Source organism: Emydura macquarii, unplaced genomic scaffold, assembly GCF_026122565.2.
Source record: "Emydura macquarii macquarii isolate MOO-44397 ecotype Brisbane River unplaced genomic scaffold, CSIRO-AGI_Emac_v2 contig_2699, whole genome shotgun sequence".
NCBI classification, from domain to species: Eukaryota; Metazoa; Chordata; order Testudines; family Chelidae; genus Emydura; species Emydura macquarii.
The window spans coordinates 3,372,558-3,492,272 of NW_027132836.1; the positions used below are offsets into that span (position 1 = coordinate 3,372,558).

General features: G+C 51.3%; 4 protein-coding genes and 1 long non-coding RNA gene across 12 annotated transcripts in view; all 5 read left to right on the forward strand.

Annotated features, from left to right (window-relative positions):
- SEZ6 (seizure related 6 homolog) overlaps nucleotides 1-12,717 on the forward strand; it is a 20,766-nt gene extending 8,049 nt beyond the window's left edge. Inside the window, exons 3-16 of the mRNA XM_067565910.1 lie at nucleotides 2,371-2,563; nucleotides 5,728-5,913; nucleotides 6,284-6,452; nucleotides 6,945-7,111; nucleotides 7,274-7,468; nucleotides 7,776-7,914; nucleotides 8,383-8,579; nucleotides 9,012-9,206; nucleotides 9,705-9,896; nucleotides 10,278-10,475; nucleotides 11,093-11,131; nucleotides 11,752-11,872; nucleotides 11,968-12,076; nucleotides 12,499-12,717. Coding sequence (XP_067422011.1) covers nucleotides 2,371-2,563; nucleotides 5,728-5,913; nucleotides 6,284-6,452; nucleotides 6,945-7,111; nucleotides 7,274-7,468; nucleotides 7,776-7,914; nucleotides 8,383-8,579; nucleotides 9,012-9,206; nucleotides 9,705-9,896; nucleotides 10,278-10,475; nucleotides 11,093-11,131; nucleotides 11,752-11,872; nucleotides 11,968-12,076; nucleotides 12,499-12,528 — 2,130 coding nt within the window. The 3' untranslated portion in view covers nucleotides 12,529-12,717. The remainder of the gene's footprint in view (nucleotides 1-2,370; nucleotides 2,564-5,727; nucleotides 5,914-6,283; nucleotides 6,453-6,944; nucleotides 7,112-7,273; nucleotides 7,469-7,775; nucleotides 7,915-8,382; nucleotides 8,580-9,011; nucleotides 9,207-9,704; nucleotides 9,897-10,277; nucleotides 10,476-11,092; nucleotides 11,132-11,751; nucleotides 11,873-11,967; nucleotides 12,077-12,498) is intronic.
- Nucleotides 12,718-20,175: 7,458 nt separating this feature from the next.
- PHF12 (PHD finger protein 12) lies at nucleotides 20,176-67,311 on the forward strand. 2 transcript variants are annotated; one of them, XM_067565911.1, is made up of 15 exons: nucleotides 20,176-22,966; nucleotides 23,264-23,445; nucleotides 46,088-46,160; nucleotides 48,430-48,817; nucleotides 49,619-49,739; nucleotides 51,285-51,417; nucleotides 52,162-52,326; nucleotides 53,730-53,891; nucleotides 55,546-56,359; nucleotides 59,326-59,454; nucleotides 60,874-61,017; nucleotides 63,423-63,521; nucleotides 64,253-64,335; nucleotides 64,703-64,841; nucleotides 65,543-67,311. In XM_067565911.1, exons 1-15 carry the CDS (start codon nucleotides 22,901-22,903, stop codon nucleotides 65,875-65,877), a joined length of 3,033 nt encoding a protein of 1,010 aa, XP_067422012.1. In that variant the 5' UTR covers nucleotides 20,176-22,900; the 3' UTR covers nucleotides 65,878-67,311. The 2 variants fall into 2 exon arrangements, with proteins under 2 accessions (XP_067422012.1, XP_067422013.1); XM_067565912.1 differs by lacking the exon at nucleotides 60,874-61,017.
- A 2,329-nt stretch (nucleotides 67,312-69,640) lies between these two features.
- Nucleotides 69,641-75,471, forward strand: DHRS13 (dehydrogenase/reductase 13). The gene is made up of 5 exons (XM_067565913.1): nucleotides 69,641-69,936; nucleotides 70,649-70,767; nucleotides 71,577-71,700; nucleotides 73,143-73,454; nucleotides 74,263-75,471. The coding sequence occupies exons 1-5, from the start codon at nucleotides 69,810-69,812 to the stop codon at nucleotides 74,523-74,525; spliced, it is 945 nt and encodes a 314-aa protein (XP_067422014.1). The 5' UTR covers nucleotides 69,641-69,809; the 3' UTR covers nucleotides 74,526-75,471.
- Nucleotides 75,472-75,623: 152 nt separating this feature from the next.
- Nucleotides 75,624-108,764, forward strand: FLOT2 (flotillin 2). 7 transcript variants are annotated; one of them, XM_067565918.1, is made up of 12 exons: nucleotides 75,636-75,712; nucleotides 87,811-87,892; nucleotides 91,150-91,240; nucleotides 93,375-93,465; nucleotides 101,102-101,225; nucleotides 101,657-101,775; nucleotides 102,300-102,413; nucleotides 102,524-102,643; nucleotides 104,142-104,356; nucleotides 104,591-104,774; nucleotides 105,186-105,335; nucleotides 105,828-108,764. In XM_067565918.1, the coding sequence occupies exons 4-12, from the start codon at nucleotides 93,391-93,393 to the stop codon at nucleotides 105,864-105,866; spliced, it is 1,140 nt and encodes a 379-aa protein (XP_067422019.1). In that variant the 5' UTR covers nucleotides 75,636-75,712; nucleotides 87,811-87,892; nucleotides 91,150-91,240; nucleotides 93,375-93,390; the 3' UTR covers nucleotides 105,867-108,764. The 7 variants fall into 7 exon arrangements, with proteins under 7 accessions (XP_067422017.1, XP_067422015.1, XP_067422021.1 ...); XM_067565916.1 differs by lacking the exon at nucleotides 93,375-93,465 and having other exon boundaries at nucleotides 75,624-75,743; XM_067565914.1 differs by lacking the exon at nucleotides 91,150-91,240 and having other exon boundaries at nucleotides 75,624-75,743.
- Nucleotides 108,765-117,090: 8,326 nt separating this feature from the next.
- On the forward strand, nucleotides 117,091-118,878 carry LOC137164968 (uncharacterized). The gene is made up of 2 exons (XR_010923250.1): nucleotides 117,091-117,123; nucleotides 118,182-118,878. It is a non-coding gene; the product is annotated as an uncharacterized lncRNA (long non-coding RNA).
- The last annotated feature ends 837 nt before the right edge of the window (nucleotides 118,879-119,715 follow it).

Sequence of the window (119,715 nt, forward strand, 5' to 3'; positions counted from 1 at the left end):
AGCTGAGCAGAGGGAGGTTTGCGCCTGGGAAGGCGCACTAGGGCGCAGCTAATCGAATTGCCCAGCGGGAGGAGAGCGACCCAGCAGAGCCTCGCCCAGACGGGGCAGTCTGAGAACGGCTGGCGTCCCCAAGGCTTGCAGCCCTAACCAGGAGGGGGTCCCCCAGAACACTCGCCTGGGCACAGGTTGTGGAATGACTGTGTCTCTTTGAGACAGGATCCGTGTTCCTGCAACAGCCAAGGATTTGGATTTGAATCCAGGAAGCCAATCGGCTGAGGCTAAAGTGGTCAGTGAAAATAGGAATGACCCGGCTGGCAGGGGGTGGAGCTGCTCGGCTCGGGATGCCTGCCTGCCTGTACCCAGACCCCGGGAGCTGAGCGGGACCGAGGGATGGGCTCTGATGCTGTGACTGATGCCGAGGGCTCACAGCCGCCGAGTGTGACGTGTCAGTATGATGGAGCCATCCCCAAGGATCCAGCCCGAGTGGACTGGCAGAGAGGAGGCATGGGAGAGAGGCAGGGGTGCTGAGGGCTCAGAGGTGTGGTACTGGGAGGCGGAGGAGCCTTCGACTGAACCCCCAGCCAGAGAGTGTGGCCTTACGTCGGGTCAACACTCTAGAGGAGGGTTCCTCCCAGGGACCGTACTGAGCAGAGAGAGCATCGCCCCTGTGAATCCGCGTCAGCTCAGGCGTGCTGGGAAAAGGGAGGCGGCATGAACTGGAGTTGGCCGAGCGTTGAACTGATGGGTCTGCGTCCCCCGGACCTGAAGCTGTGGCTGATGGAGAAGAAGTCGAAGGGTCTGCGGAGTGCAGGCAAGCTGGCTGGCGAGTTTATGGACAGCCGGTTGGGACACGGACTGGGGATGGCTCAGGGGGTGGCTGGGGGAAAGAAGCCAGTCCCCTGTGAGGGGCCAGCGAGGAGGGAGCCCCAGGAATGGGGCTCTCCAGGTGGTTGCTGCTGTAACTCCTCATTAAGCTGCTAGCAAAGTCCTGAGAACGAATAAACCCTCCTGACTTCCCCGCTGGCTGTGAATCGCTGCCGATGCCTGGGGCCAGCCCCAAAGAGCTTCCTGGAGGGGAGGAGGCAATGTGCGGGGCCCACAGTGCTGCCCCCTCCCATGGCCCAGCTCGGCGGGGCTGGGGGGGGGGCGGAGGGTGCCCTCGGCGGCAGGGCTGGCGCCATGCCCCGTGGGCTGGCAGCCATCACAGCAGTGAATGGCGCGCCAAATGCGCTGGGCTGGGACGGTTACCGTGGCGACGGAGCGATGGTGTGAATGCCACTAAAAGGCTGCCTGGGGGAACTGGCGCCTGTGCCCCTGGGGGAGCTAAGCACGGCTCGGGCAGCACCAGCCTGGGAGGAGACGCTGCCGGGTCCAGGCCGGGTCCAGGCCTGCTTGCTCGGGGTGGTGTAAACAGCCTGTAGGGAGCATGGCTCTGCGTGCAGCGGGATCCGGGGGGCTGGGAGCCAGGACTCCTGGGTTCTCTGCCCAGCTCTGCCACCGCCTGGCGCTGTGTGACTGTGGTGAGCGCTCCTGTATACTGGGACGGTGGTGCTGACCCACTGGCCGGGCAGGGGCGCCCAGAGGTCTCCAGCGCCCTGCGAGCCTGGAATGAAAGACGGCTCCGTCCCCCCAGCCCCGCGCCATCCTGGCCTGGCTCTCTAACAGGCGTCTCGCTGGCCCGTTAGCCCTGGGCCTCGCTAGCCGCTGCCCGCACAGGGGATGGCACCATGCGGCCACCTGTCTCCGCCCCAGCGCTGCCACGCCTGATGACTCTGCTCCTCCGGGGCAGCTGACAGCAATGTCGGGGTCTCTCCCTGCTGCCCTTGGGCTCGGGTCTGGCCCGGCGGCGCTGGCGCCTGGCCCGGCGCGGGAGCGGCAATCCGAGGGCCGAGATTTATGGGGCTGCTAAGCATGTTTGAAAGCTGCGGCTGCCGTGGCCGGGCCGGTGCAGACAGGCTTCACCACTCGCTTATTGGCAGCGGGAAGAGGCTTTGGCGGAGCGGAGAGAGACATCCCAGCCTGGCGCAGCCCCAGCAGGGAGGGCTCGGGGGGGGCGCAGCAGAGGCGGGTGGGGTGGGCACTTCACCTTCTAGAAGAGGAAGCAGGCGCCTGGATGTGAGCCTCATCCCCCATCGGGGGCAGCTGGGGTGACTCTGCCCCCCGTGGAGCTGGCAGGCCTGGTGCAGGAGAGGGCTGGGGAGGGGGGTGGCGTCGGCGGGTATGGAGTGGGGGGCAGGCTCTCCTGAGGCCAAGGTGGGCCCAGGGGCAAGGCCCAGGAGGGGGAGGGGCCCCCGTTCTGCCCTTGGGCCAGGCGCAAGGGCTGGCGCTAACCTGGGGCCCCCCCGCTGACGACGCCCTTTCTTCCCGCAGGTGGAGAACATCAGCCTGCTGGAAGGGGAGACGGTCGCCGTGGAGACCTTCGGGGGCCCGGAGCCTCTGGTCCTGGCCAACGAGTCCTTCCTCATGAGGGGCCAGGTGATCCGTAGCCCCATCAACCGGGTCAGCGTGCGGTTCCAGAGCCCCCGGCCCGCCAGCCCCGGCACCTTCCACTTCCGCTTCCAAGGTACGGCCGCGGCCTGCTTGCAGGGCCCTTTGCCCCCCGCGCCGGCCAGCCCAGGCCCAGGGCCGCGAGAAGGCCCCCCCTTGAGGTCTCTCCTGCAGCCAGAGGGCCCGTTCCTCATGGCACCCCCCTTCCACCCTGCGTGGGTGTGCGTCTGCACAAAGCACAGCCGGGCATCCAGCCTGGGTCTTCGGCGCGTCACCTCGGCTGGGAGCTGCCAGGCAAGCTCTGGCTGAGTGTGGGTCATATACACCCCCTGCTCCTCCCCCCACAGTCTGGGCATCCAGCAGCGTCTCCCTCCCAGGATTCAGGTGTTTAGGTCTGGTGGAGTCGCTGTGGGAACCGGAGCAGAGCCGGCCGTGCTGGGGGCAGCGGGCAGCTCGCACAGCACCGGGTCAGACCACGCAGCCATCTCCCCACTGCGCTCCTGGCTAGAGTCTCATTGCCCGGGGTGCCCCCAGGGGGGGCCCCCCGCCGCTCTCCATGGCAGGTGAACCGGTGCTTCCCTGACACAGCTGCAGCCAGTCGGGGGCCGTGAGCCTGCTATAGCTCGGTAACTCCCACCGGAGTGGCCAGGTTAAACGGGCACCGAGCAGAGAGACGCGCTAATGGAGAGAGAATTGGCGTGAGCGATTACGGGATCATTTCACATAATTACTGGCAAAGGTAGGCACCGTGTCACTGATACCAGGGAGGAGCTGCTCCCCCGCACAGCACCCGTGTGCCACGGGGCCAGCCAAGGGTCGAGCCTCCCACGGGCTTGGAAAAGACTCTGGCAGACCAGTGGGGCTCATCAGAAGCACTTCCTGGCAGGAGGAAGCCAGCCACACTTCCGTGGTCCTGCCTGGGGCTCAGGGACTTTCTTCCCCTCCCGGGCTTGGAGCCCAGCAGTGCTTTGGGGCAGGCCACTAGCCTGCCTGGTGTGCCTGTCTCCTCCCTCGCCCTGGGAGGTGGGGGAGGGCAGAGGTGGCAGAGTCTCTGCTGTTTGAGCAGTAGGTTCGTGGGGTTGTAGCTAAGAGTGTTGAGAGACGTTCATGGAGGCGTCACGCAGCGGCTCTTTCTCTGGGTTCAAGGAGCACGATGGGGGCAGGTGATGCAGGGTCCATCTCCAGGGGTCCCGGAGCCTTTGGGTGGGGTGGCTGGTTCTTTGCTGAGTCGGTCACGCCTCTAGGGGCCATTTCCAGCTTTTCCCCACAGCCGGGAAGGCTGGAAACCTCCCTGTAGACAAGCGCTGAGCTTCCCGGAGCCCAGCCCACCAGCTGGGGTGCAAGTCCCAGGGCAGCACCAGGCTGGCATCCGATCTGGAAAGGCCCTGGTGAGCACGCAACCTGCATAGCCTGAGGGGCTTGGAGGGCGATGGGTGACTGGCACGTGTGCCCCCTGCCCACCCTGGGACGCTAGCATCATCTGTCTGCTCAGATTGCTCCAGCCGGACGTGTCCCGTCACAGAACGGAGTCGCCCACGGGTCAGCGGCTTTTAGCGCTGGGCCCAGCAGAAAGCAGGGTCGGGATTGCGGGTCGGGATCGAGGGGTTTCGGTGGGGGGGTGGCAGGCTTCTCTACCATTTCCCACGGCCCTTTCTCTCCTTCACCTGCACAAGGTTCCTCGGCAAAGCAAGACCCCCCCCACCCATGGGTGCCCAGCACTGGGGTGGGGGGGTCGCTGCCTTGGCATCACCTGGATGCCTTCCCCTCCCCCCAGAGGGCTGGGGCGCCCCCGACCTGCCCTCGCACACACGCATGCGTGCCCAGTGCCGCCCCGATGCGATTGATGGGAAAATAACGCCAGATTGTACCGAGCGAGCGCGTCCCTCGGCCAGGGTCGCCATGGCAACGCACAGCGAATGAATGGGAAACGCCACCCTTCACGTGCCTTTATTTTCTTGTCTCGTCTCGCCCCCACCCCACCCCCGGCACGAGGGGGATTCTGGGTACTGGGTACATGCGTGGGCTGGGCATGATTCAGACACCCCCACCAGCCGTGCCATGGTACGACCCCCAGGACCCTCTGCCCCCCAGCCCAGACGCCCGGGTACCTCAGGCCCCTTCCTGCAAGTGCCTACAGCCACGATGGGCCCCTGGCATGTCCCAGCCAGGTCCGTGGCTCTGTGGACGGAGGTGCAGCATCAGCGAAGGGGCTGAAACGGCTCCAGCACCCCATGGGGGGCAGGAGGAATTGCCTCTCGCTTGGGGGCAGCGTCCTGCTGGGATTTGGCCCTGCCCGGCAGGCTGGAGCCGCAGCACCAGGCCCCCGCCGCGTTCCAGGGTCCTTCAGCTGCAATCCCCTCCCCGGGGCTGTACGGACGGGCTCTGCGTGGCACTGCTGAGTCGCTCCATGGGCTGCGCGGCACCTTCGACCCCCTGGCAGCAGGATCAAGCCCTGTCCCTGCTCCCCTCCCCTGCTCGTTCCCACCTGGGGAGCTCCTAGGGCAGGTGCTGGGTGGCTAGTGACCCCCAGCAGAACGGTCTCACCCCCCATCACCCATGGACACTGCTCAGCCAGCTGCAGCCCTGAGTGCGGGAGCCTGGGCCCGGCTGGCCTCGGTCCTCCCTACTGCCAGCTGCTAGGCTGTGCAAAGGGGCGCGGGGCCCTGGCACGGCGTCACACCCGCGTGCAGAGGGCACAGCGAGGGGGCCAGCTTCCCGCCTGCAGCCTGGCCCAGCCGTGTCCCTGGGCCGGCAGGGCCTGGCCATAGGGAAGGATTTGCTGCCACCTGCCGGCTGAGACCGGGGACGACACCCCTGTCCCGCTGAGGTCTCTGTCGCGGGCACTGCCCAGGGAGACCGGGGCAGGCTGTGTCCAGAGTCTCTGGGCCAGCGTGTAATGCGGGGGGGAGAAAAGAAAACAGCCCAGCAGTTCCCACTCCCAGTTCCTGCCCTGTGCCCCTCGGAGGGAGGGCATGACACCCTTCCCCAGCCTGGGGTGGCCATGCCGCGGATGCTGCAAAACCCCCAGAAGCTGGGGTGGCTCCCCCCCTGCGCTGGGTCAGGGCTGCGCGGGGCAGCGAGGGGGTGACTAGCCTGGTGCCCTGACAGCTGGAACGTGGCTGAGTCCATCCATCCCCCCCGGCACCAGGGCTTGCCAAGCCAGCGAGCAGGTTGCTCCAGCTGTTCAGCCTGCCAGGCCCTGCCATTAAATGCCCCTCTCTTTCCCTCCCTCCCGCCCAGCCTATCTGCTCAGCTGCAGCTTCCCCTCCCGGCCGGCCTACGGCGACGTCTCCGTCACCAGCCTGCATCCAGGGGGCAGGGCCCACTTCCGCTGCGCCACGGGCTACCAGCTTCAGGGCCCGCCTGCGCTCACCTGCCTCAACGCCACCCGGCCCTTCTGGAGCAGCCGAGAGCCTGTCTGCGTGGGTGAGTGGGGAGGGGATGGGCTGCCCAGCGCTCCCGGACCCCCCCGCCAGCCGGACGTGGGCCTCGCCGAGGCAGGTCTGGGCTGCTCACAAGGGACACGAGTTTTGCCTTCTCAGCCTGAGCCCAGCCCCTGATCGGCTTTCTCCTCCTGAGAGAGGGCCCGGCAGCCCAGCACCTTCCCACAGGCTGTGGGGCACCCCCTAAGCACTGGGAATCGTCCCGTTACTGCCTGCAGCTGCAGCCTGGCTCCCGGCTCTGCCCACTACTGCAAGGCCGGGCGGTGTCGCTCAAGGGCACCCTGCTCCATCTCCAGCGCCCTGACCTGGCAGCCATCTCCCCACTGCTCCTAACCCTTGGCCTCCCTTTGCAGCGGCCTGTGGCGGGGTGATCAGAAACGCCACCCTCGGACGCATCATCTCGCCGGGCTTCCCGGGCAACTACAGCAACAACCTGACTTGCCACTGGCTGCTGGAGGCCCCCGAGGGCCAGCGCCTGCACCTGCACTTCGAGAAGGTCTCGCTGGCCGAGGACGATGACAGGTACGGGGCCTGCACGAGGAGAGGGCCTCTGAGGGTGCAGCCTCAGGGGAGCAGGGCAGACGTGTCTGTGAGGCCTGGGGCTAGTGCTCCCCTGCCACTGCGTGTAGGACTTCCAATATGCATTTGCAAACGGATGTTGATCCTGAAACCTACTGATGGCACATGCCAGAGTAGCTGTTCCATTGCAGCTGCCCTGCTGGACAGTGACAGCTACTGGGGCTCCCATCCCGCTTCAGGGGCTGCCCTTTGACACTCCAGGCCTGGGCCTGACCTCCCACTGAGCCCCCTCCAGCAGAGGGGACAGAGTAGATAACTCAGGGCACCACAGCTCCCCTGCCCCTGTGGGTTTTGCCTGCCTGCCTCCAGGCATCAGCAGCAGTCCTCTCTCCCCACACCCCCTGATGCACACAGGGGCCAAACCCCCGTAGCAGCCAGCGGGGAGCTTCCAAGGCCTGTGCTCCCCTGGCTTGGATCGCGACTGTTCCTCTGCAGGCTCATCATCCGGGATGGGAACAACATCGAGGCGACGCCGGTCTACGACTCGTACGAGGTGGAGTACCTGCCCATCGAGGGGCTGCTCAGCACCGCCCGCCACTTCTTTCTGCACCTCACCACCGACAGCAGCGGCGCCTCCACCGGCGTGGCGCTCCGCTACGAAGGTGAGGGCCTGAGACCCCCGGGGGGACGGAGAGACGCCTGGCCCCCGTGCCCCAGAGAACGAGCCCCTGCGCTGCATCAGGGGCTGCCGGGAGGGCCAGGAGACCCCAGGATCCCAGCCCCCTTGGGGTGGCAGCATTAACCCCCTCCCCCTCTGCCCGCAGCCTTCGAGCTGGGACACTGCTACGAGCCCTTCGTCAAGTACGGGAACTTCACCACCAGCGACGCCACCTACGCCGTGGGCACCACCGTGGAGTTCAGCTGCGACCCCGGCTACACCCTGGAGCAGGGCTCCGTCCTCATCGAGTGCGTGGACCCCAGCGACCCCCAGTGGAACGAGACGGAGCCGGCGTGCCGAGGTCTGTCGGCTGAGGCCGTGGCTCTGCACCAAGCTGGGCTGCAGGGGCGGGGTCAGCTGGGGCTTGGGGGTGGGGAGTTCAGAGCAGCTGAGCCAGGGCAGGGGCTTGATCCCCAGGGCCAGGGGCCCACCCAGCCGGAGCAGGCAGGGCGCCATTCCCTGGCCCCCGTGCTGCTAACGAGCAGGCGTCTGCACCCCACGCTGCTTGCTGAGACGGGAAGGGGGTTGCTGGGAGTCAGAGCCATGCCCCCGCCCCACGGCTCAGGGCTGGGAGTGGGGCAGAGGCTCAGCGTCCTGTGTCCCTGCAGCCGTGTGCAGCGGCGAGATCACAGACTCGGCGGGCGTCGTGCTGTCCCCCAACTGGCCGGAGGCCTACGGCAAGGGCCAGGACTGCATCTGGGGCCTGCACGTGGAGGAGGACAAGCGCATCATGCTGGACGTCCACGTGTGAGTGAGCCGAGGCTGCCCGGGCAGGGCCGCTGGGGAGGCCCCCAGCCAGACACACGTGGGGGGTGGGGTGGGAGCCAGCCGTCTCCTTGCCCCGAGTGCTGGCTAAGGCGGGCCATCACTGGGTGCCCAGGGTGTGCCAGGAGTGCAAGCCCCGCGGGGAACCCTCGCCCCCTGCACCAGAAGCTGGTTCTTCTGCCCCCCTCAGGCAGCGGCCAGTTCTCTGCTGCTCCCCGTGGGTCTGTGGCCACACAGGGTCCAAGGCCGGGGACAGGCTCCCTTTGCCCCAGGACGGTCCTGGCTGAAACACCCCTAAGTGAAGTCCACCCACGTCCACAGCCCCCCACTCATCCCCAGGGGAAGAGCCCTCCTCTGGGGCTGGGACCAGGACCAGCTGAGCTGGGCTCGACAGGGTCCCTCTACAGGGCCTCTGCCCCAGGCCCATCTCTGCCCCCCGCCCCCTCTCAGGCTGCGCATCGGGAAGGACGACACCCTCACCTTCTACGACGGGGATGACCTGACCGCCCGGATCCTGGGCCAGTACTCGGGCCCCCACCGCCGCTTCAAGCTGTACACGGCCATGGCCGACGTCACCATTCAGTTCCAGTCGGACCCCGGCAGCGCTGTCTTTGGCTACCAGCAGGGCTTCGTCATCCACTTCTTTGGTGAGAGACCCCCCACCCCCACACTCCTGGCCCCACGCGCACTCTCCTGGCCCTCCCAGCCTGCACCCTCCAAGCGCTGCCTCCTCCGGGGTCCAGGTCAGCACCTAGGCAACTGACGCAGCATCATGCCCAGTGCCCAAAGTGTAAACTGGCAGGGCGCAGGGAGTCTGCCCGGGTCACACAGCCAGCCAGTGGCAGACAGAACCCAGGAGTCCTGCCTCCCGGCCTCCCTACTCTAACCCCCAGATCCCCCCCCCGGGCTCAGGAAAGAACCCTGGTCCACTAGACGGAGACCTACCCCCAGGCAGGAGGCGAAATGCAGCTGCCAATGTTTGCTCTGGCCACGGCCAGCTGTGCCCCCCCGCACCCCGCAGCCAGCCTGTGCGGCCAGGCCCCCGTGCTGGCGGCCGGCTCACTCGGCTCTCCCCGCAGAGGTCCCACGCAACGACACATGCCCCGAGCTGCCCGAGATCCCCAACGGCTGGAAGAGCACGTCCCATCCCGAGCTGATCCACGGCACCGTGGTGAACTACCACTGCTACCCCGGCTATGAGATCGTGGGCACGGACCTGCTCATGTGCCACTGGGACCTGACCTGGAGCGGGGACCTGCCCTCCTGCGAGAGAGGTGAGCGCAGGGCCTGGGCCACTGCTGGGCCACGCTGCCCGCCCGCCACGCCCACGAGCCCCGGAGACTCTGCACTGGAGGCTCTTCACCCCTGCCCGGTCGGGAGGGTGAGCGGCAGCGGGCACTCGGTGGGTGGGACAGGGCATGGCGGGGGGGTGGCCCTGGGAAGAAACTCTAGGCAGCTGTGGATCCCTGGGCTGCGACCACTAGCCACGCTGCCTGCCCCGGCATGGCTCTGTGGGCTGCCAGGGGCTGCAGGCCCCCCATGCAGCAGGACCAGTGATCAGTTCTGGGCTGTAGCCCGGCCCCCCGGCCCAGAGCGATGTTGCTTCCCCTCCCCCACACCCTGCAGGCTTACGGCCACCACTGGCCCCTTCTCTGTCCCAGCTGGCTCCAGTGAAGGGGGGAGCTCAGCTCTCAGGCTCTGAGCCGTGCGGGGAGGTGTCTCCCCCTTGCAGCCGGGTGCGTGAGTCTCACTGCCCTCCCTCCCTGGCACAGTGACCTCCTGCAAGGACCCCGGGGACGTGGACCACAGCCGCAGGGTCGTCTCCAGCGCCAAGTTCCCCGTGGGCTCCACCGTGCAGTTCGTCTGTGACAAGGGCTACATCCTGACGGGGGGCGGCCTCCTGACGTGCCACGACCGCCAGGCGGGGGGCCCCAAGTGGAGCGACCGCCTCCCCAAGTGCACCCGTAAGTGCGAGACCGCCCAGCTCCTTCCGCGGGTCCTGCTTCTCCATCCGGCCCCCCACAGCAGCACTGGCCAGGACCTCCCAGGCAGGGAACCCCATGGTGCCCACGGCAGAGGAGAACCCTTCCTGCTCCTGCAGCCTGAAGCAGGGGGTGTCCCGGAGGGGGTGGCATCGTGCTGGGCAGCGCGTCCATTGGGCTGTCCCCAGGGACCTGGGCAGCAGCCTGGCATGGAGCTGCCTGCCTCCCAGCCCCAGCAGCCTGGCTCCGGGGAGCAGCGAGGAGCCGGGGCTGAGCACAGTGAGGAAGGCTCCCCACGGCCCCACCCTGACCCCCCTCTGCCCGCGGCATGCGTCTCACCCCAGCTCCGTTCCACGCTTGCAGCCGAAGTGTACGAGCCATGCCACAACCCGGGTGCCCCAGAGAACGGCGTCCAGAGCCCAGAGAAGAGGCTGTACCAGGCAGGGGCCACCCTGCGGTTCTCCTGTGCCACGGGCTACGTGCTGCTGGGCGAAGTGAGCCTCCGGTGTGTGCCCGGGTACCCCTCGCAGTGGAACAGCTCTCCTCCTGTCTGCAAGGCTGGTGAGTCTGCCCGGGACAGGCACACCCTGTGTGGGGCCTGACGGGAGCGCCGCCCAGCCAGGCCCCGAACCCCCGTCCCACGGCAGGTGGGGGTCTCCCCTGCAGAGCCCTCTGCCGCGGGGCACAGAACTGCCATGGCTGCAGCTGGGCCACGCCGCCCTCTCCGGCAGGGAACGCCCCGTGGTCCCTGCGCTCCAAGCAGCGTCCTGGGCATGCCCGCCCCCTTCCACGACTGAATGGGGAGTGTGGGAGGGACACAGCCCCCCGCGCCACTGCCAGCTTGTCGCTCCAATGCAGAGGAGGCCCACAGGCCTGGCGTTGCAAAGCCGACTGTCCCTTTCTCCAGCCTGAGTCTGATGCCCCCACTCCACAGTGCTGGGAGCGTGTGCCTGTGTCAGCCCCGGGGCCGGGGGCACACTGGGCCCAGCCCGTTAGCGAAGCCCCGGCCACAGGGCTCGCACCTCAGAACCGCTCTGTGCTTCCGCTCCCAGCTGGGGCCGGTGGGACCCTTCGCTCTGCCCTGGTCCCCAGCAGCCCTGTGTGCTGGACTGCTGAACCCCTCCCTCCGCCCAGCTGCTGCCCCCTGCCCCCTCTCATTCTGCCCTCTCGTCTTCCAGCCGCTTACGACGAATTCTACAGCAACCGCAACCTGGACGGTAAGAGCCCAGCGTGCATCCAGGCTCCCTGTGCCCCAGCCTGCTCGCAGGCTGCCATGCAGGAGGGCCGGGGGTGGCCCCCGGGCAGATGTGGGGCAGGGGGCTTGGCCTGCAGTGGGCTGGGGGAGTGACCTGGGAGCCATGGGGGCCGGAGACTGGTGGTAGGGGCCGATGACCTGAACACGGTCCTCTCAGGAGAGGGTGGAAAGGTAGAGCCCCAGGGAGTGACGCACTGGCTGTGGGGGGCAGGGGAGCTGCTGGTACAGCTCTGCCCGCCCGGCGTGGGCCAGCCCAGGGACCCAAGAGGGCTGGGGGTGGGGGCTCTATCTGGGGAGCTAGGCTGGGCTTGGCAGCGAGCGCACAGCCAGCGGGAGGCGCCATTTCCCCCATGAACTGGCAGCAGGCCGGGTGCCATGTCCGTACCTGGCACCATCACTGGGTGCAGGGGGGCGCCGGGGAGGGACCCCCCCCGTGCCCAGAGAAGGGGGGCGCAGGATCTCCCTGTAGCCATAGCCTCTGCCTGGTTTCACCCTTCTCGTGCTACTTGCCCTGGTAAATGCTCTTCTTCCTCTTCCCGCGGGCCCCGGGCCCCTGCCCACCTCCGTCCTCCCGCTGCCCAGCCGCCGCAAAGGTCTCGCCCTCGGGGAACCCGCTGGAGGGCACCAGCGGCGCCGTGGCCATCTTCCTGCCCGTCGTCGCCGTGGCGCTGCTCGTGGGAGGCATTTACCTCTACTTCGCTAAGTGAGTGTCTGTGACGGGGGGAGGCGTCTGCCCCTGCCCCGGCCCCATCTCTCAGCCAGCCCATCTCACCCTCTGCTCCTCTCTGCCCCCTGAAGGCTCCAGGGCAAGCCGTCTTTGCAGCTGCCCCTGTCTGGTCCGGGTTCTCACCCCTACGACCACATCACCGTGGAATCGGCCTTCGACAACGCCGCCTACGAGACAGGAGTGAGTACCGCGCCCCACTCAGGGGGCCGCAGGGGGCTGGGGCTGGGGCTGGCCCTAGAGGCGTGGGGCACTCCTGCGGGCTGGCTGGAGGGCTGCAGGGCAGCTGTGCAAACAGGCAGCCCCATGCACCTCCACTTGGGGGGGGGCGCCCTGGGCCCTTGTTGGATTTGCCCCCCGCCCCTCCGTTGTGCACGTGGGGCGGGACGGGGGGCTGTCAGTCCCAGAAGGGGCTGGTCAAGGGAGCCGCCAGGCGTGGGGCAGAAAGGCAGCTGGTGGAGGGAGAAGAGGGACGCTGCCCCCCGTAAAGGGGGAGTGATGGGGGGGAGCGGGTGTGGGGACGCTGCCCCCCAGTGGGGCTGGGTGGAGAATGCCCCGGCAGGGCTGGCACGCGTCCAACCCCCTGCAGTCTGTTTCCTTTCCAGGACACACGGGAATATGAGGTTTCCATCTAAGCCGCGGCGGCGCAGGAGCCGGGAGGAGGGGGCGTCCCCCAGTGGGCTTTGCAGAGACCCCAGCACCGTCCTCAGCCCCCCCGCCCCCGGCCGACTGGTCCCTCCGGCCACCCCGCCATCGTCCTGCAAGATGGGACTGTAAATACTGTCCCCCAAGAGACATCAGCCGGCGGCACAGCTCCCCCCCCCCCCCCCCCCCCCGGCCTCGGCCCCTTCCAGCCGTCAGTCACGGACCGCCCAGCCCCCGACGCCGGCCTCCTCCCCCGCAGGGTCTGTGCAGAGAAACTGAGGCTCTGGGTTCCATGTGGGGGATGGGCCGTAGGCTCTGTCACGCAGCATGGAGCCGTGCACAGGACCTGCCAACCCACGCCAGAGCCAGCCCCGGGCTCCTGCTCAACTCTGCTGCTGCCCACCGTGGCCGGGGGGGCTAATGGCCTCGGCCAGCCGGGGTGCTGCTCTCTGCAGCTCCCCCCCCACCGCCAGCCTGGCCCGCACCGTGGCAGGGAGCAAAAGAGACGCTTTATTCCCATGAGCCTGTTCAGCCCCTCGTGTCCCAGCGCTGAGCTGCCACTTGTGGGGTCTGCCCTGTCTCCAATCCCCCCGCTGCAGGGCGGGCTCCAGACCCGCGGCTTGACTCTCAGCCAGGAGGGTTCTCGCCCTCGTGCTTGTGGAGAGAACTGGAAACAGGACCCGAGCGTCCCTGCGCCAGCAGCGCTGCCTGAGTCTGCAGACAGCCCACGCCAGCCGCTTGCAGAGGTGTGCTCTGCCCGGGAGCACACAGACTCTGCGCTTCTGCAGCCGCGGATGTCCCAGCGGTCGCTCTTCGTGCTGTGGGATTGGACGTTTTGCAGTCGCTGCCTCCTGCTCCCCAGCTTTCCCAGGCGAGGGGTGACTGAATTCCAGCACGTGCTCCCCCGTACCGCGCCCTGGAGCCAGGCAGCCATGTCCGCGAGGCAGACCTGGATCCAGCCTGCAGCCAGGGAGCGGGGGCAGCAGCTGGGGGCTGGGGAGCTGTGGAGATGAGCTGCTGAAGCAAACACAAGTTTGCCCTCCTCTGGCACATGCTGGATGGTGCAGGTGAAAGAGGGGCTGAGCCTGGCCCCTGGGAGCAAAGCACCCAGCCCTGGAACTGCTCAGTGACACATTGTACGTCAATGAGTATTTGCAATTCCCCACCCTCCCTCTGTGTGTGTGTAGTGGGCGTAGGAGAATGCAGGTATTTCCTTATCTCCTGCTAGTAGACTAGAGAACGCTGGCCTGGCACCTGTGGCCCTGGGCACACGGCGCCCTGAATACAAAGCACTGTTTCTCACTGGGTGGTATCACACTGAGATTCAGAGTCATCCACCGGCAGCAGCCCTGCTGCGCTGCCAGCCTCAGGGGCCAGTGTAAAAACAACATTCGAATGATGTAAAACCCACACAGCCCACATTCCATGGATGAAAAGCAGGCTCAGTGACAGGGCTCAAAATGTAAGCGTAGCTGGGGAACCGGCACCCGACAGGTGTGTTTCCAGAGGGGCCTGCAAGGATCGGTTCTTGGCCCTAGATTATTTAATGTTTTCGTCACTAGAAAACATAAACACCACAGCTAAAATAGGCAGATGACACAAAACTGGGGGAGTGGGAATAATGAAGAGGACAGATCGCTGCTTCAGAGCAAGCTGGATCGCTTGGTAAACTGGGTGCAAGCAAACACCGTGTGTTTTGAGGTGGCTAAATGTAAATGTACAGGTCTAGGAACAAAGACCAGGCCATGCTTACAGGACGGGGCTTTGTCATGCCACGCAGGGACTCTGAAAAAAGCTTTGGGGGCTGATGGATAATCAGCTGATCATGAGTGCCCCATGCAGTGCTGTGGCCAAAGGGTCTAATGTGCTCCTCGGAAACATAAACCGGGGAATCTGGAGTGAGAGCAGAGAGATTATTTTACCTGTTTGTGGCACGGGTGCAGCCGCTGCTGGAACCCTGTGTCCAGGCCTGGCGTCCGCAGTTCCAGAAGGATGTGGATAAATGACGAAGGGTCAGAGGAGAGCTAGAAAACCTGCCCTATAGCGACGGACTCCAGGAGCTCACAGAGAGACGGCTGAGGGGCTGCTTGATGCCAGGCTGTAAGTATCCACACGAAGAACAGCCAGTGGACAGGGGCTCTTCAAACCAGGACTGGAGCTTTTTCTACGGGGTCTGCCCTGGAACTGCTGGGGCAGTTAGTTCCCGGGCCTGTGCTAGGCAGGGGCCCGGGCTGGATGATCACCAGGGGCCCTTGTGGCCTTGCAATCTAGGAGCGAGTTCATTCAGCAGGGCCCAGATCCCCCCGCACCACTGCCTGTGTGACCACCGACAGGCCTGCCTCTTCACCACCGGCTGCAATGTGCTGCCGGTGCAGCAGGGCCCGGGGGCATCCCAGCCCCAGGGAGCCAGCCCTCCCGCGCCCCTGGGGGCCAGTTTAAAGGGCAGAGCCTGAGCCAAACAGCCAGTGGCCCTGGCTAGGGCCCATCCTGGACAGAGATGGCGCCCGGCACAGAGCAGCATGGCCAGATTCCGGCCTGGGCTCAGCCCCAGCAGGCCACGAGAAGGTGCCGGCCACCCCCTGGGCACGCAGGGCAGAGCTGAAGCGGCGGTAACGTGGGCTCAGGCCCAGGAACCAGCACCTTGGCTGTGCAGGAGCAGGGACAGGGCTAACGTGCTCTGGGCTAGATGCCCCGTGCTCGGCCCGTGTCTGCTCTCCCGTTGTCCTGGGGAGGCGCAAAGCAGCAGCTTTGCCTGATGCTGACCAGCATGGGAATGGTCCGGGCGATCTCGAGCGGGCGAGCACAGGCCACAGCCTTGGGGCCTGGCACGGAGAGAGACGGGTCTAGCGCTCCTGGGAGCCCCTGGAGCAAGCGGGAGTGCAGAGCAGCACCAACCTCACATCGGCGAGACCAGGCCCCGGCACAGCACTGCGGCCGGTCTCTCGTGGCGGAGCCCCTTGGCTGCCCACTAGGTGTGGGGCACTGGGGCACCTGGTGGAGGATGGGCCCAGGCAGCTGAGCAACATCCAAGCATCCCCCCAGTGTGTCAGTGGGGAGCAGCGTGTAAACCCCCCTGCTCAGCGCCCGACAGGGCGTGTGATTCCATGGGCGCAGGAATGGACGTGCTGCCCATGGCCGAGAGCCCACGGCATGCCCCACCCTGATGAGGGGCACTGCTGTGCAGCTCTGCTTCCCCCATGGTGCTGGGCTACCAGCCCCCACCAGGCTCACACTCCTTCACCTGCTCACGCCAGCGCTGGGCCCTGCCAGGGTGCTTCCGCCACCCTAGAGAGGCTGGTGATGGTCACACCACCTCCTGCGACCGGGCAGGTCACTCGCCATGCGCATGGCTCCCGCGAGCATGCTGCATTGGCTAGTCCCGTGGCCCTGCTGGGGCGGGCAAGGTGCACTGTCCAGCTTTGTGGGCACCTTGGATAGCCCACGGGAGGCAGCCCTAGGGACCCCAGCTCCCCCTCCATCACCCAACCTGCCCCTAAACAGCTACCAGAGCTGGGCCCCCGGGGCGGGGAACTCCAGACCCCTGCATTGTCATCTAGTCACTCTCTCCCCTGCCTGGCTGTGGGTGGGGCTGTCTGAGGCATGGGGGCAGTGCTGAGTATTAGGAGCCAGCTCATGTCGCGCCCTGGCTGGTTAGCCACGCTCTGGCCGGGTGCACGACCCTCCATGGGCTCCACCAGCCACGGCCAGCATTTTCCCATCCAGATGGACCGGGCAGAGGCGGGTGGGGGTGTTTGAGTGCGTGCGGACACGGGCCAGTCACATCCCGTCCCAGGACACCCCTGGTGAGTTCTGGGCGTGGGCTGGTGCCGTCGGGCAGCCTGTGCTCGCTGGCCGGCCCGGCAGCAGGCTACGGCAGAGAGACATTTGCTCCTGTTACTGCCAGGCCCCTGGGCTCAAGGTGCCATTCTCGCTGAGGTGGTGGCCATGCACCATCAGTTGGCTTCAGCATTCAGCTGGAATCCTCCTACTCCCCCCCACCCCCGCCAGTGTCTAGGCCAGACCCCCACCCTCTGAAGCGCAGGCCCTGCTGCTGGATAGATCCTCACGGGGCTGGGCTGAGCCCGCCGACAGGCGCCAGGTGGCCGGCCAGGAGCAAGTATTTGACTACAACGGCTGCTTGGAGGCTGAGAGAGAAGCTAGCCCCAAGTGGCTCCCATCCCCCATTTGCCAGGGCTCCTTCCCCGTGGGCCCAGCCAGGGTTCGTGCCCTTCTGTTCTCTGTGAGAAGCGGCAGGCTGGGGTGTGTCCCCCTGGCAAGGGGCTTTCCTCCTGCTTCCTTCCAAGCCCCTGTTGGAGGTGAGGGAGAGGCTAGTGGCTGGGCAGCCCTGCACGGTCTTCACGAGGGGTAAGAGTGCTTGTGCAGGGCAGAAAGGGGAGTTAGTGCTGCAGCCCCTGGCCCGGCCGGAGCCCCTGGGTCATGGCCACCCCCAGCCTGGGCAGGAAGGGTTTTACATGTAAAGCGTAATGTACAGTCCCAGGTTCAGCCTCCCTGTGCGGTTTGGAGAGACAAGCTAGTCTTTTCTTTCAGTTGTTTCCTTAATAAACTGGTGTTTTAGAAGAACCTGCCCTGCATGGTGGTGGCGTGTGTTCCTGGCGTCGGCAAACCCTGCGCCCAGGGAGCCTCCTCGCCCCTTCCTCCCGCAGCAGGGTGACGTGTAAGGAGAGCGCCACGTGGCCCCAATGCTCGGCCTGAGCCCGTGTCTCAGTGTGCGCCCCCTTCTCTCCGCAAGCCAGCAGAACCACCTTTGGGTGTTGATGGCAACCCCTGGGAAACCTGCTGGGCCCCCTGTGCCGGCAGGTCTGAAGCCCAGGCTCCCACTCCCCCCCCAGTACAAACTTCACGTCCTGCTACAGACGTACCCCAGGATCCCAAGGTACCAGCTGCCCCCGATGGGGAAATTGGGCTCTGTCCTGCATGGAGCATGATAGCACAGACACGAGCTTTTTAGGGGGGGGGAGGAGGGGGGATAAGGGAGTGCGAGGACAGAGGAGAATGGCAGGCCCGTGGTACCTTCCCGGACACCCTCGTGTCCCAGTAGAACATGCACTGGATTCAGCCGGGAGCCTGGCGCAGGGTTGCCATGAGTGTGTCAGGCCCACGCTCAGCCCTACAGTGGCGCCCAGTCAGCTTCCAGTGCCAGGGGCAGGCCTGGGTCCTCATTTTCCAAAAAAAAACAAAAACCGGCTCACGCCCCAGCTACTTGCAGAACCGGATTTAGGCTCTGAAGACCATGACAGCAGCGCTCCTCCTGGCATGCAGATTGCCAAGCCCGGGAGAAGCAGGTGAGAGCTGGGGACCTGGCTACGGGACAATCTGCCAGCGAGGAAGCCTGTCTGCAGGAAACGCTGCAGAGCAGTCCCCTCCAAAAAGACCATTTCGCCAATGCAAGAAGGCTCCATGCAGCAGTCCACCCCCCCCCCCCAACACCCCCTCCAAATTGTAGCTCTGGACAGGTGCCTGAATCGGAAAGGGCCTGCTCAGCACCTGGATGAGCCCAGCCGGGTTGGCCGGAGGGCTGGGCGCTGCACCACACCACAGCCCAAGGCAGTGGGAAGCTGAGCAGAAACTACCAGGAGAATCCAAGCTGACGTGTGGGATGGGACAGTGCTGTTTGATCCGACACCCAGCTGCCAGGCAGGTAACACTGCTGCCCCCCCACCTCATGCCAGCCTGGGACGTGCCCCCCCCCTTTGTTTTATGCCCTTGGCACAGAGCTGCCCAGGGGACTGGCCCAAGATTTCCCAGGTTCCACCTGGCACCCAAGCAGTCTCGCCATTCACGCCACCTCACTGCTCACAGCACCCCCCCGCCTGGCCTTGGCCAGGGTGCCCCGCCCGCCGATGCTTGTCAGCGTCAAAGAGCGCTGAGTGCCCAGGGGCATCCGCCCCTTTAGCAAACACGCTGGCCTCTTGGCTGCCCATGCACAGATCACTGCATTGCCTCTCGCTGCTGCCTGCCAGCGAGGCAGTGGGGAACAGTGAAAGCCCAGGCCCTCGGGTTGCCTTCTCGGTCCCTAGAGCTTTGCCTGAGGCCAAGGTGGGGTGGGGCGGCTGCTTTGTCTGATTTCTCATGCCTGGAGACATCGCACCTGCTCTGCTTCCTGAGTGCCTGGTTTTAACATCCCTTGAGCCATCACAGCTGATTTCAAACAATAACCTGGGAAGGGGTGGAGCCTTCTTGCCAATTCATCCCTTCCAGGGAGATATTGACTGGCTGGCTCGGAGCCTAACCACAGAGGCTTCCCTGCTAACTACAGGGAAGGGCAGCCCTTCCCACACCCCCACTTCTCCCAGCCTAGCAACAAGGCGCTCAGCGTGGAGCGCCTTCTGTAAGCTGCAGCCCAGCTCTGCCCTGCAGCGTGCAGCACACCGGGAGATAGGCAAATCACGCCCAGAGCAATCATGGACCATGAAATCTGCTGCACCAAGCAGCATGCGCAATACAGAGGGTCCCTGGGCCACCACAGCAACGCTGCCTGCTCAGGCCTGCCCCACAGGTTGCATTCTTCCCCCGGCGTGGGGGGCAGCAGACAGGCGATGAATCCATCACAGGGGACATCTCTGCAGCAGCAGCAGGAAGGAGGCATCCTGTGGAAAGGAGAGAGATTCGGCGATGCCGAAGGGGCCTGGTGAGTGGCCGTGCATCGTGACAAAGTGTTGCACATTGTCTAGTCTGCGGGAATGTGACCGTGCTGGGTAAAGCCGACCCCACGCACTCAATGTAAGTGGCAGCAGGAGGGAATGCTGAGGCCATGAAGCACAACATGCAAAGAGCATTTTAGGCTGGGGAACCCTCCACGCAGTGACACTCAGCACAGAAATCACAAGCATGTTGCACAAACGCTGCTAGCTGCACGGGCCCCATAAAGGCAACAAGGCCCAAACGCCGTGTGGGGAGCAACTGGAACTGCACGTCCCTTAACTCCGGTGGAGGATGCAAGCACCACAGACGCAAGCTCCTGCAGTGCCTGCCTAAGCCACTTCCTCCTGCGGGCTAGGCAGAAGCTTTCCGCATGCCAGGCCAGGGAGCAGCAGGGCCCGTCGCTGTCCCAGGAAGGCCCCATAAAGTAATCCAAGATGACAGTGAAATAATGGCCAGGGCAGGGGACATTTCCCCAGCGCCTCCCCTGGAGGTGAAACGCCATGCAAGGCGCACTGACCAGACTGCGTGTTTTGTGGCTGCATCTAGGCGCTCAATCGAACAAGAACAAAGCCAGCGGCAAGGGATTGCACACGCACGCCAGCAGCAGCTCAGGCCTGCTTGCCGGGAGCTGTGTGTTGGTGGGCTGGAAGACGGCTGACCCCACATTAAAAAAGAAGAAAGCAAATGGCCAGCCTGTTGCCCAGCTGGACCAACCCAGGGGCACTTATTGGTGCCGCAGCTGATGTCACTGCCAGACTGGGACCCTGCCAGATATTGCATTTTTCTCCAGCACAAGCATCATGGTGTGATTCCCTCCTCCAGAAAAACCTCCGTCCCCGCTCACCCTTCTGGGACTGGCCGCTGCTGCCGTGGCCTGTGACCGAGGACCATGAGCAGACAGCCTCCTGCGGAGGGACCAAATGGGGTCAGAAGAAAGAGCCTTTGAGAGCCAGTTCAGCCACCCAAATCCCATCCCGGGAGAGAGCGACTCCAAGTCGTTGTCAGTCTGGGAGGGGGGGGCTCAGTCCTGCTCCCGGAAGACAAGTCCCCCCATTTCACACCCACAGTCCACACTCCGGCTGGCAGGCTTGGAAAGGCCAGGGGTCGATGGGCAACAGGACAAGCCTCCCCTCTGCAGCGGGGCTCTGAAGCACAGGCAGAGTGAGCTCCTCCAGCATGCTTGCTGCCCATGCTGGAGTGGTTCGGAGACAAACCCAGAGGGTTTCAGACCCTCTCCCCCTCCCTGGCATGTTTCTATCCCACCTGGAACCCCACACACCTGCTCTCCTGTCTCCTTAGGGCACCGCTGATTCTTTAGGGCCAGCCCCTCTCCTGAGAGGAGACCATGATTATGGACCCTTAACAGGGTCACCCCCTGCTTCTGCAGAGGTCAACCAGCCCAGGAGCTTGCACTTGCGCTGACGGCTCACCTGCTTTCCAGTAACATGCTCTGAAAGCCTCCCACGCCAGGACACATCTCCTACTTCTACCCAGCCTGATCATCGTGCCTGCCCCAACCCTCCCGCCGAGAGACACAGGACAGACTGGCTCTTTCTAAAAGCCAGCCATCAACAGCTGTTCTGCTCTAAAGCCCCTCCCACACACGCAGATTACAAATATTGTCGCCATCCTCCGGATCCCCCCGTTTACGGCATTCAAATATTGCCAGGCCGGGGGCCCAAGGCCCAGACCCACTGCATCTGCTCCTGCTCCCCAGTGGCGATTTAGGAACCTTACATGGCTGCCCTCAGCGCCTTACCGGGGCCAGCCGCCAGCCCTGCTCCCGGCACTGACGGACCCAACTACATTGGACTCCTATTAGGGAAAGCAGCCACCTTGAATCTTGGCACGAAAGCGCGGCCCCCCACTCTTACTGCAGAAGGTGGCCATGTGTATGCCCCAAAATATTACCATTTGTATGTATGAAAAGTACTAAATTGTTTAAATGTAAGAAAAAAAGTGTGGGGAGGCCACCTGTCTACCTAATGTCTTCCTCTAGGGGCTCACTTCCCCCAACTGACCTGATCCTCCCCCAGCTAACAGGGACAAAAAATCCCACCATGCAACATGCCACCTTACACTGAGTGGCCCTTTGGCCCCTCTGCTCACGGTGGCACATTGTATGGTGGGTCTTGCGGGCCTCAGCGCTGCTGCCTCCTGCCCGGAGGGCCATTTGGCTCAGCACTACTAATGTTAAGTGAAACTTCCTGAGTTTTTTTGGGTTCTTATCCAGCCTCCCTCTACGGGGTTTGTAGGAAGCAAGAGACTGAAGACAGGGGTGTGGGGCAAGAGAACTACCCCCAATCTACCCTAGTGGCAGCAGACACTGTCCCCTGGAAGCAGGCCATAGAAACTAGGGGAGATAGGTGGATGCTCTCTGCCAAAGCAGCGGGCCAGTGAGCCAGCTTTCCAGTGCCGGGCTGGACCCAGTCACGAGGTCAGTGACACGTCCTCTCTTGTGTCCGGTGCCATGCGCAGGGTCCAGCACCGCTGCGCCTTCCCTCCCCTGCGACACTAGCAGTCCAGAGCCCGTCTACACTAGTCACCATCCGGTTACACCAGGCCAGCGCCCGGCAGGATCAAGGGGCAGCGAACACAGACAGCACCGGCGCAGACAGGGCGGCTTGGCACCAGGGCACAGATGCCCCTAGGCTTGGCAGGGCCGGTCGGCTGGCAGTCCCTGGACCCGAGGGTGAAGGAGGGGACTGGGATCAGGTCTCTGGGCTTCGCACACCATATGTACAGCGCCTAGCACAGCGCACAGCGCCCCGCCCCCAGCCCAGCCTCGCGCACGGGGTTACCCCGCCCGCCCCCGCAGCGAGCCCCCTGCCGGCACGGGACGGCAGCACAGGCAGCAACACCGACCCGACCCACTGCAGCTGCGCCGAGCCGGCCCTCAAACGGAGGGTTTACGCATGCGCGTGGAACGCAGCGGCCGTCTGACCTGCGCTTGCGCAGGGTTAGAGCCGCAGGCGGGGGGAGGGGGTTGTCCCGGCCGGGCCGGCCAGGTTGAGTCTGCGCGGGGACTGGAGTAAGGGGAGTCCGATCTGCGCCTGCGCGGGAATGGCGCCTCACTGCATCGCGCCTGTGCGGGTCAGGGTGCCGATGCCACCTGGGACGCGCCTGCGCGGTGGTGTGCGAGCCAGGCTCGGCTGCGCCTGCGCGTGGGGGTGGCGCGAGGTTCCGGAGCTCGACCCGGCCGGGCTGCGCCTGCGCGCCGGTGTCCTGGCCCGGCCGGGCTGCGCCTGCGCGGGGTGCGCGGTGGCGGGGCCCTACGCGGCGGCGCCTCCTGTGTGTGTGTGAGGTGGAGGGAGCGGAGCCCAGCCGAGCCCGGAGCCCCTGCGCAGGCCCGGCCCGACCCCCGCCCGTCCCTTCCGCGGCATGGCAGTGGGCGCGGGGCCCCCCGCAGCCTCCCCCGGGCCCGGCAGGAGGAGGACGGGGAAGCAGCAGCGGCCCGTGGGATAGGCCGAGCGCCGCCGCTGCCTCTCCCGGGGCGAGGGGCCCGCGCCGAGCCGAGCCGAGCCGGGACTGGCCTGAGGCCCCGCTCGCCCGCCCGCCCGGCCGGGGCAGCTGCCTTGGGCCCGTCCCCGGAGCGGAGCGGAGCGCGCGAGGACTCGGACTCGGAGCCGCCGCCGCTGCCCCTGCGCAGGGAGCGGGGGCACTTGGGGCCGGGCCCCCCGCCGCGCCCGGGCTGGATGAATGTGGGGGAAGATGGAGACCAAGACGATCGTGTACGACCTGGACACCTCCGGGGGGCTGATGGAGGTGAGCAGCCGGCCGGGCTGGCGCTGGAGGGGCCGGGAAAATGGCGTGAGCCGCCGGGCCGGGCCGGGCCGCCCCCCCTCCACCTCCCCCTCCCCGGGGCCGGGCTGACGGGAGTCCCCGCTGCCCATACAAGGAAGCGCGGAGGGACGGAGCCGGCCCGCCAGGCCCCGGGCAGAGACCCGCTGGGGCTCGGGCGGGGTGGGGGGGCCCCAGCGGCCATCTCCCCGGGCTGGAGCGGAGGCGGGCCGGCGGGGTCCGGCGCTGCCCCTCAAAGCCCCTCTCTGTTTGTGTGCCCAGCAAATCCAAGCCCTGCTGGCTCCCCCGAAGAGCGAGGACGGGGAGAAGAAGAGCCGCAGGCCGGAGAAGGAGGCTCGGCGGAGCGGCCGGGCCACGAACCACGATAGCTGCGATAGCTGCAAGGAAGGCGGCGATCTGCTCTGCTGCGATCACTGCCCGGCGGCTTTCCACCTCCAGTGCTGGTAAGGCCCGCAGTCCGCTGCGCCAGGCGGCCCGGCCGCCCTGCCCTGCCCTGCCCGCCGGCCGCTTGCAGCGCTGGCGCTCCCGTCGGTCCTCCCCGTTAGATCGGGGCATTGTGTGAAAGAACAAAACCCGTCCGGCTGGGGCTGGCCCCGCCAGCACCACCTAATCCGGGGCAGCCGAGGTGAAAAGTCCCTGCGCCCCTCTCCGGGGGGAGGAGGGGGCAGCTCCGCCGCTCGCTCCGTGGCTTAGGGGATGGGTGGGAGGCTCCTCTTCTTTTTGTGTGGAGCGTTGTGGAGCTGCAGAGCCGGGAAAGCCTAGAGGAGAAGCTGTGCTGCTGCTGGCCTGCGATTTGCATTGCCTTTATTGCACGCACCCGGGGGTTCAGCCTTGAAGTTTCTTTTCTTCTCTTCTCTTCTCGCTCCCTCTTTTAGGGCTGCGTTGCTTGGGGATCCCTTTGGGCTCGTGGCGGGTGGGAAGTCGGGTTTGCTTCTCTTGGACTGGCCTGACATTGCTGCTGCAGCTGCTGGGAATAATGGAGGTTGCTGTCTCAGTGTCTCTCCCTGCCTCACTGTTTACAATATGGCGACCTTCCTTTAAATTATATTTTTATTCTCAGCGCCATTTTGGTTGCATGTAGGATTTCCAGACCCTTGCACCCTTACTGTAGTATTTTGAATATCTTCCAGCATTGAGCCAGCACTCGGGACTTGAAAATTGACCCTTTTTATTCCCTTTTCCCTCCTCCTGCCCTTTAGACCTGCCTGTTCCATCTGCAGGAGTGACCAATACGCATTCAGAGAGAGCTTGCCTGTAGTTTTGTGCTCTTGTTGCTATTCCTCGGTGGTTGTTTGGAAATGTGTGCTTCAGAGCATAGTGTTGCAAAGCTGTCTCTTGGGAGGCTGCTGTGGGTGCACCTTCTGTGCATTACCAGGAAGCCTGGCAAGCTAATAACAAAAAGCAAACCAGCAAAGTCTTGCCATACATCTGAACTTCAGTTTCAGTCCTGAGATGTTATTTCTTGCTTCTGTGTAAGGAACCCAGGTGCATCGAAGGCGAATTTGCTCATATCTGTTCAGCAGTTGACTCAGGCTGGCTGTTCGGGTGAAATTCATACAGCCAAAGTGGATAACGGGGTGGGGGAGGGAGCAGGGCAAGTCAGAGCACTGGAGTTCTGGGGAATGGGTATGCCTTTGATCTTTGTTATCCGACTACAGTTGTCTTCTTGTGACTTTAGCTGAATGGTTTCACTTTTTTATATGCTAATTGCAGGTCTTTGGGCGCTTATTACACTGGGAAAATTAACTCTGTGGTCAGAATTCTGTAGAGAGTGCCCTGTTACCATTCTATAGATCCATCTACCCAAGACAGGAAGCTCCATTTTTTATAATCCATGGTACCATCATTTCTACTTGGAGGAAGTTCCCCTGGTAGTTTTATGATATAGAGCACTTAAAACCTGCTGGAGAAATTGACTTCTTTTTTGTGGTTCAATCTGTTTTGTAGGTAGACAAGGAGGGTGAGGTAATCTTTTATTGGACCAACTTCTGTTGGTGAAAGAGACGTACTTTAGAACTTACAGAGAGCTCTCCTTCAGATAGCTGTCATTTTAGGACAGGATTGTTTTATAATGTAGGGCTCAGTAGTTCAACACAAACAAGTTAATGTTTTACATTAGGATGCTGCTGTTCTAAACTGAACCTGTCAAATGAAGTGCCTATAAATGTTAGGCCTCCATATAGTTTTGAATCTCATTTGTTTATTGTAGCAGGATAGTTGCTAGAAACCTTGAGAATTTATTCAGGGGGAAATGGTCCGAGCACAGTTTGAGACTTAGCGATGCACATACTTCATGATTTAATTTGGCAAAAGTTTGCTTTTTAATCTGGATGGGGAAATGGGTAAATTTATTCAATTTAGAGACTTTTGTGAAGTGATTTTTTTTTCTTACAATTAACAGTACTAAATTACAACCAACTGATTAGTTACTATTTTCATGATATGAATGCAGGGCCCTATCCTGCGAACCCTTTCTCATTTTAGTCCTATTGACTTCAGTAGGACTGCTCTCCAGGGTAAGAGTTTGTAAGGTCAGCCCCACAGTTTATGCAGCCACAGTATTCAAATCCTTTTAGGCTTAAATTTGCTTCAACGGGCTTTTTCTTCAGCAGAAGTAAAAGATGGGCTGCTTTCTGCTTTGCTGTTCTCATTTCCAAAGGCTTGCATACCACTTTGCAAACACATGCAAATGAGACAAGTTGCCTCAAAAGGACACTTGGGTTTTGTCTTTACCTCCGACATCTTGGTTAAAGTAAACTTCCATTCCATTGGGCATGAATGCAGTACATGCATTTCCCTGCTAATCTGCAATGTTTTTGTAATGCTTGCTTTAGGTAAATTTTAAACAGTGAACATAACCTTGTGAATTCTGCTATTTGAGGCATCTTCCGGGCATTTCCCTCAATACTGTTTTCACTGTTCTAAAACTTTATTTTGTAAGAGTGAGGAAAATAATTATTAGTTTTTATTTAGAGCTCTTCAACAGTACATCCTGAAGCACTTTACAAAGGAGGTCATTATCATCTTTAAAGCGAGGATACGGAGGGGGGGAAGTGACTTGCCCACTGGGGAAGTGGCAGAATGGAGAATAGAACCTGTCTACCTAGTCCCATTCCAGTGCCCTATCCACTAGGTCACACTGCCTCCCGCATATACGGTACTTGTAACTTGCTTGCAACATAATTGTGCCTTGGTTACATAAATAAATAAGTGTATAGCTCCAAAGCAATAGTTTTAACTTAAAGGAAACAAACAAAAGTTATGTAATGTGGTTCTGCTTCCATAGTCCATTTTAGTCTGGTGGGTGAGCTCTTCCCCATGTTTATTGAAATTCATTTCATAATCTGTGGTATGCACTTTGAATATATGTTCCAGTAAGTAAGTCTTGAAACATAATCCAGGCAGGTATTGTGGTTCCATTTTTGTTTTGGTTCCATGCAGTTCGCAACCTGTTTACCATTGTGGGCCACATTCAATACTATTTCTATGGCCCTGAAGATTTCCCATGGGCCACAGCTGATTGGACTGCGGGTTGAGAACTACTGGTTTAGGGTGTCAGGGTGTTCATGAGAGTGCTGCAGGAGAGAAGACCAGATCTTCTTAAAGTCCTTTGTTTTGTTCTTAAATATATCTTGACTTCTATAGTATTTCCACACATTTGGAAGACAGCTGAAAAAAAGATGTTAGCTTTGACTATTTCCATGTCTAACTGCAATATATTTACCTGCCAAAAAGAGCAGTTTTACTAAGTTCTTTGTAGTTACGAGTGGGTTGTCAGTCCCAGAGTGACTTCATGTGGATGGAACAGATTTCTGATTCATCTATTATGAATTTGACTGCTCTTGTAATTTTGTACAAGAAAGATTATAGTTTGGGGAAAAACCAAAGAAAATCTGTATTTTCTTTGCTTAGACTCCTTTCAGCATTGGTTGGATTTCATCAGCTTTGTTGCAAATTATTTGGATGGGGTATTATTTATAGAAAATTCTGTAGTGCCCTTCCACTAGATTAGCTGTGACATTGTGTATAGTATATTCAAATATGTTGACTGTTCTTCAGGTTTTTTAAATTTTGCATGAAATGCTTTTTCCACTTACCAGCTTTTTCCAAGGAAGCTTTATTGGTTTTTAGCTTTTAAAACTGGCTTTCATTATGTAGTTTGCATACTAATTTGTCACTTGCTAATAATATGATTACTGTGAATGCAAGTTATTGAACAGTTCTAGAAATAATTCAGTAGAGTCTTTAATTTTATCACACAACTCTATTTCAAGGGGGCTTCTGAGCTGGGATAGACTTTTAAAAATTAATCTAAAAGCAGTTTTTTTGTCTAGTAACTTTCTGTATTTTTCTCTTGATTTAGATGTGTAACTATTCTAGCTTGCTCTCTCACAATCTCCTCTCTCCTGCCTGGTCCTGCAATAAACTCATGATCCTGTGCTTGAGATCGGTCCACAGAAATGATTGTGATGTCAAAAATTCAATATGGCTTTTCTGAAGGATTAAGCAGAAAGTGGATGTGAGAGGAAAAGCACAGGTTTAAAACAGATAATTAGTAAATGTGGCAATAGAAGTTACAATACTAAGCAGGTGAACTGACTTTTTAAAGTAGTGATGTTTATTTTACCTAGTGTGAAGGGCGCTCTCAAATTACAGAACCATAGCATTCAGTTAAAGTCCCATTTATAATTGCCTGTTTGTCTGGCTCCTGAGACCTTGTTATAAGTATACTGAAGCAACTTAAGTTGTCTGAAAGTAATCAGTTTCCTTTCGAAGTGAATATGGCTCTTTACATGACAGAATTGACATACCAAAATTGTGAATCTAGTGTGCTCCTTAGATTTCCCTTAATAGTTGATTATCTTGTTCTGAACCAGATGAATTTTGTGGCTGTCAGAGGGTAAGAGCACTGCATCGAGCACTGAGGTCTGCTACTTCCATCAAACATTTTTGCAACACTTGCCTCCCCATGTTTATATTTGGAGTGTTTGGCTCTGTTTCCCTTTTCTGATTTGGCAGTCCTCTGACATGCTGTTGTTGAAGAATTGGAGTAACAGAGCTTGCTAAGAGAGGCAGATGAAACTAAACTAGCCTCACTTTTGCATATTTTATTTTCTGAGTCACATCAGTTAAAGGTTTCACACGTAGAATGGAAAATTGTCATGTTTAACTGCTAGGACATGAATAATTTTCTGTATCTTATTCAGATTTAGAATTCTCTTGGCCTATCCCAAGCTGGCATTCAATTTAGTTATTCATTTAGGAGTTAATTTTGATTTTTCACTTTTGCATCTACTTGATTCCTCCCCTTCTCTTGTTTTTTGACAGAAAAAAATGTTTGAGGCATCCAAATTCTGAGCCATGGCCTTAATTTCAGTGATTCGGTGTTTTAATGGCCATAAAATTAGATGCTCTGAGCATCCTGCCTTAAGAAAATTAGTTACTTTCAACTAGGCAAGAGTGAATTGGACAGAGTTTAAATCCATTGAGTTACATGTGATGTTGAAGTGTGACTTCATACTGAAATTATTAATAACTTTAAAAAGGCTTGTACATTGGCTCTTTGTAGGTTTAAATTAACTTAAAATTTAAGTTTGAATGTTTACTGTCAAAACTAGATTCTCCTTTTATGTGAACAGTTTACTGGCATCCTTTAAAAGGCCCTTGAGTAAGCTTGGAATATAGAGACTTGGACATAATTTAAGCTTTTTTTTGAGCTCATAACTGTTAGATCATAATATTTTAAAGTTATGTAAGAAAACAACTTGTGCTGTTAAAACCTGTTTATCTTTAAGTTAATAAATATTTTAAATGAATTTGCTACTTGCCAAATTCTTATGCTTTAATTTTGTTTGGTATTTAGGTGTTGTAGGAAGCAATGTGGAATCTGAGATATTAAAGTTAATGAAAGAAGCAACTGCACTGGTCTAGTTACTTAATTAAAAAAAAGTCATTCTTTATGTGCCTTTAGACACAGTAACATGATCAGCCATAGCTGCTCTGTTAAGCTTTCTCTTGTACAACTTTGGAGGTTTTTTTTAGTTTACACATTAAGGGTTTGAAATGCAAAGCCAGAAAAGTTCAGCTGTAGGGATAATGCTGTGCACAGAATTTAGAATTTTCTGGAGTTTGGTTTGTCACAACTTAATACACTGAATTTTTTTAAAATGTGTAATTCAGGATCTTTAAGGTATCATTGTCTTCAGTATGTGGGTGCATGCTCTTGTAAAATCTGCTCATGGTTGATTTAACAATATACATAATGAAGTGTGCTTGCTGATCAAACCATTGATTGCTGCTACTCTGAGAATTTGACCACAGTAATCAGGTTACCAGTCTTCAGTGGGACTCTATCAAAATCAACAAGATGTGCTATAATAGTTGAACTTAAATATGTTTCCTTCACCCACCTCTGTATCAAATGGACTAAACTTATTAGAAAAGGTAATGAAATATGTAAAGTTGTTTAAAAGGTACAGGATAAGATCACTGATAAAAACTAAAAAGTCCTGTTACTTTGCCTATGGAAAAATATGCTTTTACGTTGCATCTTGCTGAACTGTTCTGTTTTGTGAAGTGTTTTTAAAGTACTCAGTGACTTAGTTTGTGTTGAATCCATTGTTCTATTCAGTGGTCGCCCATTATAGTTTAACTTTACTAGACACTTTCTAGCTGCTGTCTTCCGGCATGTTATCAGATCTGTAGGTGTGGCTCATGGGAGCATTTCAGAATGTGTAAAGGTCCTCCTCCCAAAGGATTTCTAATACCTAGAGGCACTTGCTTTAGCAAGAATATTTTAATTGGATTTGATTTCTGATGCATAATGTACATTGGTTAACGACTACGGTGCAGATCGTAAATCAGTGGTCCCCAAACTTTTTACCCCATGCCCCCCCTTACCATGCTTTCTTTAGAGTTGGATACTAAATCAGAAATTTTAATTCTAGGCACTTTAAATAAAATATTCATGGTGCTGTCACTCTTATAGTCTGTACAGAGGAGCGTCTCAGTTTGGGGAACCTGACAGGGATGGGACTAAGCCTGTTACACCAGTGCGTGTCTCAGGCCTCAACTGTGGTTGTGGTGACTAGAGCAGAACCCCTTATGAACTATGCCCTCTCTGAAATCCTTGTCTGTTGTGTCACTCTGTCTGATACAAGACTGACGTAATATAACTTAAAACTCCATTGAAACTTTTGATGTACTCTTCTGCAAGAACATATATCTGGATTCAAAAAAGAATTTGATAAGTTCATGGAGGATAGAGTCATCAATGGCTATGGGTCAAGATGATCAAGGATGCCACTTCATGCTGTCGGCATCCATAAGCCTCTGCCTGCCTGATGCTGGGACTGGACGATGGGATGTATCTCTTGATGATTGCCCTGTTCTGTTCATTCCCTTGAAGCATCTGGCATTGGCCACTGGTAGAAGACAGGATACTGGGCTAGATGGATCATTGGCCATATTGGGTGAGACCATTCTTATGTTCTTATCTGTATGTAATACCCCACACCTCATTTGTGGGATGCCAAGCGTGTGTATAAATTATAAGAAAAGCATATTGCTGGCCGTCAGTTGTAAATCACATTCAGCATAGGCATTGATGTAATAAAAGCAGCAGTATTGCTATCCCTGCCTGTCAAGACACATAGTAAGCACACAGCTCAACTGCCAGCCAGCTTGCCTGTCTTCTAGACACCCTTTATGGTCATTTATGCCACCCCAGGACATGACGGTGGAATCTGCTTGGTGCAACAAGTGGTCAATGACAACAGTCATTCATCAGTCTCTCGTCAGTCTCCCAACCGTCTGTCCACCAGGTTTTGATCTGCCAAGTCGCCTGTGATCATCTCTGAACCGGTTTCAAACAAGACGGGGTGACTGTGCAGCCAGTCTCTTTAAATGGGTTTTTTTTTTAATGACCCACAATGCAGCTGTGGTCAACTTCAGACTAGTTGCATATCTTTGACGACTGACCACTAACTTATTTCGATGGCAGGGTACCAGATGTCCACCTGGCTGATGATGACGCTATCAAATAGCAGGGTACATTGTGCATACACTGCTGATAATAAGCGCACACACATCCTAGTTTCTTTGTTTCTAGATTGAGTCAGCATGTGTTGGATGCTTTCTTGACTTTCCCTGTGTTCTAGGAATCTTGATCCTTAACCCTAAAGTCAATAATGACTAGCAGAAGCCTACTATGAAAAAAGTAGACAGTAATTTCCAGAGTAAGAAAGGAGATGTACCTTTGGAAACAGAGTCCACAGTGCATTAAATGTGAGAGGAATGTTATGGTAACGGAATCATAAAAGAAGTCATATTGGGTCAGAACAATGGTCCATCTAGCCCAGTATCCTGTCTCCAACAGTGGCCAATGCCAGATGCTTCAAAGGAAATGAACAGAACAGGGCAATTATCAAGTGATCCATCCCCTGTTGCCCCGTCCCAGCATCTGGCAGTCAGAGGCTTTATACAATAATACAATAGAACTCCGTGCAAGAACTAGCAGTTTAAAAGACCAATCCAGGAAGCAAGCTTAGGCATGTGAAAACATTAAAGTAATTCAGACTATAATGTGGCTTTGTTCTGGGGATGTGAAATACTTGATCCGGCCTATGTTTACACTTACAAGCGCTCTAGCGGCACAGCTGCACTACACCACTGTAGTGTAGACACTGCAGCTACAGAAGAGGTTTTCCATTGCAGTAGTAAATTCACCCCCTCAAGAGGCAGTAACTAGTTTGACAGAAGAATTCTTCCATCAACATAGTGGTGTCAACACCAGGGCTTAGGCTGGCTTAACTGCGTCTCTTGGGAATGTGAAGTTTATACAGCCCTGAGCCAGATATCTAGGTCGACTTAAGTTTTATGTGTCGATCAGGGCCAAGAATAAGAAAATGTAAACAAGCATCTTGCTGCATTGAGTTATTGGCTAAACTGTATGTGACTGAGCTATGATTTTGGAGTGCTTGGTGCAGTCAGCCTATCAAAGAACTGCTTCTTTTCTTCCCCAACCAGTAGTTCACACCATGGCTTTTGCCCAACTTCCCTTGTAGACTGCTGTGTGATGCCAAGGGCCTGCAGAAATAAACACCAGTTAGAGAGAAAAATAGCTTGTGTGTCACCATGGATCATAATCTTGTCAGCACACTTAGTCAGTTGTTGCCATGCAGGTTTGTGTCTTTTCTGTGTATGAATAGTTATGGTGGTTTTTTCCCATCTTTAGCATACTTTTTACAAATTGCATTTCCTGGGAGGTGTTCAGTGTATCGGATCTCAAGAGTACAAAAGACAAATATTGTAAAAGCAGGCTGGGAGGAAATCTTGAGCCTTTTCCACTGATGTCTGCTGTGCATGAGTCACTTTTTGAAATAACCTAGAATGAGCTGGAGATTGCTCTCTGCGGGGTTTGAATTTAGCAGTGGCCTGAGGACATAACTTAACAGACCAAAAAAACCTTCCCTGAATATCTAACAAGTAGCCCTAATAATTACAAAATATGTGCCTATGCAGGCCCTGACTTTCTGCTGTGATTTTTGGGATAGATATTGTGTTAACTACCCTTAGGCTCTCCTTCCACCAGAAATAGTAACAGGAGCAGGATATGAAGAAAGGGGGGAAGAGAGGGGAGGAGGAAAGGGGTTATGCTCATATTTGTATATATTCTAGGTCTTAAAAAAATAAACTTAAAACTGCTGGGTGGCTTTTCAGTTTTGCTTTTTTAAATCTGTTTGGGGGTTTTTAAACTAGTATTTCTAACTTGAAAAATTCTGTCCCCAGCTGAAAGTCTGAAAAGATTGTGATGTGGTGTTGTGATGCCTGAGAAGATATTACTTTTATTCAGACTATTAAACAAAATAAAACTAAAACTTTTAACACTGACTTTGTTAAAATAATTTGGAGAAAAGCTCTCTATTAAAAATTCAACGCGTTCTCTCCTTTGTAAGGGCTCAGAACACTCAGTACGCACTTCTGTCTCGTTAGTGAAACATCTAGCAAAACAGACGTCCAGACTTGACATTCCTGTATTTCTAAGGCTAGAAAACCCCAAGCAGATTAAAATGTCCTCGCCTTGAAGATGTATTCACTTGGGCATTCCATCTGAGAAACACTGAGCGGAAATAGAGGCCCAGAGATGAGAAACAAAATATTTGAGAGATGAAAAGGCTTCAGTGCGCGGAGAGATTGAAACGGTTAAACTAAATAGTTTTAAATGTAAATTAATAATAAACAGTTCTAGAGATGAGATGTAAGAAGGAACATAACTTGAGTTATGTAAAACAACAAATGATTTTAGAGAAAGCTAAATGGGCACAGCTGTTTACTTTCTCTCCTTGATTAAGAGCAAGGGAACATTCTTAAAAGCGAACAAATTTAAAACTGGTAAAAAAAAAAAAAAAAATTTTTTTTATGTATTACATATTTAACCTGCGGGACTCACTCCAGTAAGATATCATCATGTGCTTTGTAGTTTTCCCAAATGGGTTTGAAATGTCTATGGGTAATCAGAGCATCCACAGTTACGTTGGCTAGGATATACATAGTCTCATGTCTCACAGCATAAGCCATCAACCAGAAAAACATTTCATAAGAACGGTCAGTGGGTCAGACCAGTGGTCCATTTAGCCCAGCATCCTGTTTTTTAGTAAGTCAAAAAATGACTTGGCTGTTAACCTCGTTAGCAGGGTGGATTGATTTAAATCAAGGCGATTTTAAATCATTTAAATCACCAAGAGAAAATCATTGATTTAAATCAAGTTTCCCACTGAAAGTTCTTCACATATTTCTTAAACAATGGTGCAAATGTGATCACTAAAACATGTTCATTTACAACTCAATACAGCATCTTACAACGTCTAGGAGGGTATACTTTGTGTCATTTTTTAGATAACTTGGTTTTTATTTTAGGAAATAGTACATAATAGTCATTACCTGAGTCAAGCTGCAGATGCAGCAGCAGTACATTAGGAATGGCAAGAACTAAATCACACACAAGCACAATAGCACTTATTTTATTAAACTAAATCTTAAATGTTACATCCATGTTTCACATTTGCAATTGAAGCAGTCTCCTGAGCTGACAGCTGTCCTTAAACTTTTTTTTTTAATTTTCAAATTTTATTAACTCTAACAGACAAGTCATCACAACACTAAACATACGATGTACTTAACACTTCTACAACTAGCTCTCATCTTCCCCACTCCGACTGTCATTTTTATTCATAGACTGAAACAGAAATACAAGTTTTCTTGCTTTTTCCACTCCCAGTTGATTTCTTAGTTTTGAGTGAATAATACCAAACAATGAAAATATTCTCTCTGTGCCTGCAGAGGAAGCTATTGCTGTGAAAAGTTGGCTTAGCAACTGAAGGAACTCTGTTTCAAGGTGCCTAGCTAATGATTTCCACCAATTCAGGGGAGTGACTTTTTTCAAAACATCATCAGTAAACATGTACTGTTTCAATGGTTCCGCTCCAACCCTGAAATGTATTATGAGTGACATAACTGAGGAGTGGTTTTGAGATGCCCATACCATGGCAGTAGCATCATCTTCAGAAGTTAGGCGTCTATCTTTATATAGAATCATAGAATATTAGAGTTGGAAGGGACCTCAGGAGGTCATCTAGTCCAACCCCCTGCTCAAAGCAGGACTAACCTCAGCTGTATCATCCCAGCCAGGGCTTTGTCAAGCCTCAGCTTAAAAACCTCTAAAGATGGAGATTCCACCATCTCCCTAGGTAACCCATTCCAGTGCTTCACCACCCTCCTAGTGAAAAACTTTTTCCTAATGTCCAACCTAGACCTCCCCAACTGCAACTTGAGACCATTGCTCCTTGTTCTGTCATCTGCCACCACCGAGAACAGCCTAGCCCCATTCTTCCTGGAACTCCCTTTCAGGTAGTTAAAGGCTGCTATCAAATCCCCCCTCATTCTTCTCTTTTGTAGACTAAACAAGCCCAGTTTCCTTAGCCTCTCCTCATAAGTCCTGTGCTCCAGCCCCCTAATCATTTTTGTTGCCCTCCGCTGTACTCTCTCCAACTTGTCTACATCCTTTTTGTAGTGGGGGGCCCAAAACTGGACACAATACTCTAAATGCGGCCTTACCAATGCCAAATAGAGGGGAATAATCACTTCCCGCGACCTGCTGGCAGTGCTCCTCCTAATGCAGCCCAATATGCTACTAGCCTTCTTGACAACCAAGGCACATTGCTGACTCATATCCAGCTTCTTATCCACTGTTACCCCCAGGTCCTTTTCTGCAGAACTGCTGCCTAGCTCGTCGGTCCTCAGTCTGTAGCTGTGCATGGGATTCTTCCTTCCTAAGTGGAGGACTCTGCACTTTTCTTTGTTGAACCTCATTAGATTTCTTTTGGCCCAATCCTCCCGTTTGTTTAGGTCCTTCTATATCCTATCCCTACCTTCCAGGGTATCTACCACTCCCTCCAGCTTACTGTCATCCACAAACTTGCTGAGGGTGCAATCTACCCCATCCTCCAGATCATTAATGAAGATGTTGAACAAAACTGGCCCCAGGACCGACCCCTGGGACACTCCGCTTGTGACTGGTTGCCAGCTAGACATGGAGCCATTGATCACTACTCGTTGAGCCCTATGCTCTAGCCAGTTCTCTATCCATTTTATAGTCCATTCATCCAACCCATACTTCTTTAACTTGCTGATAAGAATACTGTATATCTGGGGTCGAGAATGTTCGCAAGAAAATGAGGTGGAGTTAGTGCTTGATCCATTCGCTTCTTTATTGGCTGCAGTTTAACTTTCTGGTGAGGTATTTTTCTTCAATGTCTCTTGAAGTGCCTTCCAAATTTCGACAGCATCAGCAATACAACAACAATTTTTCTGAAGTTTGTTTAAGGCAATGGATATAGAATTCAGTATACTGAGCATATCCTTTACATTCCTCTTTAATCCAAGGTTAGAGACTTTGGATGAGATACTTCCATCTATTTTATCAGGGTTTTCTTCACAAAGTTTTATGAGAATAGGCCAGTTCTTAACAAATTGTTCAAAACAATCAACTGCAGAATTCCATCGAACATCTTGAGGGAGAATTAGTTTGGTTCCTCCTCCTTTCGTTAGTGAAGCTGAAGCAAAATGGTTGTTATGAAAGTATTTCGCATCTTCAGCATTTTCTTTTATTCCTTAAGTCTTTGGCATGTGACAGTTGAATTTTTGTTCACAGTTTATTACAGCTTTCACTGCCACTTCTTTTAAATATTCTGTTGTGTGGGCATTTCCCGATGTATCTGTTGTTTCTGAAAGATATGCAACACCGTCTTCTGTTGTCACACAGGTACATATTACTGGATCATTGTGTATATTGCTCCATCCATCAAGGCTTAAACTGGCAAATTTCCCTTCAGTATTTATTGCACACTGTTCAAGTTCCTTCTCATACACAGTATCTAGTAATCTTCCCCCAATGTCTGCTCTACCAGGTGGAGCGTTGCCTGGTGGTAAGGATTCAGCCATGTCAATGACGTGTGTATGGTTAACAATGCGAAAAGGAGAATTTTTGGCATAAATGAACTGAGCAATCTTTTCATCTATGGTGTCTTGTTGGTATTTGCTGGTCCTTACTGCAAACCCATCCATGGTGGTGGTTTTACTGGATGATTGAAATCTTTTGCTTGCTACTGATACTTTGTTGTCTGAAATACATTTAGTTGCAGCACTGCTGCTAACAGTATGACTTTGAAGTTGTTGCAGATAGACAAAGTCTCTTATGCTTAAATGGGATCCTGAAACAAAATTCAAAAATGATTTTGAATAGTCTTTCTTCTCAGTTCTTCTCACTCTGTTATTCAGTTCATCATTTACATTTTTGTCAGCAAGGATGCAGACCGATTCCAAATTACCAACAAAGCGAAGACTGACTGCACTCAGAGTGCACTTAATTTTGGAGTAAGCCTCACAGAACTCACTGGCACGTCTGTGTTTTGAGAAAACCAGTATAGGATGAGGTTCCCTTGGGAAAGCTGAGTTACGCTGAAGTAAAATAGGGAATAGACTTATGGCATCGCCATTCTGGTCTGTGGCCAGGATGTTCCAAAATAAAGGGACATGTATTATGTAATATAAAATAAGAAAAATGACACCCAGTGGCAACTGGCAACTCTAGATTTCTCTTACTGCAGCTTTCTGTACTGTATACTTGCAACATCCAGCATAGCAAACAGCTTGGGAAATCACTTATTAAATCACACTTATACTAAAAGGCAGAGAGAGTCTTGAAGAATGATGCATTGCAAAGTGAATTATTTAAGTTACTAACCAGTTGATCCACATTGTTCTTCAGACATAGCCACATCTTTTTCTCCCAATAAGCAGTTTTCATTATGATGTTTCATTCTTGCAAGTAGGCCCTGCATCTCCTCCTTGCACTGCTTACACTTGACGCGTTTTCCTTTTTTACCCAGGGAAGTAATTTCTTCAAAATATTCCCAGATAGGGTCTCTTTTATGCCCAGAAGTCATGACAGTTTTTCTGTGGCAAAAGTGTGGGGGAATATAGGAAGCTGTGTGTGTGCTAAATAATGTCTTCCCTTTTTCTTTCCAACCCACTCCACTGTTCCTTTCTATTCTGCCTCCGTCCTTTGTCTCTCTGTCTTTAAGACAGTGTCTTAACTAACTCCTCTGCCTTGCTTGGCCCAGCTCCACCAGCACATAAGCACAGAACAACAACAATCCTGTCCAGCCTGTGTCTGTCTTTGCACATGGGACTTTAGTCTGCTGAGAAATAGAAACTGAAACTGAAAGCCCAGAACTTACAAGAAGCAAGAGCTGGTAGTTAGGTTGGACAGACTAGAGCCATTAATTCATTTTTATGAGACTGTAAGTGTAGGTCTAGCATGTTTGTGATGAGATTTAAATGAGAAATTTAGTATTTTATTGACTTTTTTTTTTTTTTTAAATCCAATTTAAATCTGATTTTTAATTTTTTTATTTTTTTTAAATCATTGATTTTTATCCACTCTGCTCTTTAGGGTGAAGAGCATCTCATCATGCTGTATGGAGTTTTAAATCCATCACAAACATTGGTAATCGTATGAAACACCACATTTGTTTGCATGTGATTCTGAAGGCCTAATCTGCACACACAGGATAGCTGTCTGTATGCATGTGCAATATTGTATATTATATTACATCTGTGTCGCTTTTCATCCCAAAGAGTTTCAGATCACTTTGAATACTGTGTAGAGATAACTTCGCACACGCAAGTGCATCCTTCTCTGATAATACTAAACACTTTAGGACGAGAGGAGAACAACACTCCCTCTCACTGAAACAGCAGAGTGAATTTTACATAGGCAGAATGTAACTACCTGAGTTGGAAATTTCCTGAGATAACCTGGTGCAGTAAGGCATTACAGAGGCTTAGCCTCCTGAGTGCCTGTCCCCTGGGTGCTTTCTCCAGGCTTTGTCACGGGCTGTCTGACCATCTGCATTAGCTGAGCATTTCAATCCTTGGTAGGCCAGCACCAGTTCAAACTCTGCTAATAACTCAAGATGGTGGCAGGAAGGAAGCAAGGTGATCTAGTTCACCACTTCTGGCATTGGAGACTTGCAGTCACTTCTTAACAAATGAAATGATTTTGAGACCATACGCCAGTGGACATGTGTCCACATCAAATCTTTATCAGACAACTTGATATTAACAGTTTGTTCCCAGGAGTGCTCCATGGAAGGATTGAGATGTATTTTTCACATGTTTGGGTAAAGCAAACAGCTCACATTATGCCAGTCTTTAGCCAGCATTATTAGTCACTTGCTTTCATGAGCATAGGAATTACAGTATCAGATTAGACCAGCAGATGGTCTAGTTTTTTTGGCTGTATATTGGCAAGTTTAGATATTTCAGAAGAATGTGCTAGAAACCCCATAGTAAACAGTTATGGAACCATGTGTGTAGTGAAGCTTCCTCCTGAACCCTTATGTTCCCCCTCAGAACTAAATGGTCCTACTCTCTTCTCTTTCTCTTCACGTGGAAGTGACTCCAGGCTTCTGATCTCTTTATTGTCCATCTCTGAACCCGTTCTGTTTCTGCTGTACCTTGCAGCTGTGTGACCCAATCAAATGAAGGACTCCAGGGGAGGTGGGGCTAATCAATGATTTATGTGGTGGTGTAATATTTTGGTCTTCCTTATACAACCCTCTTAAACGACATTGTCATTGAGCATTGAGCAGGAGTTTTCATTGAGCTGTCCCTATTGGTACTCAAGCCTCCTTACTCTAAGTGGTATTGATTTAGAGCCAGCAATGCGTATGAACAGTTTAAATTTATTCCTTCCAATGCACATTATCTTACACTTGTCAAGATTGAGCTTTTTAATTTCCCCAAAAATATTAAGGGGAAATATGTAACTTTCTTACAGGGGAAAGGACCCAACCTGTATAGCAGCTATCAAATAAAACATGATGCAAAAGGAGTTTTGATTAGCTTTAAATCTTAGACTTCAAAAGATCACGTTGGATACAAAAATGGCCACTTAAAGTCTGACCAGACCCATAGAATACCTTGTTCCTGAAACTACATTATAGTTAAGATACGTTGGGGTTCTGAGAATTCTTAGGAGGAAATAATTAGTACTGTACTGTGTACTGGCTGATCCAAAATTTGAGATGGTCTGTACTTTGACATTTTGTTTGTGAGAATTTTGGATGTACTACAAACATCAGGAAGCTGACAGCTTAGAGAGCCCAAACCTAGATCCTGCATGCCAAACATTTTGTGTTTAAAAACCAGGTGGATCTCCATAATGAGGTGGGAATATCTTAGATATGCTGTTTAATAGCTCAGTGTAACACTTTTATATTGCTGAATCCTATCCTCTCCTATTTCCTTTTGAAGAGATTCTGGTATTATTGGGATGGTCGGGGGAGCAAGAGATTGCAATATTTCCTAACCATGTCTTAAAAGATAGGAGGTCTCCATTTTCTTTTTTCACAGAAAATAAACCAGCGAACTGTTCCTTGGCACAAAAGATCTATAGTGGAATGGTAGGAGAGTTGCAACAGGCAAGGATTTTGACTAGCTGCAGTTGCTGACTTGTTCGTTCTATGTATAATGTATTGGCTCCAAACACTTTGTTCCAGGTGTCCTTTCCCTGGAGGGTTTTGGGGAGCAGCTGTGAATAGAAGTGTATAACTTGGGCACAGTAAAACCGTTTCCAAGAATTGCTGATTTTAAATGATGCAACTTTCTATGTTTCTCAATGGGGCATTTGTAATACGCTGGCACTCTGGCTAGTTTCCTTGTTAGAGTTTTAGTTATGGCCATCATTGAGGCCATACACTGGGAAGCCAATGAGCCTTGTTTTTTGTGATGTTCGTAGAACAGCTGTAGCTGCAACCTTAATTAGAATAAGAGTCCACGTAAAGGCTTTCCATTCTTCTGCCTTTTATCTTGCTGGCAAACTTTTACCCACCATCGTCTTCCAGTATAAGCTTGTCAGTAAATCCTGCTACATAGCTGGAAGGTTTTGGAAGCAGAGTGAGTGAACTTAATGAAGGGGCTGCGGTGAATTTTTTCATTTTGTGCCCAGTTTTTTCTGTTAAGTTCTGACTTTTCCTCTGCTCAGTAGAAAACTCTGTCTTTGCACAATTCATCAACATTAAAGTCTTACAAGAAAGTTTATTCAGACACTGAACTCCAAAGTTCTAATAATGATGGAAACTGGTTTCCATTCTCTGGCACCAGCAGGCAGAGAGTACCCCCCCTGCAGGTTTCACAAATCATCTTTTTCAGCAAGGTGGCCATCAGGAATGCCACTTGTAATTAACTTTTATTTCCAGTGCAGTCACAATCTGTTCCTTTTGAGACCAGCTTCTTACCATTGCAAAGTTTATGTGACAGACAGAGAGGGTGCCATTTCTTTGAGCATTTGTTTTCTTTACTTTGCTGACCTCAGGAACTGACGGTAAGCATAATTACAGGATTTAGTCTAATACCAGCATCAGATGTATGTGAGCTCCGGAGTGTGAAATTGAAAAGTAAAGCAGGTTCATGCTATTGTTTGCTTGATGAAAACTCCTAATATACAGATCACTTTTGAAGGTTTGTTTGATTTCATTATAACCATTTAAATGATTTCATGGTCCTAAGTGAGGCTTTGCATAAGGTACAGTATGTGGGAGATAGTTCCAGAGACTTGTAAAATGAATCTCGTATAAACCTTATATTGTTAAAATGGGTTTCAAAAAAGACACTTAGCATAAAAAATCATGAGATTCGTATCAGTACAAACAATATTTAACATCTTTTTCTGTACCTAGTGTAATCTGTTCTTTGCAAAGGTAGAACCATGAAAAATCTTTAATTAGTTCTCTGTGGGATTGACCTTTCAGGTGTATGTGTTTAGTCTTTTAACTTTGAAAGTCAGATTTTGGTTTCTTTGTTTTTTTTCAGGGCTATCTTTTTGTCTTAAGTTCTAACGTGTAGATGTTACACTGCGGAGCAGACTTGCAGGTCACACATCGATAACCTTCCATCTTCTGTCAGGGCTGCTGCACCATTTTGCTTGCATGTCATGATAAAATGGGAAAGTCTCTGAAATGGAGGGCAGGCTGTTATATAACTATCTGTGATACGATTCCATATTGAAAAGCAAATATATTATGTGTAATTGATAATGAAGTTGGTGCTGTGGAGCAACAGGTCCTGCTGGCAGCGACTTCATCTGTAGCAAATATTAATGCTCTTGAGGTTTATATTAGTGTATGAAAGATAGTAGGCAGAAACCAGCCATATTGTGCACAGTTCAAAGTAGAATTTTGTGAGATGGCAAAAACATTGACTGCTGTCTTGCTTAAAGATCTTATTTCTCGTATGCCTACAGTAAAGGGGTGGGGAATGTGATCATAGCTAGTTAATTAAAATTGCATGCTTAACTAAGGTACCTCTCCTTCGCATTAGAACCTAGCTAGTGGCTTTTTCCTGGCTCAGAGTGTAGCAGTGCAGGAACAGTATTCATCCATCTTTGTTAGTAGCGTTCTGTCTTGATGAGCAGTTCATTAACCTCCAGAACCAGAATCAGGCTTTGGTGTATGACTGCGGTAGCTAGGCCCTCTTGTAGGGCTGAGTAAATTCAGAAGGATAGTTTGATATTGAACTTACACAGTTGATCTGAAATGGTGACTTTGTTCAGAGGCTTAGAAATGAGCATTTTGTTCTAAAGTGCTGTTTAAAAACTAGCGGTTTACAGACTAATGCAAGAGAGATGTGTAGGTATTGAGTGACTTTTTTAATCTTGTATATCCATATTGTGCATAAATACAGAAAACATTTTGGGTTTTGAAAAATCATAAAATGAAATTATTCAAAATCATTTGTCCTTTTCATCACTCCTTGGGATTCATTGCACTGTTCGCTGCTTCGTTGTAAAAATATCTAAGATCAGGACTGACAGTGAAAATAAATAGCCTGAAGTGTGTCTGGCAATATGTGCATTTCTGTGTTGGCATACTAAACATACCTTCAATGGGGACAGGCCTGCTCTGTGGCAGAGTTGGACATGTAAGCAGGAATGTTTGTTGGGGTGTGCTTTTTACTCCCTTTCAGTTTTGGAACTGCTAATTTGTTCAGTTCTTATTGGGGGGCCAGAGAATCAGCAAGATGGCCCGAAATAAATCAGTAATGATTGATAACTACATTTTCTTAAAGAAGTCTTAAGCCAGTGGGAGTAAAGGATCTGAAGTTATTGCTGAGTGCACCTCAGGACTCTCAATTAATCCAAACTTTAAGGAGCACATTTGAGATTGTTGCTGCTACCAGGGATTCCGTTAACAAAAGGTTAGCTTTTTTTCCCTTTTTTAACCCCTCATAATTTCAGCCACGTGTCTGAGGCTTTCTGTCCAGTTATCTGTGGTTGAAAGAGAGGCTGTGTCTCTTCCAAGGAGCTTGATCTTCTGTTCTCCTGAGTCCTGCAGGAAATGGAAAAACAAGCTCCAGGTGTGTGTCACTGGGCATTCTAGAAATACAGTACTCTAGATACCTGAAGCATAGGCCTTTAAAAATCCTGAACTTTTGTTTCTCAGAATGGCTGCCAGATGTGTTGTCTATACTGAATTTCCCTCTGTTTTTGAGACTGACAATGGAGATGGTTACCACTTTGAAAGACTGAAGGAAAAACACAGCCAAAACCATTCTGATAACCTGTGCAGCTGAACATACAGAATGTGACTAGGAAAGCTTCAATGTCTCTGGAAGACTTTCTGTGTCAGGAAGTTTGTGAGCCTTACCCAATTTATACTACGTCATTGTTTAAAAAGAGGAAGTCTGTTTTATAGGTTAAACTTCGAAGCTGAGGCCGGGATCTGTGCCTGGGACCCGCTGCCAGCATTATGATTCTCTAGGGAGCAAATACCTACATCTTTAGACCTGATGATGGCAGACTCATTGAAGAAGCTGATAGGACATCTGAGACTTATTTAAAAGTACTTGTTTGGAAAGACTAACTTACAGTAGAACATCTTTGACGTTTGCTAGCTTTATATCAGCTTGTCTAAGTGATATGTATCACTGAGTCTTGTAGTAAAAAGGACTCTTTCATGAGTTATAGAAGAGAACCCTTGACTAACAATCACTTATTTCAGGCCTCTGCTATTTAGTGATTGGTATTTAAAGGCTAGCTAATATTAATGTCATAATTGAGACGTCTGTATTGCTGATTATCAAAAGCTCTCAAAGCAGGGATGTGCTGTTATTCCCATTGTACAGATGCAGAACAGTGACACAGAAGCTAAGAGACTTGCCTGAGATCACACTGTGTGTCTGGCAGAACAGGGTATTGAATTCAGATCTCCCGCATCCCGCTAGTGCCGAAATCAGTGGATTTACTCTGCAGGAAAGAGGGCTCTCTGGGCTAAAGTACATATTGCATAATTGGATTATGGCTAACAACTGCTGTAAACTTAGAGTTAAAATACAAATAAATATACTTTGAAAACAACCTACATGGAAACAGAGTTCTCTGTTTATCTGACAGCAATTCTGTTTCCTGAGATAGTTAATGATCTGATTAAATCATAAATTGTGCAGGAAAAAAGAAATCTCAAGCTGTCTACAATACCACTTTTGTCAGTATAACATATGTCACTCAGGGTGTGGAAAAACCACCCCCTCCCTCCCCCGAGTGACACAAATTACACTGAGAGAAGCACAGGTATGGAAGCTCTCCTGCCAACATGACTACTGCAGCTAATTGGGGGTGGTTTAATTATATCAATGGGAGTGCGCTCTCCCATCGGCATAGAGCAGCTACACGAGAGACCTTACAGCACTGTAGCTGCACTGGTACAGCTGTGCCACTGTAAGCTCTAGTGTAGACATGGAAATTGAAATCAGTTGGAAATTACTTTTTTAAAAACACTAAGCTAAATGTCTTGGGATAAATTTTAAAAAAAATTTCAGATGTCTCTTACACGTTGTTGTAACATTGAGATTTCAAAATCCCACTGTCTGGGTGGTGGTTGTGAGCTTTAACCCCATGCCTCCTTGAACTGGTCTGTTTTACTTTGAGTTTCTCATTGAGATGTTTCTTTTTTCTGTGCCCTGCTTAAGCTGATTTTAATCATCAAATCTTGCAAAGGCAACTTTTAATTCAGTTTTCTTTTGATAGTGAAGGAAAAAAGGGGTTTGAGATGTATTTGTAATCTGTAAGTTTATGTTCACATTTGTTACTGACGTGAGACTATCTTTCACACCCTTAAAAACTTTGCAGGTTTCCAAATTTTCTGCCACGTTTCCCACTTCAGTCAGGCAGTTGGCTGGCTCTTTTGTATGCTTTCTACTGGAGTTGCTCCTGGCCTCAGTCCACAATCCTAACACATATTTTTATACAATTCTGTTGCTTCCAGAAAACTGACAGAATTGTAGTTAAGCCATGTGAAAAGGATTTCCACCCTTCCCAATCTGAGGGCAATCAGTAACTTTGTAATTCTTTCACCAGTGGCCTTATCACATAGACAGAAAGGAGGAGTGGAAAGTAGAAAAATGTTTAAAGGAGATTAAAATATAGTGGGAAGAGAGGCGCAGAAAATGCTGTTCCAAGCATTATGGACTTTGGCTCATGTATGCAGTTTAACATCTCTCAGTTTTGGAGAGATTCTTGTTGACGTGGTGCAGTGTCTCCATTAATGGCCAACGACTGGTGCTTTGAGTCAGACAGATCTTACACTCACTCATATCCAAGTCACACTGCATATCATGTGTTGGCAGAATACAAGGGCCTTATTACAATTGATAGTAACTGAGGCAGAGGATGAATGTTTTGCTGCCAACTAGTTGATTCTAATATATTGGTAGATATAATGCATTGCCTCTTCTATTCCTGGGCAGGTGAGTTTCATGGCAACAATTCACTTAGTGTGTCTACACTGGAGCTGGGGGTGTACTGTCCAGCTCGGGTAAATGTACACACACTACCTCTCATTGAGCTTAGGCACTAAATAGAAGTGTAGCCTACAGGCAGGGTGAGCTAGCAACTCCCAGCACAACCCCGTCAAGGACCCTGCTTAGGACAGGGAGCCTGCCCCACCTCTTGCACTACCTTTGTTTTTAATGCACTAACTCAATCAAGCTGGAAATTACACCTTCAGCTCCAATGTAGAGACACCCTCAGTTGAAGAAGAGGCATGGGGGTAAACTAGGAGACACATTCTGTCACTTGTATTGTTTGGGGGAATTTTGATGTAGTTGCATTTTTTGCACAGGAATCTGGTCCAGTCTTCTGGCAGGCTCTAAACACTCTTTAAGACGACACTGTTAGAATTATAAAGGTGGGGTAGGTAATTGGTGTATATATTTAAGGGCAGTGAAGCTTGCATCCATTAATGCAATGACTTATATGGCAACAAAATTGGCTTCATTGGTGAGAGGAGGTATATTGCAAAGAGCTATCTACAGAGGAAGCACAGTCAATAAAACCTGAATAAAATGGAGAAGACTCCTGGGAATGGAAGCTCGCAGAATTATTTTGAGCCAATTTGAAATGTTCTCCAAGTTGCAAGCTGAAATCTGAAAGTAAACTGTTTTGTTTGTCTTTGTATTCTCTTGTAGTAATCCTCCACTAAGTGAGGAAATGTTGCCTCCAGGGGAGTGGATGTGTCATCGCTGCACTGTGCGCCGAAAGGTAAAACCTCTTAACCAAACAAGCTCCATGCCTTTTGGGTCACTCTTCTAAAATGTTAACTTTTATTATTTTCCAAACGTTTTCACTCATATTTGAGTCTTTCTGCCCTTTGTACTGCCACCAACCTTTCTTTTCCCACCCCCACGGACACACACACAAAATCTTGGAGACTTGTGCTCCAGTGTATGAGAGATCGCAGAATTGCAGAGTGTGAAATGAAGGTTAGACTGCTTGGTGGTAGAGCAGAGAGGTTTTGGTTAGGAATAGGTGCATAGAAAACTCTGAGCAAGTCCCAAATTCCTGTACTAATTTTTAGTATTAACAATCACAAAACTCAACGTAAATTCAGACTTCCAAACATTAATTTAATAACATATCCTCAGCAGGCAGCAATTTTCCACAGTTAATCTTGGACAGGAAAAAACAAACTGCACTAAAAAGTATCCGAGAGGGAGTAATTCTGCATAGGCAAAGGAGATGGACTACCAGTGGTACGGCTTCCCATCTTTAATGTCTGATTCTTTTATTCCAGTACCTCATGATTCTGGCTAGTGAAAACAAAACTGTGACCCCATAACAATTTCCATAGCAACCGACTGAAATGGCTGTGAATTATGACTTCCGTATTTGTAAGAACAGGATGGGGAGATGATTGGGCAAGATTGTGGCTTGGTTTTTTTGACATGCTATTTCCCAGGAAGCTGGCCTTGCTAAATGTAAACATGATTTTGCAGCAGTGACGTCTTCAGAATGTGTACTCAAGTATTTAAAGAGATTCTGCACCAAATCATCCAGGAAACCATTCATATGAAGTGCCACGCAAATTCACCTCTAACCCACTCTTTTTTTAACTTGCCACCTTTTATCATGGTTTCTTGTTCCTGGCAAATCAGTTGTGTAGCTGTTATGCCCTGAAGACAGTTACACTTCAGAAACTTGTCGCAACAATAAAAAAGGTCAATTTAAAAAGAACAATGGCTTTGCGTTCTCTAACTCTTTTCCTTGTTATCTTGAATGGCTTAGTCCTTAATTTTTGCTCATTTCTGCACTTCACACAAACAAGTGGTGCTGCTTCCAGAAAAACTGTATCTGACAAAAGGCTGTGTGTCTAGTGGATCAATTTTTTTTCTTTATTCCTGATTTCTTTCTTGTTTCTCTCTCCTTCCCTCTCCCCCCTTTCCATGTACAACTGGCATTGCCCATTTTCTCCCTGGGAGGTTCATATGCTGTACTTCTCACAGCTTTCATGTAGGTTGATGTGACTGTTGTATATCTAAGCTGTGCTGATGTGGTCCCTTGTGACTCATGATAAATTGTGCCCCTTGCTGCTTCCCCACTAGGACCACCGAGAACTACTTCCGGCTGGCTAGAGACCTCAAAATTAAATCAGAGTTGCTTGCCAACCACCACCTTTAATCCCCCCCAAAATTGTCAGTGTTCCATGCTCCTTTCCATATCCAACCACTTTATTAAGGTGTCTTTTCATTACTTTCTTTGCTCCCACTGTCATGCTTCGTGCTAGGCACATTATGGGCAAGTACTCTGCATGCTTCTCCAAACATTTCTGCTAATGCACTTGACGCCCTCTTTGCACTCGCCCCTGCTATTGCAGTCCTTCGCTTCCAGTGCTGACCTCTTTCCTTACTTGCAGCTCCCCACTACACCAGGATTGGGATTCTCCTGAGCAGAAATGGCCAGTTCTTGTCTTAAGTTGGCACGTTGCCGTTATTTTACCTTTTATGTGCTCTCAAGTCATTGTTTTAATTCTTTTCTCGTTTTTGAGTAGTCCTGCTATGAATGGATTCAGAAACATTGCAAAGCCTCATGCAGTGTATTGGGCAGTAGAATGGTCTACTGTGCATTGCTTTAAGAAGGGTCATTGGTAAAATGAGCTCTTCCAAATATATTAATTGGTTGACCTGTTGAGTATTAATTTAGAACTTGAGGATGCCACTAAACATGTCACTTGTGTCCAAACTGGGTTTGAATCCAAGTCTCCAGAGGCGAAAGGAAAGTAAGGCGTAAACCTCTCTCCCACCTGGCTGCTCTAACTGCTTTAGTAACATTATGACATAGTCACACTAGCAATACCCAAATTGCTTTCACTGGCTTAAGGCTAAATGTCATGGGGAGAAACTGTTGCAATAAATGTCTTGAGCTTTTGTTCATATAGCATTTTTGAAATCTGTTTAATCTTTACTTGTGTGTATCAGCCGATGTGCTTATTTATATGGCCTGTGTGGTAAGTGTGACTCTTCGTGTTATGCAGAAGCGAGAACAGAAGAAAGAGCTGGGTCAGGTAAATGGATTGGTGGACAAATCTGGGAAAAGGACCATCTCCCCCACCAGTGACACAGACTTGTTGGACAGGTCTAGCACCAGCATCAGGGCAATTGCACATGCCAGGATCTTGGAACGGAGAGCAAGTCGGCCTGGCACTCCCACATCTAATGCCAGCACTGAGACTCCCAATTCAGAGCAGAATGATGTAGATGAGGACATAATTGACGTGGATGATGACTCTGCCATTGCAGAAATGGACTGTGGGCAGCCTCAGCTGAAGCGGCCCTTTGAGCTTCTTATTGCAGCTGCCATGGAAAGAAACCCAACCCAGTTCCAGTTGCCGAATGAACTGACCTGCACCACAGCACTTCCAGGTGAGTATATGTTGTCTGCTTGTGTAGCTTCCAGTTCAGAAATGCAACTGGTGGTTGCAGAAGTGCCCTCTGCCTCCTCTAGTGTTGCGCTCTTGTTTGTCCAGTTTATGCTAGTTTCTACGACACAGTTTTCTAATTCTGGCACTGGTGACGCCTCCTGCTGAAAGTAGGTGATGCAGGTGTACACTCTTCTCCAGCCCCCTTTCAGATGTGGCTGCTTCACTAGGACAATAAATGGGTTTTTATTTTTCTCCAGGGCACACAGCAGGATTCAGAAACCTGTTCAGTAGCAAAATGCCAGCCTGCCCCTGGGCCTTCAATAGAGTTTAACAGAATAGTGTACAGACACTCTTGGACATTGTCTGCCAGACCAGATGACGCTGGCCAGTAGGACTTTAACACCAGAGGAACTCTTTGTGTATTTTTTTAGGATTGTTAATTGCCAAAATTTATTCACTGCCATTGTATTCAGTGAATGGATTTTCATGCTAAGTAACAAGTTTATAATTTGAAAACTGACTTCAGTCTAGATATTGTCCCTGGCTGCTTGCTTTTTGCCTCATATCTACAAATGAGATAGGCCTGGTTTCATTTTATTTTTGTTATTCCTCATCTCCCCTTCTTTTAAATTGATTAAGTCAGGGCCATGGTACCCTAAGCAGCTTTGTTAGCCTTTTCCTAGATCAGTATGTTTCTCTGCCAGAGATGCGTGTGTGTATATCCATCTGCTCCAGTTACAGTGATCAAAAGAAGAGCTCTGTTACACACGGGTAATGCAAAGCCTTTCAATTTACTTTTCAGGTACTAGTAAGAGGAGGAGGAAGGAGGAAACCACAGGAAAGAATGTCAAGAAAGCACAACATGAGTTAGACCATAATGGTCTGGTTCCCTTGCCGGTGAAAGTCTGCTTCACATGCAACAGGTACCCAAGTCTCCCACTTACTGGGAGTTTCACTTGGCGTGGGTGAAATTCACCCTTGTGCAGACCCTGGATTTCACCCTGTGAAGTACTTGGTCTCTTTCCTTTCCCCGCTCCCCTCTCTTAGAATAGTTTGACACTTCCTTTCCATCCTCTTGTCTGCTTATCTGAAACAATCAGACAGTTGCAAAGGGATCATCATCTTGGGCAACTCACAGGACAGTACATACTCAAGCCAGGGCTTTTGAGGTGCCATGCTGTGGATGTGGCTTTTTTCTACATCTTTTTCATACTATGCTTAAGTCCTTTAATAAAATGCAAATAGGGTTTGTGGTGTTGAGAGGATAAAAGGTTGTCTTCTCTTTCCCAGAGCGATGGTTCAAATCAGCGTGGTATTGTCAGTGAAAGAAGTTTGGCATCCTCTGCTTAAACATCAGTTTTGATCTTAAAATTCATTGGATAAGTAAAAATGTGGAGTAGTTTAATTTACAGTGCATGTAGGGGATGCTAGGAGAAAATAATCCTAAGAAAAAAGATAGAACATTACTGATAAAGATGTATGCCACCAGATTATGCAAGGGACACTCAAATGGTTAACCATAGTTAAATATTTATACAATGTTGGGTTGTTGGAATAGTGAACCATATTTATGAATTGAATTCCCAACCCAAAAGGTCAGTTTAATTGGTAGTCTAAATCATTTTATTGTGGAGTCTGAATCATGGTACAGTTATGCTCAGTGTCTTCTTTCACTCTAAGTGAACTGTCAGAAGTGGGGAGGAGCTTCAGGTAAGCTTCAAAAAAAGCTTATGACAAAAACCTACAAAGAAAAGCTTTTGAAAAAAAGCTTACAGAACCTATGAGAAGGCTGATAGCTTCATTAAATGAAGTGTGTGTGTGTCAGGGAAAAACAAGTATATTTGAAAGAGTCCAGTGTTTCAAGAGTTTGTTTTGACAACCTCTGCAGTCTCACTGAAGTAAAAGTTCCCATTGCAACATAATATCTCTCTGAGGAATGGAGTAATTGGGACTAACTTAAATCCATGGAGTTTGCTCCTGGTTTCCATGACTTTGCTTGATAATGAGGTTAGTAGCCAAAGCAGTATCAAATGAGAGCAGCTCATTCAGAACTCTTTATACAACTTCTATGGCATGCATGGAGAGCAAATGACACTATTCCTGTCCTATCCAAGGATTTAACAATCCAAGGCCCCCATCCTGCACTTGAATCTGCATGGGCAGACCTTTGCGCCCATTTGACTTCAGTCCAGTAGGACTCCACACAGATCAAATTACCCCATTGGGGTCTAATTTTAGACAACAGCAACAAATAGGGAAAAGATGGGGAAAGGAAGGATCAGAGCTACAGTAAGTTTATTTGGTTACGTAAATTGAGCGCCGGGGGCCACTCTGTTCTCTCTTTAAATATTGACTAGAAGTGATCCCTCCCCCTCCAACCTGTAGCATAAGAAGGTGGTGAGCAGCGTTAGTTTTGGTTCCATCTAGGAAATAAGAAAAATAGCAGCTGTTTCCGTATTTCTTTGCAGGAGTTGCAGAGTGGCACCTCTTATTCAGTGTGATTACTGCCCCCTCCTGTTCCACATGGATTGTCTTGAGCCCCCTCTTACTGCCATGCCCCTGGGCAGATGGATGTGTCCAAATCATATTGAACATGTGGTGGTAAGTTTATAATAGCAAATGGATGTTAAAAGGACACTGTCAGATTCAGTTTTATTAATGAACTAATTTAAAAATACTAATACAATTTTATGAGAGTTTCTAAGGATCTTTTCAACAAGCAATAAACAGATTATACACAAAGTAAAAAACTGAAAAAGTAGAATATTGATTTTGCTAATTTCTTTCAGTTATCATAATTGGTGTTTGTGACTCTGAAGAGCATACTTTTCAGATAAAAACATGATCAAATTGCCAACCTCTGAGACAGAAGGAAAGCAGTAGATTAAATGGTTATGTAGAGAAGTTATTTCTCCATAGCTCTCAGCTTTTTCATACCAGTTCTAATAATATCCCCGCAAAAAGCCCTACCCTTTTCTGAATGAGGAGTTCCTTGTGTGTATTAGCCCCTCCGTTCCCTCTGCCTCCAGTTGGTGGAGACTATTTTATAGTCAAATGTTCATTATACTGATGGCTGGTATCTAAATATATATATCAGGAGACCCAGTTTTTGTGAGATCACACAAGCAGACATCAACTTATTGGGCCACTGAAAGATTTTTTTTTCTTTCAACTTCAGAGTCGTACCCTCTAGCAGAAACAATTATATCTTTTGTTTCATAAACATAAAGCACTAAAGCTGAGCTGGTGGTATTGGTGATTGTGAAAGAGGCAGATATTTGTTGGAACAGGTATTGGGGTCTGTGTGTCATTCTAACTATGCCAGTATTATATTGGCTCTTCTAGCTGAACCAGAAGAACATGACCCTGAGCAATCGGTGCCGGGTTTTTGATCGGTTCCAAGACACCATATCTCAGCATGTTGTCAAGGTGGATTTTCTGAACCGAATCCACAAGAAACACCCTCCCAACCGCAGAGTTGTTCAGTCAGTGAAGAGAAGAGGTTTGAAGGTAAGTGAAAACAGGAAATGTTCTGGAGAAGTTGCTCAGATGTTAGCATAATAAAAAGGCAGATACAATAACAGGCATGCCCCTGTGTGATGGATTATCAGGTCTTGCTGTTGTCTTTGGTGTGTGTTGCAGGGCTAGGGAGATGTGATGATAGCACCTGATCTCCAACTTGGAAGTGGAGTATTGACGCTTTTGGACAGCTACATTTAATTATACAACCTACCAGTTAACTAGCATTACACAGCTTTGCCACTTGGTGGCAACTTCACATCTTTCAAATGTCACTTAAAGAAATGCTGTTGCCTTTATAGTGAGTGGCGCTCATGCTTCAAAATTGGAAGGTTTTTAGGTTGCTTAGAGCTCCCTATATTACTTATTTGTACATGAGATGAAAGCAAGCATTGAATATGCAAACCGTCTTTATATCTTCTGAGTCTAGAATGTGTAAATATTTTTCTGCAATCACTAGAAGTCAGCTAGCTTAACACCCTACTTTTCAAGAGTCACTACTGCAATTTAATTTAAAGTTAGCAAGGTTTATAAGTTAAACTCCTTTGAGTAGTAAAGCTAAATACGTTTTTGGAACAACTTGGGGGAAGATAAAACAAAATGAGAAGGAATATTGACTAGAATGTCCAGGCTAAGACTAGATACCCATCTGTCTACAGAGGATGGACTAAGGATTAATTGAATCAAAGCTGCCAGTGCAGAGATTATCCTAGAAAATGTGTGGCTCAGAGTACTTGAGCGCCACAGCTGAAAGCATTGATTTTTGTCATGTACTAATTTAGAGGCACTGAAAAGTTCTTTAAGCTGCCAAGCGTGGGGTTCAGGCTTCTTGTTTTCTCCAACAATGTTTGAGGTGGCTACATTCTAAAGCAGAGTAAAGACCTGGAGTGTAAGGAGGAACTGCTTCTAAAGCAGGTGTTGAAGTCAGAAGCAGCAGTGCTTAGTCATGTGTTCTCCTAATTTCTCAGCAAAATACCCCCCCCCCCCCATCTAAATGAGGAAGAATAACTCATGATAATAAGCATTTGATTCCAATAAATGTATTCCCACACTCGTTTTGTCTGAATGGATGCATTCATGCTCCAACCAATATTCTAAGGGCTGACGTCCACATCTGTTATAAGCAGGTGAAATTCCATTGACTTCAGCAAAGTTGCATCAACTTAAACCAAGTCTGAATGTAGCCCTGAAACTTTCCTATCTTCCGATGTCTCCCTTTCCTACTACACTCTGCCACAGTGCTGGTCAGGTGTGGGCATAATCTCTGGTTGCTTGGGCCCAGAAACCATTGGCCAGTAGCAAATTTGGATAGTACTTGTTAAGAATGACTGTAGTTTAATGGAATGCATGTGTAATTATTCTAATGTGTCTGATCTTCTCTCCTGACAATTCAGGTTCCTGATGCGATAAAATCTCAATACCGGTTTCCGCCCCCCTTACTCACACCTGCAGCAATTCGGGATGGTGAGCTTATCTGTAATGGCGTCCCTGAGGAATCCTCTCAGAAGCACCTTTTGAACTCTGAGCACTTAGCCAGCCAGTCAGAACAACAAGAGGTAGAAGATGACAAATGTTTTGAATCTGTATCTGTAGCTTCTCTGTGGTGCATGGACCTCTTTGCTGTCCATACCAGTTATATACAGTCAAAGCCGCTGTTTCAGTAGCAAGTCTAGAATATATGTGCAATGATGACTGTTTTCTCTCTCCGACTCCCTCCCTCCCTCCCTGTGACCTGTCACACCTCTAGTTGAAGGTTCCTCTTGTCCACTCCACAGACAGTTGTGAGAGGGATCCAAATGCTGGATTGTGTGTGTGTTAATCTTAAATCTGAATAGAGCCCTGCAGTGTTCTTATCTCAGTGCCTTTATGCACACTCTTATGGTACAGTTTCTGTATCTTTGTCCCACCACCAACACCTGGTTCCTTTCTTCTGCTGCTGGCACCTTTCCACACTCCAAATCCCAGCCCCCTACAGACAAGCTGGGGGAAGTGGTGTCTCCCAGCTCCAGCCAACCTCTTTACTGCATATATTGGACAGTCCAAGTACCATTGTTAAAGTATTGGTGTGTGTCCTACAGCTCCTGTCAGCTGATGGTGGATATATAGACATTGGGGCATTCCATGGTACAGCAACTTTCCAGTATTAACCAGCATTCCTAAGTCGTACAGACACATTCCCCTCATGGCCACACCTTCCAGAGGCAGAGCAAAAGCTGGTTTTGACAGCGTTTGGGGGAGTGTGATGAGGGTGCAATGCTTGGTGTAATTTGAGTGTTTACATTTTTGTCATCTGGCTGAAAAGTTGTTTTCTCCATTTAGTTGTATAAGGCTGGTGGAGTTAACTAATGTATGTTAACATTAATGTTGCTGGGTGGCTTTTGTAAGACTAACTAATGTGAGGGCACTCAGCAGCTTCGTATGGGCATATTTTTAATGTCAAATCTGATGTTAACCCTCCAGGAGTTCTCTTGCTGGGTTACAATATTGTAAAATTCCTTTGCAAATAGCACTCTACTCTGTGAACCACTCTGGCTCTGTTACCAGATCTTGACAAAATGAGCTGGTCCCACAATGTGAGCAGTGTAAACTTCAGTGGAAGGCACTTGGAGCTTCTGTGTATGTGTATCTAATGCGGGGGCTCCATTTCTGTTGTGGGAGTGAAGGATGCATGGTGACGTGCCTTCGGCTGATACCGGTCCTTGTTCAGAAAGTGCCTGTGAAGTTGGTTATGTCTGCACACTGCACTCAGAAGCCTTGAATGAATTCAGAGTGGGAATTTTCTCCTCTCTTCCCCAGGCCTTATAGTTTAAATACGTTCTCTCCCCTGGCCCTAAAAAAGCTTCTGTACGTGATGCCAAAGTATTTCAGCAATCTGCTCCAGCTTTCTCTCTAGTCATTCAGTTGGATTCACTCTGAGATTGAGAGAGAAGCACATTTTATAGAAAGGCCACTTCTGCACTAAGGTGGAATCTCTTTGAAATCTTGTAGCAAGATGGGGGTGGAATTTTGGATGTAAGACCAGACTGTCACTGTAACGAACTTGGATTTGGGTGAAATGTTTTCTTGTTGAACTGCCTTTCCAGGAGCTGGCAGAGCAATGCCAGGCAAAATGACTGGCTTGTTTGGGTGGTTGAAGCTGGCATGCTACATGAGTGACCAGCCTGGAGTTGTAACCTGTGACACTTACCTATGTTTTCTTTCTGTTTGCAGTGGCTCTGTAGTGTTGTTGCGCTCCAGTGCAGCATATTGAGACATTTATCTGCTAAGCAGATGCCTTCGCTTTGGGACTCTGAACAGACAGAGAAGGCTGATATTAAGCCTGTTATTGTGGCAGATGGCTCAATCACTGGCCCTTACCAGGCAGCTGACAAAGCACCCACACCTTCCCTTTATTCCATGTCGTGCACCTCAGGGATTGCCACCCAGAATTCCTTGAGCTCTTCTCAATCCCAGCAGTCTTTACCACAGGACGATGTCAACTGCAGCTCTTGTATGGATAAGTCCAAGAAAGTATCTTCTTGCGGGACTTCTAATGGGCCAACAGCCTCTGAAGTTAAAGTAAATGGTCCTCATCTGTATGGTGTTTCCTCTGAACCTTCGGCACACTTGGCTGATCCTCAGAGGCTAATTGGCCCAAGTAATGCAATGCCTGGGCTGTCTCATCGGCAAACGTGGCCTAGGCCCCTCACCCCCCCAGCAGCTGGTGGACTTCTGAATCACACAGTTGGAACTGTTGTGAAGACGGAGAACGTAGCAGGACCCATTTCTTGTGCACAAAGGGGTTCTGCACCAGTCACAAGTATGCCTGCTTCCATACCAAGCTCTTGTGCCAGCCTAGAGACCACCAGCACTTTGCAAAGAAAGAATGTCCAGACGCAGATAGGCCCCCCGCTGACAGCAGAACTGCGATCTGTTGGTTCCCCTTTGACTGCCACTAGGGCTCTTACTCCTCCACAGGCAACGGGAGATGGGATCTCTGCCATCGGATCCACACACAGATTCTGTTCACCAGCACCACCTTCAGGTGAGCATCTGATGGGGAGATCTGGGCCCCTCCCGCTGGGAACTGAGCGTTCAAAGCATGAAGAGTAATAACTGCAAGGAAGCTAGGCTTACTGCATATATGGCACCATGGAAAAAGTGTTAGTGTTGGCATATTCCACAGTTCCTGAAACCGAAATTGGGTCCTCTGATTGGCTTTGCCAATTGAAATAATCTCTGAAGAGGGGGAACATTGCTGCTTTCTGAAACAGTTGATCCTTCAGGGGTTCAGAAGGACCTGGAAGTTCTGGAAATGCACTGTAATTTAAACTAATCAGTTGCTGTACTGCTGTCACAGTAACTGTAACAGTAAATTTGCTCTAAGAAGGTGACTGGATTACTTCAATCCCTGCTTTAATATCCTGTTAGAAGTAGGCAGTCAAGGCTGTGAACATCATAACGTGTGACCTCTTTCATTTGTTTGCAAAGGCTCTATACCAAAAAGAATCCTGAGAATGTTAGTCAGGAAGTGCCACAATTTCATGGGCAACCCTGGTTCCTATGAATTCCAATAGTCTTCAATGACATGATCACCTGTTTTTCAAATAGATGTACTGTGTGCGCTTCTTGTATAACCTTAGATTTGCTTAGCATCTTGTAACTTTGTCCTTCTGGGTGTACACCCAAAACATGCGTTTTCATAGGCCACTTATATTTAACATAGGGTTTACGCTATACGCTTTATTTATCAAATATTACGTTTTCAACAGAGTAATAGGGAAAGCATTAAATATGCTGTCCAATGAGCTTTGTGGTTAACAGCCTCCACCCCAGATTGCACCAGTAATGTCTATGCTGCTAATTGAAAAACAAATGTACAATACTATGGACACTGACAAACGTACTAAAATGCATTCCTTAGAGAGGACAGGATAACGTACAAAATTAAATCAAAGATATGCAGACCCATTAAAGCAATGCAAATGGTGACTCTGAATGGTAGAGCTGTTCAGAAAATGGCAGTGTTTTATAATTGAGGAATGGGATATTTTCTTCCACCTTCCTTGTACAGAGAAAGAGCTGAATCAGTTTTCCTTAAGCTTCCCAAAAAAAACCATTACCTTCATAATCATCAAGCCTAGAAAATGTCAGCTGACGATGTAAAGGTTCAAAAAGCCACGAGCAACTGAAAACAGGCCATTAAGGACGTGTGACAGTCTCAATTCTAATTGTAGAGGTGGCTGCTGTTCCCAGTACAGTTCTGGGGGGAGAAGGGGTGTTGAGTTCAGAGTCAGCGTTTAAGGTCAGAAGGACCACCAGATCATCTAGTCTGACGTCCTGTGTGTCACAGGCCACCAACACCACCCAGTACCCACACACGAAACCCAACAACTGAAATATTGCAGCCCCACAGGCAGCGAATAGGAAGGACTGAGGGGCACCAGTGGCCGAGGCCTCTGTAACAGAAGGGAAGTGATTGAGAGAGACCTAGATAAGCTTGGTTTGTTAAAGCGCTTTCAGTGCACTTAAAAATAAATGAATTGTTTTTTGGAGCTAGTGAGCATCCAAACAGTTAGCACATACAGTGGAGAGAGAGAGCGCGCGCTTAGCTGGCTTGAGTATTATCTTAAAAATCCGTGGGGTGAGTGACTGACAGGATTTGTCTCTGAAGCAGCATTTAAACATTAGTGCAAAATCCATGCTTATGGCTGTTGACCATCTCAGCCGCACTGGTGCACAAACAAGAAAGCAAACACACAGCTGCTGGCTTGGCTGGTGCTCCAGTTGGAAACCCAGGGATGGGGTGGGAGGGGAATTTACCAAGTGGAAAAGGGACCATATTGATATGGAGAAACATGATGTTCAGGTTTCTAGGAGTATGGAAAACCATGGATAATCCTGACAACTCTTCTTAAAGGGATGCCGTCAGGTCAGCTTAGGCCCAAAATGTAGGTTTTTATAAAATGCAAACCAAAACCCCACTCAGCTATCAATAGAACTTCTGTTAAAAATAAATAAATAAATAAACATTCTATGACAGGTTTAGGTGGAATCTAGCCTTCCCCTCCTGTATTTGCTATTCAGCTAAAGCTGCATTGTGCTAGAGAACAAGTAAAACAGCCTCAGCTAAAGAGAAACTGACATTAGAAGTGACAAATCAATTCGATTTTAATTCTTTGGTCTAGGAACAGAAGGTTATGGTAATATAGGTAAGAAAAAAGTAATGTCCCTTTTAAACTCAGTATTTCTCATCTAAATCCAAATGGATTATCAGGGACGGGGGGGGGTGTATATTGGGGGGCATGATTTCCTTCACTGCTACATAGCTCTGAACTAGACATTTTACAAAGGTAGGAATGCAGGTTGTCAAGTCAAGTGTATGCGTTGTGCTTCTCTGTCACACTTTCCCTACCCAGGAAAGAGCTTTCAGACTTCCATAGTGCATGTGACACTTGTGTTGGTAGTGGCAGATCTCTAGAACAAGTTACAGAAACATTCATCTTGTTTCTGGTTAACAAACGTTTCTGATCTAAAATTCTGCAAATGTATAAAACCCAACACACACAAGCTGTTCATAAGACTTCCCCCCTCTGGGTCCAGTGAGATCTTAGTGGGATTTGGCCGACAGTTTACAGCTCTGCTCCACGGGTAGGGTCTGTGTCATGTGACTTCCCTTCAGGACATGATAGAGTTGTTGTAACTGCAGGGGTCCGTAGACACTGAACTCCACTCAGTTATGCCAGCTAAACCTGCTATGGCAAAGGTGTGGTGCTATGTGGAGCCTCTCAGGAGATGTGCATTACTGGTCGTGAGAGGAGTTACTCCTCCATTTTAATCCAGGCCTCTTTCAAAGCATGGCTACTAGCAAAATCAGCCATTTTGTGCCGTTTGTAAATGACAAGTGCCAGTTGAGGGCTGGGTTGCATGTCAGTAGCTCAGAGGTGACTGTGTCTTGACAATTCTCTCTCTCTCCTTCCTCCCCCCACCCCACTCCCCATCTCTCTGTAGATGGTAAGGTCAGTCCCAGCATCTTATCCATAGGAAGCTCTTTAACTGTCCCCACATCTTTCACTTCAAACTCTGCAGCTATGTTGGACCTCACCAGCTCCGTGAAAGCATTAATGGATGGCAATGCCGGTGAGTATTTTTTTTATTCTTTATAACGGTCTCTGCCTAACCAGAATTGCTGTGTGTGCAGCAGTGAGGGAAACGGTCCTTTCCGTAAAACATTCAGTATGCTTCTAAAGGGGAGCGTCGCCTGGGTAAAGCAGGTCTGTGGTGTATATGTGTAATACGGGGGGAGGGTGTGGTGAAAAAGGACGTGGCCCATCCATCCCTCTCAAACTCGGGAGTCTCATTTGTTCCACGTCGGAGTCTCACTGTGAAAGTTTTTGGGGGGCGTCTGTCCAGAAGGTTGGTGTCCAGACCTGTTGCTGGGTGGAATTCATGTGCTGGAGACCCCCCGCTCCGCCATGTCATGATGTTAGCTGTGATCCAAGGACACTTCCCTCACCTTTTCTGAGGCCAGTGACTGCGTATTCTGTGTAGGCTCACCGGTCGCTTAGGCTGCAGTATTATTGTGGGTTTGCCTTCCGTTACATCTTTCTACATCTACATTGTTTCTGCTTTTGTCCCAGGGACTGGTACATCTTCCCCTCTTTGTTACTGGGATAGCAGGAATCCTGAATCTCATCAGTGTGACTTACTGAGAATGGAGAGGACTGCTGTACCGTTCTCAGCTTCATTATCACTCTGTTACCTGTCACCCGACTCGATAGCTGGAAAATAAACTTCTTTGCACTTCCACTTTGACCTTCTTCCCTTTGGCTAATGCCTGGCTGCTTGTCCTGGCCCCCTGTGTTTGCAGCGGGACTTGCACAAGCCACCATGGTTCTGCTCCCTTTACTCCCTGTTTTACCAGTGACATTGAGAGGTCTTGCGAGAGAGCAGGCTAACTAACTTGTCGTGATCAGAATGCAGATCTTTGCGGGGCCTGATTACCTGTCCTCCTTGTTTGCAGTTATCAGCGGTAGTGATCTGTTTTGAGATTGCCTGTATGACCCCTCCTTTAACTTGCCATGCTAGACTCAGACCCTGAAAATGAAGCTGTGCCTGCTCCTAAGGAGTTGTCGTTGTCTTGGGGACCGATCTATTCCTGCTTTTTTCCACCTGGGTTATACATTTCAGAGTCCCCACAAGAAGCTCACCTCATGCCTGCTGCCCCGGAGAGCCTGAAATACATACGGCCTTTCTATGTCTCTGCCCACCTGTAGAGGCTTCAGCTTTTTCCTACCCAAAAAAAAGCAAATATCCGTTTGCTGTTCTCCACGATTACAAGTCTTGCTGTCCATACATGCTGCTAGGAAAGAGAATGTATTTAGAAAATAAGAGAGCACCCTGCACTGCAGACTCTTGAGGCTGCAGAGTTTTTCCTGACAGAGCTACTTCTTACAGAAGCAAATGGCAAAATTTAGGAGCTGGACCGTTAAGCCCACTGCAGTTCAAATGACACCCTCTCCACGAATAACTTACTAATTGCTTTTTATTTATTAACAGAGATTGAGATAAATATGCTGGATGAGAAGCTAATCAAGTTTCTGGCCTTGCAGAGAATACAGCAGCTCTTTCCTTCCAAAGTTCAGTCTATAGCAAGCAGTGTCAATTCCCATCAGTCGTCTCCTTTGTCAAATCACATTGAAGGTAAGAGCAGCCCTAGAATAGTCTCTTTTCACTGAGCTATGTTTTTTATCAGCATTACCATGCCATTAAATGTCATCCAGGGAGATTCTCTCTTCTGGTATTTGGGAGACACTCCATTTCATCTCCTTCCTTCCTCTCCAGATACTCTTCAATCAGAAATGTCCCTCCACTTCCCCTAGTTGAGTCACAAGAACTCTCCACCAGGGATGTTCCGTTTCCTGTAATTGTGCTATTAAGCCAAGTTGCACCATCCTGATCTAGCAAGGAAGGGAAAGACCCAGCTATCTTTTCTGGCATATTTGCAAGAGGCTCAGGGATTGGGAAGCAAATGAACAAGACTGTTTGAAATCCTGCTTCCTTCTTTTTGGAGATGGAGAAAACTGGTTTGTGGGCTTGAAAAATAAATCTAAACGTGAGCTGGAAAAGCTGGGGCATAGAGTGAGGGTGTTGCATTTAAAAATCCATGGATCTCTTCATTCCAAATTGGTAACCATCTCTGCAGAGTTAAAATTGCAAATATTTTCTAAAACTAAATAGTTGGAAACAATTTCCTCCTTTGCTTACAAAACCTGCCAGGGCCTGAGTTCAGGGGTTTCCCTTGCTATAGTCAATAGTATCACTCATCCTTAGAGCTGCGTCAGGTATGCATCTTCCTGTTCAACTGTTGGGCTTATCAACTGTTAGGTAGAAGTCTAGATTTCCTGAACCATATCAGTTTATCTTCAAGAGCTAACGAGATGTCCTGTGGGAGCTGTGTCTTGCTCTCCGTTGGTCTAGGCCTAAGGGTGGGTACCCGTAGGGACAGAGAGGATATCTGTGGTAGTGCACTATTGGCTGTATCACAAACTTGATTTATCCTTGTCTCTGCTCACCTGATCATTTCAGGTGATGGCCTTGCAGCACAGATTCTGAATGTTTTTCAGTAACTGAGTCTTCATTCGAACACTGTTGCAGCTGAAAGCAGCTGTGGGACTCCGTACAGGGCCAGGATGGGCTAGCACTGGGATTAAATGATGTGGTCATCAGACACGTGTAGAACTGACTTTCAGATCATTGGCACTGACTTTCCTAGGGGAGATGCATGTCTGCGTTCCCTGCCTGCTCTGTCTTTTTGACCCATCAAACTTCAGATACCTCCAGCCTCCCCATGCTAATTTTGACTTTTATTTTGCATTGTTGATGGGACACTCAAGACACAACTTCTGAGACAAGCCCTGCTGGCTGAGCTGTATTAAGTAGGCCCCTTGTAACTGTCGTGCAGGGCAGACAAATGTAAAAATGATGTGCTGGGAACAGTGATTTAGCTTTCTACTCCACCGCACTTCTCTTGCATATTTCATACTGAAGGCTCCATGTAATCTGTGGATGTTGTTCTTGACATCCGTGATTAATTCCATAAACTAAGATTTTAAGATTTTTCTGTTTTGTTTTGGTTTGGTTTTTTTACAGCTCTGTACACAGTTTGTAATCTTTGTCAGTTTTGCATCTTTTCTTGATGTGAAATTTTGGGAGGTTTTTTGTTTTGTTTTTTGGCATGGACAAAAAGAGGACTTTAAGTCCAGGGTCCTGAGCTATTCAAACCCAGACCAGGTTGCCATTTGACAGCTATTTGAGTGACCCTTATGTGAAACACGATGGTGGTCTGCCGGGTGCCAGGTGCAGACATTCAGATGCGATGGGGATGTGTGATGTGTCCACATAACAGTTGGTTCTTTGTTGGCAGCCTGCGTAGTGGAAGGGTCAAGGATTGAATGTGCTCTGGAGACTGAACTAAGATTAAACTAGTTGAAGAGAATATTCTCTCCACCCACCCCCTCACCACCACCTTCCAGTTCTAGGAATTTTAAATTAATCCCTGAAAAAACTTGCACTGTGTCTGCCTGTGCTTTTCTCAGGGTTTAACCAGCAGCTTTGTCTTCAGGGCTGTCAACTTGGCAGCTTTCACCAGCACCAAATTGAATTTAAAGGGGGCACCATCTTAAATCACACTTCTTCTGAATTGTTGATGAACAATTTCTTTAACACTTCATGTTCCTAGAACTGGAAGAGGTGAGAGAGAGGAAATAGTCTCTCCTCAGTGTGTTTTCTTTGTTGGTGCTCAGTGTGATTTTCCCCTGTATAGTTACATGACTTGTGTGGGTCTTTCACATAGCAGTGGGGGAGAAAAAAATCCTAAAAAGTAGGAAATATGACTGTAAAACCACAACAATTGGCAGAGGGACTCTTGGTCCGGGTAAGAGCTGAAATACTTCCCATTCTGTCCAGATTTCAAGTTGATAATTTCCTTTTAAATATTATGCATGAGCCCCAGACAGTGCAGTGGGGGAAATACTTAAATCTGGAAACTGTATACCTCCTATAGGTCACAAATTCAGTAGTACTCAGGTCTCATTTTTGTCTTGCAGTGCAGAGAAAGGAAGTGCAAGCCCGGGCAGTGTTCTATCCGCTAATGGGCATAGGAAGTGCAGTTAACATGTGCTACAGAACCCTCTACATTGGGACAGGTAAGTGGCTTCTCCTCGCTGGGGGCTTGCAGAATCACCATGGAAAAATAACTTTCCATTTGTTTTTCCAGCTTTTATTTTGTTTTCACATAGACAGTTGAAGCCCTAATGCACTCAAGTGACTTCGGGAGAAGTGAATGAATGCAGCTCTTGGGAGAATGCCATGTTTGGGGCCAGTCATTTTATCCTGGGATTCTGGAATTATGTTTCTCTTGCATATTACCAGGCAACATGTGCAAGAAAGTTCATGTAGATGGCAGGTCACCCTGTCTGACTAGCAGGTTATGTGCCTTTAGCCCAGATTTGGTAGCCATTGTTTTAAGATGGGAGTATGAGCTCTTGATGCCAAACAGTCTAGGAGAGTTGTCATTGAAAGGTCACAGCTTTCCTAGGCTCCCAGCGTTGGTTTCAAAGCGGTAACTGCTAAGAAGAAAGGTTAATGACAACTCCTGCCTGTGCCTGGAGTCCCCTGGCATGCTGCAAGGGTACAGTAATGCTGATATGTTTTTCCATTCTCCTACATAACCTTACAGCCAGACCCGACCCCCAAGGAAATGTGTTCAGTGGCTTATCTCCGCACTGTTCCCCAAGCCTTGGGAGTAGATACTAACACCACAAGCCGCCTGTCGTTCTGCTAACTGAGGTTTCATTCTCTCGCTCTCTGCTGCCTGTGCCAGCTTTTCTGAATTCAGTGGAACTGAGTCTGTATTTTGTCTTCCCGCCCTTTGCAGGAGCTGACATGGATGTGTGCCTTACAAGCTATGGTCACTGTAACTATGTGTCTGGCAAACACGCCTGCATATTCTATGATGAGGTGAGTGCCGCGGCCTCTGTTTTGCAGTTGACTCAAAGCTAGAGATGAAAGCCACAGGGTGTCGGTGTGTTGCTCCTTTGTGGGCAGAAGAACTCTCAGCTGTGGGAGCCTTCATTTGCTTGCTCTGCGCTCTATGCCGGGGCAGCACGCAGAGCCTTCTGGGTAGCACGCATGCAGCCAGATGAATAAAGTCTGTCTTGCAGCCACTGCCTGGAACAGCGTGTGTAGCTGGATAGGTCTCTGGCTGACCAGTACGTTGACTGTACTGCGCTCCCGCTCTGTCATGCTCCCACGGCGTGCTCTCTGGGCTTTCTAACCAGCTCACAGCGTTGCCTGAGTTACATGTGAAGTTCCTCTTCTTTCCTAGAACACAAAACATTATGAGCTGTTGAACTACAGTGAGCACGGGACGACTGTGGACAACGTTCTGTATTCCTGTGACTTCTCCGAGAAGAGCACGCCCGTTCCGCCCAGCAGTATTGTTGCCAAAGTGCAGAGTGTGATCAGTAAGTGATGGCAGGACTTGTTCTCCAACGGGAGAGGCTGCCCAGCCCCTCGTGTGCTCAGGGGACGTGCTGCCAGAGGAGCCAGGAGTGGGGGGAACGGAAACTCCAGCTCGGGCTGCGTGCTGAGTGCACCGCTTACAGAAGGAAAGGAGCTCCGCAAAGCCCAGACTTGCCCATCGGCTACACCAGTTTCAGTATTCCCCCTCCCCTCAGAGCCCGAGTTCTTGGGGCGGGGAGTGCTTCAAGCTGCAGAGCACTTTGCAAACACCTGCTGCCTCTCATTAGAGCTAATGTAGGCTTTGGGAACCTTTCCTGATACCTGTCCCTCCGGTTCTGAACGGCAGTCAGCTGTTCTCCATAGATTCGCTCCACCCCATGCCTCTGACTTGGAAGCAAATAGTCCTGTGGGGGGCTACGCAGCATCATAGTGCACCTCTTTAACCTCCCATTGTCTGCTTGCTTCACTCCTGCTCTCCACCTGACCTCGTGCACGTCCCACTGCTGGGCGTACGTACAACTCTGTGCCCTTCTCTGCACCCAGTGAGTGACCGACCGCACGCTGACGTCGCTGGTGATCATGTGACTGCAGCAGTCCAGGGCAGCACTCCGATTTGTACAGAAACAAGCTGCTGCCCTGGAGTGAGAGGCTCTCTGGATGGGACGTTGCCCCTGCTTGTGTCTCATTTGTTTTTCTTTTCCAGAATGCCACAAAAGCAGAAAACGGGATGAGGAGCCGCACGAAGAAGCAGCCGTGATGAATTCCCAGGCACAAGGGCAGCTCCGGAAACCCTGCAGCTGCAAAGCCAGCAGCTCTAGTTTAATCGGGGGCAGTGGGGCAGGGTGGGAAGGAACAGCCCTGCTCCACCACGGCAGTTACATCAAACTGGGCTGCCTGCAGTTTGTCTTCAGCATTACTGAGTTTGCGACCAAACAGCCCAGAGGGGACACTGCCTTAGCACAAGACGTGGCCTTGGAGGACAAGCTCTCTCTGAGACCCCACCAGGTGCCCGTGCTGCGGTCCAACTCCGTCCCCTAGGAGCTGAGGCAGAGCCTTGGGGAAAGAAAAGCCCTGTCCTTGGACTCTTGCAATGCAAAAATGTACAAACCAAGTTGGGATTTTCTACGTCGGCCCAGAAACTGTTCACACGCCGTTTGCATGAAATGAAGAACGTTTCACTTTTTTAATTATTTTCTTCTTTTTGCTCAAGTTTTAGGGGCATTTGCACATATATTTGTACTATACATTTCATTGTAAAAGGAAAGCTGCAGCAAGAGGAGGACGTGTCAGAGCGAGGAGGGGAAGGGTGGGCGCTGGCTGACTTGAGGACTCTCTCTGACAGATCGTTCCCGTGCAGTTGTAAAATAATCAAAAACTTGTTCTATTTTGTGCCAGTGACAATAGTTTTATATTAAAAGAGAAAAATACAGTTTTCATACAGCAAATCTATACAATATCATTGTTTTATTTAATGTAAAGAAGTGCTATCCTCCCCCCAGTTATTTTACCCGCCCCTTCCCTGCTATGGTTGCACTACAAGTAGCTACTGTGTATTATGGGCAATGAGAAATGAGTTCTTTTCCTGGTGTCCATCCTATTTTATTTCAAATAAGGAAAAGTATTGGACTCTGTGTAAATACATCCGTGACGGCATTTTTCAATGTGTTAAAGCTGTGTACAGTGCTACATGTGGTATGACGTTGCCTCAGACTGTCTCTTGTAGCAAAGCGTTTGTCGTAAACCTGTTTGTCTTTTTTGTTATAGGCCACCTCCCCGCCCTCCAGAGCAGCGAGTTGCGATGTACATAGTAATTGTTGTTTTAGACTTTACAGAAACTTTCCTGTATTCTGTATATAAAAAACAAAATAAGTCACATCCTGCTTTTGACTGTCTGTCCTGACTCTGTAAACACAAGCAAGGATCTTCTCCAGACCATCCAGGGGCAAAAACTCCGCATCTGTGAGGGTTTCAGGCTGTGCCCAAGGAAGAACCGCCCCTGCTCTGCCCCCGGCCTCTAGGACTGGGGGGGACTCGGGGGGGAACAAGGTTGCTTACAGGGGCAAGAGGCTTCTCTTTAAGAATGGAAGGTTTTGAATACAGGGTGTATCTGGTGGCCGCTGTGGCTCCCCCTTTGTACGTGAGCACATCAGTGCCATGCACTGGCCTGTGCATCCCCTCCCCCTCTGTACAGGGTATGTTCTTAGGGCACCATGCTGAGCAGCAGACTTGCTCTGTTGGCACTTAAGGTTTGTAGCTATTATGAGGGGGAAGCCGCTCCCATTCCGCAGCTTCCCCTGGACTCCTGGCTCTCCTGCCCTCGAGCCACGCCAGGCTGTATTTTTACTGTTTTATACTCGATGTTCGGATCTGGAAATACTAACTCGTTTTGTACAAAGACGCAAGGATTTGCGAACTGTTCCGATGGCATTAAGTCTGTATTAATAAACTCTCATACTACTATTGAAAAACAGAGCAAGAACCACCCTGGCACCCTTCTTTTCTTCCCCTCCCCCCTGCAGTTTGGGGCTCAGATATCTTCCCACCCTCTCCAGACAGGGAATGTTCCTGCTTGTACAGGTGCTGGTGCCTGGTGTGAAGGGAGCATTCTGCCCGCTTTTCCCTCCCCCGTGAGACGTGCCCTACCGCAGGTCTCGCCAGCACTGCAGCCAGGCTCCTGGGCCATGCATCACTCGTACCGCGGGGTTACACACGTGCTGCCCTGCCGAGGTCTGGGCCCGATTGGATTGGCTAATCACTAGCTGCGAGGAACACGCTCCCATTGAGTAAGTTCTGGTATTTGGCAGCAGCCTTTACTTCCTCTGGCCCTGGTTTCTGGTTAGTCCCTGGGGCGCAAAGTGTTCTAAAGCCTCGGGTACTGGGAGATGACTCCAGCCATAAGCTGGGGTAGGGCTGAGGACAAGGTAAATGCTAATGCTGTAACACGTTGTTCTTCTCTAGCACCTTCCAGCCACTGATCTTGGAGCTTGGCAAACGGGGACTTGCCCTGTAGCCGAGGAATATTCCCTGAGGGAGGTGGCCATATATGCCATGGGATGCACCCCTTCTACCCGTCCAAATACTCCTTGAAGCAGCGTTTGCTGGGCTCTGCCCCTCTTCCATTTAAAGTCATGGTGGGCTGGCCACAATTCCCTCCAGGGCCTGCCAACATGGTTCCTGGGATTGGCTCACACAGGTGTAGGGTAGGCCGATGTGTACCTCCTCTGGGCCACTGTTAGCCCAGCACGCAAGAAGCCGAAGGCAGCTGCTCTGTGGGCTCGCCCCCTCCCTGCTCACACTGTACAGTTGTGCAGTGGAGGTGTTTTCACTAGTCCAGTGTTTGCCAGGGACGTGGCCCTGCCCTTCCCTGGTTCAGTGTAATTCCATTCACAGCCAGCGGTGCCTGCACACACGGGAGACCTTCCACGTGAGTAGCTGTTGCTGCCACAGCTCTCCCCGCACTGAGCGGAGGGCCTGGTCTGCATGAGTGGGACTAGGAGGGGCGTTTGTCAGCGTGTCTGTTAGGAGAGGCGTGGGGACAATTTTGGGTTCTTGTATGTGGCGAATCCTGTCTGGGAAAAACCTGCTGGGCCCCCACACTTACCAATGCCACAGCAGCAGCCCCTGGGGCAGTCGGTGTCCTCCCAAACAAATGGGGGGGGCCTGCCTCTCAGCCCTATGTCCTGCTTCTGTGCCACAGCAAACCTCTCCGGTCTCCTTTCTGCTCCTCCCTGCCCCACCTGGAGTCTGGACCCAAATAATGGCTAAGGGGTCAGCGCTACAGCAGAGCCCTGGGCTCAGGCTGCACCCCAAACATGGGGGACTGGGGTTGCGTTAGCAGAGCTGTGGAGGTGGAGGGCGGACCCAGGACAGGAATAGTCGTGGGGCTGTAGGGCTGGACAGAGGCGCATTGACGGGGGTAGGCTGCAGAGGGGTCGCGCTGGGGGGAGGTGCACTTGCAGACCTGAGTGTATTCCCTTCACATTCACACCAGGACGGTCGCAGCACGTTCCAAGCAGCCGCTCCCACCTGACTTCCCACAGCTTCTTGGCAACAGCATCAACATGGGCATGGGATCTTGTACCCGGCCAATCAAAATGTTTTTATTTGTGTGTTTATACTATAACTATGTATCGATATCAAAAGTTGTAGCCATGTTGATCCCAGAATATTACAGAGACAAGGAGGGTGAAGATTATTTTTATTGGACCAGCTTCTATTGGTAAGAGACGCAGGCTTTTGAGCTGATGCAGAGCTCTGTGTCAGCTTCTCTCTCACCAACAGAAGTTGGTCCAATAAACGATATTGCCCCAGCTGCCTTCTCTCTCCTCTATCAACAGTCATTTAAACCAAAAAACGGAACATTTTTGTTTAGAAAATGCCAAAGCGGGGTGTTGTGCGAAGGCTGACACTTTGCCAACATTTGTTTTAAACGGGGAATGAATCGAAACCGAGGCTTTCCTGCAAGCCGTTTCGGTTTTGACAAATTGGCTTTCCTGGACAAAAAACCTTTGATCAGTCACTTCCTGACCATCTGTGGGTCCCTTTTCCACAGCGGCGTGTGTCGTGTAGGTCGCTGATCTGCAGGTGGCAGCCTTGCCTGACTGCAATACAGCTAGGCTCGCTTTTTAAAGCAAACAGAGGCCCAGCCACCGTGGGCCATGCCTGGCTCCCAGCCAGCTGAGAACATGCACAGCCTGGGTGAGGCCGTGCAGAGGTTTGGCCCCGGAGGTTTGCCATAGCTGTGCTGCGTGCAGAGAGGAACAGCCCAGGAGCGGTTTAATAAAACGAGGCCAAGCGCCCTTTGTCCTGGGCCTCCCCTGGCTGCACGCTCCCGGCTCAGCCCCAGCCCTGCTGCTTGGAAGGCGAATCTTGCAGCTGGAGCCGTCTCTGAATTGGCTTCAGGCCTGCAGCCAGCACGGAAGCAGCAGCAGCAGACGTGCTGGTCACCTGCTGGCAGTGCCAGGGCAGCCATGGCAATAGTCCTGCTCCTGCCTGGGCTGCTCCTGGGCCTCTACGCCCTCCTCTACTACAACTGTCTCCAAGGGGCCAAGTGTCAGAACCAGAGCAGCCTCCGAGGGAAGACCATCGTGATCACAGGTGAGCAGGAGCGGGGTTGGGTCCCCCACAGAGGACTGGGGGGCACTCCCTGGGCTCTGGTAGGTCACCTGTCTGATGTCTATTAAGGTGGGATATCCCCCTCCCCAGCTGGGGGGGGGGTGGGGTCACACAATGGCACTCTGATGCCAGGTCAGCCCAGTTTGTCTGGTTAGCTGAGCACGCACCAGCACCTGCATGGTCAGGGGGCCCGGTCCCACTGCTGCCTCCTTCCGGCGCCTCCCAGGGCAGAGGGCACAGGCCAGCCCGCCCAAGACTCCTGTGGGAGCCCAGCAGACTCGACCCAGCTGACCACGGCAGATCGGATTAGAGCGGGCCTCTGTTTAGTACAGTGGCCAGGCTAGATCCTGCAGATGGGTGTGCGGGCAGCCCCACAGGAGGGCTGTGCGGTAACCTGCCCTCCAGGGAAATTGCCTAACCTGAAAAAAGCTTAAAAAAGAGCTTAAAGAACAAGGCTCTGCAGGCAATTTCAGTGAGCGGAGGTTTGCACTCTGCTGTCCTTGGCTTTCTTCCCCTGGTTTGTGGTGCAGGCGGCTGTGTGCTGGCTGTGCCCACCTCTCCAGAGGTGGCTGCATTTCAGGCAGGCACTATGAATTGCTTTGGGATCCTTTGGGGGGTGTAATGGGGAGGTTACTAAACACAGCGCTGGGCTGCTCTTGGTCTCCTTGTGCCCAGCTCCGTTATGCTTTTCCAGGGGGAAACACTGGGATTGGGAAGATGACAGCCCTGGATCTGGCCCGGAGAAGAGCTCGCGTCATCCTGGCCTGTCGCAGCAGAGCCAAAGGAGAAGCGGCTGTCTATGACATCAGGCGGGTGCGGGCTCTGCGCGGGGTTGCAGTAAATGCAGTCAGCCTGAGATGAGCAGCCCCTGCCCAGTCACTGCTGTGTACGGCAGGCGTGCACCATACCTGCCAGTCCTGGGGCACCACTGAACTTTGAGAGTCCTCCACGGCTCAGGAGGGGGATAACCCTGGGGGGTGCAGAGGGCAGTGGTTCCGGAGCCATGGCAGATAAGCAAGAAAAGGGTTTCCTTGTTCCCATGAGAGGGACACCATTCGAGGGCTCTGCTAGTCCCTAGTGAGGCAGGGGGCACAGAAATGCTAGCAGCAGGGGGGGAGTGGAGCGCTGTGGAGAGGTACTTGCCTAGAAAAGATGCTGGCAAGGGCCACGTGACATTCCAGAGGCACGGCGGGTCCCGTTTCCAAATGCAGGGAGCTCAACAAGATGACAGTATCCCCTGGCTGGCTTCTCTGACTGGCCTTTGGATGCCCGAATTCCCTGGTCACCTACCCAGCTGTGGGGCCTTCCCCCATCCTGCTCAGGTATCTCAGTGCGGGTTGGCGGCACAGTGCAGCAGTAACCACTGCAAACCGCGCCTCCCACAAGCCCTGACAATAACCAGCAGCTGCTAGTGAGAAGCGATTTTCCCCCCACATATGCCTGGGGGCTGGGAGTTCTGAGGGGCAAGCAGCTCCCTCTTCTAGTTCCTGTTTGCAGTTTGCCCAGTGCCCTGAAGGTGGAAATAGGGCACCACCTTCCCCATGGCTGTCACTGAGCCAGAGCCCCACCACCTCTGTGCGTTGCAGTGGCCGGCACTGAGTGCTCTCCGTCTCTTTCTCCAGGAGAGCGGGAACAATGAGGTTCTCTTCATGAGTCTGGACCTGGCCAGCCTGGACTCAGTGCGAGCATTTGCAGAGACTTTCCTGAAATCGGAGCCTCGCCTCGACATCCTGATCAACAACGCAGGTGAGTCGCGGCACCGAGTCTGCTGCCAAGCTCTGGCTGGGGCAGAGAGCGGCAGGTCCGGCCCTGAGCACATAAGAATGGCCAGAGTGGGTCAGACCAATGGTTCATCTAGCCCAGTGTCCTGTCTTCTGACAGCAGCCAATGGCAAGTGCTTCCGAGGGAATGAACAGAACAGGTCATCATCAAGTGATGCCCATTCCCAGCTTCTGGCAAACAGAGGCTGAGGATGCTTCAGTATGGTTCTGCATCCCTGCCCATCGTGGCTACTAGCCATTGATGGACCTATCCTCCAGGAACTTCTCTGGGTTATTTTTTTAACCCTGTTATTGTCTTGGCCTTCACAACATCCTGTGGCAAGGAGTTCCACAGATTGACTACTTTGTGTGAAGAAATACTTCCTTTTGTTCCTTTTAAACCTGCTGCCTATTAATTTCATTTGGTGACACCCTAGTTCTTGTCTTATGAGAAGGAGTAAATAACTCGTCCTTATTTACTTTCTCCACACCAGTCATGATTTTATAGACCCCTATCATATCCCCTTTAGTCTTCTCTTTTCCAAGTTGAAAAGTCCCAGTCTTATTTATCTCTCCTCATACAGAAGCTGTTCCATTTTTGTTGCCCTTTTCTGTACCTTTTCCAATACATCTGTTTTGAGATGGAGCGACCAGATCTGCACGCAGTATTCAAGATGTGGGCGTAGCATGCATTTATAAAGAAGCAATATGTTTTCTGTCTTATTATCTATCCCTTTCTTAATGATTCCCAACAGTCTGTTAGCTTTTTTGACTGTCACTGCACACTGAGTGGATGTTTTCAGAGAACTATCCACAATAACTCCAAGATCTTTCTTGAGTGGTAACAGCTAATTTAGACCCCATCATTTTATAAGTATAGTTGGGATGATGTTTTCCAATGTGCATTACTTTGCATTTATCAACACTGAATTTCATCTGCCATTTTATTGCCCAGTCACCCAGTATTGTGAGATCCCTTTTTAACTTTTCGCAGTCTGCTTTGGACTTAACTGTCTTGAGTAGTTTTGTATCATCTGCAAATTTTGCCATCTCAGAGTTTACCCCCTAATATGTTGAACAGAACTGGCCCCAGTACAGACCCCTGGAGGACACTAGTATATACCTTTCTTTATTCTGAAAGCTGACCTTTTATTTATTTACCTTTGCTTCCTGTCTTTTAACCAGTTACTGATCCAGGAGAGGACCTTCCCGCCCATCCCATCACCGCTTACTTTACTTAAGAACTTTAAGCAAGGCTGTGCTGAGGGGATTCTCCAGGAGATATCTGGATGCTGCTGTGGTGATGATGGCTCTCTGAGGCACAGAATAACACAATATAGGCTGCTTTTGGCTTGCAGGCCCCATGAGGTGGAGAAAGTTCTGGGCCAGAGATCACTATTGTATACTGAAGCTTATTTTTCTCTACAGGTGTTGGAGCAGGTGGCAGGAGGAAGGATGGCTTTAACCTGGTGTTTCAAGTCAACCACGTTGGTCACTTCCTTCTGACCCACCTCCTCTTAGACCGGCTGAAACTCAGTGCACCGAGCCGTGTGGTGATTGTGGCCTCCAGCGCACATCAGGCAGGGAAGATAGACTTTGAGAACCTCCACAAGCCAGTGGAAGGGATGTTGCAGAACTTCCAGGCTTACTGCAATAGCAAACTGGCCAACATCTTGCATGCCCGAGAGCTGGCCAACAGACTGGAGGGAACCAATGTAACCTGCTATGCTGTTCATCCAGGTGGGTGTGGGTCCAGGGTTTCTCTAGGAATGTGGCTTCTAATCTCACCCAAGATGCTGGTATCTATAGACCAGAGTCTAAAATCCCAGCCTCACTACTCAAGAACTAGAAGTTCAGTCCCACCGTGTCTGAGACTTTCCTCAGGACATCCAGACTATCGTTCTTAGTAGACAATCTCTGCATTTGGGTTGATGTCAGATCTCCCCGAAGGGAATACTTCAGTCCCCAGAGTCCTGAGGCTCTTCCCTCTCACTCTGAGCCTCCCACATAGCCCAGGAGGACTGGGCAGCAGTCCTAATAAGAGACAGCTTTCTAATGAAGCGAAGTTTCTCTTTGCCCCCAGGCTGAGATCCCTAATTCTGCATCTTGCCCTGCTGCAATGAAATTCTGTCTTTCCCATCTCTCCAGCACTGGTAGGAATTTGGGTGGGAAGGGGACCAGAAAATGGGGGTTGGATCCTGACCATGCAGAAACTGATATTTGGATGAAGCAGGAGGTCCAGCTTAGAAGCTATTCAACCCCCTACTTTGCAAGTCAGTGTCTTTGAACTGTGCCTGTGCTTTAACCCTCTTTGTAGTCAAGTTCCTGCCAGACGAGCGCTAAGAGGATCTGAATGGTTCTCAGTGAAACATACTACGAACCAAACCCCGTGTGCCTGCCTGGGCCTTGCATGGTTTTTGCCTTTTCTCTATTCATCTTCACTGGCAGCATTGCTCTTTGTCTCCTGAGTCAGACACCCTCCCTCCCATGAGGGATGTTTCCTGGACATTCCAGCCTAACCACAGTTACTGCTTTATTCTGCTTCCAGGGTTTGTTAACTCTGAACTATTCCGCTACATTCCCAGCTGGTTGAGGCCACTCTTTGTTCCCATCTCCTGGCTCTTCTTCCGAGATCCCACTGATGGAGCCCAGACCTCTATCTACTGCGCCACACAGGAGGGGATTGAGATGTTCAGCGGCCGGTACTTTGTGGACTGCCGAGTACGAGATCCCTGGCCCCAGGCCCATGACGATGCTGTTGCCCAGAAACTGTGGGAAGTCAGTGAGAGGATGGTGGGTTTAGCTACTTAGAACTGCGCTGCCCTGACCCTGCCAGCTGCGTGGAGAACACAGACTGAACCAGCACTGGCTGCTGCGGGAGTCAGTGCTACGGTGCAGCAGGAAACTGAGAGCGCCTCCGGTTGGCAATAGGGCAGCAGAGCCGAGAGCGAGGCCTGAGCCAGCAGAAGCTACATCATGGAGCAGCACACGGCCGCTGTGCGATGCCAGCAGCACCGACTGTCACCACTTCCTTTGCATAACGAGCTGCCCCATCTTTTAAAAGCAGGATTTTCTGTAGGCTCCATCGAACGCAGGCGATGGTGAGAGCTGGGCCTCGCACGCTGACGCCGGGCCTGGTCCTGCTCCGTGCCGGCGCGTTGAGGGGGGGTCGGCGGGTGCTGTCCCCTGGCTACTCTCGCCTCTCACCGCTGCCCGGGGCCGTGCCCGCCCGCGCTCCGTGTGCTGTGCCTGTGCTAACACACAATAAAACGCCCTGTGTGAACGGGGCCATGAACACACCGCCTGAGCAGGGCTCGCTTTGTCACCGCGCCCGCAGCCCGGCCTGGCGCCCCGCCCCGCCCCGGGGTTTCTTGCCGCGGCGGTACCGGCCCGGGCTCGGGCCTGCCTAGCGCAGCGGCCCGGCGGGTGTTTCTGCGAGCCGCAGGCAGGGCCCGCGCCGGGGCTGTGCGGGGCCAGGCCAGGCCAGGGCAGGGCAGGCGGCTGGTAACACGCGGCGCCTCCGCGGCCTGCCTGCGCGGGGCCCTGCCGCTGGGGCGGGACGGCGGCGGGGAGCCGGCACGGTGCGTCAGGGGAAGGCGGCCTGGGCCAGGAACCGCGGCCTGTGTGTAAAGCGGAGCGACTGAGCCGGATTGACAGCCCATGTAGACACGTCCGACGCCCGCCCGCGGGCAGCGGCTCCCAGAGCGGGGCCCTGACAGGAACGGGCCGCCCCTCCCCCACGCCAACCCGCCCGGGACCCCCGCCCCAGCGCCCCTCCCCCACCCAACATGGCGGCCGGGCGCCGCCAGCCAGCCGCCCGGGTGACGCACTTCCGGTGTCAGGGTGGTGGGCGGGGCCCTCGGAGCGCGGGGCGGGGCCGGCGGGCGCGGGGCGTTGTGGGATCGGGTTCGGCTGGGCGAGGCCGCGGCGGCGGCGCTGAGAGTCGGGCGGGCCGGGGAGGTGTCGTTGCCGCCGGCGTCATGGGCAATTGCCACACGGTGGGGCCCAACGAGGCGCTGGTGGTGTCAGGTAGGGGGCGGGCTGCTCGGGGGCGGGGCCGGGGGGCGGGGGTGGTCTCCTCAGGGGTGAAGGGGGAGGGTCTCCTCAGGGGTGAAGGGGGAGGGGCTTGGGGGTCCCCCCGCCCCCTGCAGGGCTGAGGGGGCGGAGCCTGGGGGAGAGGCGCCCCCTGCAGTGCTGGGGGGGAGGGACGTGGGGAGACAGGGGTCCAGTGCAGCAGCAGGGGCCTGGGAGGGGGTGTGGGGGTCCCTGCTGCTCTGCAGCTAGGTGCTGGGTGCCCGCTTTATTGTTGCTACAAGGCTTGGGGTGGCAGGGCTGGGCAGCGGCTGCACCCGGGCAGTGGGTCCTGGGGGCTGCTTGCAGCTTGGAGCCAGGAGTCTCGGCTCCTGCGTGCCTTTGTAGCTTGCAGGGCAAAGAAGTCTGGTGTGAAATGTCCTGGGAGGGCTGGGGGGCTGGAGCCCTGACCAGAGGGGCCGGGGGTGAAAGGTGCACCAGCTGGGCCCGAATGGAGGTAAGACCCTTTTACTGATGGAGGGCGTACATCTTTCCCACCCAGGACGGCAGGGGAGCTCTTTCCATTTGCATTGCCACTGTAAAGCAGCAAGGGGCGTGGCTACCATGGCTCATTTAGTAGCCCTGGTCCCATCCTCTGCCCATTTACTGATGCCTTGCTGGTGGTACTCTCTTAGGCTGCAGCTTTGCTAATGACCTTTGCGGCTGTAATTCATCAACAGGGGTAGCACCAATAGAAAGCAGTAGGTGTCTTTACTGTGTCAGCTAACCTTACTTAGAGTAGGGGTAACCCATGTGGTGACAGAAATGCCTTTACCTGATTTATGCTACAGCTTCTGCCTCTGCTGAGTTACAATTGCAAAGTGTGCAGCGTGAAGGACAAGGCCTTAGTGGGGGAGGGTCTGGGACCTAGTTCTTTCCAAATGTGGATTTGTCTTATTCAACACTAATATGTGATGCCACATCCTACAGGTGGATCCATTGCTGTTAGGTGGAAGGTTTGGGCTGTGGGCAAGAGAATGTTAGGGCATCTGCAAGTAATGTTCAGTTGCTCGGTATGCTCAGTCTACATCAGTCCTCTTGCCCTGCTTTGTGATGGAGCTGATGGGTTTTGTGGTGGGGACTCTGACCCTCAAACCTTTAACCACCTTTCCTCATGCCTCAGAGGAATCAAACGTTTGGGGTTACAAAAGATACATTCTGATTGTAGAGCTGCTCCCCTCCCATTGCTGTGTATCTGAAACTACATCATCATGTTTTGCAAGCCATTGAAAACAGTCCCTTAGCCTGAAATTTCCAGCAGGAGATGGCTATCACTTCCAGTTGGTCTATTAAGTAATCTGTTACTCTTTCTCAGATGACAGGCCTGTTACAGAACTTAATGAGTTGGTCATAATGGGTGGTTCAAACATTTTATAAAACCTGCTTATTGGCTTCAAGAATAGTATTTTACAAATAGCAAAGGGAGGGAAATTATCCTGTGTTTTTAAATTTGGTAGTTAAACAAGTTTATTTTAACCCCTGATTAGTTTCTAATTTTTTTAAAAAGCACAATATAATTATGGAATGCAGCAGTATAAAAAATCTGGATTGCAGGACACGACGACAAGAATTTGTGGTACCCATTAACACCCCCAAATTGTGCATTTTCCCATAACTCAGCCCCAGTGTGCATTTGATGGATTATCCTAGACAATAGCATGCTGGGAATTTTGAGGGTTCAAAAAAGAATTAGATATGTTCATAGAGGATAGGTCCATCAATGGCTATTAGCCAAGATGGTTAGGATGCAACCCTATGCTCTGGGTATCCCTAACCTCTGACTGCCAGATGCTGGAACTGGATAATGGGACGGATCACTTGATAATTATTCTGTTCTGTTCATTCCCTCTGAAGCATCTGGCACTGGCCACTGTTAGAAGACAGGGTACTGGACTAGATGGGTCACGAGTCTGATCCCGTATGGCCATTGTTATGTTCTTATGAATTTATATATAAATCAATCAATCCTGGCTATAAAGGCCTGTTCTGTATTCAACACTGTCAACAAAGATGGCCTTCATATTTCACTACCCAGTATGCCATGCAAACACTTTCCTGTTTCCAAAGAGCACTGGTTCTGTGTTCAGGGAACAGGCTGAAAGAGTCGGGGGTGCTTATGGATGCCTCATTTTTTCCTGGATGCTTTGCAACAAGTGTTCAGTCTAGGCCCTGACTGCACTGTGGCAACTATGATTAATAAACCTTTGTTCATATGGATGTTGAGTGAGTGGTGGGTTATTAGCATGACAGCACACAGCATCCAATAATTAAGCTTCCATGGACTTTGAGCAACCTCTAGGCCAGAGGTCAAATGTCTGTTTAATGCAGAACCTTGTGTCAGTTTTGTTTTATATCCCTGGGGTGTGTGTAGTTATTCAGATCATAGTTAACAAGTTTTTTTGTGTGATAAATCAATGTTAGAACATGTTATGAACAGGTTTATGTTTTGCAATAGTGGTAGAGCCCTGCAAATCCGCAGTTATCCGCTTTATATCTGCAGATATCTGCAGATGCAGTTGTATGGTTTACCATCTTTGCAGCTCACAGATCGGATGCAGATCCAAATTTTTGAATCCACACGGGTCTCTACCAGTGAGAGAGGGTGCATGTATGGATGCGGATACATATAAAAGGTGAAGTGTGCTTTGCAGATTGGATACAAGTTAATTATCATGGATGCAGACAGGATGTGGATCCAAATGTTTATGTCTGTGCAGGGCTCTAAATATTGGGTCACCCTACTAATACTGTTAAAAAAGGTCACTAGGGAGATAGCTCAGAAATATTGTAATTGAAAAGCTTCTTTTAGAATAAATTCTAGTGTCTGTTAAGGTGGGAATCTCACCATATGCCACTTTAAAGGCGTGGCTTTCTTTCAATACTTTTCACTTTTCCTCTTTACTTTACACCGTAAGGCGTATTAGTGACATACAGTACCCAAACAAGCAGTCAGCTCTCACTTTGATAACTTCTGTTTTATCAATACAAACCTTTGCTCGATGGCCTTTATTTGGAAATCTGATTCCAAGGGCGCAGGTCAATGCTGAGTATTAGTGCTTCTCTCCCACTCTGTGTGATTTCTCTGGATTCCTGTTAAGCCACATATTCGTTATAAAATTACTTCTGGGAACTTTTAAATCCAGACTTGAAGTTACTCTGTTCAGCATTTTAAAACCTGTTACGGATTTTCGGTAGTTTGGTTCTAATTTAACCTAAGGACAGCAGTGTACTATGGGACACTTGTGAGAAATCTGTCACAGAACGGTGTGTTGAGCATGAACTTGTTGTTTCAGCACTCTCCATTGCCATTTTTGAAGCTATGACTTTTCTCCCAGTGCACTGGTGCCATTGAAGTTTTTTAGGAAAATGCAAAAGGTACATTATCTAGACACATCAGACTATAGTTACCATCGTGTAAACAAACTGTATAATGACTGCACTGTTGATGCTGGGTTATTTAACAGCCCTGAAGTTAAGCTATGCATGGCTCTCCCTCACTTTGCCAGTCATGAATTGTGATCCTGTAATACTTACACATAAACTAGATCACCTCATTGTTCCTAGATATCTTACAGGAGCAATCTTTAACATGTGATTGCAGTCCGTAAATATCAAATGAATTCTTACTCAAGAGTATCAGCTTACCTTACTGACATGTCTGAGTCATCTGAATTCTATTTAGCAACAAAATGGTCATCTCTGTTTGGTGGTGAGCCCTTTCTTGTATGTGGTGATGTAAGACAGAAGGATCAGCCCAATTTGACTTGAAAGAAAAATCCCCTTTTTGACTTGTAAACAACAAATATGATATGCAGGTCACAGAACAAATATGGGCTCCCATGATCTTCTGCCTAACCATGCTTTTAATTCCCTAGTTTTGTATACAGATTAAAAGTTTATGGGTATGGTATACAGTAAGGAGGAACAGGCAGCTCTGGCTGTCTTTTTGTGTATGAGAGAGGTTTTACGCATGTCTGTTTTGCCTTTGGAATCAGATTTCCACTTCTGTATTCAGAATGTGTGTGTTCCTGAGAGTGAAGTTCTTACGCACCCTCATGCAAGGTTAGCTGTTTAAACGGTCTTTAAAGGAAATGGGCTTCCATTTTCCTCTAGGATCTGACTACCACAATAATCTGTTTAGCTTCATAAATATGATCAGCCAAGAATCTTGAACTGTGACGTGATACAGTACTGTTCTTTCCCTGAAACCTGTTTGTCACTGTCCAGTATGCAACTGTCACAGCCTGTCAAAATAAATTGCAGTGTGACGCTAGCCAGTCTTTAATGCTGTTGTCTGTTATTCAGTAATTACACAGAATTGGGTAATCTGCATTCTTCAGAGACACTGACCTTCCCAGGCATTTGCAGCAGATGGAATCCAAGGTTTCTATTGTCAAGTGCTTGTTAAATCTCCAAAAGAGTTGGAATAGCTTCTCTGCATGTGTGTGTGGTTTGCTTATCATTGCCTTAGGGCTTTTTCCCTTTGGTTTCCAGGAAGAATTTAGGTGTGACATTTTCCTGGTGTAGTGGTGCACACTTTGTTATGGCTTGTGAAATTCAAGCCATACACTGGATTTCTTTTTACAAGGCCAGATCTATACACAAAGTTGCACCAGTTCAGTCAAAGGTGTGTTTTGAACTCAATTTAGTTAAACCAATGCAAACGCTGTGCAGACACTCTATAGATGGGTTTAAAACTGTCACATCAGTTTAGCTTGTTACAGGTGCTAGTTAAACTGGTGTAACCAGTTTTTAATTGATAAGTGTCCACACAGGGGTTTGAACTGGTTTAACTAAGTCTGTTTAAATTAGTTTTAGTTAATTAGTTTTGATACAAGTTCTGTGTATAGACAAGGCTTAACTCAGATTCACACTAGTGCCTGAGATTCTGACGTTGATCTGTGCCTAGACACTGACTTCACTGCACATGAGTTTCCTTATGCATCTGTTGTCCAGTTTCATTTTCTCTCCATGCCATCATGTCTCTTTCAACCATTAATCAGCATCTCTAGTTTTCTGTTAGCAGTTTTCTTGACATTTCCCAGGATGGCTCAGTTTATTTTGGCTAATAAGCCCAGTCTGTTTGAAAAATAAACAGATTGGGCAAGTGACTTTCCGCATTTGTTCTGTTTAGGAGATAGTGAGATTTGGCATCTCTTTGACTGTAAATCTGGGTATGAAGAAAGCAAGAGACCCTGTTTTCATACAGGTGAAGGAGGGCGTTTCTATCCCCTCCTTTCTCTTCTGTCTCCAGGGTCCCGGTTCATTTTGATTCTCTTTCCCATCACTATCCTGTCTTCATGCAGTCACAGAGAGAGGGTGTTATCATCAAAGAGCCTCCCAGCATAACCTTCTATCATTCTAAATGTCAAGCTCCCAAATGCAGCAGCCAGAGTAAAAGGTTACTGCTCATATTGTCACGTTCATTTGTCAAAGCTAGTTTGATTACAGCAGACAATACACATCTGTTTAATATTTAAACTGCAGCAGGGACCTGTACCTCTGGGCCTTAATGGGTTTGTCTACACTGCAGCTGGGAGTGAGCTATTTTTATCTCACTAGCTCAAGGCTTGCTAGCATATGGAGCTGAGAGGCTTGCTTCCAGATGCAGTGTAGACATACCCTGTGTTTCTGGCCTGACTTCCCCATATCTGCTATGTGTATCTCTCCCCAGACAGGCTTCTCTCATTTCTTGTATGCAACTCTTACAGCAGTAGCATGAAGTGCCTTTTTGGATCTGCTGCAGGCGTTTTTTGTTTGTGTATCTGGAACTAATCACAAACCCTGAAGTTGTTAATCTAATCTCATAAGAAACAAACGATCTAGTTTCTTCTGTTGGCTCTGGGAACTCTTCCGACTTTAATGCAGGCCACTTCCCTGTGAAGGCTCCAAGCTGGAATACTGCATTCTGGCATGAATCCTCCTTTTGTAATGTAGCTGGCTGTATTATATTGTGCAGGAAAAGGCACAGTGGATGTCTGTGGAAGCTGTGGCCAAGTAGGTATGGGACCCAGACTTTTAGAAAAGAGGGGATGTTATAGCTGAAAAAGGAGGTTTCTCTGCCAAATCTCATTGTGTTGGGTGTTTGTTTTCAAGATTTCTAGTTCTCATGGTGGTGGTGGGGTTTTTTTCAATTGATCTCTGACCTGGAAAACAGATGGCAAGAGTGTAATAAAATATAATTTCTCAGGTGATTAGTTCATGCAGCTCATTCTTTTACCGGCAGTGTTCTACTGTGCCCAGATGTACAACTTGTATTAATGCACCTAACTGGCCGGTCACGCCCATTAGTACATTCAGACTGAATCCTTTTAGAAGAATTTTATTATAACTTGCCATATTTTCTTCCTGCTTTGGACACTATTAAGAATGATTTTACTAAATAGCATTACTTACATGTCACCAAATCTGCTGTGCACAAATGTAACGCTGTGCTTCCTGGTGAGAATTAGTAAGGGGCTGCTGCTCAGGTTGGACAAGATTCTAAATAGGATACTTCCTTGCAGTGTCTGTGAAAGAAAACAAAGTCTGTTTGAAGGAACACATGCTGTCACTTCTGTCCAGTGCTAAGCGTGGTTCTGGGAGGCAGAATCTATCCAGAACATTGTACTGTACATGTAACAGACAGAAAATGAGCAACAGACAGCATACATTCTGAGAGTCTGGCTAATTAGCTGAGCAAGCCAGTCTCCTGTCCTCCAAGAGATATTAGATGACATTACTTTGAATCAGTTTTAGGACCTGTCATACCAATCAGCTTCTCAGAGGGCATTTCTGCTGTAGCGCCGCAGCATGGACACTCCCTACTTTGACAGAAGGATTTTTTTGGTCAGTGTAGTTAATCCATCTCTCCCAGAACCAGCAGCTAGGTCGATGGGAGAATTCTTCCGTCCACCTAGCCATGTGTTCACAGGAGGGGTTATGTCAACCTAATTGTGGTGCTCAGTACCCAAGCAACGTAACTAGGTTGATCTAATTTTTTAGTGCAGATCTGGTCTACACTAGAGACTTTTGGCGACCAAAGTCAGCTTTTTGCACCAAAACAGTGGCGGTGTGCATACTCCAATCCCCTCACCTCCCTCCGACCCAACTCCCCTGATTTTGTGACAAAATAAAACCACCTCGATGAGAGAGCTTTTTGCTCCAAACTTTTAGCAACAAAGCCTCAACGTAGACACTGCGCTTAGTTATGTTGTGGTAAATGGCCTCCAGGAAGTGTCTCACAATGCCCATCCTGACTGCTCTGGCCATCAGTTTGGGCTCCCCTGCCTTCCAGCCATCCGACCCTCCCCCTTTAAAGTCCCAAGAATTGTTGAAATTCCACTTCCTGCTTGGTCGAGTGGAGAGCTCACATTGCATCTTCCCAGCTGACCATGGCGGCTCCACACACCAAACTCTCTCCCGCTTGGAGCACACTGGAGGTTCTGGATCTGATTGATGTTTGTGGGGAGGAGGCTGTGCAGTCCCAGCTCTCCTCCAGCTGAAGGAACTTCAATACATACGGTCAAATTTCTCATTTAATCGTGGAGAAGGGCTATGAATGAGACATGCTACAGTGCTATGTGAAAATCAAGGAGCTGTGGCAGGGGTACCAAAAGGCTAGTGAGTCAAACAGTCGCTGAAAGACCTGCCGCTTCTATAAGGAGCTGGAAGCCATCCGCAGCGGTGACCCCACCTTCACCGCCAAGAGATCCCTGTATACCTCCCTGGGCCCAGCAGCCGCAGACACTGGACTCAACCCTGACAAGTTGCAGAGCAGGGAATCAGGTCATTGGCTGACATGGGGAGCCAGGAGGGTTCGAGCCAGTCCCAGCCCTCCAACTCTGGTGTGCAGGATGCAGGAGAGGGGAACTTGGGTAAGTGATTTTTTGAGCTGATGCTGCTTGATTACATGAGGTACAGCTGTCCTTTGCTTTGTTGCATGATACAGCTGGTTGAAGGGATAGAAATGCATAAGAGTAGCAATGTTTGCATGTGCTTCCCATTCAGATAGGCAGTGTGGTGGAAAAGTGTGTTAATGCACTCCAAGATTTCACTCCAAGAATCCTCCAGAGAGATCTCTAGGAAACTTTCCTGGAGGTACGTGCCAATCCTCTGCCGGAGATTCCTCAGCAGAGCTGCTTTGTTTCTTCTCCCATTGTAGGACACTTTCCTGTACCAATCGGCAATCCCTTGTGCAGGGACCAAAGCAGCCCACAGACAAAAAGCGTAGGCACCCGCTTTGAAACTGCACACGTGGAGGAGATGCACCCTAGCATCCCTGCTTATTCTCAGGAGTGAGATATCAGCTTGTATGGCTCACACCTGTGGACAATGGTGGCACAATTTGAAATTTTATAATTTCGTCCCTATCTACCTGCATCAATACCCCAAACAACCACCCAGAACCTTTTCCCCAGCTTAAGTGCCCCCTCACCCCAGGCACAACTCACCATGCCCTGGTTGATTGTTGAGCTGTGCGCTTGCCAGGGGACAGTGAGAAAGAGGTGTAATTTACAGTAATGCCTCAATGCTGTTATTGCACTCTCAGTAATGCTTCTGTTCATTGTTTATTGTGCTTCTACAGACATGCCCTTGAGGGGAAACCCCTCCACACCTGTCGAGCACCTGCGGCTGATAAGAAAATGACCATGGAGAAACAAAGAGGAGATGTTCCAAGAACTCCAGTCCCCTGAGGCAGAAAAAGAAAAAAGGGCCTGGAGACACTGTGTCCAAAAATCAGAAAATTGATAGGCAGGAGAGGAGGGAAAAGCAGGAGTGAGTGATAGCAGGTTACAAATGCATGAAAAAGCCATGGAGGAGCAAACAGAGCTGCTAAAGTCACTCATAGTGCTGCAGACTGAATTCATGTGTGCTCGCCCCTTCCCCCCCTTGCAGCCAGTACAGATCTCCATGCCCTCCCCAAACTCCACCCACACATTCCTGCCAAACTCCCAGCCATCACACAGCTTCCAGAACGATAGCTGGACTTACACCCAGCTGTCACAGCTCATCCTGCCCCTCGCTGCTTTCTCCCCTCCAGTCCAGCTTTGTGTGTGTTGTGAATAATTGTTGTTTAATAAAGATCTACTCTGTGAAGAATAAGCAATCTTTGTTTGTCTCTTGCACGCAGTGGGTGCACCTCACACTGATACACAGTGCAAGCTGGATAGCAGTCATAGCATGGCACAGGGCTGTTTATAAAGCCACCTTAGTGGTGCTCATTATTGAAATAGTTCCTCAAGGCTTCCCTGATTCAAATGGTCCCCCATTGTGCCCCTCTAATAGCCCTGACATCTGGTTGTTCATATTCAGCCACAAGGCAATCCGCCTCTGTGCTCCACCCAGGGGGAAACTTTTCACCTTTAGCTTCACAAATACTATGGAGCACACAGCAGGCAGCTATTAACCATGGGATTATTTTTCTCATTTAGGTTTAACCTGTCATAAAGGCATTGCCAGCAAGCTTTTAATCTGCCAAACACATATTCAATAGCACCTGCTCAGCCTGTTTTTGAAGCACTCCTTGCTGCTATCCAGTTTGTCTATATACGGTTTCATGAGCCATGGCAGTAAGGGGTAGGCTGGGTCTCCCAGGATCACTGTGCGCATTTCAACATCCTCCACTGGAATCTTTTGGTCTGGAAAGAAAGTCCCGGCTTGCAGTTTTCTGTACAGGCCAGTGTTCCTGAAGATTCATAAGTCATGCACCTTCCATGACCAACTCACACTGATGTCAGTGAAATGTCCACTGTAACCCCAGGCTCTTTTCTGCAGAACTGCTGCCTAGCTCGTCGGTTCCCAGTCTGTAGCTGTGCATGGGATTCTTCCTTCCTAAGTGCAGGACTCTGCACTTGTCCTTGTTGGCCCAATCCTCCAATTTGTCTAGGTCACTCTGTATCCTAGCCTCACCCTGCAGCATATCTACCACTCCTCCCAGCTTAGTGTCATCTGCAATCTCACTGAGGATGCAGTACACCCCATCCTCCAGATCATTAATGAAGATGTTGAACAAAACCAGCCCCAGCACCGACCCCTGGGACACTCCGCTTGTTACCGGCTGCCAACTAGCCATTGAGCCGTTGATCACTACCCATTGAGCCCGATGATCTAGCCAGCTTTCTATCCACCTTATAGTCCATTCATCCAACCCATACTCCTGTAACTTGCTGGCAAGAATAATGTGAGAGACCGTATCACAAGCTTTGCTAAAGTCCAGGTATATCACGTCCACCGCTTTCCCCACATCCACACAGCCAGTCATCTCACCATAGGAGGCAATCAACTTGGTCAGGTATGACTTGCCCTTGGTGAATCCGTGCTGACTGTTCCTGATCACCTTCCTCTCTTCCAAGTGCCTTAAAATGGATTCCTTGAGGACCTGCTCCATGATTTTTATGATACAGATGTCGGGTGCTCAGGAAACTGGGGCCGTTGAAAATGCCGCAAAATGCAGTTGGAAACCCATGGAATGACAAGATGGAAATCACTGCGTCATGGGATGTTGAGCCAGCACCCATGATGTGCTGCGATCCTTGCCTTCCCACAACTCCTAGCTGGGTGGTGAGTTGCACAGCGGGATAGCTGGTCACAGCGCACTGCCCTCATTGTCTGTGCTAGAGCACCGACAAGTGCTGTCTGGACAGGCGCAAGTGTTGTAATTACAGCACTGTTTGATCATCCCTGTAACTTGTGTCGACAACATTGTAGTGTAGACAAGGCCTATGTCTTCCTCTGATTCAGAGCAATGGTCTTCCAGCTGCCATGCAAGTTGGCAGGGAGCTGTTGTCTTGGAGGTGGGAGAACAATGCATGTACATGTAGTGGTCAAAACAGAAATATAAAATAGTGGCTCTTAAGTTCACTTGTTTCAGGTCTTAAACCTGAGCGTGACAAAAAGAGTTACTTGAAAAACACAAAGTTAAGCAACTTGCAAGCCGTTGAGTCTGTGCTGTACCGTCAAAGCCTGGGATGTCCCAGTTTTCTGAGCCAAAAGCAGAAGGTGTTGTCAATGGCTTAGAGCGTTTCCCCCTGTAAGACCCGAACGTTTCAACTTGTTTTCTAAAACTTTATTGCTTTAGAGGCCTGAAGAGTAAGGTGGTTTTGAAATAGCACTGCTTCTGTGAAAAGAAACCTAGGTCATAAAAAATGTACCCTGCTTTTGAAACAGAAACTTTCTGCCTGTTGGATTGCAATATGGCAAACAACAAACATTTTCTAGTACGTTTAATAGGATTATATCGAAAAGCTGCCTTCAGAAAATAACCTTGTGAAAAGAGCTTTGTTTGTATCTAGATTACTCCTCTGTCTAGGTAGAGTTAAAGGGACACTAACTTCTTGATTCTACGTAGAGAATGAGTTCACATCATATTTACTGTAAAATATGACCTATTGGTTTCAGACCGGAAACAGGGTATCCAGCTAACTACTCTAGCCCCTGGCAGGATTTTCTCACCCCCGCCCATATCTTGGAAATGGTTTTTTTAATTTGTATTTGGTACTGCAAATATATGTGGCTTTTTACAGGACCTGCCCTGAAAATCACTCTGAGGGGTTTTCTGTAGCACCCATTGCTGTAATACAAGTGCTAAGGCCTTATCTAACCCTTGCCAATGTGATAGTTGGGTCACCACTGAACGTACAACAACTTCAGTGGTGAGCAGTGGAACACGGGGGGCTTCAGGAAATATGTTCTTCATGTGCTCCGTCATATAGATTAGCATGCATGTAGCTCACCTCTACTATTGCACCAGTCGGACATTTTGGCCCTACATCACTATGGGGGAAATTAGCAGAATTAATTTCTTCAGCCTTGGGGGTAGAAAGGCTAATATTCCAGGAGGCTGCTGTTTGTTGGTGAGCTGCTCTCTGCCTTTGCTTTCCCAGGAATTGCACATGCATATTGTGCAATCTTGTGGGTTGCTGCTTTGCCTCATCATTGAGCAGAGGGCTATTTGGAAGCAAGTTTTTATTTTTAACTTGCGTGGGGGAGATGGATCTGCATGTGTGTAACTATAACATACTTACGCTTTCTGCTTGTGCTGCAGGTGGCTGCTGTGGCTCTGATCTAAAGCAGTATGTGTTCGGAGGCTGGGCATGGGCTTGGTGGTGCATTTCTGACACACAAAGGTAAGGAGACCTCTCTCCTGTTGCTTGTGTTTTTGGGCAGGTGAACCTTATTCGAATCAGGCTGCCAGCAGTGCCTTTAGGAACATAGAATTGGCCAAACACGATCAAGCCATTGGTCCCCGTCAAGCCCAGTATCTTGCCTCCAGCCATGGCCAATATTAGATGTTTCAAAGGAAAGCTCCACTACCCTATATGAGGCTGCTAAACAGTTGTGCAGTATTGAAGTAGATGACGTGATGGGAAGGAGCTGAAGATCCTTTCTGGCCCTCGAGGAATGTGCTGAAGCATGAGATTTAATTCTGTTTATTGATGATGACTTTTTAGGATCGCTAACACTTGCCCAGCCCTTTTTAAATCAAGCTGTTGTATTCAGCCTTCAACCATCCTGCAGCTGGGAACTCAAGGGGCTGAGGGTGTTTGTGATACTTCAAGAAATATTTCCTGCTGTTTCAAATGTGCCATCCATTAATGTCGTCATATTCAAAATAAAACCCAGATAACCTTATGGTCTCAGGAACATCTGGCAATGGCTGAGTTCTTTGTGTAGATCATTTGCACAGGGGTGTCCTGATATCATGGTGAGTGATTGAGAAAGTCTGCTTTCAGCTGAATCTTCTTCAGACAGCTGTTGTGTATCTGCATGCCTCCCCTTAAAATTTATTTTTATATTTTTTCTAAATATCTCAAAATTAAACCAAATTAAGAGGGGCCGCGTCTATGTTTTTTTTTTTTTTGATGAATTTATTTTTCTTTCCACATTGCTAAAATCAGTCCGTTTTTGGGGAACTCAAGAACTTTCAGTTGCTATTCCCCTTGCTGTGATCCGAAACGCAATAACTGGGAAACAAAATAGCTGCTGCTTTGCTCAGAGGATGTAACAGAGGTACTCTGCAATGCCGTCTGGTTTTCCTTTGTGGCCAGTTTGGTTTGCCTATCAGTAAGTGTAGAAGCTCTGGCAGGAGAGCCAGGTCAAACCAGTCTTTCTGATAAGGTGCTGGCGACTTGCAGGTGGCACTGAACATACAGTGGGGAGGGCTAGAGTGAGGAGCAATTTCCTTCTCTTACTCAAGTCTATTTTCCTAAAGGTATACTGCCCTTTGCAGTTTCAAAAACTAACCCTTACTTTGGGATTGGGCGCACATTTCTGTTTAAAACCAAGGGATTTCCTTTCTCGCCCTATTCTCAGCCATTAATTTTGCTTGCTGTTTATTATTGCTTCAGTCTTTGAACTAACATGCTGTGATAGTGCTGCTGTTGTCTAATGTAGCTGCTTAGTCTGCAGGTCAATGGGAATTCACAGTACGTAATACGGTCGTAATACCCAACTGACCTGTGTGGGGATCCTCCGCACTTATAAGAATTAATAGAGAAAAGGAGAAAGACGAGACTTTTTGGTTTTGTAATAAGAGTGAAGGCCCAAATGGTTATAGTTAACCTGCACTGGCTGGCCTCCTCAGTTGTTCTCCCTGCTGATGTGTTGCCACTGACAGATGTAGTTAGCATGTTGCTGTCACTGCTATGCACCTCCATTGTAATAGAAATGACATATTGTCTTAGATGCCCATCACTTTGGATACCCACTGGTCAGTCAGCTTGGGGGTACAGCAAGCTCACATCATTCTTAGAGGTGCCAATTGATGCTGTTGGCAAATGACTCACGCCACCTGTAATGAACTGTCTTGGTGGCTGCCACACTACATTGTTACGGTGCTCAGGGCATTCTAGCACTCCGACTGCATGTGGAGGTTGTCAATTAATGCTTGCTGTTTTAACAAAGAGACTTTCTAGTAGCACTAGTGTCAGTTGGGAGAAGAAAGAAAAACCCAGCTCTGTTATTCAGCACAGGATAACTGATGCTTATGGTATGGTGGTTTTTCAAATGGCGTCAGGCTTTTCCCCTAGACAGCTTCAAAAGTCTGACACCATGTGAATGCTGGGAGAATGGTTACACTTCAAACAGATGGGTTTCTCCTTTGTTTAAATGATTCCTTTTTTCAGTTTCTTGAGAAGCCCCAAAGAGAAAGTTTGATGCATTATTTGCAGAAGGAATAAACTTATTCAAGAGGCCCAAGGATTGGACTAAAGAGATAAAATGTGAGAAGAATCAAGGGCAGGGAGAGTCTCCTGGAAGGAGTTTGTCCACTGTTGAGTACAATGAGACCCTGACCTTGATGGGGCCTGTAGGTGCTGCCACAACATAAATGTTCATCTTTTATTTTAAAAAGTCTGGGTTCCCAGATCGTAACAAGAAGTGGGTAGGCTTAATTACACACATTAGAGAGAGCTCGAGGCACCTTACCGTGCGTGCCAAGATCTGAGTGGAGGATTTTGTTCTCCTTTCAAGAACCGATGACCTCCTGAGTACCCTAAGCAGTGTGAGTAATGTAGCTTCCTGCATTCACATTTGCCCAAGAGGGGAGGGCATTCCTACTCTTGAACTAGAAAATCTCCACAGGACATCCAGTCAGAAGGTAAAGCCAGGGCAACTGCAGTTATTGCAGAGTTGTTGGAGTGAAGCCCTGCCGGTTCTGAACTGGGAAAATGAAGTAATAATGGAGCTGCTCAGAAAACAGACTGTCCATCCCCCGGAAAACGTCAAGATTTCAGAAAAAGTCATCCTGATCCAGGACAAAAATTAACAGCCTTGAAATTTTTCTGTGGACAGAAATTTTGAAGTTTCATTTTTGGAGACCTGGAATGGAATATTTCAGCATGTTGTCTGCAAGCCTGAAGGTTTTTGTCAATTTCACTTTCTCTTGGCAGGCAGAAAATGAAATTGACAAGAACCTTCCAGGCCAGACAGTCACTTATTTCAGTGTTCCCAATGGAAAATTGGATTTTTTGGCAAAACTGAACATTCCCTGGAAAAAAAAATGGAATTTTGTGAAAAGGGCACTGACAGAAAATTCCTAAACAGCTGTTGTAGCAATGTCTACCTGGCAGGAAGCTTTTGTTTTACAAAGGTCAGAGCCAGAATTACAGCATTTATAGCATTAAACCATATAACATTTATATAAACTAAATACAGCTACTAGACAGTGGCAACTGCCACTCCCCCAGTCAGAGAGAGACTGGGGTTTGCTTAATGGAAACCTGCCCAGCAGTGTTGGGTACTCAGGAGTGGACAGAGGGAGACATGTAAAGTGATAGGGAAAAATTAAAACCTGAAAGTCCCGTCTGTCCTTTGCATTTTGTCTATTATTCTCTGGTAACTGCTCTGTGTATTTGCTGTCCTACCCTTATTTATTGCTGCTCAGACTGTCTTTGGAGGTTATGACCATCCTCTGTCGATGTGAGAATATTGAGACGTCGGAGGGGGTCCCACTGTACGTAACAGGGGTTGCACAGGTAATAACCCACCAGCTTCCTAACATTGTGTCTAACCTTCTTCTCTCCCTTCCATTTCATGCAACAGCAGCAGCAGCAGCAGCAGGATAACATAAAAACTAACTTTTCGTCTACTGGGACAGCAGCTAAATGTCAACACCATCCTCTCTTGCCCCCTTCTCTGGTATTTGCCTTCTGGTGCACTCCATAGGTAATGTAGAGAGATGCATACTGACATATTCCAAATTCAGTGCCATGCTGGCTCCTTTCAATAATGCTGCAGACATTCCCTCCAGGTTGTACCCTTTCCCCTGGTGGCATTGAACAGACGAGCATCCAATACTACACCTGAATCGCAAACCAAATTCAGTTCAGGCTTATTTGAGATGGGAGGGGCAAATTGTGATAAAGGGGTTTTGTTGTTCAAATGTAAACCTACGTGTGAAAAATTCCTAATGTGACTGACTCGTTCCCAAGCTTGTGCTGTGAGATTGAACCGAGTCCTTCTATTTCCCCCATCTTGAATGTTATGCTTCAAAAGTACAGTATGGAAAGAGCCCAGCTTATTTTGCTTCACATTTGACTGTTGTGTGTACAACGCCCAAAGCAGCTATGTAAGTGCTTATTATTTATCAGTGAGTTTCCTCATACTTTCCCCTGTGCTTCCGCGCAGCACGGTGATCCGTTCCAAGGGCTCATGTACGCTATGGCTACAGCAGAATCAGGACCCCATTACTACATTTGTTAGAGTTCATAGCCTAGATGGGACTATTTATTGTTCCCTAACAGAGTGACAGCCTTGTACTAACTCTTCAATACAGTCCTAGATATAAGCACACGTGGCAGAGATATCCAGCTGTATGTACTGTACAGCAGGATCTGTTCAGTCGGCTCCCATGCCTGCATGCCAGTGTAATGAGGATGGTTGCAGAGCACAGACTCACTGCAGCACGTTTTAATGACTTTACAGAATGGTAAAGTGGCCTATGCAGTGGATTCTGCAGCCTAATCATAGCTCGTGTGTGAACTGATGTTTGCTGACACAAACCCTCTGACTTGTGCCTCCTTGATTTGATTCAGAGCTGGTTTGTAATGGCTGCTAGCCAAGTCATACGTGCTCTCCTATAATTGTTTCAAAATTCCAATGCCTCGTATTCTATGTACCTGAGTAGGAGTCTGAGGCATGCACACAGCGCTACGGTTCTGTCTAACTCCTGTCAAGCAGTGTCCTCATTTCTTCCAGTCCCTGACCCTCCCCCTCCTACACATAGAGCCCTGCCAATGTACTTTGATCCTAACCAGTAGGACTCCGCTGGAAGGAACGAAGAGGAAAAAGGGTCAGATTGATAGAGCCCAATAGCTTAAAGTTCCTGTTTGTTTGGCTGATACAGAACAGTAGTCGTGACCTAGAGGGCCAAGGGCTCTCCATAGCTTTGAGTCACTTAGGAAATAGGAAAGGCTGCTCAGATGCCTGGAGCGGCCCTGTAGCAACAACCTACATCTGGACTGGAATCACAAACTCACAAACCCAGAGTGGGGCAGCTCTCAGTTCGGGGTTTCATATCCCGATTGCCAGAGCAGTACATCGGCTATTTAAAAAAACCGACTCCTGTCCTGAACAGGGAGATTGGGAAGGATGACTATAGGCCAGGATGTCTTAAAAATGTACTTTTCTCTTCTGTGAACTCTTTCCCTAAAGTACTTCTTGATGAATGTTTGAGCCTGTGGTTTCTGCACAGGAATTGTGGTATCTGTGTAGAGATCGGAAATCTGGCTGGGCTTTCTCAATCTGATACGGTACTTTTGAAATTAGTGACACTGACCAGGCAGAACATATGCTGCCTTTTTACTGGGCAATTTGTGATATCCAGGGTTTCTGGGGTCTTTGGGAGTTAGCTCAGTAAAAGGGAAGGGGTCACATTATCTTGTTTAATCTGACTCCAGGCCCTTCTCTGTTTAGAAAATGTCTAAGCGTTATTTGAAAATCTTACTTTCTTGGCCAAAATGACACCTCTAATCATGAACAGCGTCACTGGACAGCATACTTTACATTACCTGTAAGGAGTGTGGCAGGTAGCCTGGGGCAGGAGATACAAGGGGAGAAGCTGACAGTGTGTTACCTGGAAACGTGCAAATGTTCTACGTTTTTTGGCAGGATTTCCCTAGAGATAATGACGTTACAGCCCAGGTGCGAGGACGTAGAGACGGCGGAGGGGGTAGCTTTAACTGTCACAGGTGTGGCACAGGTACAGTAACTCCAACATCATTTCAGGAATGCATGCCACTAACCTACCCCCTGATTCTTTCCTCTTAGAAGGTTGCTCTAGTCCAGGAACAGAAGTTACCAGCTCTGAAATGAATTCTTGTACGATGACAACACTGTCCCTGTTCATACTACAGCATGTCCGTGGAGTGAGGGAGGGTGTGACTTCTCCTACCCTCTACAAAATCATTGCTGCTTTTCCAATGTTATGTGTTATTCATTCATGCAGCACGTGAGGTGTGTATTGGTGATTTGACCTACTTCTAAAAACTGCAACATGCCATGGTGCCACTTGAGCTCATTTCCCAGAACTGAGCCATTTTGTTCTGAAGTCACATCAATCCTGTTGCTTTGTATTAATAATAAGTATTTGTAGAGCACTATAATTCTACACGGTGGTTTACTGAGTTTAAAGAAAGACTTGGTCCTCGCAAATTCTGTGTGTAGTGTTTTTAAAAAAGAAAAAAACAAAGCTCTTGTGTTTGAGTTGAATTCTGATTGTCGTGAACCTTCTGGCATGATGTGTATGAAATGTCTGTTGCTATCAAATTGTATACTCCTATTTTTCATAAGTTCAAAAATCAGTAAAGAGGTTGCCATGGGGTTTATTTCTGACATGCAAGGTCTGCTTCTGGGAGAGTGTTACTGAGGAGGGAAATGTCAGCAGTTTTGGTATTGAGTTCTGCAGCCAGTTCAGGAGGCAAGATGCCTTTTAAGACAAAAAACATGGCCCCTGGCAGCTCAACACAGCCAGTCTTTCAGTTGCACATAAACTTAGACAAAATGGTTCATGCAAAAATGGTTCTTAAAGTGCATTTAACTGCAGATGTGCACATGGTTTCTTGTGTAAACAGTGTGCATAGTTACATCATTGTGAAAGGAAAAGTATGTTCCTTTTTTATGTGTTTGGGCAGTTAGTTTGAGGAGTTTTACTTTGTGGTTTTGGTCATATCAGTGTGTTGTGGATAGGTGTCAAAAAGCCAGATGTTTACTCTGCTAGCAAGAGGACAACATCATCTACTTGTTTCACACCTGTTAGGAATGGGGGCTTAATGAGTGAATTTCACTCAATTTCCTAGCAATTTGTTAAATAGCATATGGCCGTAAACCCTGAAACTCTACTGTCAGTCGACTGCCTTGCTCTAAAGTGGTGTTGCTGAGTGTTTTCTTTGTAGCAAACATTAGGACACTGGCATTTCCAGACTGTCATGTGCTGCAGAATGTTTGTCTGCATGCCTCAGTCATCAAAAGATAACCTACATACACACCGATGCTTCAGAGAGTGTAGTCCTTGGTTAGAACACATGACTGCGGATCAGGAGATCTCTTCCAGGCTTTCTGAATGACTTTTGGCAAGTCATTTAACCACTGCGAGGTTCTCTCTCTAAAATGGGAACAGGACTGACCTACTTTGCTGGGGACTGCAGATTAATTAAGGTGCTAGCACAGTGCAAACTGCTGTTGTTGGTTCTTATATTTCAGTCTTAGCATATCATTCATTTTCACTTGACTGCTAACATGTTCACATAACCACAGAATTTTTTGCACCACATAAAGTGAGCACCGCATGCATATAGTTGTGCACCTCACACTGTGGCTTCATAAATCCAAAGAGACTCTTCTGTTTTCATAAACACTGTGTCTATGTAGCCAGCTGTCACTCTGATCTAATTCTGCAGCACTGTGACAATAGTATAGTGGAGAGCTGACTACGATACCGATTGAGTCAGCATTTGCTGTGGCACATGCTGCTGAAAGATTCATTTTAAAATCCAGTGTAGACTGACTTGATAGTTCTTTGCTGCCCAAAATAGGAACCCCAATAAAAACGTGTTGCTATTCTCTGGATCAGGAAGTCCTTTTAAGGATTTTAACAGATTGGGGTGTAGTTTTAAAGGAATCCTCAGGTCACATGTGGCTGAAAATGTAGGTTTTAGCATGGTGTGGAAAGACCTACAAAATAAGACAAATATTTCCATAACTTTGTAAAGTTCCAGTAGAAAGGCTTTTAAGTAAATCAGCATTTTTCCTTTGTGTTGCATTGTTCCACTGCAGTATTGTACTAGTGCATGAAAATAAAAAATGACACTGACAAGAAACTAAAGTGGAACTGATGAGTTTGTTTGCCATTTCCAAACTAAGGCATGTGGAAAGCGAACAAAGGCTATTACTAGGGGGAAGTATGTTATATTTACAAATTCTTTGTGTTGATAGTCTAAGATGTTTGTAACATAAATAAATGTTTTAAAATGAATGCACTGGTCATGAGGCCTCTGAGCTCACAGAACGCCCTCCTTAACTAAAACTTCTCCTCTTGACTGGTCAAGCGGGGAAACTGCAGCTGGCCCAGCCGCGTGGTTCGGTTGCTGTATAGGGGGTCCGTTTAAAGTCAAGGGCCCCTCCTGGTAGCAAACCTATTCTTAAAATGAATTTTTTTGTAAATGAATGTTTAAAATGAATTTCTGTGGACGGTGACCCTTTCACACTTGCTAGTGCATCACTTCCTGTGTCAGCGGGGTGCTATGGGGCACATGAGTTTGCAGAGTTCCTCTGTATCCTTATACTAAACCGTGTAGCTGGCTGGATTGTGCCTAGGCTCATGTAATGTAATGCTGTGCATTGGGTGTGGCAATATTGATTTGCTAAATGGGACTGTTTTTGCAGAGGCACTTTGACTTCACGCCAGCCAAAAATTCCTTTAATTGTTTGAATGATGTTTGAAAATAAAATCACATGCTGTGGCTGTGCCTTGTGTGATAGACTGGGGGTATGTTGGGGTCAAATTGCAAACTTCATTTTGCTTTATGAATGCCATTTTGATTGTAAACTTCATGTCACTTATGTATTGTGACCTCCATATTGGACTGGGGCATCCAAAGCTGTTGGAAAAGCCAGTCTGGTCCTGACAAGGGCAGTCTGTTCTGGACACTGTGCTTTGCTAGGGGTGGGACACCTCCTAGAGGGCTGTCAATTTTAAATGGTTCTTCTGTACAGGAAGAATAGGTTTGCTGCCAGGAGGACTCCCTACACAGCAACCTAACCACACAGTTGGGCCAGCTGCAGTTTCCCCACTTGACCAGTCAAGAGGAGAGATTTTAGTTAAGGAGGGCGTTCTGTGAGCTCAGAGGCCTCATGACCAGTGCATTCAAAAGACAAGGCCAAGCTGGCAGGAATTGCTGCCTGGTCTAAGGATGCTTAGAGCAAAGCCAGGACTGTCTGGAGCGGTGAGATCACACTGGGGGGTTGGTTCAGGAGGTTGTCCATTAGTCTGTAACTCTTGCGCTTTTTAAGAATAAACTGTTGGTGGTTAAAGAGATTCTTTTGTTAAGCTTGTGTTCCTTGATTTACTGTCACGTTGTCCCTGAAGAATAACGAGGAAACCAGAGCTCCCACAGCCAGGTGGACCCTGGGGGCTTGGGAGGGCTGAGGCACTGATTCCAAGAGCAAGGCACTAGACTGCAGGATCCCTCTACGCAAGAAGGGTGTCAGACATGGTGTCTACATCTGGGAGTGCACCTGAGACCCAAGCTAAGAGCAGTGATCAGTCACTGTCGGGATCCAGGGGGCTCAGAAGCACGAGGGATACAGTGGTGGATTGCACTGAAAGAACTGCTATCTTTTAGGGAGAAGGGAATTTGTTAGAAGACGCACAATAGAAGTTAGTATTTGATTCATGCTGTAAATTCTGCTGCTGCGTCTGTGAAGTTGTTTGTGGTATTTGAAAGCGTCCTTGTCTGAACACCATGCTGAAGATGCTAAGGCAGCTGACTTGTGCAAGACCTCTACGTATTTGTGCAGCCCTATAAATGGCTCTTGCACCCCCCTCTTGTGTGAAAACCACAAACTGCTATCTTGGAAATTCAGGAAAACCCACAGCTGGAATACTGTGTGCAGATCTGGTCGCTCCATCTCAAAGAGGATAGATTGGAATTGGAAAAGGTACAGAAAAGGGTAACAAAAATGATTAGACGTATGGAACAACATCCATTCGAGGAAAGATTAAAAAGACTGGGACTGTTCAGCTTAGAAAAGAGATGACCATGGGGGAGTATGATAGAGGTTTGTACAGTCATTAATGGTGTGGAGAAAGTAAATAAGGAATTGTTATTTTACCCCTTCATGTAACACAAGAACCTAGGGTCATCCAGTGAAATTAATAGGCAGCAGATGTCAAACAAACATACAGAGCACTTCACACAATGCACAGTCAATCTGTGGAACTCACTTCCAGGGGATGTTGTGAAAGCCAAAAGTATAACGGGGTTCAAAAAAGAATTAGATAAATTCCTGGAGGATAGGTCCATCAATGGCCATTAGCCAAGAAGGTCAGGGACACAATCTCATGCTCCAGCTACCTTTAAACCTCCAACTGACAGATGCTGGGACTGGACAGCAGAGGATGGATCACTCGATAATTGCCCTGTTCTGTTCATTCCCTCTGAAGCATCTGGCACTGGCCATCTTGGAAGACAGGCTGCTGGGCTAGATGGACCATTGGTGTGACCCAATATGGTCATTTTTGTATGACTCCAAGATCTCTTTCTTGTGTGGTAACAGCTAATTTAGAGCTCATCATTTTGTGTGTACAGTTGGGATGATGTTTTCCAATATGCATTACTTTGCATTTATCAACACTGAATTTCATCTGCCATTTTCTTGCCCAGTCAACCAGTGTAGTGAGATCCCTTTGTACCCCTTCACAGTCTGCTTTGGACTTAACTATCTTGAGTAATTTAGTATCATCTGCAAACTTTGCCACCTCCCTGTTTACCCCCTTTTGCAGGTCATTTATGATTAGAGGCAAGGATCATTTCAGTGAATGGCAGTGCCCTTTCTTCTCCAAGGGCTGGCCTGCTGCCTCTGCCCAGGCAGCCCGCTGGAGCCCCGAATGTTGCTCCCCTAGGTGGCAGGATGACATGGAGAGAAACACATCCGAGAACTCTTGCAGCTGAGCCCCTGGCAGTGCTTCATGCAGCGCTTTTTTAGTTGTTTGAGGACAGCTTCAAGGCAGCGTTGGAATCTCAGCTAGCAGTAGCTGGGTCTGTCCTTCTCGCAGAGCTGTGAATGGAGCCGTGCTGTCGAGAGACCTGTCCCGCAGGGTTTTCTTTCTCTTAGTGAGTGTAAGAAGAATGAGGCCCTCCACCACAGAGGGCCCCGTTCAAGGATGCCGCTGGCAACTTCCCGGCTGCTCAACGGCCACCTGTAAGTTGTGTGAGAAGGTGCAGATGGCATGCGCTGTCTTCAGTGCAGCAGAGCCTGTGGTGCTTCCCAGCGGTTCCCAGGGCTGCGAGGCAGCTTGCTGCCATCTGCCCTTGGCACGGGGAAGCCTTGTCCGTGGTGGATCAGCTCCCTGACTCCCCTCTCAGGCCTCGCTCTGTGCAGCTTAGCAGTAGATGCCCACCGTCCCCCGAGCACGCTGAGAGTCCCTCTGGAGCACCCACACCCGATCCCATTCGGCCCCCTTAGAACTCACAGATTCTCTACTCCCAGAGGACAGCACACACCAGCTTACTGGTTTTAACCCGGGATCACCACTCCACTGAATACGTAGCACGCGGGTCTCTTTACAGTGAACACAACACATTTATCATCAAAGAGCAGAGATTCAAATTACAGAAAGTAATTACACTGGAGACATGGTCACATATGCAACAAAATCGCAACAGGCTTGCTAGGGTCTAAACATAATTCACAAGAGATTCCCCAGTCTCCTACAGAGTAGCTTACTCCAAGTCCTCTTCCTAGTGTTTCCAGCCCGGATGGCCGAGATCCCCTCTTTCATAGGATCAAGCTCACTGGCCTCTTGTCTTCACAGATGGAAGGATGCCAGAGTGTCTCTCTGAACCCTTCCCTCCCTCCGATATACCAGCCCAGACCTTTGATCTTCACCTGAAAACAGTGTCGTCCCCCCCCCCCCGCCCCCACTATTTACCTCTTCCTGTGAATTTCCTTCAGAAGTCTGCAAGCTCTTCATTAGCGTTTGACTCACTATGCTAATAGACACAATACACAATGATCCTCCAGGAAGAGATGTCTGCCCCTCCACTCCGGAGAAGCTTGTCTCCAGGCCCACTGCCCTTGAGTGACCTGCCTCTTGCTAGCCAGTCTAGAGAACGTCATTTTTCAGGTGTATACGTAACTCCTCAATGGTTCTCATACACACATTGTTCAGTGCTTAGCATGAGTAGTGTGACCCAGGCTTTCAGTAGAGACCTTATCTGACATTCTTTCATGAACCCAGGGGATCCCTGTACCTCTGTGCACCCCTGTGCCTTCTGCTAGCTGACATCAAGAGGTCTCTGGGTCATGCAGCCCATGGAAACTTCAGGTCCGAACCTGCAATAATTCACCATAATAATCTGCAGTGAGCACTCAGATTAAGATGAAGCATTGCATGTTGAGATCTGTATTTTCCATGGCCTGTATCTCTCTGCCAGATTAGCTGAGCTCCCCGGGCCACGTGCTGTGAGCTCTGAGTGGCAGTAGTTGCAGCGTATGCCCTGGGTCTCCACTGGCTAAGCTACTTTGTAGGGTTTGGCTTGAAACGAAGTCTATCTTAAAAGAGCATGTGCCATCCCAATAGAACCATCTTTTCTGACCCCAGATATGTGAATCTTTGATTATCGTAAGGGAGAGCCCAGGGGTCTGAACACTGACTTCAAATCCCACTAGACTGTTGGGAGTTGAGAGCGAAGTTATATATACTGGAGCGAGAACTGCTCCCAGCTTTGCAAGAGAGCTTCTGATTTGACCAATGACCTAGTCCCAATAATTAGGGCGTTCTTTGTACTGTAATACCTGCTTCTCACATGGGGCCGGCCTCTGTGTGACTCTGTTGTTGGAGCCCTTTGGTGAGAGGACTGTCTCATCTCCCAGGAGTGGAGCCTGGGCTGCCTGACAGATTGAGGTCACCATCTGAGCAGCTTGTAGGCTTGGTTGGCAAACTTCCTGCCATGGACAGGATCAAAGCCCAACAAACCCTGAGCCTCATGGCCGCCCGTGATTGCTGTTTCTAGTTAGGAACGTTGAATGGGACTTTGACTTCAAAGTGCTCCTTGGACAAGAATGGATTTTTCTCATTCTCTGGCATTCCTGGTTTGGAAGGACTCGTCCGAGGAAAGGAAGAGCGAGACCCAAGAAGGTAATTAAATGGGCGTGCACATTGCTGCTTGTGTGAAACCTCTCTCCTATATAGTCAGTATCTGCATCGCAGTTGTGGCCCTGTGCAGTGGTTTTACCTGTTACGTTTGATTTGGTACCGTTGGTGTGTGCATTGGACCAGCCTCTGGCACTGGCCATTTATAACTGCCAGTGTAGTCACCTGCCTTGCCTGGTACCGAGGTGGAGGTGACTGTAGGCATGGGTTTGTCTTTGCTCTCCATCGCTGCTGTCTCGCAGCAGCCTTTCCTTAGTAGCAGTGACTGCCCGTGCTCGTTCCGTTGTGTGTCCTGCAGTCTTGCTGTTGGTGTTGATAATGAAACAGCTGAGTCCCTTGGAGTGTGTGTAACCTGAGGACCTGACAGCCTGGCGGCAGTGCTGCTTCTGCTGCTGCTGTTGCTGGGTGCCTGTCTTCCTCTAGACTGACCTTTATCTCACTGTGTTTTTTCTCCTGTCTCCAGGTGAAAATAATGACCGAGCGAGAGCTTCTAGCTGTGGCTTGCGAGCAGTTCTTGGGGAAGAACGTCCAAGACGTTAAGAACGTGGTCCTTCAAACGCTGGAGGGGCATCTGCGATCCATCCTAGGTGTGGGGTGACTAGAGCTGCCACTGATGTTACAGTAGCCAGTGCCTTGAACGGAGTTCCCCTCTCTGGGCAGTCTCTCATTTGCTAACAGCTCACAGTGGCTGCTTCCCTCGCTGCCTTCGGGGTGCTAGAGGAACAAGCTAAGCTTTTCAACAACCAGGGTGAAGGCATCACTCGGGACACCTGATGTTTGTAGTTGGGGTATCTGGCATCTTCCCCATCATGTGAAGGTGTGAAATTGAGATGTAGCAGGCACAGCAAAGCCTTGGCAAATGGTTGTGCTTCACATCCAAACCTGATCCACCTTTGCCCAGCCCTTGAACAGCCAGGAGATAATGTGGGGCCCTGGTACTGCTAAGTTCACAGCCCACCTGTTATGCTTTTCCCATTGTTCAGGTGCAATAGTGCTTTGCTTTTGTTTCCTTTTCCAGGCACCCTGACAGTGGAGCAGATCTATCAGGACAGGGATCAGTTCGCCAAGCTGGTGCGGGAGGTGGCAGCTCCCGATGTGGGCCGCATGGGCATTGAGATCCTGAGCTTTACCATCAAGGTACAGTCGGATAAAGGGAACCCCACTGGGCCAAGATCATTGGCAATGGTTCAGGGGCAGTAACCTGTCGGACCTGACTGCTTTGCTGAAGCTGACTGATTTGGAATGGTCTCTGTAGGATTTCCAGTCTGCCTATGCCCTGCTGGAGTTTTCAGAACAGCAGCTCCAGGCTGTCATCAGAGATGGAACATACAGTTAGTTCTCTGTATCCAAAATGCTGGAATTAAGAGCCCCAGCGGGGCCTGCTCTGTAAACGTAGCTGCCGTTTCCCTATCGTGATGGGAGTGTGGTGATAGCTGAACCTCTAAGGAGTCACACGGGTGTTGTACAGAGAGCGCTACCTGCATCAGTGTGGTACCCTTCCCCTCTTGCATGTCTTTAATTCCAATCACACTGGCAAGGCAAGGTTTCGTATCCTGGAGCGAAGCAGCTGCATTAGTATTCTGGGCCCGAGGAAGGAAGGTGTGGGCTCAGTGCTGGAATGACTGGCTGTGGATGATTTTGAAGTGTCTCCCTCTGTCTAGGATGTTTATGATAAAGTGGAATATCTGAGCTCTCTGGGTAAGACTCAGACAGCAGTCGTTCAGCGAGATGCAGACATTGGCGTGGCAGAGGCTGAGCGAGACGCCGGCATTCGGGTACGTTCAGCCAGCACCCTTCTGACAAGGACTCCCCGGAAGGGATTGTTGTCCCTCTGCTGATGTCCTCAAGCGCGTAGTTGAGTGTGTTGTCTGATTCCTTCCTGCAGGAGGCAGAATGCAAGAGGGAAATGCTGGACGTCAAATTCATGTCAGACACTAAAACAGCAGATTCCAAACGGGCCTTTGAGATGCAGAAAGCCGCGTTCAGCCAGGAGATCAACATTAAGGTGAGAGAATCCTGCCACCAAGTTGCTGCACCCTGGCTGGACTCCTGACTCTGAGACCAGCAGCAGTGGGTGCTTCCTGGCTTCCCTTCTCCTGGGTCTGGGGAGAGTCATGCTGAGGGAGTCACTTGTCAGCCAGATTTGTAGACTCCAAATTCCAGGAGAGTTGCAGCATTGGCAAACCCTTTGAGTAGGAAAGTGTCGGTTTCTCAGTCCTGGCAGCTCTGCAGCTGGATTGGCTGCTTGGGGCTGTGTGTGCTGCCTCCGAATGGGAGAAGAGAAATGCTGAACTGGCTGGTTCATTAAGCAGAAGGTGCAAAAAGGGTTGGAGTCAATTTCCTAGTTCGCCAAGTGCTGCCTCAGCATGAGCTTTCCCAGGTGGGATCGAACTGGTCCTGAAGTGTTACAGGTGCTTCGGAGCCAGCCGCTGGCTCCTGGAGGGGCTGGGCATGAGGGCTGGGGTGCCGAGCAAAGCTGGGCCCATGGGGGCAGTCTGCTGTGGAGGAAGCTTGGGCAGAGATGGGCGTTGGCTGACGCAGCAGAGGTGTCAGTGGTCCTCGCAGCAAGCTCCTCCCTGCGCCCAGTGGGGGCTCGTGGGGACTGTTGGAGAGGGGAGAGGAAGAGAGGCTCCTCCACGCCCTGCTTGGGGCTAGCCGGCTCAGACGTGGGGATAGAAGGAGCACCTTGCTGTGACGCTAGCTCCCAGCATGGGATGGGGAAGCTTCCCGCAGAGGAGAGGACAGGAGAGGTGGGCCTGCCTGTCTGGCAGAGGAGACTGAGCATCTACCAAGCCCACACACAGGAGGCTTGATTTCCCCAGGAGAGAAACGACCTGCTCTCTTTTCTGGAGGCTCTTGCCCGGCTCTGGCAGCTGTCGCCCCCTCAGGCCAATGTCACTCACTCTGGGCGGGAGGCGTTCCCAGGGCTTCCGGGCCTCTCTGCCAAGGGCCTTCTGGTTCCGTAGCCTGTGAAGGCCAGCCGTGTCAGTCTGTTCCTGAGTCATTGGCCAGGCTTTTCGGTTAGCTGGCGTCAAGGGTGTGCCTGAAGAGCCTTTGTAACTAACCAAGTGGTTCAGGCCTTGAACTGCTGAAGTGGCTTTGTGTGCTCAGCTGCAGTGGCGAGGGAGCAACAGTGCTGCTTGTCTGCCGAGAGCCACCTTCAAAGCTCCTGCCCCTACTACCGTCACGGACATCACAGACTCTTAAAGTAGCCCAGGGCGCTGCATTCCCGAGGGCAGCAGCTGCTGCAAAGGGGAACCTGGCACCTCTTGCACTTTCTGGCGGTGTGAGGGAGGTGTGGGGAAAGGCTGGGAGTCAGGTGACGTTTGAGAGGAGGGAGCTCTGCTCTCCGTCTGTCCGTTAATCCCTGGTGTGGGGGCAGCCGTGGGAGCTTTGGTTGTGTCTAGCTCAGGAGATAGCACAAGGAGGGTTTGGGGGCCTCAGCTAGGCTTCCTACGCTGTCACTGGAGTCCAGGCTGTCCTCTGTCCCTCTCCGTGTACAGACTGCAGAGGCGCAGCTGGCCTATGAGCTGCAAGGTGCCCGGGAGCAGCAGAAGATCCGCCAGGAGGAGATTGAGATCGAGGTGGTGCAGCGCAGGAAGCAGATTGACGTCGAGGAGAAAGAGATCATCCGGATGGACAAGGAACTAATAGCCACCGTCAAGCGGCCGGCAGAGGCGGAGGCACACCGCATGCAACAGATTGCCGAGGGCGAGAAGTGAGTGACCCACTGCAGCTGATCCAGCGGGTACAGGGGTCCAGACTGGGCCTGGCAAATGTAGCTGCCTTGGTTGTGGCCGGTCCCAGGGGGGCTGTCTAGGTCCATTCCAAGCCCTGCCTCCAGTGCCCTTCCTGAAGCCAAGCACTGCACAGTAGGCGCATTGCTAAGACCCTCCTCATGGAGGAGTGTGCGTCTGGCATCTTGGTCACGCAGGGGCTGTTTCCTTTCCAGGGTGAAGCAGGTCCTCATTGCTCAGGCCGAAGCAGAAAAGATACGCAAGATTGGGGAAGCAGAGGCCTCCGTCATCGAAGCCATTGGGAAAGCGGATGCTGAGAAAATGAAGCTGAAGGCAGAGGCTTATCAGCAGTATGGAGACGCAGCCAAGATGGCTCTGGTGCTGGATGCTCTGCCCAAGGTGAGAGGTTCAAGGCTTCCAGCAGCTGTTTGCCACTCGGTCCAGGTCGCTGAGCCAGCCGCTCCTGCAGGCAGTGGGCTGTGGGAGATGGCAGTGGAAAGGTTAATGGAGCATCGGTTCTGCTTGTCAGTGTCTAAAAGGCCTGCGACTGTGCCTTCTGGAATCGCACCCAGCACAGTGTCGGCACCTTCCAAGGAAGGTAGCGCAGCCTGGTGGGTAAATCCCAGGCCAACCAGGTGCTCAGGCCCTCCACACCTGTCAGGCACCAATAGGGACATGCTTGCAGGGGCACTTCTGTGCCTGAACCTTTTAAAAATCTGGCCAGCAAGTTTGCAAGCAGCCCCCTCCTGGCCTCGTGCTGGGAGTGAAGGTGCATGGTCATTCCGTTCTCCTTGCCCTGTGCCCCCACAGATCGCTGCCAGGGTGGCTGCTCCGCTGGCTAAGGTGGACGAGATTGTTATCCTCAGTGGCGACAGTAACAAGGTGACGTCCGAGCTGAACCGTCTGCTGGCTGAGATCCCGGTGTCTGTGCAGGCCCTCACTGGAGTCGATCTGTCAAAGGTGAGCTGGGACCAGTGGGGCAGCCTCCTGGAAAGCTGAGGCCTCTTCCCACTTAGCGGGACCTGTCCGTAGCTTTCTTCGTGCTTTGCGAAATTCTCGCAGCACCTGTTAGAAAGCCCGTGATCCTACCGCTCCCCAAGTCCTTCTGGTCTTTGTCGGACTTGGGGAGCGTGGCACTGCTCTGACCAACATGGTTGGGGATCACTATGCCAAGCTGGTGGTCCTGCATTCCTGTTAAAGTCATGGGAAGGAGATCCCTTGCTGTGCTGTGCTGTGCTGTGCTGTGGGGGCAGGGAGGGGGCTTTCCCTGTGCCCTCCCCCTCTAAACACATGTCCTTGATGTCTTCCCCTCCCCCTGAAAGCTCTTCCTCCCCATCATCCCCAGGCTTTGTTCTGGCTGCAGAGTCTCAGCTGGAGAGCCTGGTGCTGGTTCCCTCCCCTTCCGTGTTCCACTGTAACACTCCTAACAGCTTCTCTCTTACCCTCCTGCAGATCCCCCTTATCCAGAAAGCCACTGGGGCCCAGGCATGAGGCTGGCCAGTCCAAAGCTAGTGAAGACAACTCCCCGTTATGCACTCTTACATCAACTGCCTTTAACACTTGGGAAATCCTTTTATATCAAAGACAATTGGAATTTCATTTTTAAGCTCTGGTGCCTTATTTTGTAGGACCAGAATGATGCATGTTAAATTGGTCTTGTGTTTTTTTTTTAAGGGGAATTGATTTTGTAAGTATCATTGTGTGTGGTGGTAGTCCGGAGTGTCCATTGAGTCCTCTGTTACAATTGGCAGCTTGTCTGGTCTTGCAATCTTGGTGCCTTGAAGTTCTCTGTCCTCTCTTTGGAGCTCAGGGACAAAGAGGCTGAGAAGGGGTGAGCTGGAAGCACAGGGGCTTAGGGGGATCCACTGGGGCAGAGAGGAGCAAAGATGGAGGTGCGTGTAAACTTCTTGCTTAGGGCAGAAGCATGTTTCCATGGCGCTCGCTGTGCATGGAGCTGCTGGAGGAGAACACTGAGCAGGATGTCCTCTCGTCTGCCTGAGAGGACAGATGTGATCTAGCCAGTCCCACATCCTTGCACTCTCAAGCTGCTTTTGTGGTCACCTGCTGGCCTTCCTGTCCATCACCCCCGGGGCAGGCAGACTGGAGAAAGAGTCACTCTGAGTCCTGGCTGGCGGTGAGAGGGGAGCCCTCCTCCGGCGACTTCTTAGCCAGTGCATGAGTCCTGTCAGACCCTGCCGAGATCTGCCCAGCCACCCGCATTGCAAGTCTGCAGGTCTCAGCATGCCCACTGCAGCATACATGGGGATGTATCCAGGGGCCGCGGTTCCACCGCAGCTTGATTCCGTCTCAGAATGGAACCGCTCTGCAGGCTGCAGTGATGTTCTCTTGGCAGATCGCTGATCAGGCCTGCCTGGGAGCCGCCAGTCACGGGCCAAGTTCAGGAGGAGCACTGCCCTGGGAGTGCCCCTTTCCTTGGCAGTGCTCGGTGCTTGGTCAGACCTCCCTGGGCCTGGATTGCAGGGGCAGCTGGCTCTCGCTTGGTCAGGTGCTTCGGGCTCCCCTCGGGCAGCTGTCGAAGGGCACAAAGCACCAGCTGTGTACACGGTGGCCATGGCAGCAGCGGGCAAGAAAGCCGCCTGCCCCGGTGCAGGCACGGGGTGAGTACAGAGTGAGGTGCCACCCTCGTCCCGTAGCTGGGGTGGCCCTGGGCTGCTGGCGAGCAATGTGAAATGAGGCTGTGTAGCAGCCTTTCCCGGCCCTTGGTCTGACTGATCCCGCTGCCGTAGGTGCTACACTCTGCCGGCGGGCACTCGGCTGCTGCCAATGTGTCTTCTACTGCCAGGTGCAGCCAAGGCTTTCCTCTTTGTGTCTGTTGCGTTGTCCTCTCTTGCCAGCTCCTCTTCCCCGGCGGTTTGGCCCGCTCAGGGCGGGCACAGCTGTGTGCGTGTCGCTGTCACAGCCGGAGTGCCTCCGTGCAGGACGTTGCGTGCTGCGGGTGCTCGGTGCTGCGTGCGCTGTCTCGGTTATTGTCTGGAGTCGAGGTGCGGGAGTAGTGCCCGGTGTGCTTATCTATCTGTGTTAGTCCCCCTGCGTATTCCCCCAGGCCTGTGCCGCCCCCCCCGCCCCACCTCCCCAGGCCTGCCCCATTGGAACCCAGGGGAATTTTGCCTTTGGTGGTGGCAGGGTTTGCTGGAGCCTGTGCGGGCCAGCATGCTGGTTTGAGGGCCAAGTATTTGTTGCTGCAGTGCGTTCACTCCCTGGTCGGAGTGACGGGGACCATTCAGGAAGCCTCGCAGGGGCCCAAAGAGGGGTGGGGGATTTAGTGCGGCAGTAGGCGTTGGAAATGCTCTGACCTCAGTCTCACTTTACCGGGTTAGCCAGAACACAGGCAGCATGGCCGGCGGGCACAGGCACCGACTTGCCCATACCCCCCGGCCTGTGGCTGCATGCAGGGAGCAGAGACTGCCTGCTGGGGAGAACACACTTACCGGGGACGCTGCCATCAGATAAAGATACCCACTTGGTGCGTAGCTACGGAGCCCAAGACGGTGAGAATCAGACCTAGTGCCCACAGGGCCTGTGCCAGGTCTCCCCTGCCCTCGGTCCTCACCCACAGCCCCCACTCTTCCGGGCCTGGAGCCTGCCGGGAGACGCCCACACTGAAGTGCAGTGCCTGGTTTCGTGAGAACCTGTGGCACAAGGACACCAGTTTCTTTCCTTGCCCAAGTCAGGCTCCCCAGGTGTGCAGAGGAGAGAGGCTGCGGCTGCCTGCCCCCGTTCCATTTCCTAATCCTCCCTGCCCCTGCCCGGCTGCCTCAACACGAGGGGCTCAGGCTGCTCTGCTGCTGTCTTGTGTGTGCTGTGGGAGACCCTCCCTGCAGAGACCTGCTGCTTTGACAGGGAACGCCCTGGTCTCTGCTTTCCCACCACCTCTCTCTTTCCTCGACACTGTAGTCTGGCCCTGCAGGGTGGCTTGTGGAAACCTGGCCGAGCTGTGTCTGTTCTGGTAGGCTGCTGCCCGCCTCCCAGCAGCTGGGAAGGTGCCTCCATCTGCCTCCCTCTGGAAGCACGAGCTGTGGGGTGAGAGGGGCCGTGCAGTATTTGGATGGGAAAACACTCGGAGTGAAGGAATCGGTGGAAATGGGGCTTGTGCCAGGCTGCCAGTAGCTCTGCCTCCGTGGGGAGGAGGCGCTGGGTGGCCAGCAGGGGAAGGGGCGGTTTGATGTGCTGGCTTGTGCTTGTGCCCCAGCCGCACTATTCTGTATATCTGGAGCTCGCTTATTGCCATGGCAGACGACTGTAAACGCCACTCATATCTGCATGTCGATTGTGCATGACCGTGCGGCTCCAGCCGTGTGCGCCGGAGCTGCCGACGTGTTACAGACTGTGTAATAAAGAGACAGCGTGACTGGCTGTCATTCTGCCCTGCTCTGACTCCTTCCTTCTCTGTTGACTTCCTCTCAGCGCAGCCAGCAGGCTGGGCCCTAGCAGGCAGAGGGCAGGGTCTGCTTGTCCGGTGGTTCCCACTGAGCCCCACCAGTGCTGCTGGGTTAAGCGGGAGGAGCAGGCTGATACAGGCAGGTCGCAGGGGCCGGCCCTGAGAACTGTCCTCATCCCAAGTCTGCTCTGGGACGGCAGCTCTTCAGCTGGGCCGGGACTCTCCCTCAGTCTCTTCTATCGGGCCTAGACCCACACCACGGGAGGGCAGCCACGGGCTCTTTGCCAAGCTCCGCTGTGATTCCTGCGGGGTGGCGCTGCCCATGCCGAGCTGGGAGCCCAGCCCTGTGCCAGCTGCTGGCAGGTGGCAGGAAGAAGCTGCTGTAGGTGGGTGCGTTGCTGCTCCCGAGGGGCCCCAGCTCACCGTTTCACTCCCCTCACAGAGGCAAGGTGACTGCCTTGGCCAGCGTCGTGGTCAGCGGCAGAGATGAGGAGAATCCAGCCGTCTGCATGCCTGGCCCCTTCTCTGACCACTCAGACATACTCCCCTCCATGTCCGAGGCATTTACCAGGCTCCTGCCAACAAGCTCCTCTTCCCTTGGTGAGTCGGACAGCACACTGAGCCCAGGGCCGTGCTGAGCAACCCACAGCTCCACCTGCTCCCGGCTGGCTCTGCTGCCCTCCCTTAGCCAGGGCTTCTGCTGCCCCCACTCCATGCCGTGCTGCTGGAACCCTGCACCCAGTTGCCAGCGCCCAGGCACGGGAGGAGGCTGGCAAAGGGTTTCAGTGGGGCGTCGGATGAGCTCCGCTGTGTCCAGTGCCAGGGGAGGTAGAGCCCTCGCACCGACCCAGCCGGCTCAGACAGGCCGGCAGGAGCCCCCGGCGCAGCACGCTCTGCCCACCCTGGGCACGAGGCTGTCCTTGGCTCTCCAGAGTACAGCACTTGGCCTCCCTCGGCGCCCAGCCGTGCAGTGCATGCAGACGGGGGCGGGCCCACGCAGCTCCCTGGATCAGAGCCGCCTGGCCGCAGCGCAGGCTGGGACCTGGCCATTGAAGTAGAGGATGGCTCCCGCCTGCTGCATGCCGACAGACGAGATGCATGCACCCTGTGGGCTCTCGGCTGGGCACCAGGCATCCAGCTAACATCCGGCACCTTCACTGCTGCCCGGGAGGCCGGCAACGGCCTGGCTTCGCTAGCTGGCAGAGCAGCATGGCCGTCCTGAGCCTCAGTCACATCAGCCCTTCTCAGAGGCACGCACCCAGCCCCCCTAGCCGCTGTCTCCGTGCCGGGGACCAGGGGCAGCTCTGCCTGCACTTCCTGCTCTGGTCACCAGCCCAGCACACACTCTGGCCCCACAGTGCCCAGCTAAAACAGCAGCATGTGGCCATCAGGTCTAAACCGGGTGCTTCCAACTTTCCATGCCCCCCGCAGCTGTCCTGCTGCTCCGCACAGGCCGTGAGTCATGGCTGCTCTGCCCCCCAAACGGAGGAGTCTGCCTCAGCGACCCAGCGTGTGTGTAGCGCTGCCCACTCCTGGCACGGGTGTGCCTGGCCCCTGCAACTCACTGTGGATGCTCGGCCTGGCCGGTGCATCCCAGTCCAGCTAGCCCTGCAGTAATGCGTGTGCAAGAGAAACCCTGCCGGGCCAGTCTGCGTGGGGCTTTGACAGGAGTGTGGGATCCAGCTCTGGGCCGTCCGGTCACTGCTGGGAGAGGCAGTGAGCCGAGCTCTGGCCCCAGAGTTGAGGGGGCAGCTCTTAGGGGAGAAGTGAAAAGTTTGATCTAGTTTCTTCTTAACTCATCCACATCACCGGCTCGCTCAGCCAGTCGCCAGCTGCTCCGGCCAGGCTCCCTAACGCCAGCAGAGCTGCATGTGTGACAGCCGGGACGGGAACGTCCGAGGGCGTGGGGTCAGGCCGGAGAGATCTGGGAGTGGGAGGAACAGCCCAGGGCCGTAGGCTGGCAGCGAGGGGCACTGCCAGTGTGTGTGGGGGATGTCAGTCTTCTCACAAAACCTCTTGGCCAGGGTTAGCAGGTAAGGACAAAACTTGTCTTCTGCTCGGAAGCCGAGCCGTCTGTTGGGCGAAGATCCGTGTGTCTGGCTGCTCCCCACGCGCTGTCCGAGCGCCTGGGAACTGCAGATAGTGCAGGGTGGGGACAGTTTGAACTTTCTGCAGCTCAGACAGAGGCTGCGAGCCAGAGGGTCCCTTATCTAGGAGTGAACACATGGGCCTGGCCCCAGGCACGTCCCGGGAGCAGGGGGGGGTGCAGGTCAGGGCCTGGGGTGTTGCATCAGGGGCCCCGAGCACGTCTGGTGCATCGCCCCGGCACTGTCTCCCCACTTTCCCCTGGTTCTGGTGCTGCTCCCTAGGGCCTGCGGTGCAGCAAGAGCCTGGTGAAACGAACTGGCAGCAGGCTTCATAGCAACCAGGGGAGCGTTTTTCACACAGTCGCCCTGTGGAACTTGTTGCTGGGGATGTTGTGAAGGCCAAAACTACCCCGGGTCCCAATAGACTTGGATACATCCCTGGAGGACAGGTCGATGTCTCTCGTCCAGGATGGGCAGGGACACAGCCCCGCGCTCCAGGTGTCCCTAAATCTGCCTGCCAGACGCTGGGACCAGGCGGCAGGTTGGATCACTCGATAGCTGCCCTGGTCTGTTCATTCCCTCTCACGCACCTGGCGCCTGCCACTGACTCTGGGCTAGATGGACCCTGGGTGGGAGCCAGCCTGGCCGCTCTGATGTTTTTGTGCTAGTGCAGGCGCCTCGCTGGTGTCTTTGCCCCCACCCTGTATCCCTGCTCAGAGCAGGCCCCAGTCACAGGGCAGCAGCCATGGGGAGATCTCCCTAAAGCCCCCGTCTGGGCAAGGCCCTGCAGGCGAAGCAGCTCATGTTCCCTGCCAGGCTTCAGCTTTGATCGCAGCAGCTGCCCCCGTTCCCCCACTGCTTGTCCTAGCCTGTCCATGTACATGGGGCTGGGCTGGGCTTCTCTCTCTGGCCGGTCTGGGTCTCCGGGAAAGTGCAGGAGCGAGGGGTGGAATGTCAGTGCCCGCTGCTCCCTGTCCTAGCCGGCTGCCTGCTGCCGCTGTCCAGAGAGCCATGCACGACTGCGCGCTGGTGACCTGGCTGCAGCAGGGGGCCTGAGGCACGTGTGGCCCATGGCAGGAGCGTGGCTTGGGTGTAAATCCAGCTGCCTCCCCTCGCCTGGCAGAGCTGGTGCTGCTGGGAGCCTGCCAGGCCTGGGGCACAGCTGCTCTGCTGCATCTCCACAGCGCCTGCAGAGCTGAAGTCGCTGGGTAACGTTTCAAGAAGCCAGGCCCCTCCCTCGCCCGGCACAGAGGATGGGGACGGCCAGAGCAGAGGGTGACCTGTCCCATGGCACTGCCACACTCGCTGGTGCCCCTTGCTCCAAAGGGAGCGGGCCAGACACCCTCGGGCAGCTGTCACCAGGGCGGCAGCTCTCAGGGCTGGTGCCAGAAGGGCTTAGCTGCAGGTCCCAGATCGGAGCCGATCTCACGAAGCCATGGAGGCAAAGGGCGGGGGGGTGTTCTGCTGGCATCACACGGCTGCTGGGACCCTGGTGCTTCCCCGTTCCCAGTACCCAGGAGTTGGCGCCTGTAGTGATGTCCCTGGCCCCCCTTGGCTCTGCCCTGGAGCTGGGGAGAGGATGGTCTTAGTGCCCCGTGGCCCTTTCCAGCGGCATCCCGTTTGAATGGGCTGGGGCGTCTCGCTCCCGCTCCCTGGGCCCACACCAGGGAAACCAGCGAGCCACCTCCCACTGGCCTGCTCCCATCCCAGAGGCAGTGATACGGCCCAGGAGTGGATGAACTGCGGAGCCAGTCTTGGGCCCTGCCAGAGCTGTTGGGGGAGCCTATCTTCTCCCCCTCCCAGAGGGGTCCTGGCAAAACAGCTGGGGGCAGCTGGCCTCCCCCACCGGGGGTCCTGCAAGCTGCATGGAAATGCTTTAAAAACGCCATAATAGAGGCTCCGACTGTCCATCGCTCCTGGGGCCTGGCCCCCATGAGGAATTAACACCTGCAGGGAGGCTTCATTTCTTGGCAGATAGAATTGGGGAGGTAAATAAATCCAGTTAAAAACACAACGTCTGCGTGAAATAAAAGAAGTCAATAAATCAGTAGGCTAAAAACCCAACTGTCTAAGCCCAATACAAGAAGGGAAACGTTCCTATAAACTAAATAACAAAACCCAAAACAAGTTAGAACCGTAAAGAGGAAGTCGACCCATAAACAGCGCGTGCGGCACAGGAATTGGTTCCTGCAAAGTAAACAAGCGAAGCCACAAACGTGCAGTGCCATGTACAGTAAATGCAATAAAATGTGTAACGTACATTTCAAAAAAGGATTGCTGTGTGACGTTACAGCTGTAACGTACCCTGCGTCCACCCCCCCTTTGGTGAAGTCCAACTCAGCCTCGACCTGCTGTACACCAAATCAAGTACATCAGACGCAGGAAGGGGGCAAGCAAGCAGGGGGGGCCCTGGCTGACCAATCATGCCGTTGCAGAGAAGCAGAATTAGTTATCTGTGTCTGTCTTCACTCCAGAGGAGGTGAGGGAGATTTCCCACACACGAGTCCTTCTTTTCAGGTGACACGTTGGAGGAACTGTCCCAGATCGTGGCATCAGTGGAGGTTTTGGAACAAATTGAGCAATTAACCAGTACGAAGTCACCAGGCCAGATGGCATCCCCCGAGTTCTGAAGGCACTCCGATATGAAATAGCAGCCCTGTAACCTACCGCTTCTATCAGCCTCTGTTCCAGATGACTGGTGGAAGCTCTGGTGAAGGCTCTAGAGGTGATCCTGGCAATTCTAGAGCAGCGACACGGATGGATGCGATTTGTTGGGGCAGAGTCAGCACAGCTTTTGTAAAGGGAAATCATGCCTCACCAACCTACTAGACTTGTGTGAAGGGGTCAACACCCATGTGTACAAGGGTGACCCTGTGTAGCTGGATGTTCAGACAGCCTTTGACAAGGGTCCACACTATTGCCTCTTAAGCAAAGTGCGCAATCATGGGATCAGAGGAACAGGCCTCCCCTGGATCAGTAACTGGTTAAAAGACACGAAACAAAGGGGAGGAATAAATGGTCAGTGTTCACAGTGGCTGGAGGTAACTAAGCGGCTCTCCCAAGGATCTGTACTGGGACCAGTGCTGCTCAACATATTCACAAACGGTGTGGAAAAGCAGGTAAACGGTGTGGTAGCCAGGGTTCAAACGATACACAATTACTCAAAATCGTTACAAAGACGGCTCCCGAAGGGTTGCAAACGGGTCTCACAAAACTGGGTGACTGGCCAACACAACAGCAGCTGAAACTGAGTGTTGATAAATGCCGAGTAATGCACACTGGAAACCTTAATCCCAACGAGCCATCCAAAATGATGGGTCTAAATTAGCTGACACCTCTCAAGGAAGAGCCAGTGGCGTTATGGAGAGTTCTTTGGAAACATGTTCTCAACGTGCAGCGGCAGGCAAAGCAGCTAAGAGCATGTTAGGAACCATGAGGAAAGGGCTAGAAAATATCCCAGTGCCACTGTCCACAGCCATGGAATAGCCATGCCTTGCATGTCGGCTGCAGCTCTGGTCACCCCACCTCAGAAAAGATCTTTTAGAACTGGACAACCCACAGAGCAGGACGACAAAAATGACTGGGGTGTGGAACAGCTTGTGTGTGAGGGGAGATTCGAAAGACTGGGACTGGTCAGCTTGGAAAAGAGACAACTGAGGGGGATATGACTGAGGGCAATAAAATCATGACTGGGGTGGAGAAAGTGAATAAGGACGAGTTATTTACCCCTTCACGAGAACCGGGGGTCACCCAACGAAATTAACAGGCAGCGGGTTTAAAACAAGCACAAGGAAGCACTTCACACAACGCACAGTCACCCTGTAGAACTCGCTGCCAGGGGTGTGGTGAAGGCTAAAAGTAAAATTGGGTTCAAAAAAGGTCTCGGTGAGTTCCTGGAGGACAGGTCCACCAATGGACGGGCAGGGACACAACCCCATACTCTGGGTGTCCCTAAATCTACCTGCCAGAAGCTGGGAACTGGACGGCAGGGGATGGATCGCTCAGTAATCGCCCTGTTCTGTTCATTCCCTCTGCAGTAGCTGGCACCGCCCACGGTCGGAGACCGGACCCTGGGCTAAATGGACCATTGGGCTGACCCAGTCTGGCTGGACCTGCCCCTATCTGGGTTGTGCCGCTCCTGGGCATAGAAGGGGGCTCCAGTCCCCAGCAAGCGAGCACGTGCTGAAATTCTCCTGCGTGCTGCCAGCTGGTTTTCCCCAGACCAGCCCTCTGGGCTGTGAAACCCTGGGACAGTCTCTCCTCCGGCCCCCACAGCCGCCCCGTCCCTGTGCTCCTGGCCAGTATCAGTAACACAGAGCAGCTCAGGCCCGGCTTCCTGCTGCAGCCTGGGCAGTGCCGCGGTGATGGCAGGGCTGTGGGCGAGCACAGGCTCCCACCCAGGTGCCAGGGCAGGGCCCCTGATAAGAAGCAAGCGCTGGCCTATCAGCAGCTCCTGCGCAGAGCGTCCCCATCCAGCCCCTTATCACAGGCCCAGCAGGCCAGCGGCTTCCAGGAACACTGACCCCCGCCCTGCCCCTCTGACAGGGCAAACAACTGGGCCAGCCAGCGGAGCCACGTGTGACACGCACACAGCAACACCCCAGCGCCGAGTGCCCCACACGTGCCCATCACACATGTCCTACACGGGGGCCATGGAGAGGGGCACCTGCTCTCAGCTGGGTTGGGGTGACACAGGCACCCCTATGCGGCACCCACAGCCACCCCCGAAGCCGAGCTGTGCTCTGTGGCCGGGCCGTGTGCACACAAGGACTCCCCCTCCCCCCAACGCACACACACATACACACTGCCCTCTGTTTGGGTACTGAGTTGTCCTGCAAGAGCCATGTGTTGCGATGCACCAAGAACAGTTCCTGGACTTCCAAGCCCCCCCCCCGCCCCATGCACTGGGACTGGGGGAACACAGCGAATCACACAAGCCTTGGGCTCAGGGCTGCTGCGCCCGCAGCGTGCACACGCAATTTCGGGGGCACACCAGGGGGCTGGGCTAGCCTTGGATGTGGGGGGGGAGCCCTGGCTCATCTGGGAAAGGGGGTCCCAGCGCTGCCACAGGTAGGAGCAGGTACCAATGCCGAGACCTGCAGGGATGGGAGCGAGCCGTGCAGCAGGGCCTTTCTCAGCTACTGACCAGCCCGGGGCGTTCCGCTGCTGGGCTGAGCTGCCCATGGGCCGGGTCTGGGGCTGCACCAGGCTGGGGAGGCCTGGGGGAGGAACCCCTCGGGTTGTGCTGCACAGATTCTGCTAGTTAATGGTGTTTTCACCAAGCACGTTTGGAAGCTGACAACCTCCGAGCTCTGGGCCAGCAGGGCGCTGGTTCCTGGTCAGAGCCGGTGAGCAGAGCCCCAGCTGTGTAGCCCTGCGCTGGCTGTGTGGTGCCCACACCTGGAATGAGTTTAGTGGGTCTCAGCCCAGCTCCTAGCAGATGGGTTGCCATGGCTAGAACCAGCCCTCCTTGGAGCTGGGCCCTGCCTTGGCAGGAAGTGGTCCCTGGGGCATGAGCAACCCTGGCCCGAGCACGCCTCTCTCCAGGACACGATGGTGGGGTGCTGCTTGCTCTCCAGGGCCCCTCCCCTCAGTCGCCCATGTCCCCCCCGCTCTCACTACAGCTGGTTTGCAAGTGTGTGTTCTACTGCGACCAGGTGCCAGGCCCAGGGGGTGGCTGTGGGCCCTCCTGGGCTGTGTGACCCCTGCCCAGCTCAGAGCTGTTCTTGGGGTTTCTATTGGGGCCAGGGCTCTTGAGCTGGGCCCCGTTTGACAGCAGTCCTGGGTACGTGTGTAATGACACCCCAAGTCCTGGGGCAGCTTATCAGTGGGAAGAACTTGGCCGGTTACCAGGATTACAGGCCTGCATCCAAGCCCCTCCAGTGCGTCTCTGGCCCAGGGGAGCAGGGCAGCCCCCCAGCTGAGCCCAGCACTTTGTTGGGGGGTTGTGACTGTGTGCGTTGGGCGTCTGCCCCAGGCAAGCAGGCAGCATCCTAGCTCCACACCCAGCGGGCACCGGCCCAGGAAGCTGGGCTCTGCAAACGCCATCACCCTCTGCTGTCCTCAACACTCTGCCCAGCGTGGGGCCACACACGGCTACTGCAGCGGCACCAAAACCGGGCAGGAAAGGGTTAAAAGGGGGCGGGCCCGATCGGAGCAGAGCCTTGATATGCAAATGAGGCCAGGGTAGGTATAATTGACTCAGCTGGAGGCATTAGCTGGGATGTGGAAAGAAGGAGCCCAGGGGCCCCAGCCCAGCCCGGTAAGTGCCCAGACCCGCCTCTGCCCTCCTGAGGCTCACCGGGGAGGGGCTTCGCTCTGTGTTAGTCTTTTGATGCGTCCCTTTAGGGCATGTCGATATTCCCCAGGGGCGAAGAGTTGCTCTGCTCGGCCCAGCAGGGTGAATTAGGTGCATCCACCAGGAGTCTTCCATGGGCTAATGGGTGGTATTTGTAGAGAGCCTGAACCCATTGCTACATCCCACTGACCCCTGGCCTGGGCTGTATGTGCCATGGTCAGTTTTTCTGGGCTAGTCTCTGGAGGTTCTAGAGGGAAGCTGGTTCTCCTGGTGATAACAGCTAGGTTGAGGGAAAGGGGCTCTGGCAGTGCTTCTCCAGGCTTCCCCAGAGCAGCATCATGGGGGCAGCTCTGGGGGGAAGGTCTGGGGCCCTCACACTGCCTTACCCCAGGCTTGTTTCCCCTCAATCTCCGCAGCCGGGAGGCTGCACTCAGGAACAGATAGTGAATGTCCCCATGCCTGCAAAGGACCAAACCCTGGGGTGCCTGGCCCCCGGCTCTGTGCTCATGACTGGGGCTGGGTGGGTGGGTGGCAGCTCTATTTGGAGGCTGGGGCGAAGGGCGCTGGGTTGTAAATGAGTGTCAGGCCTGCTCTGAGTGGGGCCCGGGACTGCCGCCTCCCAGTGCTCACGCTGCTCTCGGAAGCCCCTTGGCAGGAGGCTGCTGCTGTACCGTGGTGCTGGCTGGGGATGGTAACGAGGCTATCACCCCACAGGGCAATGCCAGCAGGGCAGGCCTAGCCAGGCGAGATCCAGCCAGTTCTCTTCTGGCCAAGATTCCCCCTCCCATTAAGGCATCATGCCAAAGCCCCGCATCACGCTGCCTGCCCAAGAGCTGCATGGTGGAGACCAGGCCTGCCCTGGCTTTGTCCTAGCCCCCGGCTTTAACGAGTCCCAAGGGAGAAGAGAAGTTGGGGAGGGGGCGGGGTGGCAGCTGCTTCCGGCAGGCCCTGGCCTGCGCTGTCCCCTCAGCAGCGCTCTGGCTCTCGGTCTCCCCCGTAACGCTGTTCTGGTGGTGTTCCAGGTTCCCTCTTCGGACACTTGCTGCCTGCACTGCCCACCCTGGGGGCTCTGGGCAGGATATCATCGTATACTGTAAGTTTGCTATGAGACACTACAGTATAGATGATGTACTATCCTGAGCTACGCCCCTCAGCCGGGAGCGCCACCGAACGCCCAAGGCACGGGGAGAACACGGGGCCAGCCGGGAGCCGTGGCCCAAAGCATGTCTGCTCCAGCGCAGCACGAGTTCCTCTTCCCCCTGCAGAGGGGCGGGGGACTGACCCTGCCGGCGGCAGCCTGGCTCCTTCAACCTGGTCTTCCAGTGGGGGACAGAAGCAAGCGCTGCCTTAGCTACTGCTGTGAGACCCCCCCCCTAAACAGGTGCAGAGGGGGCAGCAGCTAACAGGAAGGGGTTAACAGCCGTTCGTGCCCCCCATGCTGCCCCAGGGCAGGGAGGAGATTCCACGGCAGCACTGCTGAGAAGAAGCTTCCCCAGCCCGGCGAAGGCACCTGCGCGGAGGCTGGTCCCATGGAGCGTCAATGAAACCGTTACCATTACTGACTTTAGTAATGGCAGCGGTTCTATTGCCGCCCCAGCACGCAGCTGGCCGGAGGAAGAGGAGCGGCACCACACTGCCGGGGGGAAGCCACAACGCACTGCTCCTCCCCAGGGCACCAGCCTAGGGGACAGGCAGCTGGGAGATCCTCTCCAAGGTGGGGGGGAGGAAGCCGGGGTACCATGGGGGGGGGCAGGATTCCCTTGGGCCAGGCTCCCTTCCCCTACTCCTGTACGGCTGGACCTCTGCCAGGCCATGAGAAATAAAGGTGTGTGGCTGGATGTCTGCATTCCTTCCCTCTCTTTACCTCGCCCCGACAACAGCCCAGCCTGGGGGTGCCTCCAGGGGTGGAGGGAAGGGGGGCTGGCAGGGCCACACCACAAGACAGCGCCCCCCGTTCTGTTCTTCTCTCCTACACGCTGCACCCACCCAGCCTGCCGGGAGAGGGGGGCACTGCCGGGAGAGGGGGGCACTGCACGAGGGGCTGGGAGGAAAAAAATGTCTGGGGGGGGGAGCTCCCCATTCCTGCCAGCCCCCCCAGCTCTTCCACGCCCCGCTTCCCCTGCCTGACGGGCCCTGCAGCCTGGCCGCCCCCAACGCTCATGCCAGCCGGGGAGGAAGGGGGGGTCCCCCCTTGCTCTGTCCCCCCCACGGGCGGGGGGCTGGGGGCACCGCCCCCTCTGGTGCCTGGGGGGGACCGTCACGTCCCTGGCGTCGCCCCGCGGGGGGGCTGCGCCCCTCTGCCAGCGGGGAGGTCCCTGCCTGCCAGAGGCGGGTCCCCTCAGGAATGGGGGGGCAGGGGGGTCGTGGGGCCGTTGCCCCCCCCCCCCCCCCGGCGGGCTGCAGGGGCGGCCGGGGCCCTGTGGCCCCTTCGCTCTAGGGGCGCTGGGTGGGCGGCCGGGCCCGTGAACAGGGCGGGGGGGGGCCCGGGGCCCAGCTCGGCGCCGCTCCCCGGGGGTCCCAGGCCGCCGCGCCCGCCGGGCTCGGGTGGGGGCGGGG

What these genes read in the sequence shown, in the direction of transcription:
- PHF12 (XM_067565911.1), top strand. Translation starts at nt 22,901, where the DNA reads ATGTGGGGGAAGATGGAGACCAAGACGATCGTGTACGACCTGGACACC. An exon ending in CTGCACCACAGCACTTCCAG is followed by an intron (nt 48,818 to 49,618) that starts GTGAGTATATGT and finishes TTTACTTTTCAG; the next exon opens with GTACTAGTAAGAGGAGGAGG. An exon ending in ATCATATTGAACATGTGGTG is followed by an intron (nt 51,418 to 52,161) that starts GTAAGTTTATAA and finishes TGGCTCTTCTAG; the next exon opens with CTGAACCAGAAGAACATGAC.
- DHRS13 (XM_067565913.1), top strand. Translation starts at nt 69,810, where the DNA reads ATGGCAATAGTCCTGCTCCTGCCTGGGCTGCTCCTGGGCCTCTACGCC. An exon ending in CTGTCTATGACATCAGGCGG is followed by an intron (nt 70,768 to 71,576) that starts GTGCGGGCTCTG and finishes CTCTTTCTCCAG; the next exon opens with GAGAGCGGGAACAATGAGGT. An exon ending in CTGCTATGCTGTTCATCCAG is followed by an intron (nt 73,455 to 74,262) that starts GTGGGTGTGGGT and finishes TTCTGCTTCCAG; the next exon opens with GGTTTGTTAACTCTGAACTA.
- FLOT2 (XM_067565916.1), top strand. Translation starts at nt 75,695, where the DNA reads ATGGGCAATTGCCACACGGTGGGGCCCAACGAGGCGCTGGTGGTGTCA. An exon ending in TGCATTTCTGACACACAAAG is followed by an intron (nt 87,893 to 91,149) that starts GTAAGGAGACCT and finishes ATTGCTGCTCAG; the next exon opens with ACTGTCTTTGGAGGTTATGA. An exon ending in AGCGAGACGCCGGCATTCGG is followed by an intron (nt 102,414 to 102,523) that starts GTACGTTCAGCC and finishes TCCTTCCTGCAG; the next exon opens with GAGGCAGAATGCAAGAGGGA.